The 144179-nt window shown below is 40.3% G+C and overlaps 1 protein-coding gene across 3 annotated transcripts; it reads right to left on the reverse strand.

Annotated features, from left to right (window-relative positions):
* Window positions 1-13678: 13678 nt before the first annotated feature.
* On the reverse strand, window positions 13679-114918 carry SLCO4C1 (solute carrier organic anion transporter family member 4C1). Of its 3 annotated transcripts, none has more exons than XM_073344598.1 (13): window positions 114586-114917; window positions 104196-104459; window positions 65082-65273; window positions 55655-55751; window positions 54293-54414; window positions 52067-52182; window positions 45034-45178; window positions 41603-41798; window positions 32378-32531; window positions 25975-26162; window positions 20767-20831; window positions 18168-18305; window positions 13679-14992 (listed from the first exon to the last, which is right to left on the reverse strand). In XM_073344598.1, the coding sequence occupies exons 1-13, from the start codon at window positions 114596-114598 to the stop codon at window positions 14868-14870; spliced, it is 1815 nt and encodes a 604-aa protein (XP_073200699.1). In that variant the 5' UTR covers window positions 114599-114917; the 3' UTR covers window positions 13679-14867. The 3 variants fall into 3 exon arrangements, with proteins under 3 accessions (XP_073200699.1, XP_073200697.1, XP_073200698.1); XM_073344596.2 differs by having other exon boundaries at window positions 114373-114917; XM_073344597.1 differs by lacking the exon at window positions 65082-65273 and having other exon boundaries at window positions 114373-114918.
* Between the last annotated feature and the right edge of the window lie 29261 nt (window positions 114919-144179).

A 144179-nucleotide genomic window follows, 5' to 3' on the forward strand; every position in this document is an offset into this window, starting at 1 on the left:
GACAATTATAGATTGTGACATTCTGTGTCTTCAGTCTATTAATTAGAGGTTGAATCTTTGCCTCTAAGATATCAGAGCTACATGTTAGTACCTGTTAGTATCATTTGTATGCCTGAATTTCTTGTTTTAGAGCTAATTAGTTGTGGATGTCCCATATGGACCTGAACAAAATGGCTGCATGAAGTAATCAATGCAATGCTGGTCTTTAAAAAATAAATAAAAAATCCCACCTCGTTTAAATTATCAGTCAATATATAAAGCTTAGTGAGGGCAGGTAAGTGATATGACAGGAGAAGTGGTGAAGAGAACACACCACTGTATGGTGGTGGGTATGACAAACCTAATTAGAATTGAATAGGTTTGGGATGATTATCGTAAGCAACCACTGAAAGACATTAGGAAGTCCCTTTTTCTTAAATAGAATTCAAGTTTTAGTGTCCTGACATATTGCAATCCAAGCTGCATCTTTAATGCACAGATATAAAAATCTCTCAAATATTCAGCAACATTGACCACAGGTGAAACTTTACTCCTGATGGCAAACTGGTGCAATTTTACCAGTGCCTCTTGGTGTGCAAAAGTTTTAGTCTTTTTTTCCTTCCATTTTTGAGCAGTGACAACTAATTTGGCTGTTGAAAACTGCTTCTCCTATCTGTGGCCCAACTTCCTGGCCTAGCGGAAAAAATTGTGAACCTAAAAAAAAAAGTAGATGATTAGATTACTGGTTGATACCCTTTTTAGAATGCTTCTCCTTTCCTCTTCTCTACCCTAGGGTGGAGTTCTGTCACACCTTTATTATGCTTCATCTATTTTATAGATCACCAGATCCCTTCAAATGGAGCTATACCAACTGAGGATGCAGTGAAGTATGTCTGAGGATGCTAAACAAATATGAGTAACAGTGATCACTTATACAGGGCTCACTATATTTTAATGGTCTATAGCAGGGAAGGCAAACTTTTTGGGCCACATCTGGGTATGGAAAATTGTATGGCAGGCCATGAATGCTCATGAAATTGGGGGTTGGGGTGCAAGGGCTCTGGGGTGGGGCTGGGCATGAGGGGTTGGGGTGCAGGAGGGTGCTCCAGGTTGGGACCAAGGGGTTCGGAGGGCAGGAGGGGGATCAGGGCTTGAGCAGGTGTTTGGGGCACAGGAGGGGGTCTGGGATGCAGGCTCTGGGGGGTGCTTACCTCAAGCAGCTCCCAGAAGCAGTGGCATGTCCCCACTTTGGCTCCTACATGGAGCCACAATCTCCTACGACCAGACCCTGACCCTGCTCCCCAGCAGGAGCTTGAGGGCTGGATTTAAAAAAACTGGAGGGCTGGATGTGGCCCCTGGGCTGTAGTTTGCCCACCCTTGGTCTATAGCATGTGCTGAACCAACTGATTCTTTGAAGCATTGCATTTGATTCCTGAATCATAATTATAAACTTTAAAAAAAAAAACCTTGCTTCTTTTAAAACAGGTGATAAAAATAGATTTTTACAACCTCCTGCAGCAATGAATTCCACTGGCTGAATAAAGCCATATGAAGTGGTAGCATAAATCCTCTTACTGGTTTTAAAAAAACACACCTACCGATTAGGTCCCAGTTCTATTCCTATTTAAATAAACAGCAAAAATTCCATGGGACTTCAGTGAGGGTCAGGCCAATAGAACATTAAATATTCTTGTTTCTTTGTTATAGGACTGTGTGTGTGTGTTTGTTTTTAATCCTAAATATCTCAGTTAAATTCTCTCTCATCTGGTTCCTTTCAAGACAAAACAATCCAAGGCCAAGATTTTCAGTAGTGAGTGTCTCAAGTTAGCATCCAAAATCCATATTTAGGTGCTTTACTAAGACTTTAAAATCTTAATTTTAAGGATCTAATATCTTGAACTTTTTGTTTTGTTTTTTTTACACTCCTTTTATACATAAGCCCTTCTCTAACTTTAACCAAGTGTTGTTCTGAGGGCGGTTCTGACCGAGCACATATTTTAGGGAAGGTCTTAAAGGTTAATGATGCGTGCATTCCTCAGTCACATTTTGCATGTGTTCCTTAGTCTCTGCTTTTGTGCACCTACTTACTAGAGGCATGTCTGCAAATTGGAGAAGCAGCCATGGGTGCGTGTTTTCAACTCCGTCACATATGCCTTACCTGCATGTGGACTTTTGGGTGAGTGCATGTGCTTGTCTGCTATTCTTCAGGTATGTGTGGATCTCCAAATTTTTTTAAGTAAATTGGCCCCTATTATTTACCTGTATGTTCTTAACTGTCCTTTTGATGAAATTCACAAAGGCAAGTTGTACATGCACATCAAGGCACAAGATATTTAAGTTTTTCTATTGTCTTTCACTGAACTTAACTCCCTCAAAGTTTTATTTTAGCCCATAGAAAGAGTCAATTTCTTTAATGCAAGCTCCTAAAAATGCAGTTTCCAGTTTGCCAGTATAAATTCTGGTTTGAGTATGCATGCTTGCCTGTATTTAGAATTCTGAATTTCTATGCCCTGGGATTTTTGTATCAAAAATGCTACTAAGTTTAAATAATATGAAGAGAGTTAAAATTTACTCTGATGTGCATGTGTGCTTTTTCTGAGAGACGAAATTCTGCAAAGGAGGCATAATAATAAAAAGCATGTAACCAAGTATATATGTATTTACTGCAACAAAAAAGCAGCTCCTACTGCAAGGATAGAGAGCAACCTGACAGAAGTCATACCTCTCATAATGGAGTTTTTTGTGACTGCTGCAGTCTATACTCAGAGTTCCAAAGACCTTAACTTTCCATCCAAAGCAGAATAAGATTGTGTGTTTAGCAGAAACAACAGAGCCATCTATTGGCAAACCGAAAGGAACAGCAAAGGTAGTTAACTGTTAATCAGGGATGTCTGCTGCTGTTGTGACAAAAGGTTCCAAATTCAGTAGATTACACACACTTCACACTTGCTCTCCAGTATCAGGGTACTACGCTTTGGTTCCTCTCTCCACAGAGTAAGGCTGTTTCATATATTACCACCTTTCTCAAGGCCTCAACAATAGAAACAAAACTCTGTTTACTTAGTTTTTGCAATTTGGACACTCCCATCATGTTTTTATACTTTATCAGACCAAACCAACATAGATCTTTGACTAAGAATTAATTTGAAACATGTTTCTTGAGTCCAGTTACGTCCTTCAACAGGACCTCTGGTGTGTAACACCAGCTGGCAAGTTCTAGCATTCCTGAAAGACAGTTCCTTTGAGATCACATTATTTCCATTCTTCTAGTCCGCACAACTTGTTATCCTTTATTTGGACATTCACTCAATATGCTATTCTCGTAGCTAGTAATATTTCTTTTCATAGGAAACATCCACATGGATACACACACAGGTGCTATTTGGCTACCTGCAGGAAAAGGGAAGGGATTGGAATGGGAGGAAAAAAAGAGGAGCTACAGAAAAAACAGTGAGTGGAACACAAGAAGAATAAGTAGCTGAAGAGACAAGAAAAGGCAAAGACAAACTGAAGACTCGAGATAGAGAGGCCCTGAAGCATTACATGATCTATGCAGTGGAATATTTAAACAGTTTTACTATTTACACAGCAAAAATGACCACCATGAAACCTGGAACAGCCTACTGATGTTTTTACCTACATAAATTTCACCTTTCCATTTCAAGCTAGGTAGCTATAAACTTTCAGGGTATCCAAAGCTACCAAGTGTTCCCCTGGGGGTGAATAATGACAAGCATCCATAAGGTTGTGCTTGGGCCTAGTAACCCACCATGTAAAAAACTTACTCCAGAAATGAACGTCAGGAGTCCTATCAGTATGCAGAAGCCTCAAACAAAAGAACAATTTCAAGTGAAGAATACTATGGACAACAGTCAAATCCACAAGGAAGTCCATGTTCTGAAAAGTCCCTTGCACAAGGTCAGTAATGAAAAATCAGATTTTGAACATGAGAACAATGTATTAAATGACTTAAGCAGCTCAAGAAAAGATGATAGATACCATCTTGATGTCTTTGGAATCAGTGAGTGTATATGGACAAATTTCAACAAGCTACCCTTTAGAGAAACAAAGCCACCATCTATTCTGGAAATACAGCTGGTAGACATGAAGCCAGCACAGCAATCCTAATATGGAATGATACAAAGCAGGCACTGAGTGGGAATCAGTCAGTCAATGAAAGAATTCAGAGCTCACTTTCAGACTAGATTCTTTGAGGTAATGCAGTGATATTCACCAACCAACAAAAAAGATGATGAGGAAGATATTTTATGATTTGTTACCTCTGTGAACACATCCTGTCCCAAAACATGATTTCATAGTTACTATGAGTGATTTTTAATGCAAAGGTTGGAAGTAACAATGATGGGTTGGATAAAATTATAGGAAAGTGTGGCATGGGTTTGAACATGTAACAATATGGTGAATGATTAGTAGAAATGTACAATGTGCACAAATTAGTGACGGGTGGAACAATATTTACTCATAAAGTCCACAAAGCAACATGGAATTCCCCAGATGGTATTTTTTAAAAACAAAAACAGATCACTTCTCCATTTTAAGCAGGTTTCGCAACTCATTGGCAGATGTACATGCATACAGAGGAGAAGGTGTGGTCAGCGACCATAACTTGTGCATCACTAAACTGATGATCAAGAGAATAAAGAGGTTAAAAGCCCATGCATCAACAGCACAAAACTGAAAGACCCAAACACAAAAAGTGAACCTGTCCTTGTGTTCAAGCTGAAAACTAGTGTTCTAATGGAGTCAATTGAAGAAAACCAAGAAACTGATACTCTGTGGAAAAATGGAGGTACTATCTAGAAAGTACAATGCAGTTCTAATAAAAAAAATCTAAAAGGGAACAATGAATTAGTGATGCTACTTGGGCAGTAGTGGAAAAGAAGTGTAAAGCAAACAACTCCTGAATGCTAAGACATGAAGAGGCAAGCAAGTGGCAAGAAGAATACAGAGCTCTAGATAGAGAGAAGCAGGAGTGTTTAAAAAAAAAGATAAAGGGCATATATTCATGGAAAAATCTCAAGAGGCTGAAGGTGATAGTCAAACAGGTAATCTTACGACCTTGAGTAAGACAACCAAACAGCTAACAGGAAGAGTTAGCAGTACTGGAGGCTGTATTAGAAAAGCAGCAAAACAAAAGAAGAGATGTGCAGAATATTGGCAGGCTGTCTTAAATAGACCAAGCCCAACCAAATGGCTAGAAATATGTGAGGATGAACAACAAGAGCTTGATATTGATTTAAAGATATTACAATGGAAGAAGTTAGAAAAACACAGCAGTAAACTCAAAAATGGGAAAGCAGCTGGACAGGATATTACTGGAGAGATGCTTAAAGCAAGTGATGAAACAGCCCTTAAGACTTATGTTTTTGGATAGAATATGTAATGAACAAAAGAACCCAGCCCAGTGAAAGAGATGTTTTATAGTAAAATTGCCAAAGAAGGGTGACCTTGCCAACTGTAATAAGATTTCACAGATTCTTTGACCAGAAGGGATTGTAGTGATCATCTAATCTGACTTCTGTCTAACATAGGCCAGGACCTTCCCCCAAAAATAATTCTTTTAAATCAAGATTGAATGTTTTTCTAAAATGGTTAGTGATGGAGAATCTGCCACAACATCTGAAAATTTTCTCAATGATTGATTACCCACTGTCCAAAATTTACCTCATTTCCAGTCTGGAAGTTGAAGCCAGACAAATTCAGTCATCGATTCATGTTATAGCTTTCTCAGCTAGACGAAAGAGCCCAGCATTAAATACCTATTCAACATGTAGGGACTTACAGCCTGTACTCAAGTCGCCATGTAACATTATCTTAGTTAAGCTCAATAGATTCAAGGAGCTCAATCACTATAAGGCACATTTTCTAATCCCTTAATCATTCTCATGGCACTTCTCTGGACCCTCTCCAATTTATCAATATCCTTCTTGAATTATAGACATCAGGACTGCACACAGTAGTCCAGCAGCAGTCACACCAGTCCCAAATATAAATAACTTCTCTATTCCTACGCAAAAGTCCCCTGTTTGTGCATCCCAGGACCACATTAGTCCTTTAGGCCACAACATTCCACTGGGAACTCATGTTCAACTGATTATCCACCAGGGCCCCCAAATCATTTTCAGGGTCATTGTTTCCCAGCATAGGCTCCCCCATCTTGTAAATATGGCCTATATTCTTTGTTCCTAGATGAATACATTTATATTTACCCATATTGAAATACATATTGTTTGCTCTCTCCCAGCTTACGAAGTCATCCAAATTGCTCTGTATCAATGACTTGACTTTTCATTATTTACCACTCTAATTTGTGTCATTTGCACACTTAATCAGTGATGAAGTTATGTTTTCTTCATAAATTAATGTCATTAATAAAAATATTTATTAGCATAGGGCCAAGAATAATCCCCAATATCCCCACTAGGAAAAAAAACCGACTCCATAATGATGCCCCATTTACAATTACATTTTGAGACCTATCAGTTAGCCAGGGTTTACTCCATTTAAATGTGCCATAGTAATTTTATATCTTTAGTGTTTTAATCAAAGTGTCATACAGTACCAAGTCAAATACCCTACAAATGTCTTATTGATGTACTAATCATATTTTGTATTTTTGTTTTACAGTTCCCATTAACTTTGGCCCAGAAAGTTAGGTCCAGTAGTTTCATTTGTAGTCCAAACGGGCATTTCACTAGAAGCTATACGGAGCACATATAGGTGGTGTAATTAATACAGCACACTCCATTCATAGTGCCTGGGCTAGTATTCCATCTAATTTTGTAAGTTATGATTTTGATGTTGACTCAAAAGCTTGGCAGTCATAGTCAACAGCTGGTCTGATTAAGGCTCTGTATAGCATTTGGCAATCTCTCTTCCCCCACCCAATTAGTCCAGAAAGACTTTTAAGCAGGTGAATCTTTCCTGTACATTTATTTTTAACATAATTCGTATGATCTTTCCAAAGTAATTTAGTATCAAATATTACCCCTGGGAAATTAGCCTTTTACCTGTACGTAGTTGTTTTCCATATGGATACAGTTTACCTTCCTTTGTAAGTTTCCTTTTTGTAAATATTAATCCTTTGTTTTTAGCAATGGAGAACTTGAAACCCCATGCATTTCCCCAGTCAGAGATTTCTTGTAATGCTTTGATTCTCTTTTCTGCCACCCCAATAGTCCTGCACCTAACCCACAGAGTACAATCACACGTGAATAGAATGACAACCAATGCTGGTGCTTATTTGTTTTGGGAGACTGTTTAATATTAAATAAGGCTGGGCTGATAAAAAAAAAGGGTATACCACAAGGAATTTTTAATATTGTATATAGTAGCATAACTTTCCCAACTCTGACCTGCATGGTCCTTTACTCAAAAATTCCCTAATCCAGTCAGACAGTCTTCCCCTTATCCCTAGTGCACCTGCTTTGTACAACAAGCCTTCCCTTGATAGCATGTCTTACACCTTTTCAATATCTAGAAAGCCAGCTGTCATGAAACCCTTGTGCCTCATACTTCTTTGTATTTGTTTCTAATTTAACAATGTGACCAATGGTGCAACTTCCTCTCCAAGAACCACTCTGCACCTTATCTATAATGTCATTATTTTCCAAGGAGGCAACCAATCTTTCATTTACCATTCTCTCCATAATTTTATCCAGACAGGACGTCTATTGGTTTATAGGCTTCCACTTTTGTGAATAATTTGCCTGGTTTTCATATTGGAATTACTATTTCAGTTTCTATTCTACTGGTATTGCTCCTCCTCCCCGTGTTACATAATTCCAAGATAATCCTCAAACTACTTTCAGAGAGATATTTAAATATTGTTACATATATCCTCTTTACCTTGGAAAGTATTTGTGTTGATATCAATAGCATCTTCATGTTTACCTCAACTACATAATAGATCATGACTCTCTTCAACAAATTGTCTTTTAATCTGGTGGAAAACTGCACTTTGATTTTCATCATTCACCCCTCAAAAGTTTCTGCTAAAACTTCTGCTTTCTTGTTATCAGAACTTCTAACCATGTTGCCAGTCCTAATAAGACCTAGAATGTGGCTACTCTTAGTCTGAATTTCATTTGTTTGTTTAATGTGCCTGCATATTTCTGATATTTGTATCTTTATTTACCCCGACAGTACTTCCTCCAACTTTGATTTTTAAAAAAATTTGTGCTATTGTCTTTCTTCTTTTATACTTCATTAGATCTTCACTATTCACTGTATTTTTTGCTCTTTTATAGGCTTGGTTCCTTTCTTTAACTGCCACTTTTCACTCCTCATTCCACCATGGAAGTGAGATTTTAGTTCTGAAGTACTTCAGTAACCTTAGGATACAACTACAGTAGCTGCTGCTATTAATAGCTTTATCACATTCTCTGTCATCACTCACACAATGAGTAATCACAAACACATTTTCTTGTAAATAACTCCCACTTAGGTTTCTTAAAATTCCAGGTGGGCATAGCAGGCTTTGCTCAGGGGCAGGCAGACCATAGCCAAACACTCTCCTCAAACCCTGAGGTGGCTCTTTGAGCAGCCCAGGGGCCTGGAAGGCAAGCCACAGTTCATTCCCCCGTTTGGCTCTCAGGAGGCTGGAGAAGAGGGAACAGATAGTGAGACCTCAGCTCTCGCTCTCCACTAGCTCCTGCCCCAGGGTTCAAGGGGAGAAAAGTGAGAGGTAGTTCATTCACTACTGGATACCACTTGAGATCAGACTCCCCTGGGCCACTTCCTATCTTCCCTGTTTCCCCTTCAGTTTGGGACATGGTCCCAGCCCTCTGTTTACATGATCTCAATAGTTCAGGGCTTCAGCTAAAGGTGTGGGGAGGTTTCCCAACTCACCTCAGAGTTTCCTTGTCCCTCTTTAGTCAGAGGGCTTCCAGCCAAGCCTTATTCATAGTCCTAGTCTTTTCCCTATAGATTGCTCTGCCTCCGCAGCTGAAGCCTGTCTGCTTTCTTGCAGCTAGTCTCTCCTACCAGAGCTTACTTTTAAGTAGGTGCTCCATGGGGAGCATGTCCAGTAGCTGCTAAGGGGTGGTGGTCTTCTTGTCCAAATAGTGTTTCTCTACTTCTTTTACCTTACTGAAGAGTCTGTAAACCCCATCACAGCAAGCAATTTTCCATTGCCTTAAAATAAGTTGCTAGCTACCAAAGGATTTGACTGAACTGATGGGCTTAATATATGGAGTGCTCTTAGAATTGACCCATGATGAGATAACCCAAAGCATAGGAGAAGCTAAAGTGTTAGCACATAGCAATTAATCAGCAGTGCTGTTGAAGGCTTGCTTTCTCTCCTCATTTACTAATTAAAGTTAAGGGAGGGACTCGACCTGAGAAAGTAACACTAGGGTTTCAGATATTCAAAACCAAGCCATATATCCTCTTCCCCTAAGGTGTAAAGTGCCAACGCTATGGGCACATAACAACTGGGTTTTTTTCTGTTTGATTTTTTTTTTTTTTTTTTGGCAAATAATTAAAATGTAAGAATTTCCCCCCATGCTGTAGATATTGCAACCATTTAAAATTCCTGATGGTGGTGCCCTATCCCACAAATTGAACAAGAGACTTTACAAATACTTCCAAATTTATTTCTCAGTTTTATTGTCCCTTCAAGTGTAACTTTGGATGCCAAACGAACACCATAAAAATGGAACATATTATTGTGGACACCAGCTGGATATTTTTTTAAATATTAAGTAATTTCAACAGGTACCAAGTTGCATTTTTGCAATACATTAAGTTCTATCTATTGTACAAAACAGTTTAGATTGGCTTTTGCAAGACTGAAAGGGTTTTTTTAAGTGATAAGGAGCCATAACAGGTAAAATCTCCACTGATTTTAATGAGGTTTTTCTTGAGCTAAGAGTGCAGAATTGTATGCTGTGAAGTACGAATTTATTTTCTGCTTTAGGGAAAGGAAGAACATTCTTTGTCCAAGACAGTGCTTACTTCACCAGAAAATACTATATGCCCCAAGAACTATTTCAAATGGTCTGTGCAGAATTTTAAGGTATCAGTTCGGAGAAATTATAGCCACAGATTTAAGCAAATTTTGGACAATTTTTGAGAGCCCCTAAAAACATATCTACAGATAGTATAGATTTTTATTTCATTAAGAAATCTTATGTCAAGAACCCATATATCAAAAATTACGGGACTTTGAAGTTCCAAATACCAAAAAAAAGTAGTTGTTTTTGGCAGATTTCACCTTTCTCAGGGAACAAAGCAGTTTAACAAAAAGCACGATACATCAAGCAGCTTTTACAAGCCACACAACTGTGTCAATTGTCATATGGTATGATTAGGGAGTTCTGGCTGTACCACTTCTAAATTGTGGATGATTTGATGAAATTGAATAATGAAATTACTGTCATGGAAAGCATATATGTATGTAGATCCACCATGCATTTGCAGGGTTGTCCTATTTCTGCCAGGCCATTGACAAGGGTGAGTGAACAGTACTTGTCAATCCTCTCTCCATTCAAAGTAAAACACCTGAGGACAATGGGTTCACTCTAGATGGGAGAAGACACTTCCTCCTCTTGTCTGAAGGAGATGGGAGGAGTAATGCGAAGTTACCTAGAGCAGAAGAAAAGAAGCAGGTGACCACAGCAGACTCTATAAAGAGACTCATAGGGAGGAACTGGGGAAGAGTGCCCTTTGCACCAGATTATGTAAGGGTAGTAGCAGGGTAGGAAAGGGGGTGGAGGACTTTACTTACCTGGCTGATGGAACACAGAGGGTTCCCCCAAGGACTCACAAGTGAAGGGTGAGTTAATGAGGAACTTTATGCTTAGGATGTTTTGTATAGCTTTGTGTGATCTGTAATTTCCTGTGCTTTACATGATTAAAACAACAGAGCATTAAGATGTTAGATGGGAAAAGTGCATGGGTGTTGATTGCTTCAGAACTACTGCATGCCTCAGAGAGCTAAACTGTAAACCAGAAGCCTCACACTTCTGGGATAGTGTTCTGGGAGAGGGATGTGTTTGTAGGGAATCTGAAGGGAGTGCTGAAGGGTCAGCACTGCGCCAAGTGGGGCTATGCAGTTTGACAACAAGCTCCAACACTCAGAGGGTGGGGATGCCAGAAAAAAGGTCTGTGCCATGAGTGTGTGCCGAGGGTCCCTGAGATTAGGAGCTTGAAATACCCTGGGGTCCAGAGCACAGCGGTTTGTGTTCCCTTCATAACAATCCTAGTGGGTTACCAGGAGGGGATGCTTACTAAGATCTGTGACATGTTAAAAAATGAAATTTCATGTTACATTTATCTAAAATGTTTGCTAGGTGACTTGTAGCACAGATAGCAAGAGTTAAGGTATTCCAAAGAGTTTACTATCTACATTTAGATACAACAAATGGGGAGACGGCAGATGGGAGTTACAGCAAGATATAAAAGAATGAATCAGCTCAAACAATGGATCATCCTTCCCCCCCCCCCCTCTCAAAAACACACAGAAAAGGAGGTCTTAGCAGGAAAGCTCCACTGCTTTTGGAGTGGTAACTTTACAGTCACCTCGAGAAGTGTGGAGCTGTAACTATGGAAGTGGGTCAGTGTAGAGAGGGCCTGGCCAAAGAAGCCAAGGTCAAAAGGAAAAGGACAGCTAAACCCGGGGGATCTCATGGAGTTTGGGTCTCCATGCTACTTCAGGCACTACTGCAGAACTGGAGGGCTGCTACTCATTCATCCTCTGTAGTGCATATGCACTGTCTCTGGCTGATCACATGACGTACTGGGAACTTACTGCAGTGCAACTGATGATTAAATATTCAACAAGCTATACACTTTTGAGAAGAAAGAGTCTTTGTGCATCTGCAGTACAACTCCTTCCTTCTCTGCCTGGGCAACTCATCCCATGGCAACTGAAGGTGCAGGTAGCTTCCTCAGAAGAGGAACATAAGGTGTGATCCACTTTCTCCTCTATGCTTCATAGAATCATAGACATGTAGACCTGGAAGGGACCTTGATAAGTTTATCTAGTGCAGCCACCTGCACTTTTATCCTTTAGTTATTGTTAATTCCTTGTATTGCCATGTCCCCAATGTGCTAAGCAGTATGCACATCCATAGTAAGCATCAGCTCATGCCCCAAAAGAGCTCACAGTTTAAATAAACAAGACAAACAGGAGGGAGAGAGGTAGCATTATCCCTATTTTACTGATGAGGAACTGAGGCACATTCAGTGACTTTCCCAAGTTCACACAGGCAGTCCATAGCCAAGCTGGGAATTGAACTTGAGTCGCAGCCCACAGCCTTAACCACAAGCACATCCCTGCCTCTCCCTTTTCTGCTCAGAATTGGTTTTGCTCCTTCACACACTATGTGCAAGGGAACATAGGGACCATATGGGATCACACTGATAATTATGCAAATCAAAAAGTTATGTAAACATTATCCTGTGGGCAAGTATTAGACCAAAAACACTCTCATCCCCCCAACAAAGACATTGGATGCTTGTGGCTAATAAATGGGGTGGAAGGTATCTTCTCCACATCCTGGTTGACAGGTTTCAGAGTGTAGCCGTGTTAGTCTGTACCAGCAAAAACTATGAGGAGTCCTTGTGGCACCTTAGAGACTAACAAATTTATTTGGGCATAAGCTTTCGTGGGCTAGAACCTACTTCATCAGATGTGTAGAGTGGAAAATACAGGAGCACATATAAGTACATGAAAAGGTGAGGTCAGTCTAACGAGACAATTCAATTGACAGCAGGATACCAAGGGAGGAAAAATAATATTTGAAGTGGTAATGAGAATGGCCCTTTTCAGACAGTTGACAAGAAGGTGTGAGTAACAGTAGGGGGAAATTAGTATTGGGGAAATTAGGTTTAGGTTTTGTAATGACCCAACCACTCCCAGTCTTCATACCTAATCTGATGGGGTCCAGTTTGCAAATTAATTCCAGTTCTGCAGTTTCACACTGGAGTCTGTTTTTGAAGGTTTTTTTTGTTGAAGAATTGCCACTTTTAGGTCTGTTATTGAGTGACCAGAGATCAAAGTGTTCTCCTACTGGTTTTTGAATGTTATGATTCCTGTCAGATTTGTGTCCATTTAGTCTTTCACATAGAGTCCCATTTGGCCAATGTACATGGCAGAGGGGCATTGCTGGCACATGATGGCATATATCACATTCCTGATTGCTGTGTTTATTTTATGTTAATAGAATAGTCCAACAGAAAACAGAGGGTCTCATGGTGGATCTTCTATCTTAGATTCCATTTCTGTGTCTTTAAGAGTTAGTCTAAAGCAAAGAATTACACTTTCCAGCTCTCTGAGCTACAGTCCTTAGTTGTGGATGCCTGGCTAGTCCCAGGTTACATGGTTACTCAGTGGCAGGTTAATAGGATCCATCTGCCAAACAAACCCTCTTATTTACCAACTAGTAGTGGTCTTTGATAAAGGCCCATAAGAAAGGGTAAGTGGGTTTCTTTCCCCAGGATCCAGCGCAGGGTGGCAGGGGCTGTTGACACAAAAGTGTTCCTCCTCTGAATCCCAAAGGGTCAGTGTACCCATCATAGTACCAAGACACAGAAAGTACACAAACGCACATAGTTTAGGTAGAAGGAGGAGATGTAATTCATTATTGGTACTTCAAAGTTAAGCAGCAGCTTTGAAGCCAGCAAATAACATCTCATATGCATTTACAAAAAAAAACAGCATTATATACCAGATTTAAAAATAGATTTATTTCACAGCAGTTAAACAATATTTAAATAGAATAATTTGCATGTAAAAATTTAACACTAAAAAATTGTTGTTTACTAAGACATGTACACCTTATTTTAAGTTTTCTACAGATACACATCCTATTATTTTAAAGGTTTATTCAAGGTTGCAAGGCCTCGGCTGGATGTACTTTCTTCTATCAATGTGTTTGTATAGTCTTTCGTTGTGCATTTGTATTCAACAAAAATAATTAAATCCCTTTTTTGGAAAATAATTAGTGCAGAAGCACTTAGGAGTAACCTCAAAATAATGAGCTAGCACACATCTAACAAGTAAAACATTTTAAGAAAACAGATTTCATTTTCAAAATTTCCAGAGTGTATATTATGAGAGATGAATCTTTCTAAAAAAATGTAACAAGAATATTTTGACATCATCCTTTTGGATATAGTCTGAATTCAAATACTAAGGCACCCAGTTGAACAAATGTTTATTAATTACAAGTTTGTTAGTTTTCCTATAATGAAAACTATTCTTAAATATATTTGTAGGAAAAAAGTAAAGATTACAAATTTAATCACAATCACAATTTAAACTTTTAACCTAACTTGTACAAAATAGATTTAGAAAACAGAAGTGCCTGTTTTTTTTATTTCTTCCTACTCAAGAAACTACAGTATAAATTTACATCAATCAAACCTTAAATGTTGTTTAGTAGCCCAAAACATTGGCGCATATTATTCCTACCATTTTAAAGTAAACATTGACAGCTCCCTTTAACACACCCATTTACTATTTTGTTGTCCTAAAGTCTGTCTTCTTAGGGTGTACCGTTGCCTTTATAGGCAGTAACAATTATTCACCTTTTTTTGGTATTCCAGTTCGGCTTTTTATGTCCTCTTTCTTGTGTTCTACTGATAATATTGCAATTTGCTTAACTCAATGAATTGTAAGACATTTCCTCTATTTACAGTAGTTTTGATTGGGATACATTGTTGAAATATAAAATTTCCTCAGTTTGAATTAATGTTACACAAAATATCCACCAATATTTAAAATCATTTAAAGCTGTTTAAGATCTAAATCAAGTTCAGATAATGCTGCACTTGCAAATGAAGCTCTCTGACAGCTTATCTTTCAGTAGCTGTGTATATTCTTGGTTTCTTTTAAAGTTCCTGGTTTTCTCATAACAGTTTTACATGTGCACAGCAGACGCCATTTCAGTATCCTTTTGCAAAGTCGCAGAGCTGTCTGGTGGCGGTTTATATAAGCAGAATGCAATGACAGTAAAAAGGATAGTGATGACTTTACAAGCTGCACCTTTATGTGAAGAAAAGTGAAATTGTTTATTGTTGAAGATCAATTTTCAATAAATGTAGTTAATGTTATTTGACAGCGCTTATGAAAGCTTTACATTCAACTTGATGGCATCTCTGTCTCTTATGCCATAACTTTTGAACATCTCATTTGATCAATTTCAAAATTAGCTAGATATCAATGACTACAAAACTATTGACTTGGGGGGGAAAATCAGACAACCAAAAGGTGGGGGACATCTGGAGATCCTGTCATCTGTTCAGCACAGCCCAAGCTTCAAGCACCTCTGCAACTGTCTACAGATCAAACACCTGGCCCACAGCACCCATTAATTCCTATAACAATACCTGTCTCATCACTGTTCATCCTCCCAATAGAATTTAATATGTTGAGACTTGAATGACTTATCTCCCAAACAAATAATAATGGGCGGTGAGGGAGCATACAGAGCCTCAGACACAGAGGAATGTAAGGGGAAATGCAGGGATGTAATGATCTCCTGATGAGTGCAATGAATTTGGCCTATGGAAGCTATAAATGTGTGACTCCATAGTTCATAAGAGTGCCACAAAGGTATAAAGCAAAGAACTAAACATATTTACTTCTAAGTTAAGTCTTATGTAAACTTGGCTCCATACTATGGTACCCTTGATGGCAGAAAGCATGCTAACCCACATAGCTAATCGAAAGACCCTTAAAAACAGCAGGAGTCTTTCCATTGACTTCCAGGAGCTTTGGATCAGGTCCCTCATCTGCCCTCTGGTCCTCGCTTGCTGTGAGAACTTTAATACTCATTGGAATTCTGTTCTCCTCCTCCACTCCAGATTGTTCAAGACAATAAAATCTTCCCTTCTTGCTTTAACTACAGTGCCCCAGATTATGTCCATTCATTGGTTTCCTGTCACCTGTTGCACTGTACTGAAACTCATTCTCATTTAAGATGTTCTGAATAATCTTCCTGAATACACATCCTCCTCTCAAGTACACTCTTCACAGGTCTTTTGACTTCCTGCTCACCATGTTTTCCAATTCTTAGCTTCATGTCCTCATTCATCAAGTGTCCTCTATTTCCTCCCTCAGTTCCCTCCTTAAAGGTGATGTGCAAAGGGAAAACTATTGCGTCAATGCTTTTTCTTTCCTCACTCCTCTTGATGTACAATGTAATCCAGATCGCAATCCAAATCATGAAGCAGAGAGCTTCAAATATTAGAACAATGGGGCACACAAAGTTGGCCAGCTATTCAGGAGAGAAAGTTGTCTAACTTATTTAGAGATCAAAACTAACTTTAACTGGCCCACTCTCCCATGATACCAGTACTGTCAAGTCAGGCTTTGTTTCTCAGCTTTATGTATAAAACAGGTTTTCTAAAAAGTGAACTTTAGAAGCAATGGCATCTGGTCAATTAGGAAAATAAGATTAATTTATATTAATCTTTGCAGACAATTTTTCTAAGAAAAAAAGTCCATATTTGACACACTGGGGGGGGGGGGGGGGGGAAGCACCTGAACAGGGAAATTATCCCAGAGGAATGAGGTTTGATCTGGAAAAGAGGACCAGCAACCTGAGTCTGTAGCAAAATAAAAGAAAATTTCTTGAAGATACTGTTTCAATGGTACCTCACACCACTCAGGTTAAAAAATATAGACAGACTGAATAGGGATAAATGTCGAAGAAATTGTGGTGAAAGAGGAGATTTTATGCATCTATGGAGGGCATGTCCATTCATTAGAGAGTCCTGGGATATAATCCGTAATCAAATATTAAATGTTGGATATTTATTACCAAATGATCTGTTAGTACTCCTCCTGCAGCTCTCTAGTGGGAATGGTCACACTAGAAGAAATGAAAAATTATTCTGTCATCTGTTGGTAGCTGGTTGGCTATTAGTACCATCTCATTGGAAAAGAAAAAAGGCCAAACCATAGAGGAATGGTTTTTAAAAATGGGAGGTGGAAGTCACTGAGACACACAGATTAACACACTAATCATATTCCCAGCAAAATAGACAGAGAACTGATAGATATTTAGATATTTGGTTACTTTTTATTCAATACTCAAAATTTATTCACCTGCCAAAAAAAACCACATACTTTTTTTTACTTAACATTTGATAGATATGCCTGATCTAAATGTCATAATGATGGTAATACCTTGTTAAATAGGAAGATCTGATGTTTAAAGAGACATTGTATAGACAAGACTTAGCTGATGTAATGATGGTTTTGTTTCTGTCATTTATAGGGCAAGGATTTGTAAACTTGATAAAACTTCCTAAATAAAATCAATAGCTTAAAAAGAAAATGCTTGAAAGGTATTAAGGTTGGTGGGGAGGGTTTGGTTTTTTGTTTTTGTTTCTTTAATTTTCAAATATTGGTAGTTAAACTTAAACACCTAAATAGGTAGCCTCATTGCCAAAGGGGATGGTCACCTGCAGCTATCATTGAAGTCAAAAGGTATCTGAGTACCTTTAAAAAAATCAGATGAAAAGCTTTTAATTGAGAGGTGAAATGACTTTTAGTCAGAATCTTCAAAGGTCTATTTTTGTTCTTCTTTGGAACTCTCATTCAACTGCAATGCCAAACTAATACTGGGGAGAAAATATATGTATTTGTTAAAAGTTTAATTATAACTACAGGGTGAGAAAATGCCAATATTTATCTGATGCCTCTAAAAATCTTCCAGCTAAACTAGGGAAGTCAGCAAGAGGAAACCCCCTCCTGCCCCAAAAAAATGGGGGAAGGTGGAGGGCAACCACACAAATCCTACTATATTTCAGGCTCTTGTTCATCCATAAGGAAGCTATAAAGGGCACAAACCACCTAAGAAAAAAACTCCATTTCAGGTTACCTTTAAAAACCTAACTCTTCAAACAATCCCTCCTCATTTATTTTAATTGTCAAGAATCCCCACGAACTTCCTACCAAATTGTTGTCCTGTGTCTTGCCTGGTTTTTGACTGTCATGTCTTATGTAAATAGTAGTTCCTTCAGAAAATGAAACTTGTCTTATCTATTTGCAAAGTGCTGAGTACTATGTAAACTTATTACATAGTCTTATTAGACTAATTTTCTTACTCAGTTGTCACCTGGCAGTGAAATTCAAAATAGCTATGCCTTTTGCTATTAAAGATTTTAACACTCATTTGTGTAATGTACATATCAAATATGCAGTCACTTACTTATACCAATCAGCATGTAGGCCATTTTTGAGTTGTCATAGACCCAGCAGGCTCCTTTAATGTCACATTTATTAACATCCCACAGAGTGCAACTACTGTCTATTGCCACACCAAACAAAATTGGTCCAGGAATAGTGCCTAGAAGAGATAAGTGTACAAAGAGTCTTAACTGAATCAGCAGAATTCATAGAGTAAGATGGTGGGTCAAGTTGATAATTGAAGCATCAAGTGTGGTGTAGCTAAATTATAGAACCAGACATTCAAATCTCATCAGCTTGTTTTAGCCCTTTGGTCTTCTGAGATAGAGGACCATGCAACTTGCTGTACATTCTTGCAAAGAACACCTTAAAAACTAAGGTGCCATCTGCTCCGTGTGACTGCTAAAGATACTACAGTACTTTTTATAAGAACTGGAGTTTGTCCTAGTGTCCTTGATCAATATTTACTCTTTCCCATTGCAATATTGTGTGCTCATTTGTTGTCCCCTCCCACCCAAGAGGCGGCTATACGTTAGGGATCCAATATGTACAGATTTTAAGCCCTTTGAGGTATTTCATTCATTATGTAAATTAGTATTTTAATTAAACAATCAATCCTGACAGTGCTCATGTAGAAACATAAGCTATCCCCTTTCACATGATAGACGTGGACAGGGTTTTTGGAAACAGATTTTCCTAAGTGACAACAAACAGTACAATATATAACGGAACACTGTATCACACATGTACTCTCAATCACTCCAGTTCCAAATGATCTGGTGTATTGATCTTAAGAAATGTAGCTCAGTAAACAGTTACCTGGTGGGGGGGGAGGGAACCCCAATTCCTTGATGCTATTTTTACTAGCCATCTCCATTCTATCACATCTTTTCACTCCCCTATTCTCTGAGAATCACAGGGTTTTTGTTTTTGTTTTTTTTTTGGGGGGGGGGGGGAATTCCTTGGCAACAGTCTATTAGAAGTTATTAAAGATAATAACTGTCTGTTGGGGGCGGGGAGAAAAGTTAGCTGAGCTTGGCTGGAGCAGTTGTTGTGTCGGTTAAATTCTTATTTCATCTTATTCTAGGTAGCATTTCACATTTAGCTAGAGCTGGTAGCAGGAGCAATGTTATTTGGGAGGTGTTTTGGGAGGGGCTGGTCTAGTCAGGACATCTTTTTGGGATCAGAATGATGAAGGACCTGGATCCTAGGAGACATTGGGGGTGGCAGCCAGATGATGAAGCTTGCTCGAGTAGCCAATTTTTCTCCCCAAAATCTTTTTTTTTTTTTTTAGGACTCAAAAAGGAGTTGTGGATGGAACAGCCTATTCCCTCATTATTTTATCCATCAATTAGAACTAGTTTCCAACACACCAGTTTTGGTTCATTAACTCCCACTCCCACACTGTCTTATTTACCAGACATGATTTTAACACAGTCCTTGAATTATATTAGGTCTTTTTGTTTGCATTAATTTAGTTTTTCCATCTCCCTTTTGCAACTTTTCCCATCAACATTAATTTGAAAGGCTGTGACACTTTATGAACTTTCACTTACTTTTTACAGCTGAGTTTATAATTAAAGTAAATTTGTAGACTCAGTTATTACAACAGTCCCTGAGTACAACATCACATGGAAAGAGGCTATGCCTCCATGTCTCATGCCGGGTAGAGCGCCCCTCATCTTATCTCTCCTACCTCCAGTGTTGATGAGGTAAATGGGTTGGGACATTGACTTCCTGCCAGGGTCCTCATGCAAGCCTGGAGTATAGGGGAGCAATGCGCTCATACCCACCCTCAGGTTTGTAGAACTTGCTAGTACTTGGAGAGGTTCTTTGCTGTGTAATAGTTTGTAAAAGTTGCGTCTTCCACATTTAACCATACTCTGGCATGTCTCACTGTTTCTGCATTGACATCAATTACCCCCAAAAAATAATTTAATAAAGAAAATAGAAAGTCAGCAAAGACTATTTAAAAGGGGTTTGTAAATGAATGACTAAATTATGCAAATTATCTATCTGCCAGACTTCTAAAACATACATACATGCCCTTTAGAAATAAGGACACAAAACACTGCAGCAGGTTTCATATATTCTTTACCGTTTTACTTGTAACTTCTAAGGTGCTGCCATTTTCATCAGTGTTAAATTATGTAACAAACATGGCTAAAGGAACTCAATATCATCAAGTTAAGTGTTACAGAGTCACCAAATTTTTGACTGGTGGAGTCTTAAAATCCCTGAAAATTTTCAAAGAATGGAGTTGCATTTTTTTGGGGAGGAGTGGGGTTGCTTTTGTTAACAGGATGCAAGTTTAAATACTCTTCTTCTGCAGCTGGGATTCATTTCCTTTGGCATACCCGTTTAGCCTCTTTGCACAACTATTTATAGAGAAGACAGCATTAATGCTAAAAATGAGTAAAGTACCACATTTGAATTCCTATGATGAATTCTAAGCTATTTTGAGATTGAGTTTGGCCTGATCTTTCAGACAGAGAGACTGCAACAAATTCATTCATACATATGTTCTTTAAAATTAGTCAATCTGAGTATTTGAAAAGGAAGTCTCCCAATTAGACATTTTATGCTGGGACAGGTATTTAAGCAACAGATAATAGTCATACCTACTAATCGTAGAAACACTGACTGCACTCCCAGAGCAAATGAACGCTGTTTGTCTGGCACACACCTGCAAACAAAATTGCAGTTTAAGGGCTTTATCAAACATAAATTTACCTTAAACTGATGTTTTTCATCTTGGGGTTTTTTTTTTTTTTTTTTTTTTTTGGTAAGTTACACTTGGACTTTTGAAAAAGTCAGTCATTGACATTATCTATTAATACTTTTGGTCTATATCTGGACTCTAAACAACCTAAAAACTTTAAATAGAATTTACTTGACAGAAGAGACAAAAATCAACTTGCATAATATATCATTATGCATTATATACTATACTAGTTTTCTGCAATAAAGTACAGAGAGCTTTGGCAGGAGAAATCATCATAGTCCTTTTCTCAATGTGTTTACACAAGATAATCAAAGCAAGGGGTTCAGCTCAAGATCACACACATTACTTTTGTCCTGGTTAACCATTATGAAGTGGAGATGCGGCAGGGGACTATGCTTAAGTACATAGTATAGGGCAGCGTTTCCCAAACTTGGGATGCCGCTTGTTCAGGGAAAGCCCCTGGCTCGCCGGGCCGGTTTGTTTACCTGCCATGGCCACAGGTTCAGCCAATTGCGGCTCCCACTGGCTGCGGTTCGCTGCTCCAGGCCAATGGGGGCGGTGGGAATCGGCAGCTGGTACATCCCTTGGCCCGTGCTGCTTCCCACAGCCCCCATTGACCTGGAGCGGCAAACCGCGGCCAGTGGGAGCCACGATCGGCTGAACCTGCAGACGCGGCAGGTAAACAAACTGGCCCACCCCACCAGGGGCTTTCCCTGAACGAGCGGTGTCCCAAGTTTGGGAAACACTGGTATAGGGTTTTTTTTTAATGCTTAAATGTATAATCAGTAGATATTGCACTTATTTGTAGATTTTTGTCTTGCATCAGCATATTGCATTACATAAGGTAACACAAAAAGCAGCAGCAAGCATAATAAATAAACCATTTTAATTGAACCTTACTGCTAACAGTCCAGCATCCCAGTAAAATCTATATCACTGACGACTGAAAGGGACAGGCTTTGAGCAATCTCAAGTAATTTTTGAGAAGTATGATGCTACAAACACCAAATATTGCTTTCCCCTTATTCTCCCCAATCCAAACACAGCTGCCCTTTCTCTGCCTCCAGACTAACACAATCAAATTGTCAATGCAACTTCCATGTGGACTCACACTGGAGCATCAAGAACAGATGGTCAATGCAATGAAGCATGATAATACAGTGCAGTGTGTTTAAACCACTATCTCAGCTTTACAATAGTACTTTTTCTGGTATAAAAAGTTATTCTATAAGTAGGTGTGCTTTTAAAGTAACTTGTGAGCTTTAAATAGTAAAAATGTGAATGCACTGTTTCTAAATTTGGGCATGAGGCTTTAAAAGTTGTATAACGGGGATGCAATTATCATGCTCTGAATGTTATGACTTTTAGTAACATCCATATTGTAGCTCTGCATGGGTGAACAGCTGCTTTAACGAGATATTAATGAAGTCTCATTTCAATGGGAAGGTAAGCCCCACACATTTATAGGACTACATATTAATTTGGAATCTAGTGGGTCTCTAGCACAGTGTGTTCAGGATCAAAGACCATCTGAGTTTCAGAGACTGGCAAGACAACCGAGTTGTGGTTAACATGCACGTACCTGTCTTAGAATTTTATACTGCCACTCATCATCACAGAATTAGAGCACCTTCCACATAAAAATCAATAGCAACACAAAGTCCTCAGAGGATTTCTAGGAGTCTTTAGCATATCTCCCTTTATGGGATCAGGAGTCTGTTTGGGGTAGGGTAGGAAGACTGTGTGTATGGCAGGGATTTGGGAACAAGAAGGATGTTCAAATTCTGAGTGTCACTTATGGTGGAAGACTTTCTCAAAAGAGGAAGTCTTTGAAATGTGGGCCCAGTTTAGTTCAGAATCATACACTCCATCACCTTGTAGCTGGTGCTCAAGAGGGAAATTGGCCTATAACTAGAAGGGTCATCCACAGATTTTCCAGGCTTTAGGAGTGTTTCTCTCCACAAGCAGCGAATTTTACCAGTCTCCAGGATGTTGGTGAAATTTTGCATCAGTCAATTCCATGCCACTGAACCCAGCTTACATAGGAACTTGTGGTAGATGTCCTCTTTTTCCCACTGCTTTTCCCAGTTTCATGGCTGCAATGGCTGGATCAATCTCCTTCTTGTGAATAATCCAGACCACTGGGACAATGAAGCACATGTGAACACCTGCTAGAGTTGATGCCGGACTTGTCTGTAATACTGTTTATCCACTGGCTGTTCTGATGTCCACAAAAGTTTAGCAGCAATGGCATTGACTTTCAACTGCGACCTAGTGGCATGTGTGGGATTTGCAGCCCCCAGATGTCTCAACAGATTCCAGGCATGTTTGTTTGAGCCACAGTTTCCGTCTTGCTACATCCAGTGATACCAGGAGAGATTTTACAATTTCTGGGTCCCTACACACGTCATATTTTCAGAAGAGATCTTGGATCTCTAAAGTCCAGAAAGGAGTGTACAAAAGTGATTCTCAACCTTTTTGATACCAGGGAACAGCTTGCTAAACTATATCAGGGTGATCTCAGGGACCAGCACCAGTCCATGGACCAGTTGCTGAGAAACACCGGTGTACAATGAGTTGTCCATGGGAGTTGTTCTTCTTTGCAGGGGTGATTAGGTGCACAGTAAAATGGTCAAAAGTCTTCAGCATTGTGGGAATGTATCCTCTTTAGAAATGAACATCAGGTCAGGGCAGTATCCTCTGCCCCATCTTGCAGAGTGGAAAGTGACATACCGTTTCGCATCAAAAAGGTGGAGCATATCATTTGCCAATGCCCAGTGTGTCAGTTCTTCGTCTGCAACATTTTCTGCATAGATCCTATGCAGTTGGCAGAGCTGATGTATATATGTTAAGAACAGTAAGCTTGTCAATGTACACAGAGATTCCAGTTGTTTCATTGTACTCTGTAGGAGGTAGGACCAAATATTAATTGATCTCTTGCTTTATGTAGATTGCCAGCCCATATTTTGGGTGGTAATTGCTGGCTATAAGTTTATAGCTCTTGATGTTATAGCAATGGTCTTTTTCTTCATTTGCAATATGGGTCTCCTGGAGGGAGAGGATGTTGGTGCTGTTCGTCTTCAGCACTTTCTCCAGGAAGCCGCACATAGACTGTGAAAGGCCTTCAACATTCAATGGGCAGATCTCTACCCTAGAGCAATCTGCCTAGTACATTGGCCCTGAACGGGTAGGTGTATTTTGTTGGTCTTTCGATGGGGAAGTTGACAATCAACATTTGGTCACCAGTTTGATGACATAATAGGGTGGACAGCATGAATATCATCATCTTCCACTCCATCTTATCAATGAAGTATGTTGGCAACTCTTCAAAGTGGTTGATGCTTGGGTCTGGTATTTGAGTTATGCAATCTGGGTTGATTAGCTGGCTCAATGAGAAATATGTGAGAACTATGAGAAATAGTTCTGCTGGCTACAATTCTGCCATGCTGATTGAAGAGAATGAGGCTCATTTTGCTTCCTTTGCTTCAGTGGTGAAGTTCGGTACAGTTTGTGTGCTAGCAGAGGGACTCAGTGTCTTTTGTACTACTGGTACTCTAACTTCACTGGCAGTAGTTCGCCTGTGAAGCATACTATTTTTCTTGGTCAGTTTGGGAAGGAGGAGGAGAGGCCAAAGCATTGATGATAAAAGTCAACAGGTGATTTGTACTATTGTACCAACTCATCAGCACCTTGGCCTTGTATTTGGGTTACTTGTTCTAAGGAGATTTGAAAACTTAGGGAGTTCAGAAGTCTTTGGGGGAAAATCAATTTTGATTGCTCTCTATCCTGATAGGAAAAAAGGAAAGCAGGAAGGCTTTGATCTCTGCCTGGAAGAGGTGGTGATCAGCTCAGGAGAGAGGTATGCTGGTGATATCTCCAATATGCAGTCCTAGCTGGAAGACAGGATTCAACATACATACCATATATGGTTACATATATAGGTCAGAGACTACCTGAAAGAATCTGATGGGTTCTGTATAGGTCATGAGATCAAAGTACTACTGTATCATTGAGATTGTCCATGTGAACATTGAGATAATTGAAGACAAGTAATCTGGGGATTCCAATACCATACTGGGCCGCATATCTGAGAGTTCATCCAGGAAGTTGATGAGGTTTTCACCTGGAGGTCTGTAAACCAATATAATTCCTAAATTCCTTTTGCATCCTCACAGACCACATGAATGCACTTTTTGTTTCTGGTATGAAATGTCTTCACTATCGGAGGCTGGAGGGGAACAGGATTTACTCCACTTTCTCTTATCTGGTGCATTCTGGATACTGTCTTGGCTTGTAACGTACAGATGGGAAGATTAGCTGTGTTCAGATAGGGTTGGACGCGGCACTGAACCATGTCTCAGTGAGGCAGGAAAAGCCAGGTGCTTCATCAAAAATGAGATTATGGATGGTGTAAGGATAAACAGACTTTAGCTTTCCTCTCATATTGATGGAGTGTGATCTGCCCTTTAAAAAGGAACCTTGTGCTACAAGTAGTGCCACCAAGTGGAAAGGAAGCTATTTCTATTTTTATAAGAGAAAAGGTGTTGTGAAAAAGTAGAGAATCTACAGATGACAGTAATCTCTTCATCTAATGTTCAAAGGGCTTAACCTGCTTAAAACTGGTTATACACTACACGGTGATTATTAGAGTCTAGGGAGCAGCAGACGGAGGTGCAAAGCACTCCTTTATATATTTTGATTATAGAGCTGATCCTGTATAAAAAGAATAAAAACGACTTAAAATCTTTATTTTGCAAGTTGTCAGAATAGTTACATTCCTTGCCACTGGGAGCAACAACGTAGGTGACAGGTTTCAGAGTAACAGCTGTGTTAGTCTGTATTTGCAGAAAGAAAAGGAGGACTTGTGGCACCTTAGAGACTAACCAATTTATTTGAGCATAAGCTTTCGTGATCTACAGCTCACTTCATCGGATGCATGTAGGTGAGATATCTTTTACTGGATCAACTTCTGTTGGTAGAAGGTACAATCTTTTGAGCTACACAGAGCTCTTCTTCAGGTCTGGAGAAGAAAGCATGCTATGCTATGTTTATACTCTGCTGTGGAGCCAGGAATATGTTGTTGAAAAGTATGAAAACCAAATACCTGAGGATGGCCACAGTAGTTGGAGTAACAGCCATAAAAGTGAAAACAACAGCAAAAAAGAAAAAGCCCAGGAATACAGGCAAGAACGTGCATCGTGTTTGGCATTTCCCAGCCAGAGCCTCAAAAGGGACCTCTTCTGCGTCAAGTAATTTTTTTGGCATCCCAATACAGGAACAGTTTTGGTAAATCTACAAATAATGCACACAGCAAACAGTGTTATTTCAAAATATGTAAAATTGTAAATTATAGTAATTGATAGAGATTAAGTTGTGATCAGACATCCCACATTAACACATATTACTTATTTCAAGGACAGTGCATGACCTAGTGAACCCTTAATTTATTTTGTGATATTTTCAGCCATACTATCCTGGTTATTCCACCTACTTTTGAAATAACTATGCTCACTTACATTCCTCCAACTGTAAAGACTAACTCTCTCTCCACTTATTACTTTGCTTTCCTCCTGGGCTGGCAAGCTACCAAAAGAGGTCTCCTATTACCCGAACAGGAGTTACAAAATATCCCAAACAGAGTTCAGGGGTATTTAGACATTAAACCTTTTTTGCCAGACTAATTATTAGATTAGATTAAATTTAAATTTCCCCTTTTATTATTAATTAGGCATTACTTCATTTTGCACTAAATATAAGCTCAAGGAGAGACTAAGTAAACTGAGAACACTTGATTTATACACAAACTCCAGTTTAAAAAAAAAACATGAAAAGTTGAATATTCTGCTGGTGTCCCTCAATTTATCAGTGGATAGTTTCAAGCACTTTACAGAAAAAAGTAAAGCTGAGAATAAACAACCCAAAATGGAAGAGTCCTGTACTCCCATAAATATACCTTCTTGTTACAAGTTATTCAAAATTCTGAAAGTATGAATGCTTTTTTGTCTGGACACTTTTCATGTGCTAGTCCTAATTTCTAAATAACCTTAACAGTTGCCTTAACAAACCCTTATTCCTAAATTACAATTGTCTGGTTATAACCTGGAAGGTTTCCCACATATACACACTTTATCCAGCAAGATTCTCAAAGAGCCACTTGTTCTGTCAGCATTGGCTGATTTAGTATTAATATTTTCAATAAAATTCCTGATCAAACCTCTCCTCTTCCACTAATTAATTATATCCGTATAATTCCCAAGGGTACATTAGAGAAGAAGGATGGCCTTTTATGGTTAAGGCACTGCACTGGGACTCAGAATATCTGGGTTCACTTCCCAGCTCTGCCAAAAACTTCCCCCAATTTGTATTTTCTATTTGGACTGTAAGTCAAAAACAGTCTCTTATCTGCTTATATAGTGCAATGGGGTACTAAGCTCAGTTGGCACCTCCAGGCCATATTTTAAAGATAATGATAGTATCACATATGGCACTTGAAGGATAGCATTATTGCAATAAAAAGAACGAGGAGTACTTGTGGCACCTTAGAGACTAACAAATTTATTTGAGCATAAGCTTTCGTGGGCTAAAACCCACTTCATCGGATACATGCAGTGGAAAATACAGTAGGAAGAGATATATATCACAGAGAACATGAAAAAATGGGTGTTGCCATACACACTATAACGAGAGTGATCAATTAAGGTGAGCTATTATCAGCAGGAGAAAAAAACCTTTCGTAGTGATAAGCAGTGGTTACCTTCTTCTCCAGTGTTGTGCCTGTTCAGCTTTTGTCCTGTTTCAACTTAATCTAAATATCTTGTCTTTGTTCAAGTACAATACTCACTAAATTACTTTCATATTTCTCAGTCTCTACTTCCATATTCTCCACTCATTAGCAACAGAAGGGACTAGAAACTGTAGAATGCTCTTTCTAATTCTTCAGAAGAATGTTGGTAAATTCCTATTCTCCCTATTCTTCAGAAGAATGTTGGTAAATTCCAGTGCGGTCAACTATGAATTATACTTTATATAGCACTATTATTGGGCATAGTGCATGACTTAAATGAAGGAAGGCAAAGCCTCTGAAAAACTTGCAATCTAAATACACAGAGTGTTTGTGTAGGGGAGGGGTGAATAGTGAGGGAAAGGTAGGATACAGAAGCAAAGGTAGTGGGCGTGTGTGTTTGGCACACACTATTTTTAAGACCTTTTCCCCCACTTCCTTTTCATACTTTGTGGAGAGAGGAGGGTGCGGTGAATGGTGTTTGTTTAAAATATGTTTGTTACAAATACAAGCTAAACTGAAGGATCTGAGGGAAGCAGGTGAATTAGTGATGCCCTTGGCATAGAAATGGGTGGAGCTATTAGGAGATACAGATATGGCTTCTTGGCTCACAAGCTGCATTTGCTCCAGCATAAGTTTCAGTAGCCTATAGATGGAAGAAGTAGTTGACAGAATGTGAAAATTATAATAAAATACACTGTGCTAACTGCATAACTCTAAAACACAGAAAACATGTAATGTAAAAAGAATTGTACACTCTTCTTTTGGAACAAAATGGAGAACAGATATAGAAAAGAAAAGAGAATTTGTACTTTATGAAGATGAGATGGGATCCAGCCTTGTCATCACCATGGTCTTCCAGCCTCAAGGCCTGTCACTTACTCTGGCCCAAAGAGCAGTTTGAATTAACCTTTCCAGGCAGACATGTCCAACAAGTGCTTCATCTGTCATATAAACTTTAATCAAAACATGACATTCTTTTCCCTCATGACAGTTCTTGTCTACTTGCTTTATACCAGAGTAAAAAATAACTTGAATGTATGCCCTCCAGTAAAAACACTCGCACAGCTTTCCAATATTAGCTAGAATGAGTATGACTAGTACAATATCAAATGAAAAGCTGGAAGGCTTCCTTACTACAAAAGTTATCACTGCATTAGCCAGCCTTTTCACTACCACTAGAGCAGCTTCATCATTGTTAGTCCTAGTGTACATATGGTACTGGTGAGTAGGGCTAGATGACTGGCAGTATCACAATAGCATCCTTTGCCTATGGTAGCACACACCATTTGCAGGAAGAGGTACAAGATTTCAACCTTCCTTCCCACCCCTTTGCAAAAAACAAAACAATAAAAACAGATGAAGGAAATGTGTCCCAGCACTGCCTACATAAGAAGAATTAGAGACATCCCACACTGCTACTTTGGTGATACTATGACCAACTGTTTTGTTCATGTCTGACGGCACTCCAACTCAGGCATAAACCCCTGAAAAGAGAGTCAAATAACCTTGAACTGGTGTCAAAGAGGTAATATGATTAACTTTCATGTGGACTCAATTAACTCACTCACTTTGAAGTCGGCTAACTATCCACATCAACCTTCCTGCTTTGGTAAGCACATTCTAATGTTTAATGAAGTAACGGGAGAATGAAATGTAATTAACAGTAAACTATCAGAGGCTTTTATAATCAAGTGAACAAATGGAGTGATTTTTAGTTCTATTTTATTTTAATAGAGCCTCCAGATTTTTCTTCAAAATCTTTCTTTAAAAAAAAGATTAACATTCCTTCAACCAGGAATAGCCATAACCTCACGTAGATCCCTGTGTATAATGAGGTTATATGGCTGTGCAAATTCCTCTCTAATTTACCTTTTTACCCAGATTCTACATGGTCTCTCTGGGGTAGGTAAATCCATGAAAGAGGCTGTCATAAATATAAAGGGAAGGGTAAACACCTTTAAAATCCCTCCTGGTCAGAGGAAACCCTTTCACCTTTAAAGGGTTAAGAAGCTAGGATAACCTCGCTGGCACCTGATCAAAATGACCAATAAGGAGACAAGATACTTTCAAAGTTGGAGGTGGGGAGAAACAAAGGCTCTGTCTGTGTGATGCTTTTACCAGGAACAGAACAGGAATGGAGTCTTAGAACTTAGTAAGTAATCTAGCTAGCTATGCGTTAGAGTCTGTTTTGTTTAAATGGCTGATAAAATAGTTGTGCTGAATGGAATGTACATTCCTGTTTGTGTCTTTTTGTAACTTAAGGTTTTGCCTAGAAGGATTCTCTGTTTTGAATCTGATTACCCTGTAAGGTATTTACCATCCTGATTTTACAGAGGTGATTCTTTTACTTTTTCTTCTATTAAAATTCTTCTTTTAAGAACCTGATTGCTTTTTCCTTGTTTTTAAGATCCAAGGGTTTGGGTCTGTGTTCACCTATGCAAACTGGTGAGGATTTTTATCAAGCCTTTCCCAGGAAAGGGGGTGTAAGGGTTTGGGGAGGATTTTGGGGGGAAAGATGTTTCCAAGCAGGCTCTTTCCCGGTTATATATCTGTTTGTTGCTGCCACCACCAAGCATCTAAGTCCAAGGGGAAAAGGAAAATAGTTTGTACCTTGGGGAAGTTTTAACCAAGCTGGTAAAAATAAGTTTAGGAGGTTTTCACGCAGGTCCCCACATCTGTACCCTAGAGTTCATAGTGGGAAAGGAACCTTGACAGAGGCCATCTTCTTGCCATCTTCTAGCTTACCTTGACTGGTTGCTATTCTGCCTGCCTTCTCCCACTGTGCACTTTTCAGCATTTTCCACAGCAAGGGAATCTAAGAGTTTACTGTGCTGAGGGGACACGGCAAGGTGATGATACTTCTCAATTCAGGACAGCATGGACAAGAATGACCCGGTTCAGATTTAGGGGCAGAAGGGCACTGTTTTGGGGAGATCAGGAGGAAGCAACTACCACCTAGAGTTGATAAACCAAACATGACCAGGTTTCCATATGTATTGGTCTTAAAAGTTCCACACAACAGCTTCCTTCCTTCTCTTGCGGTGCAGTTCTTATACTTCCACGTGGTTAAGTGTAGCTGCCATCTCCTGCAGGCATCCTTTTGGTACAGAAGGAACTGAAGCACTGTATTCTCCCCATTGCCCAAGCTGCATGAATTTAGTGAAAGAAATTCAGCAAAGCAGGACTTAACTCTCAAAACCAGAACTGCTTTGGAGCAAGAGCAGCATGCCCCAGCACAACTCTCTCTCCCCTAAAATTCACCTTCTCTGGCTGTAACCATAGCATTATAATTGACTCTGAATTCTTCTCTACTTGCATGTCTATAAACCTGCTCAGAACCACTTCTGCAACACTGCCTATTAAAGGAAACAACTTCAATGCCACGTCTGCTGAAATCCCAAGTCCCTTCCTCTCATCTCATTGGAGTTGGTATGGCAATCCCCATTTTTTCACGTTCTCTGTATGGTGTGTGTGTATATATATATATATTTTTTTTTTCTACTGCATGCATCTGATGAAATGGGTCTTAGTCCATGAAAGCTTATGCCCAAATAAATTTGTTAGTCTCTAAGGTGCCACAAGTACTCCTTAGTCTGTATCAGCAAAAAAGAACAACACAGCTACCCCTCTGAAACCTGTCATCTCACCTTGACATTTGATTCATTCTCTAGGGGGTACCAAAATAATCACTCTTAAGACTCCACCACAAGCAAAATGTTTTTGCCCCCACCTTCCCAGACTGCGCTGGCACCCTTGCACAGAAAGCCAGCAGCTTTTGGAATTATTTTGATCCTAACAAATCTGCATGAACTGATGATGCATTTGGGGCCTTATTGTATAAAAATGGATAAGGATCCATTCATTAATTTAACACTGACTGAAGTGCTGCTTTTTTAGCCCACCATTTGAGTCCTATCATCATCTGAGCCCCAAATAAAGGAGTTTAGATAATTTTAGAAAGATTAATCCATCCTGTTCAAAGTTCGAAAATTTACTTTATTGGAATATATTACAGGGATGAAGTTTATTAAAACAGCAATAATTTATATTAAGGTATATGAGTCAATATCATGTAATCCTGTGCCGGAATTCATCTCTCAGTGATAGGTTTCAGAGTAGCAGCCATGTTAGTCTGTATTCGCAAAAAGTAAAGGAGGACTTGTGGCACCTTAGAGACTAACCAATTTATTTCTCTCATTTAGAGCCTGATTCAGAGACAAAACAAAATTATCTGACAAAATGTCAGCAAAGAAAATTCAAAATAATTTCTAGATACATAAGTAAATCCCAAAATCCAGGTGTGCATTTAAAGCCACTGGCTGTTTTGGACAGTAAAAATTAACAGTAGTAGCCCTTTCTGTTTAGTCCACTTATCGTTTTACAGAATGAGTACAATGCTAGAATTGTCACAGAGAACTACATTTGCAACAAAACACTGCAGACATGTAACAACTACGAGACACTAGACCCCTCATTCCACTGACATTAATATTCACTTATAGGTTCAAAGGGGCGTTTTTGTTTGGGTTTGGTTTTCTTTTTTTTTTTTAGTTCACAGTTATGTATTATAAAGCTAATGCTGATTCACTGTTTTGTTGTAATGGAAACAATTCTCTTACATTTTAATAATAATTGAAAATGGCATACAAATTTTGCTAAGAAACCAAGATACAGGATAAACTGTGCATTTATTTCCTGTTAAAGACATCACATAAAAAAATACCTTTTTCCTTTTTTGAACAGTAAAAGATGTACATCCTGCAAAACAGGGAGAAAAATACTGGACTTCATCTCTGCCACAAACTGGGTAATAAAAGGAGCGTAAGCAGTTGCAGTTAGCATTACATGGTGCAGTCAAGTTCCTTAACTTGCCTGTTCTGTAAGGTAAAGATTAAACAGGCAATGAGTAAACAATAGATTTCATTAACTCAGTTTAAGAATAATTTACAATAGGGAATAGAGAAACATGAGTCAGTAATGGAATGCTCATATGTTCACTAATCTACAGTTCTACACAAACATACATTACTACCATTATAAAGTTCAAACTAATAACAAATGTAAAGATCACACTTCTCTTTGAAAATTTTATACTTATTGTAATACCTAAAATTGCTATACTGAAATATTATGGGGAAAATTCTAGTCTGTATACTCAGTGCATCTGACAGCACTTTGTCTAGTGATTTTTATTACATACTCTGTATATTCAGTTTTCCTAGGTGTTTTTGTGGATCATTAACACAGCTACAGATAAGAGAAAAAACACATTTTAAAGATAAGTGGAAATGATATTGTATAATGAGCCATGTTAACTACTTTTATTGATCAAGTATTGATTTTATTCCTTTAACTCAATCTGACTCATGAGCCATCTCTCAGATATCTGCTGTTTTATTAGTCCCTTAGCCAGATGACATCTGGCTTCTTCAAATATCAAGAAGGCTACATGTGCTAACTACATAGTGACAAGATAACACCTAAGTCATGTCCCAGAGTAGCTTTGTAGCTCTGGGAATTGGTAACATAGATAACTGAGTTCTTTAACTCCTGTGTACTACAGCTGCATATCCTAGGTTTAGTCCTCTCACTTCCAGAGTGGCAAAGGTACTATAGATCTATAGCTGAAGTAACCATGCACAGCCTTATAACATTAAAATGTTAAGTTATATGAGAAGTAAATTAAAGACTTTCCCACAATGCACGAGGATGGAACAGGATGACAATGATTTTGAATTTCCTGATGGAAACAGCGCATTACACAACTTTTGCATCATAAGTTGTTTCAAAGCTAGTTCTACTGAAACTAGGGAATGCTGCAATTTTAGCAGTTTAAAAATCAAGCTATATTGTAAAGTGAGTGGTAGTATGTTAGTGTCCAAACTATCACTTAAACATCCTCCAATTTCAATTGGGAGAAATTTGGGTCAGTTTATAAACTTCTATTTTTATTATGTGCTCCTTTAAAGATATAAATTAATATCTTTAAAAGGGCAATTCACTTCTGCCAGTGACAGTTCAGTTAGCTGTAAAATGAAATTATTATGCACAACATTCAAAGTGCATGTGGAATGCTACATCAAAGTTACAAATCTAGAAGCATTCAGTCATTTTTACTGAGTGGTAAAATGCCTTTATTCTTTATTCATAGATTCATAGACCCTAAGGTCAGAAGGGACCATTATGATCATCTAGTCTGACCTTCTGCACAACGCAGGCCACAGAATCTCACCCACCCACTCCTGTGAAAAACCTCACCTACGTCTGATCTGTTGAAGTCCACAAATCGTGGTTTAAAGACTTCAAGGAGCGGAGAATCCTCCAGCAAGAGACCTGTGCCCCATGCTACAGAGGGAGGCGAAAAACCTCCAGGGCCTCTTCCAATCTGCCCTGGAGGAAAATTCCTTCCTGACCCCAAATATGGCGATCAGCTAAACCCTGAGCATATGGGCAAGATTCGCCAGCCAGATACTACAGAAAATTCTTTCCTGGGTAACTCAGATCTCAGAATCTTCTGCAGACATCTTACATTTTTCAAAAATATATTGAAAACTGAGTTTGCAATGCTTCTATCAAAGAGCAAATCCAGACACACAGAGAAAAGGCTATTGTGTTTATTTGGTGCACATGGACTGTAATGCAACTGAAGCAAGTGGGGGAAGCTTTCACAGCTGCTCCACGACTTTTCCAGGGAAGCTTGACTGGTGGAACCAGCTGATACACCCTCACAATCCTCATAGGGAATATGACCGGTTTCAGAGAGTAACAGCCGTGTTAAGACTGTATTCGCAAAAAGCAAAGGAGTACTTGTGGCACCTTAGAGACTAACCAATTTATTTGAGCATAAGCTTTCATGAGCTGTAGCTCAAATGAGCTACAGCTCATGAAAGCTTATGCTCAAATAAATTGGTTAGTCTCTAAGGTGCCACAAGTACTCCTTTACTTTTTTCATAGGGAATATGTAGTTTTTTGCAAAACAGAGACTGGCATTCAGCGTGCCAGCAGAACGGCAGTGATTTCACTGCATTCCTGCTCTTCAACTGCTCAAGGAGGTGAAGGGAATGTTGGTGGGAGAGGTTTTGCGCCTTAGATATTATCATAATAGATTCAAGAATGTACAGTGTATTACTTCCATCCATGTTCTCAAGTGAACCATTCTGACACTTCAACTGTTCAAAATCACCACTATTGCTAATTAAGTTTTCTTGGTGAGAATCAGAGCACAAAATGATACCAGCACCATATCAAGGATTGTTTCTTTGTGTCTGAACTCAAAAGTTTTACAATAAATGATTTTCAACATTAATAGGTGTAGAAAGGTTGGTACTATGCTGATACAAAGGAAAAGAGCATAAAAGTATCTTATCTTCTACAAAGATGTAGTGTTCATCATGATGGCTGCCTTCAAAATTTCCAAACAAAACAATAAACACCCACCTACTTCCCAACTTCATGGGACTATATTCAGTTTCATCTCAAGCATCAGTCAAACCACTCTTGTAAAGAGAGATTCTCAAAGAAATGAGTCATCAGTTCAGTACCTAGGAATTTAGCCACACCACATTCAAAGTGGGAGTCAGTCATGTGATTAAATTCCCACAAGCTCATAGAATCTCTACCAGTTACCATGTCTACAGATTTAGCTGTGCATTGTTCTAAAGTTTCCTGAAGAACCTATGGAGAAGTGCTATTTTATTAAATCCCCTTTTCTTTCCCAGTCATTTTGTACGTCAAGCCCTCTGAGAGGTAACACGATGGACAAGATAAAAATGAACTGTTGCCAATGGATGCCAGAAATGAGTGTAGTTGAAATGGTGCTGATAAGTTTAGCTGTGAGGGTTGAGACAGACAAGAAGTCTTTGACATCATTGCAACAACTAGGCGGGATTCAACCATGGTTGCAGAAATTATGCTGAAGAGAGCATGGATTTTTATAGACCTACTGCTAATCATGATCACCAATGGTTCAGCTGCATCTGTTGGTTCCACCTGTTCACTATCTTAGTGAAAAGATACTGCAGAGTTATGGATACAAAAGATTTTGCAGTTCAGTTCTGTTTCACATGTTCAGTTTTCAACGAAATTCTCTTTTCCTTTCGGGATAGAGTTTTGCATGTATAATCTCTTCCCATAGTTAAGTGTGCACTTTCCAAATCCAGGTTTCCTATGTTAGATGTTCAAAATGTTAAAACTTCTGTACAAATTTTCCTTGAGGGTGGCTTCACTTTAGATCTTAGCAAAACCAGCAAAATGCCTTGTTTGAAGAAAAAGTTTAAAGTTAGCTCACTGGAGCAATTTTCTTTACTTTAAACCTATGTGAATATAAAAAGATTTAATAATGAATATTCAAAAGAACTATTAACTTCAAATCTACTGTAAATTGATGCAGCACTAAGATTATATAATTAGGAATCGAAAGCTCAGAAAATGAGTTAGAATTTTTAAAACAGCCTTGCAGTGGACAGGACACTAGTCTGGGGCTTGGGAGAGCTAGCTTCAATTCCCTGCTCCTTCACAGACTTCCTGTGTGATCTTGGACAAGTCTTTCTCTGCCTCAGTTTCCCATCTGTAAAATGGAGATAGTAGTACTTCCCTACCTAACAGGATGCTGAGGAGTAAAGATTGTGGGGCACTCAGACACTATGGTGATATGTGCAAGGAAGCAGGTTTTGTGAAATTTAAGGTTGTTTAACCTTAAACCCTAAAAGTCACTTCATGACTTTTAAGCCAGTGATTTTCAATGCAGTAAGATGGACTTAGGTGTCCAACTCTTTTGAATTTCAGTAGCAAGTGGGCAACAACTCCCTTCAGCTCCTTTGAAAATCCTAGCCCATGGCCTTACATGTGTGACTTTAAATTTGCATTATTGTGTTTTTGCATTTAACCATGTATGACATACCAATGTTTTGCTCTTATTCTCACATTTTTCTTTAGTAGTTTGTGGGCAGTCACCATTTCATGGTGTGTGTGTGTATGTGTGTCTTGTTTTATGTTTTAATTTATTTTAAAAAAGTAAGAATATTTCACTAGACTACGGTATCCTGAAAGTATCTAATTTATTCAGTTATGAATCTAGTATTGTTTCTACTTTGAAACAGCCTACCTCTCAAACTCCATGTTTTGTGTCATTTTCCTATTATATGTGTGAGAGAGTTTTGACTTTAATTCATGAATACTAATACAGATAGATTCATAGATGCCAAGGCCAGAAGGGACCATTGCAATCATCACGTCTGACCTCATGTATACCACAGGCCAAAGAACTGCCCCAAAATAATTCATATAAAATGAACTCCATCTGATAATTCACATAAAGTGAATGAGGCATATCTGTCCTAGGTTAATGTATCTCAATTTCTCGGTTTCCAGCTTATGCTACAATTTCTGATGTTCTTCACTGTCCACTTTTTGCAGTTGCATGACATTGTTACTGGGCAGTCCTCAGCACATAAGAGGTGGCTAAATCTGATATTTAAGATCCCTGCTCTCCCAGACCATTTAGGACACAAATACCTCTTTCATGCACGTTGTAGGAGCGCATGGGTTCACTTGTGTGTACTTGGTTTAGAGCCACTGGGGGCCAAAAAAGAGTTCAATTTATGGCAGCAAGAGCAAAAGACAGAAAAGTTAGAACTGCACTTTCTAATCAAAATAAAGGTCCTATTTTTGTCACCATATTGTTCTGACAACATATTAAGTCCTTTTCTAAAATTAAAGAATGAGGACTGGGAGTGGAATATTGAGAAGTCATTTACCCAGTTGCACTGCATATCACTCATGTTTATGCTTATCTTTAAATGGAAGCTAGAATCCCTAGGTACCAGAGCATGGAATTTATTTTCCACAACACCATCTGGCTCTTTGGCAGACCCTCAAACAATTGGAGTTGCCTCTAGCTCTGTCACTGCATGATAGAATAACTGGCTGCTGTTGAGTTGTCTGAGTTTCAGGATAGCTGATATTTTCTTTTTTCATTCTGCTCGATTCACAGCAATGTGTGTCCTTTTATCTGTTTATGAAATAGGAGTAATTTAAATCTCTTCGGAGACACTGTGTGACAGAAATGAGTGTTTTTACTACCACTTGAGCTTTCTGTGAAAGCCTGCAAATTTAAAAGGTCCCTTTGCTGGTACTGTCTTTAATCAAATAGGATTTTTTTGGCTAATCAGCAGTACCATATGCAGATTGCCACAAACATTTGTATAAGCTGTTTCTTCCTACAGCAGGTCCTCAACTTCTCTCTTAAAACATGTATCAATTCCAAATATTTTAAAAACTAGCAAAAAAACTGTAAAGAGTACTTATGTTCAAAGAAGCATTTCAAACCAAAAAATCTTTTATCATAATTAAACTGTAGCATCAAACATTGAATATCTGAATGTTGACAAGTGCAAAATAATGCACACTGGAAAACATAATCCCAACAGTACATACAAAATGATGAGTTATAAATTAGCTGTTACTCAAGAAAGAGATCTTGGAGTCATCATGGATGGTTTCTCTGAAATCATCTGCCCAATGTGCAGTGGCAGTCAAAAAAACTAATGGAATGTTAGGAATCATTAGGAAAGGGATAGATAATAAGATAGTAAATATCATACTGCTACTATACAAATCCACGATACATCCACAGCTGCAATACTGTATGAAGTTCTAGTCATCCCATCCCAAAAAAGATAATTTAGAATTGGGAGAAGGACAGAGATGGCCAACAAAAATGATGAGGGGTATGGAACAGCTTCCATCTGAGGCGAGATTTAAAATACTGGCACTGTTCAACTTAGAAAAGAGATGACTAAGGTGGGGGAGATATGATAGAGGTCTATAAATTCATGAATGGTGTGGTGAAAGTGAATAAGGAAGTGTTATTTACTCCTTCACATAAGAATGAGGGGTCACCCAATGAAATTAATAGGCAACAATTTTAAAACAAAGTATTTATTTGCACAATATACATGCAACATGGGGAACTCATTGCTAGGGGATGTTGTGAAGGCCAAAATTATAACTGGGTTCACAAAATAAAATGGATAAGTTCATGGAGGACAGATCCATCAACGGCTATTAGCCAATATGGTCAAGGATATAACCAGTGCTCTGAATGTCCCTAAATCTCAATGCCAGAAGTTGGGACAGGACAACAGGAGATGGATCACTCAATAATTGCCCTGTTCTGTTCGTTCCGTCTGAAGCATTTGGCACCAGCCACTATCAGAAGACAGGATACTGGGCCTGGACCATTGGTCTGACGCAGTATGGCCATTCTTATGTTCTCATCTCCTATTTGTGCCTTTGAAAATCTCTCATTAAATGGATAGCATTTTAAAAAATCTGCATTTTTAAAAGGGCTTTCTGAATAGAAAATTAAAATAATAATACTAAAACTATTCTTTTAAAGTATCATACATTATATGTTTGTAAAGACCAACAGAGTTAGAATATAAAGTTAGAAGGCTATTGAAACACCGAGTAATTTTCAAGTATAACAATGTAAGCTGTAACTTTTGTCTCCCTTATCCTAGGTTAGAATTTATTAAACTTGTTCACATTCAAATGTATCAATGACAAGATGGATAAAGTAGATATCACCAACGATGGTCATTTTGAGGTGTTTTGCTTTGCACCAAAGTAGTTCGGCATACTAGGACACACCACTTGCTTTCTCTTCACTGCATGCAGCCACCTGCACATACTAGTGTGTGTGTGTGTGTGTGTGTGTGTGTATACACACACACACACTGGTGTTCTGGAATGAAACAAAATTTCTTATACATTAAGGGCAAGCTGATTATCCTTATAGAAGGGCCGCATGGAGACTGGATGTCAAATGGAAATGCTGAAGTTGCTCAAGAAGTCAAAATCCATTAACAGAAAGAGACCAGAATCCTTATAGATTCAAGCATAGAATCAGACTAATTGGAAGTTTCAAAAACAGCTAATATAGTCCAGTAGATAGGACACTTGAGTTGGACTCCATTTAGACAAGTCACTCCACCTCTGTTCCACCCTTCCCCCACATTCAGAGTCAGTCTGATCTACTCAGTATGAAAGTTTTTTGGGTCAGGAGCTGTCACTTCCTATTGTGTTTGTAGCATAATGGGGCCCCATCCAAGCTGCAGTATCTAAGCACTACTGTGATAATAAGGAACAAAAATTCTTTACCTATTTGTGAACACACTCCCCAACCACAATTAAAAAGTGTTCTAAAATACTGCTATCACTATCTACCTGTGTAGATTTACTTACCCACTGGAATTTAAAACAACTCCTATAAGTACACTCTCTGGAACCCGTTGTTCTGAAAGTAAGGTTAAAATATAACTTTATGTATTTTTTAGTATTTAACACTGTTCTGACTGATCCTTTTTCCTCCATATTTTTTTTCAGAAGAAGCCACATTAAGACTAGAATTCTATCCCATGTAGGTCAGATTTTTGTCTAATTTGGATAGAAAAAAGGTAGCTCTCATTTGATTTGAATACAATTTAGCATTGTAGTACCTGGATTTTTTATTGACCATATTACAGGACAGTATCCAGTAGAGGATATGCAAGAATAAAAGAGGGGAAGAATAATTCAAGAGGAGCATCTGACCCAAGAGACCATGTTTCACTGATGCACCCATCCCAAAGTAACGAAAAACAGTTGATAAAATTAGAAGCAAAATGTTAAGCTGCACAGGAGGTATGGACACTTCAGAAAAATGAAAGAATTCCTAAATCAGGGCCAGGAAGGCTGAATCAAGCTCTGTCTCCAGAAAGCAGTTCAGACAACTAAGGGAGCTACACAGAAGGAGTGACACCATCTACATAGCCCCTATGAGCAAGACTCCCTGCCAGGGTTAACAGAGTTGGGCTAGTAGGGCTTGTGCTAGTACTCTAAAAATAGCTGTGAAGACAGCACTTTTAAGTTGGTTCAGGCTGATGCTCAGGCTCTGAAACTAAGGAAGGGGGGATGGACTTTGGAGCCCAAGCTCCAGCCCAAACCACAAGTTCAAAGTGCTGTCTACACACATATTTTTAGAGCACTAACATGAGCCATGTTACCCCAAGTCTGTCAACCCAGGTTGGAAGGCTTGCTCCTGTGGCTGTGTAGATATACCCCAAGTAAGCAAAAACACCCTTGTCTAGATTTCAGCAACTAGGGTTATCCTGCTGCCTGGCCAAAAAGGCAAGACCGATGCAGCTCATGTTCTCTATCCAGGAAGGCCATGGCCCTTTGCATGACTGGCATATATGATTGACATGATGGTACCTGGTCTCAAATGAGGCCTACCTCACACCACCTAAAGCAAGATCAATTTACCAGTTAAGTTGCTGGGCTCAAAATGCCTTTCAGCTAAGAAGCAGGTATGCATGCAAAGGTAAAACTACAGGGCTAAGTTTCTCTCTACTCTGAGAGCTGAAGCCTCCCAGTCTTTTAAGAAAGAATGGTACACAACAGAACTGGAGGCCCACTGGTTGCAGACCATTTGCTGCCAAAGCAGCAAAGCTAAGACTTCAACCTCCGTGCCATCCTTCAATGTGCTTCAATAAAAGAGCAGGGGATAGGACTCTCTTATCAAGAAAGAAACCTGCATAAATTAATCAACCTCTAACAGAAATTGAAGAGGGTTGAGGGAAAACATTCTCCAAAGAAACACAGACATCTAACCTAAGGAACCACACCAGCTGCCCACATCTGCAAGAGACAGAGAAATAATAGCTGAGCATAGTCAGCCTGCCAGACCCTTTTATAGGACATATAACATCACAAGAACTTTCCTGTTTTCATCTACTGCTAGCAGGACTTAACTATGGAGAGGATTCTCAACTTTCTCGAAGTATGTTTTTCATACATTAAAGAAAATTAAACAAGACAATTTGAAAAGTGTATTTATGCACTGTAAAACAGTTTACTCATTTTGAACATTGTTACCAAGCCCAAGAGTACATTAAACTATATTTACCTGTTATATGTTTCAGAGACACCTGCGAATGGTTCATTCCCACATTTAGAAAACACAAACACCGTGTTTAATATTAGAGCCACTGAGCAAGTACCTAATATGAACTTGATTATGTTTTTGCAATCCAGTTTGTACTTGGAAACCAAGATGCCACTTATGATTTGACCTAGTGCTGCTCCTGGAATTAATACAAGCCCTAGAGTAAAATGAGACACCATCAATTACACAAAAATGCAAGACATAATCAAAATTTAGGGTGTATCCTGATTTTTTGTCATTTCCAAACTATATTACTGGAATTTCAAAAGGCATGAATGAACTTTTATAACAGTTCTCACAAAAAATAACGTAAATGATTCTCTTTAGATTTAGATGCATGCATCTGTGACCTCACATTATTTAGCTGTTGTTTCAAACTTCTTATTGCCAAAGGCACAGCCCAATCTTAGATTGTGTGGTAGACACATTAGATTAATATAGCACTCCTTTTAGGGCACCCTTCAGTCAGCTGGGAACCTTCCTCCACACAGTCTACTGCTACTTTAAGCACAAGATTTTCCATAATGAATTCCAATGATGTGCAGATATTGGGCTTTTTTGGTCCTCCAAACCCCTTGTCAGACAATCTCCCTATCTCATTTTCTGAGCAATTTCTGGGGTTAAAAATAAACCCAGAAGAAATAAAGGGATGAGACCTTCCAGGAAGGCAAAGAAGCAGTAGAAGTAAGTACCTGCAGCAGTCATAGCTAAACTGGGATAAGTGGAATCACAGCAACAACTGAAATAGCAACTCCTGCAGGGAATTCCTTCACTGTCATCAAAGAACCAATAGATTGAAAGGTTCCAAGGGCAGTAATTGTGGTGTGGGGTAGCTCACTGATAACCAAGAGGGTCCAATTCCCCTTTGCTCAGCCCATGATGCCAGCCACCATCACACGCTTGTTAAATTTTCAAACAAGCACCTTTGTTCTTTCTCCCATTCTGCCCCCTCTTGTTTTATAAGAGCTTCCCATCAACATCTGCAAAACTCTCTTATTAACCGCCTTAAAACTCTGCTTTCCCAGAATACCCACAAAATCTTAACAATTAGGCAGTGGACTCAGCACACCAGAAGCCTAATGGTCTTTTTCAACCACACTGCTTTTCAGATTGCTCCATGCAATTGAATATCTGATTTCAATTAATTTATTGCATGGTATTTTAACTTTTATTCTTCTCAACATGTTCATTCATTGTTATTTTCCATCCCTTTCTAATCTGTATACCCAAGTTCTTCTATATTGTTTCAGTCCTCCCACTTTGATATCATCATTTCATTAAGATGCTGTTTACTCCCTTTTCTAGGCCATTAATAAACATACTGGTATTAAAGACCAAATTTAACACAGATCATTGTGGTGGCATAAAATAAGCCCAACACCAATTCCACTTCTCTTTTCTATCACAAAAAAATTCTACATCCCACAACTGCTGGCAGCACAGAAGATGAGAGTCCCATGGAAGGAGAGAGCCAATAACAGGAGTCAGGGAGCAGCCAGGCCAGGGGTCAAGGGCAATTGGATCAGGAACAAAGTGGTAGTCATTGCAAACAAAATTCCCAATTGCCTTTTCTTCCCCTCTACCCTAAAATAACTTTGAAGTTAAGCAGACTTCAAGTGACATTCAGACTATATCTAAATTTCCTATGGATTAACACTTTAGCTGAGTCTATCCTAAGAAAACCATAAACGGTATTCACCAGAGGTAGCAAAGGTGGAAACTGTCATGTCAACAGGACTCGAGACATTTTTATTAATATATTGTCTGTTGAATTAAGTGAGATAGAATATATGGGGCCAAAGAATCAAAGGTGTTAATATAACCCAGTCACTGTTCAACATAAGTTTTAAACAAGGTTCAGAGTTTTGTATATGGAGACTTCAGCCTACTTAGTATGGAGGGGCATGGATCAGCGTTCACATCGCACTCCCTGTCAGTACCCGGCACAGGCCAGGGAAGCTAATGATCTAACCAGTTGACCAAATTTGGTGATAAATCCTGGTCACATGCCAACTGAGGCCTTTAGAAAGAAAAAAAAACCTTTTCTGATAGTGACTTAGATGGTATTAAAGATTTTTAGAGAAAAGAGATACAGTTAATTGAGATGGGCTGGAACTGTTGTTCTTGCTCATGTTGTTAAAGTCTGGTCCCAGTTCCTAGATGACAAAATAAGACAAACACACACAAAAAAGGAGAGAACAGAATAATAAAGATAGAAAATCTAATTGCCTTTCACTTGCAACCTCACAGCTGGAAAAACACAGGCAAGGCACACAGTCTTATCAGCTACTCTAAGACCTGTCAAACTTGTACCAGCATCAAGCTGTTAGGTTATTGCTTTTAGCTGCCTCTTTCTGGTCACAGGCTTGCAGCAGTGTGGCCAAATATGCAGTCTTGGCCAGGTAAGCCAGATTCTAATTAGACAGAAGTAAAAAGGAGAGAGATTGGAAAGAGAAGAAATATGGTAGAGAAGGAAAAAGTATACATTTGTGGAGAGGTGGGACAGAAAGTCTCACATCCCAGGTGGTATTTAGAATTCAGCCACAGCTGGTGGAGGTAGCAGTGTCATCTGACTCCCTCCCTCCAGCCTGATCTGCTCAGGACATCATTCAGCATTAGGATGAAGATGGTCTAGGGTCGCTGGAGATGGTGGGGGTGGCAACTATGCTGGTGAAGCTCAGGCCAGTGGCCAATTTTTCTTCCCAAAATCTTCCTTGAAGGAGCCAGAAATGGAGTGGTGGTTAACAATTCCCCCATTATTTTGGACACCAGTTAATTTCCAACATACCAATTTTGATTCACTGATTCCTGGTTCCATACTTTCCTTGTTCATCAAGCATGATCTTAATACAGTACTTGAGGATCAGCCTCACTTTTTGTTTTGACTAATTCAGTCTGTCTCTGTTTTGCACCATTTCCCATCAACATTTGTTGTTACAGGTTATTGTGACATTTATGAATTTACACTTTTTTTTTTACAATTGAGCTCTCAATTAGGGTAAATTTGTAGGCCAAATTATTACAACACTGTCTATCCCTACAATGAGTGATAAAAATGCCTGGAGTTCTGTTGATGCTACAGCTTCTTCTAGCAGAGGTGCACCACTAGTGAATCACAGGTGATAGTTTTCCTAGTGTAGGCAAGGCCACTGAGTGGAATGGTGTGGGAAAGAGTCCACTGCTGCTCTGAAGTTCACATTTTGTAATAAAAAGACCAATTTTTGCTAAAAATATTTATGTATTAAAGGTTACAGAAACTCTACAATTGCAAGTACATACCAATCCCAAATTAATTTCTCTCCTCTACCAGCTAATTAACATAGGCAGTACAATATATATATAGCACAAGATATTTTTATTTAAAGAGTTTAAAAAATTGAAACACCCTTTACCTCCTAGTGTAGCTGAGTAACTGGATGACTGTCCAAACTGATTTTCTATAAATTTTGGCAGAAATGTGGCAAAGCCAGTGGCAACTAAAGCTTCTGTAGAAGCAGCTACTATTAAACACATCAACACAGGATTCTTCAGCAGTATCTAGGAGGGAAAAGCTTATTTAGTATTCTGTACATTACTTCATTATAATATTACTTTTACTGAATTTATTTAATACAAATAGAAACTACAGTGTGTTTAAAAATAACGTTTTAAATGTGTGCTGATACCCAAGATTTTTAAACCAAAGGATTGCAAGCCCTGAAATTCTGAATATGATTTTCTACTCTTCCACAACTGAAATAGATTTATCAGAAATTAGCCTCAAAGGATTATTTTTCTCCAGTGCACATGTATTGTCCATTCTAGTTTTAGATGTTTGAGAGATACGTTTTCCATCTATTAGACTGTGCTAAAGCCTCCCAAAGAAAGAGATCATATTGTCAGGAGAGCTAAATAACAAGAGAAAGCAAAGACAAACACACACAAAAAGGGAGAGAACAGAATATTTTGCATCCTCTTATTTCTAACTATATTCTCTTGTGGGGGGAGGGAGGAAGTTTGGGGCCAAAAGTTAATGAGTGATTAGGGAGAAGCAAGGAGACAGGCTATGTCTACACTGCACTTTTGTTATTAAAACTTTTGTTGGTCAGGGTGTGAAAAAACAAACACACCTAACCGACAAAAGTTTTAACAAAAAGTATCAGTGTGAACAGCGCTTTGTTGGTGGGAGACATTCTCCCACCAACAAAGCTACCACCGCAATTGCAGGTGGTTTTATTTTGTTGGCAAGAGAACTCTGGCATATAGAGGATGCCATCCAGGAAGAAATTCTCTGGCTGGAAACTGATTGTCCTCCTATTTTGTCTGCCACTGCTATGAACAGCTGGGAGTATTTACAGAAGTGCCTGGGTCTGTTGAGGTAGAACAGTATAGTTCTTCTGACATCCAAGGTATGCAAGTGTTCTTCCTCCCTGCTTATATGAAGCTTCAGATGGAATATGGGCAAATAAATTGGGTGGTTTATATGCTAATATTAAACCACCTTTAGGACGAACTTTGGATGAAGACACAGGTAAATCTTTTCCTTAAAAAAGATTGTATATGGAGGCTCCAGCATTAAGGCATGCAGGTCCCCTACTCTTTGGCCAAGGTAATGACCACCAAAAATGCCACCTTCATTGACAGGTGCAGTAGAGAGCAGGTAGCCAACAGTTCAAATGGGGAATTCATAGTCTCGACAATAGAGTGAGGAGTGGAAAATCAGTGTTGACAGGACTATGCTGGGGCTATAAGTATGATTCTGGCCTAGTCCTTTCTCATCTTTAGTAATAACCTGTGAATGAGCAGGATTGATGACAAACTGTACATGAGTCTGCCTGACCACAGCCATTAAAAAGGCAATTGTCACAGAATTGTGACCCCATAGATAGCATAATTGCTGACAGTTTCTGTTAGACTTTTTCATAAATATGTCTACTTGGGGAAACCGCCACAACTGGAAGATGTATCTGGCCACATCTGGTTGAACAGACCACACATGGTGACTCATAAACAAACAATCAGCTCAGGGGGTCTGCTAGGTTGTTTTGTACATCCAGCCGATAAAATGCTTCTAGATCTATTGAGCTGGCAATACAGAGCTCCCAACATTGCCTCTTGACAGAGTGAAGAAGAGTGGGCTACCCCTGCTTGCTGAGTTATAACACTGCTGCCATGTTGTGTGTAAGGACTAATAGACTGCTTCCCCTGATCTGCAATAGAAATACTTGGCACACCAGTCTGGCAACTTTCAGTTCTCTGACACTAATGTGTAAAGCTAAGTCTTCTGAGGTCAGTACAGAAATCATATTTGTTTTTATTTTTTGAAATCTCTCTGATGGAGGAATGCTCTTGCTGCTACTGAGTCCAGGAGAACTCTGACGAACTCTGTAGACTGAGATGGAATCAGAGTTGACTTTTTAAAATTGATCCTCAAACCCAGGGATGAAACTAAATGAATCATTTTCTTTGCTGTGACTACGCTTGTGTTCATGAATTCCCGTGCGCATCTATGTAACGGTAAATGTAGAATCCTTGGCTGAGTAGATGGGCTGGTACTACTGATAGACACTTTGTGAATATGCTCAGTGTCAATAAAATTCCAGCACTCTCAATTGGTAATGACTCTCCAGAGCCAGAAAATGTATGTGCTTTCTGTGGTGGGGGGTATATTGACACATCAAACTAAGCATCCTGTAAGTTGAGGGTAATGAATCAATCCATGGGATCTACAGCAGGAATGACAAGAAACAAAAGTTACCATATGGAATTTGGCACATTGAATGTATTAACTGAGATTCCTGAGATCTAGTCAGGCCTAATATTTGGGGCAGAGGTCGAAGCCAGAGGTAAGGTCCGGACTGGGCCAAGGGTAGCACTGGAGTCAAGATCTGGGGACAGGCCAAGGTCAGAACAAACATCAGAGTCTGTAGACAAGCCAGAATCAGTACTATAGCTGGAGTCAAGGTGTAAGCCAGGGATCAAAAATGGATAGTCAGAATCCAGGGACAAACCAAGTCAGTTCTGTAGACACGGTCCAGATACAAGGAGGTTCGAAACCAAGGTCCAGGTCAAAGCCAGGCTCCAGGGAAGGTCAGAAAGCAGAGGCAAGGCTAAAGAGAGTCAGTAACAGCTCTTCAGCAAGGTCAGAGTAGAGCATGGACTAGACTGGAACAGGGCTCAGGCAAGGCTAGGGCAGGAACAGGATCAAGAGCAGGCTGGGAATCTCGAGAGTCTGATACAGTGCAAGGTAGCAGGAGGATTCCTGGCCAGGTAGTGCTGTTGCATAGATTGATCTGCAGCTCTAGTAGGGTTGGGGATATACCTGAGCCTGGGGGTCATCTGACCCCGTCTCGGCTTAGGGATAGGTTGCTGCCTCATGCCTGAGGGCTAAGTCACTGCAGGCTCTGTTGGAAGGGTAAGTCAGTGAAACTGAATTGTTCCTGCATGCCTGAGCGGTTACTCACCTCAGGTCTGTTGGAGGGGCAGCTGAGCGAGCAGCCCTGGTTTGGCTGCAGGTTTGCCTCACAGCAGGGGTAGCCCAAAGATCTTTTGATGGCTGCAACATCCCTTCATTAATAGGTAGTTCAACCCTGCTTTGGGATGTTGGTTTTAGGATATCAAACAATTTATACACTTTCTCCTGAATAGTCTCCAAAGGAACTTTTGGTGTTTTTGCAATATGCTTCAATAATTCTTGTCAGGGTTTAAATCATCAGCTGAAAATTGTGGATCATGAAATAGTTTAATCAAGCAAGGGAGAAAGACCAAGTGATAAATTGGGAAGACTCTCTTGATGAGCAGATATTTCACGATTGCTTACAATTTGTTGTTCCTTCATTTCTTAAACATGAAAAGGAGAATGATAAAACCATGAGAATTTGCCACAGGTGACTTATGTATAGATCCCGAATAGTGTGGGACAACATTTCATGAAAACTGTGATCCATGAAGGCCAATAAGACCACAGTTGCAGACCATTTGGGAAAGGGACATTTGGCCAATATGGAGGAAACCAAAGAGCATTGTGAGAATTAGCATCCTCAGATCTATTAAGAGGTCCTTCCCCGTATGCCTCCTTAGATTATTTTCTTTCCATCAATAGGATTTGGGGGTTTTTTTGCAGAGAACTCCTATCAGTCTGAAAAGGAGTCAAAGTTTTTGGATGAAAAAGTTTCTAACAACGAAGGCACAACAGAAGATTGAAGGACCTGCATGGGACTCATATCCTTAATTGTATTTGTATGTTGGTTCAAAGAAATTTGCATTACAAGTATCCTTGCATCTTTTCATGGAGGGAATCTGTCTGGCACCAAAATTGGGGAAACCTTCAGGAAAGATGACTCAGGTTCTGGAGTGATGCTGATGTCTGGTGAAGGCACAAAAGAATCTTTTGGAGCTCAAATTTAATTGTAAAAGTTCCCATCGCTGAGGATGCTGTAGTTATGCTTTGAAGCTTGTCCTGTGGTTGAAACTGTCAGTGCAGGCTTTGATAAAAGCCATTGGTACCAACAAAGGAGTCACTGATGAAGACCATCCTGAGCGCTCCAGTACTGAGAGGAACAGCTTTTCTAAAGCTGGTTCTAAAAATAAATAAAGTAGATGATCTTCCCTAAAGATCTCCTTGCCGAAGACATAGAGACGGTGTCTGAACTGGCCTTCTGTTATAGTGTGGCACCACCTGCCCAAGTCCTGCTTTTTTCTCTCACTGGCTGCAAGGGCTCCTCAGAAGAGCTCCTCTGCACTCCTGAGTCCTGGTCCCAGAGACAGGGCTCAGTACCAGGAAAAGGACAGAGTCAGAGCCACAAGCTTTCAGGTGTCACTCACCAACAGAAGGTAATTCAGAAGGTAATTCAACAGAAGGTAACTCACCAGTAAAACGTATTACCTCACCCACCCTGTCTCTCTAATATCCTGGGACCAACAAAGCTACAACAACTCTGCATGAAGTCAGAGCCACTCAGTCCTCAGGCAGCAAGGATTCCTGACTGCTTTGGTGGATTCTTCTGAGTTCCTTTTGTCTTCTTAACTGCTCCTGAATCAGATGTCACATCTCTGGTCATAGGAGTGCTGGCAGAATGAGTTATGAAAAAAGAAGCCTCTGTTATCAGGTCTGTGACCTGAGTCCAACATAGCCCTCATGGACCTTTCTATAAGAAAAAGAGTCAGTTCAGGCTGCTTCTTGAAGGACTTTCAAATTGCTCACTTAGCAATGATATATTCCTTACCCAGGCAGTAATGTTATGGCTGTGAGTCAGAAGAAAAATCCCCCTAGAGGAGGGACATGGCTTGAAACCCAGAAATATATGTTCTGATATAAACTGTGCTCTTCTCTCTTTCTATTTTTAATCTACTGCCTACAAGCTAAATAAAATAATAATCAAAACACTAACTCCTATTTATAAAAAAAAGAATCACCAACGATCAGTTTAATTACTAAGTAGCAAGGTTCCTACAGACTAACACTATGTTGTTCCAACTCACTGCCTATGGCAGTTCAAAGGAACTGAGTGGCGATTGGGGTCACTGTGCCCTTTATGACCTCAAATGGGGGGAAGCGGGGGGACATGTGGCAGAAGCAGGAGCATGCGCAATCCCTACTAGATACTGCTAGAGTCAAAATTCCAAACCGCTGTGCTGGGCACAATGGACACAATTAGTGGGAGCCACATGTGCAGTAACGCAAAGAACTCAAGTTCTTTCACTAAATGAATTTATTAAATGAACTTTTTAAGTGAAATGATAGCCCTTCTAAGGCATACCTTTTTTGTTAAAGAAAACACATCACTAAAGGCAACTAGACAACAGCATCTTCTATGGTATTTTTTTAAAAACCCAGCATTTCATCAAATAATGCAATATTGAGAGATGCTCTATGAAATTGTCTTTAAAAATTCATTTTTTAATTATAGAAGAAAAGGTGTCTAACTAGTTCCATTTCTTATTTAACTTCTTGGAACTCATTAACATGTTTCCTCTCCCAGGCTGCATTTCAATCAAGAATGAGATTGTAAAACATAGGTATTAGTCTCAGGAAGGAGAAATTACATATCTGATGTTGTTGTCTAATGATTTATTACATGTCCAATATTGTTGTCTAATCTGCAAGAGAATTACAGATTTGGGATTATGCTTGGCTCAAGGGCAGTGAGAACTCAGATAACATTATATTTTACAAGATTATTTAAATCTCACTCTTACCACACACTATCATTGCTCTAGTCCATCAGTTCCTATCCTGAGCAAAAGGGGGAAAGCATTAAAAAAATTGTAAAGCTGTATCCACACCTCTGCACTGAAAGTGGATGGGAGAGTGTAAATCCATTACACCATTCATCCTCAGAGAACAAGTTATTAATAGTTGTATGTTTCCAAAAACAGACTAGTTGCAGACTTCACTCTTGAGGACAAAAGATTCAGGTATGAGTCTCTAATGTGGTCAAGAATTAGCCAAAGGTCAGTTAAATGCAAAGATTCCTCATGGTGCAGTAGTAACAGGAGTGAACAGTAAAATGCTCTTTTGGCAACTCCAAAGCATAGTACATCCAAAATACGTATGTTGTATCTAGAGAGAGATCCCATAATTTAAGGTATATAGGTTGCTGTACATCTGTAACAGAAAGGTCAAACCTGGATTCATGCCTAATGTATGATGGAAGAGTAATGCTTTGAAAAAGTATAGTCAGTCTAACCTTAGAAGTCACATCACGTTAAAATTAGTCTCCTGAAGTAACCAGAGATATACAGGGATGGTTCATATAAGCCTGACTACTGACAGAAAAAAAAAAACTATTTCAGCTCTTTTAACGCACTTTAGATAAAAAAGCCTACAAAGGCAGTTTGCTATCTGTATGGGTTGTGAAAGTCTTTCCATGATTTATCACCAGACATCCAAATCTCCCATGAGAAGGAGGAATGTCATAGTTCATTCAAGCTCTGTTGTAGCGAATATCTGAAGTTTGATTTTCTTTTCAACTGTTGACTGCCTCTCCTTCCCGACAAATTATTTTGACTGGAAGAAAGTTTTCAGAGTGAGGTTTTCTAAACATGACTCGAAGATTCCAGTCTCCTCCAAGAGTAAACCAGATACTTTGATTACATGGCTCAGTGACAGACTCGGAAGCTCATTCAAGACTCCATGTTTTGAAGGAGTGGAAGTGCCCTGAACACCACTTGACTGTGGTTAAAATTATACTCTATGTACAAATAGAAGATCACTATGTAACATGTATACTTTTGCCACCATCTAGTATCTATTCCTATAGTCTTGTCCCAAAACAGTACTGGAATTATTTCCCATGCAAGCCTCTGTGTAAAAGGAAGTGAGTTTTCTACATTTCTATGAAGCTGTTAGCTCATTTGTGAGTAGGTCAAAGTATCTCAAAATTATGTAAACTAACATGCAAAGAACAGCTAAAAGTCTTGCATTGACTTTATTGTTTACCTTACCAAAAGAGCCACTGGAAAATCTTTAAAATTTTTCCCAATATTCCTGTCTTCAACAAATGCCTCACTTCCATCATGATGAGTTTCAGAAATTTTTTCAGATTGTACTTTTGCTGTACCTACAGAAGAATAAGTTTATTTTACACAATGAAAATAATGAGTAACTTAGCGCTTGTAACAAATTTATCTTTAATTAAAGTGCAGTATTACAACAAATGCTCCATTTCCCAAAAGAGGAGACATCATGCAGACTTTGCTAGACACTGCAACAATGCACAGTGAAAAAGCAGATCAATAATGCATTCCTATGGAAAGTAGAGCTCTGCTGAGAGCAAAAACACAGCAAAAACGTCAACAGCAAGCATGAGAGTTGTTGGTGTTCTCAGGCCCAGCAAAAGAAATTTCAGACTCATTGAACCCCGTCCTGCCCATTTTACCCCATCTATATCTCCTTTCTGCCCCCATACTTATAACTCACCTCTTCCTTCTCTCCTTTTTTCTGTCATTCCCCACACAGACAGAATGTTTTTTTAAAAATATTTTGGGAAGAGCCTATCCTCTTTGTAATACTAGCTGTACTAACAGAAAAGGTTTTATAAGGTCTATAAGCCTGTCCTAGGATACTTGGATCCATGCCTCACTGCTCCACCCATAGAGCAAGGCAGGAGGTTGAATCTGAATCAAAGGCTACAATGCAAGACTGAGTCAGTAGGAACTGTTGGGTGTTCAGCACTCAAAGTCAGGTCATTTATTTAAACACCTAACTATGGACTAACTACGGACTTGGGAGCCTAATGTGAGGCATATTTTCTTTTTAAAACTTTAGCCATCACATCTCTTACTTCCCCTGCCCTCAGCCTATTTCAACGAGACCCTCAATCCTCCCCCCAGTCCTATTTCCCATTAAACCTTTCAAAAACCCTCCCATGGTCAATTGTCTTCCTCCTACCCAACAAGCCTTCTAGGATTTCACTGCTTACCTGTTACACAAGGCTTAATTAATACCCTAACTACAAGGCATTATGCCTGTTTTACAAATGGTACACTGAAAGTACAGAACAATTAAATTATTTGCTCAATGTCACTATGACAGGGCAGAGCAGCCCTGCACTGGTACCGCAGGAGTTAACCCTTCCTTCCTAGCAGAGACAGCCACGCCCCTGAGGCTCTGCTGGGCATGCTCCACCTGGAGAACAGGTATAAAAGCCTGCAGAGCTACTCAGTTGGGGCTGACCACCAGAGGGGAAGGAGGCATTCTGCCAGCTCCTGAGGAGGGCTAGCCTGTGCTCTAGGATCCAGAGGCCAGCCAAGCTGGGATGCACCTTGGTGCCCAGATGGAGTACGTTACAGGAGGTGAACTGACCAGAGGACCCACCCTGAATTGGAGAACCTGGAGGTTATGGTAGGAAGTGACCCAGGGGAACTTTAGAGGAAAATGGTGTTTGAGTTGCACAGAGGCTTGCTGTGTTTTGGGCAGATCCCCACCAAGATGGTGGCAAGGAGAACTTGCCACTACCAGGGACCTGGGTTGGAACCTGGTGAAGAGAGTGGGACTGGGTCCCCCTACTACCTCCCCTAAAAACACACCATTGGAATCATAAGGATTCTGGCCATGCTACACTGTCAGAAAGGGGTGATTATATGGATGTTGGCCATTGGGCCACACTTCCCTGACACTTGGGGCAAGTGTCTCCAGCTGCACTACCCCACTTGTGAGGGGGGAGCTGTATGGACCCTGACCATTGGGCTGCACTGCTCCAATGCTGGGAGAGATTTATATGGACCCTGGCCATTGGGCCTCACTGCCCTGACACTTGGGGCAAGTTACATGGACTCTGGTGGCTAGGCCACACTACCCTGCCTGCGGAGAGGCTGGGGGAGTTGTATGTACTCTGGCCATTGGGCCACACTGCTCCAATGCTGGGAGTGAGTTATATGGACTTGAGCTGTTAGGGCACACTACCCTGACCAAGGGGTGATTGTGTGGAGGGGGGCCATGAGACCGCATCGGGCCACCCACAGAGAGGCGAGCATGTGCATTTGGGCATGGCAAGGTTCTGACACTCCACCCCACCCCTGCCACAAAGGGGCGGTGCAGTGCCAGGTCTGCCACTGTCACACAGTAAGCCAAGTGAGTAGCACAGAATCTCAGAGTGCCCATTCCCACTCCACTGATCTAGCCACAAGCCCAATCTCCCTCCTAAGAGTTGATTGATAATTAATACTTACCTGGTAAGTGCTTTGGAAAACATGAAAAAGGTACTATCAGAAGCCATGTTGCAAAACAGCACAAGAGAAATGCTATCCACCAAGCCCCAAGCCACCGTGGGTCATCTGAATCAATCTCTGTGCTAGAAAAGATATTTGGAAAACGCAGATTTAATAATGACACAAACATCTTACTAGTCACACAGAATATTGCCCCAAATTATTGTGGCTTTAAAAGCTATACACTCAGTTTATCCCATGGCATTAGGAGAGAGCCTCCAAGTACTAGGTGTTTCCTCATTCTTTTCTAGACCTATTAAATTCACTTTTACTTTTTGTATAACAAAGTACTCAGCATATTATAAATATAATCAAGTCAAAATGGAGACCCTTGAACCAGAATGTACTGGACTGACTAATAAGGGAGTAATGAAAAAATCAGGTCTTTGTAAGGTGCAATGTCATCACCACATCACTGATCACTAAATATATGTTAATTATGTCAAAACAATTATGAATGTCTTTACCATCAGTGGATTTTTACACAAGGCAAATGTGAATTAGATACTAGTCCCATCATGTTGAAGTTGCAGAACTGAAGTCAAAGTCAGGAAAATGCAAAAGCAAACTGCAACCATAACTCAGATAAATCAGGATTGTAGGAATTGCTATATTGGATCAGTTCAATGATCATCTAGTCCTGTATCCTACTGCATTTCAGTAACAGATTCTTCAAAGAAATCCCCCCTGAAATGAAAAATTATGCAATGACATGCCCGTGGGAGAGGTTTCTTCCTAATCCCAAGAAGTTAGTTGTTTATGTCCTAAATCATTGAGGAATGATAACCCATATAGATTTTTTATTGTATCTAATATTACTGTGGAAATCCTGCAACATAACCCCTGAAATGAAAAGATCCCATTCCTCATATTACCACTAAAGTCAGTCTCTGGACAGAAACTGTTCATTTGCTGAGAAGGCAGGTTTGGGCTTATTTTAAGGTTGATAAACAAAAGAAGTAGTAACCACCATCTCCAAAAGATGGAACTAAACTCATGCTCCTGATAATGGAGTAACTTTTCCTTGCAGAAAAGGTTAGCGTTTAGGTCTCTTTTCTTGGAAGTTCTCAGGGAAGACTAGATTATTGCCTAACAGGTCAGAGGGTTTCTCAAAAAAGTCCACAAAAACAACCTTTATGTTCTCTGGAAGAGCTATTGTACGGAGTGAAGCTGAGCTATTTCCCTCCTCATGGCAAAATTCATAACCCTCAATAAAGCCATAAGAAGTACCCAAATATTTTAGTAGATTACCATTGGGAACAAGGGATCAATAAAAATAGCACTCTGTTGGTTGAACAGAAGAAAACAAGAACACCCTCTTGCCTTGTTTGAAGAGGGACATCAATATAGATATTAAGCAGCTGCCCTCCCAATACATAGCCAAGGGCAGGACCCAGCAGTGACATGGCATAGCCAATTCCTAAAGGGAAATAAAAAGATGAAATGTTTTTCATTTCATGTCTCAGCAGAACATACAGTTCTAAAATGTAAGGTTAAAGAATAAATTAAGCCTGTTTCAGGTAACAGTAACGGTTCATATACACAATAAAATACAAAAGACTCCGTGGCATTTGCAGGGGAAGGAAAATTACATTTATACTTTCAGTGTAATGATTTATGCAAGATTTTTAGAAACCAAAATATACATTTGTTAATTATATTAATTAATTTAACATGATCTCTTACAGCTATTAGTCACAAGACAAGGTGGGTGAAGTAATAGGTTTTTATTGGATCAACTTCTGGGTATTTGAGTGGCCCATTCCATGATGCAATCTACTTCTCTATAGTGTCCTTGTCTGGTAAAGGTGGTTTTAAGTGTGTTAAGGTGTATATCCCAGACTTTCTCCTCAGAGCATATTCTATGCTTGAGTGTAGATAAAAAATGTTTGGGGTGGTTATTAGATCAATGAAGGCAGGTGTGGTGACCTGTGGGATAATTGTATATGATGGTCAGTAGGGTTCACTGTTGAAGCTGATTTTGGTGTCCAGGAAGTTGATGCTAGTGTGGGAGTATTCTAGAGAAAGTTTGTTGAATGGATGGTGGTGGTTGAAGTTGGTGGAAATCTATGGGAGATTTTAAACAGTCTGTCCAGAGGATAAAAAAATCATTGATATATCTCAGGTACAGGACTGGTTTCATGGTGCACTTATCCAGAAACTCTTCTTGAAGCTCATCATTGAAGAGGTTGGCATATTGGGGAGCCATCCTGCACCTATGGCTATTCCCATGGTTTGGGTAAAGTGTGTTAGTGAATGTAAAACTGTTAAGGGTGAGGATGAAATGTATGAGTTTGGTAATGTGTTTGAGGTAGATATCTGAGGGTTGTCCATTGTCTTGTAAATATTTGAGCCAGGCAGCTATGCCATCATTGTGAGACATGCTGGTGTAAAGGGAAGTGGCATCCATGCTGGCGAGGATGGTGTTCTGAGGGAGGCTGTCAATATTGCAGTTTGTGGAGGAAGACAGTTGTGTCCTGGAGGAAACTGGCCCTTGTGTGATGAGTAGTTTGAGGATAGTTTCTATGAGTCCCAATATTCTTTCAGTAAGAGTGTCGTGGCCAGATAGGATGGGTCTGCCTGGGTTCCCTTGTTTGTGCATGCTGGGAAACATATAGAAGGTCCCTGGGTTGGGTCGTGGGAGATGAGTTGGTATAGTTTCTCTTCGAGTAGTTTGGGGAAGAAGTGGATATCCTTAAATTCCTGGGTAAATTGTGATGTTGGAGTCATCTTTCTGTTCACAGTTGGTGGTATGGAAGAGTAGTCTTTTGGCCTCATTAATGTAGTCATCATGGTTGAGGACTACAATGAGACCCCCACTGTAACTTAGGGCTTGGCTACACTTGCACGTTATACCGCACTAAAGCCGCCCAGAGCGCTCTACCTCACTCCCAGTCCACACTGGCAAGGCACATAGAGCGCTCTCTCCCTGGCTAGAGCGCTGCTGGTACTCCACCTCTCCGAGAGGGATAACATTTGCTGCATATTGGGTGAGACGCTGCAGCGTCACTGTGAATGAGGAGTTACATTACAGCGCTCTGACCTCTGGAAACTTCCCTTAATCCCCTTAAATCAAGTGGCCTCTCTTCTCATTGCTGTGAAATCCTCAGAAATGAGGAAGTGCCTTTCCAAAGGTCTGTTTCATAGAATATCAGGGTTGGAAGGGACCTCAGGAGGTCATCTAGTCAACCCCCTGCTCAAAGCAAGACCGATCCACATTTAAATCACTGGGCTGTTTATCTGGTCCCAGAAAAAAGTTACTGTTTGCTTTGAGTGAGAGAGTCAGGGGGAGGAAGGGGTCTGAACTTACAAGACAGCATGCTGATGCACACTCAGCACCCCAAAAATCCACTCTCCCCCCCCACATACACACAACACGCTCCATCCCACCCACTCCCCATTTGAAAAGCATGTTGCAGCCACTTGAACACTGGGATAGCTGCCCATAATGCACTGCTCCCAATGCAGCTGCAAGTGCTGCAAATGTGGCCACGCCACTGCACAGTCAGCTGTCAGTGTGGACAGATTGCAGCACTTTCCCTACTGCGCTGTACAAAGGCTGGTTTAACCCAAAGCGCTCCACATCTGTAAGCCTAGTCATACCCTTACTAACTTTCTCTTTTTGTTCTATGACTGCAGAGGTGTTAATGGGCCATCCTACCTTGAATTGTCCCTTACAATATGTGCTAGCTATCTATGCTAAACAATCTGTTATACCTTGCATTTTGCTGTGATGCTCCAAGTACCTTTTCTAGACCTGAAGAAGAGCTCTGTGTGCCTCAAAAGTTTCTCACCAACAGAAGCTGATCCAGTAAAAGATATTTCTTCTTCCACCTTGTCTCTAAAATCCTGGGACCGATACAGCTACAAATACACTGCATGCACCTATTAAAGGCTTTCTTCTTCCTCAAAAGAGTTTCAAATCTGTAAAAGTAGGTTTGCCTTTACACAATACCAGATTTATATTACCGCATGCATTTTTGCCTACAAAGATTTGTGTTATATGGAATAGAAAGCTTGCATCCCAACTGTGAAAGAATTACACAGCAAATAGCTAAGTGTTTGAATTATATGGCCACTTCTCTCTGTGTTTCAAAGCACTTGAACCTTGCCATGCTAGGTAGCATGTCTATTTTTAGCCTTAAACATAAATGTGTTAAAGTAAATTCCAATCTGTTGGAGTGCTTAAATTAAGAGAACATGTAGCCTGGAAATTCTAAATAAAAGCATTATAGAACTAAATCAAAAGTACTCTTTAAAACTACCATGACCAGAAGTCAGGTGTCTGTGTTAGCAGCTCTGTCAGTAGTAATATCCCAAACATTTGAAGCAAAGTAAAGACTACAGCTCCCTGTTTCCTTTAGATCTGATTGATTCAAGAGCAATGGCACTGTATGTTTTCAACACATCTTGCAAAGTCATTGGAGGGGGAGGGGGCAGGGGCAGGGGTAACTAGTCTCAGTGAAGATGGCTCTTTTGTCCACCCAGAGAAGCAATACAGATGGTTCTCTTTCCCTGCAAAGCTAGAGAGGAGAAGAACAAGCAACAGGCTTCCTTGATTTTGCCTTAGGGCATGTCTATACCGTAAAGAGATGCTTTCTTAACTCAGGTTGGCTAACCCATGTTGGTCAACTTGATTAAAATAGCAGTGAAGACACAACAACTCTTGTTTTAACTTGTGTCAGCAGCTTGAGTTCATCCCTATATACTTCAACTTGGGCTGTTATGTCTCCAAGTTACTATGTCTTCACTGGTTTCAGAGTAAAAGCCGTGTTGGTCTGTATTCGCAAAAAGAAAAGGAGTACTTGTGGCACAAGTACTCCTTTTCTTTGTCTTCACTGCTATTTTACCCAAGTTAGCTAACCTGAGTTAACACACTTTTTCCTCTACTTGGTATAAGCATACCCTTAGTATTTTTAGGCCTAATAGCAACAATATCAGTATCATAGGCACAGGAGTACAGAGACAGACACTAACTTTCAACCAGATATTCATGACTGATTACACAGAAAGGACTTTTGCTAAAATCTGTATAATTTTTTCCATTTTGCTGCATTGGTGATCTGGCCCAGCTGTGCAACTTCCCTGTATGCTGAAATTTCTGGATTGAATTTGTTAGGGATAGGATTGGGTTTCTTAACTATTCAACACTGAGTATCCCCTTAGATTCCAAGGGTGAAATATTGGCCCTACTGAAGTCAGCTGCAAAACTTCCATTGACTTCAGTTGGGCCAGGATTTCTCCCCAATTTGGTAGGACCCTTAGGTCCAGGAGATTTAGGATAAAATTTTAAGGACCAATGATCATGAATGGGAACTCTCTCAACTCTGAGCATGTGGGGTGGGGAGTTTTACTCGCCTAATAACTGCTGGACTACATCCTAAAATGTCAGCGGAAATCAAGTTACTTTCCTTTTCATACTAGATTGAACTTTGGTTTTGCTGGTTTGGTATGCATTTAAAATGTGCAAATGGAAAGGAAAGAATGTAACTTAACTCTTAAAATAAATTTGGTAAATACCTAAAAAATCATGCTTGAGTGCCCTGCATTTTTTTGTGCTGAACAAAAGTTTAACTAAAAACAGGTGCCTTAATTCAAAAACAAACACAATGTAAAACATACTCTAAATCTGTCAGGAATAGCAAAAATATCCTGCAGGCATCCTGTAATAAATTAATGCATCCCTGTGTAGAGTAATAATTTATCAGCTCAAACATGGAACGATTAACCTAGTTACTAAGCCATTTGTTACATTTACCTTCTAGTTTTGTTGTGCTAAAATAGGCTGCTTTTTAAGATGACACTACTTTTTTTTCTTAAAGTCCAGATGTTAATCTGAAGTCTTCTAGACCCATGTCACCAACTCTTCACACACACTGTTGGCACTTTAGATTTGGTTTTAGAGCTAGCAATGAGATTTAACGAGCAGGTACATTTTGTTTTGATTTCAAAATAAACTACTCTAGAATATTTTTGCAACACTTTCCTGCCCTACAGAGATTTGTTAAATATTCTAGTGTGGGTCACATTTTTCCCCCCTTAATCACATGAGCAGCCCAATAGACTAACAGGTTTGACAAAAAATCTACAGGATTAGAGTACTCAATCATTCTATTGAATAATTATGTAATCATCATCAATTCTGAACAACTTTCACTTTAAAGTTCAAGGTACAGTACAAGTTTAATTGACTGATTAGTTTTGAGGAAATCAAGTAATTTTCAAAGGCTTGCCTAGAGCCAGTGGAATAAGGGTTATAGATTTAAGTATTCTGAATGGAAGTTTGGAGACAGAACTGAAACCTTAATTAAATCTAATTACAGAGTTACACGAACTGTCCTGTAGCAGATTATTAAGGGAACCTTGGGCAATTTTTCAACACAATTAATATACTGCTTTTTTAACCTGAGGGGAAAAATGATTGCTGAATGCACAGATAAAATATGGTGAATGAAAGAATTCTTTGGGCAAATGTGGAGGAAGGCTTGAGCCAGTGTGAAGTACAGAGAAAATGTGAGTTGCCTTGTCATAAAGTACAGTCTGGAGCAGAGGTAGTCTCTTGGTGTCTCCTCAGCAGCTTACTGTAATCAACACCCACAGAAGCACCCCTCACCATGGCACCACAACCCTAATCCCAGCATGATGCAGAGGAAAAATGTGTCTGGAGAGTGAGCCTACCCTGCATTCACCCTGAAGCAGCAGCTCCTGTTCCACAGGGCTGGCCCCAGATCCCTGCTCTGGGCATTGCAACCCTGTATATGGGGTAATAGCACCACTCAGGTTTGGTCCAACCCACCCCTCCAGCATGATGGAATGGTGGCTGGGCCAAATTGAGCAAGTGGCATTACGGCCTTGTGTACAGGTCGTAGCACCACGCAGGTTTCGCCTGGCCATTCCTTATTCATAACGGGGGGGGAGTCAAGCTAATCCTGAGTGGTGCTACAATTCAGTGCACCAGGTTGTAACACCCAGAGCAGGGAGCTGGGCCCAGCCCCGGGGGACAGGAGCCACTGCAGCGTGAGTGCAGGGCAGTCTCGCTCTCCGGTCTCCTTCCCTACCCAGGGCTTCGCTTCCACACTGGGCTGAGAAAAGTGCATGCTTGCTCCCTTGGTTTCCCATAGGTGCAGCTGAAACCACAAACCCATGCTAAAGCTGCCCTTTATCTGGAGAGAGACTAAAACCAGTAGGTGCATAAGAAATGCTATACAGAACACTAGACATGAGAGTTAAAAGGGAGGATGGTGAATACTGAAAGTGTGCATAAACAATCTTTGTTCTATGCCTGAAGTAAAGGCCTGCTCTGCCATAATCCCCATATAGAATGCTTCACCTGAACATAACATTCTACAATTGTTTATTCAGGTGAAGGATCCTTCCCACACTGACCAAATACTCACAGGGGAACATAATACAGCCATTAAACAGTACAGTAAGAAGTGGCTGCTGAATTAACAGTTTTAGCTCCTGACTTTTATTTGAGAGCAGATGCCAACTTTAGCTAAAGAGGGTTTAAACTTAAGCAGTTTAATACAATGTTAAAACCTCAGTTTCTCATCTCAAGTTGGTTACATATGAAAATAAAAGGAGTACTTGTGGCACCTTAGACTAACCAATTTATTTGAGCATAAGCTTTCATGAGCTACAGCTCACTTCATCGGATGCATACTGTGGAAAATACAAAAGATGTTTTTATATACACAAACCATGGGAAAAAAAGGGTGTTTATCACTACAAAAGGTTCTCTCTTCCCCCCACCCTACTCTCCTGCTGTTAATAGCCCAGCAGAAGCAGCTGTCCTATCTCAGGGCCTCTCCTCCTGCCCCTCCACCCCACAAACATGATATAGTTCTGTGGTGACCTAGAATCCTCTTTTCAACATCTCCGACTCAAGGAATATTTCCAACACACCTCTGACCAACATACTAATCCACAGACCTCCCTACCAACACTACAAAAAGGATTCTGGGTGGACTCCTCCTGAAGGTTGAAACAGACTGGACTTCTACATAGAGTGCTTCTGCCAACGTGCACAGGCTGAAATTGTGAAAAAGCAGCATCACTTGCCCCACAACCTCAGCTGTGCAGAACACAATGCCATCCACAGCCTCAGAAACAACACTGACATCCTAATCAAAAAGGCTGACAAAGGAGGTGCTTTTGTCATCATGAATAGGTTGGAATATGAACAAGAGGCTGCTAGGCAGCCCTCCAACACCACTTTCTACAAGCCATTACCCTCTGATCCCACTGAGAGTTACCAAAAAACTACAGCATTTGCTCAAACTCCCTGAAAAAGCACAAGAACAAATCCACACAGACACCCCTGGAACCCCAACCTGGGTTATTCTATCTGCTACCCAAGATCCATAAACCTGGGAAGCCTGGGCGCCCCATCATCTCTGGCATTGGCACCCTGACAGCAGGATTGTCTGGCTATGTAGACTCCCTCCTCAGGCCCTATGCTACCAGCACTCCCAGCTACCTTCAAGACACCACTGACTTCCTGAGGAAACTACAATCAATCGGTGATCTTCCTGATGACTATGGATGTAGAAGCCCTCTACACCAACATTCCACACAAAGATGGACTACAAGCCATCAAGAACACTATCCCCAATAATGTCATGGCTAACCTGGCGGCTGAACTTTGTGACTCTGTCTTTACCAATAACTATTTTACATTTGGGGACAATGTATACCTTCAAATCAGCAGCACTGCTATGGGTACCCGCATGGCCCCACAGTATGCCAACATTTTTATGGCTGACTTAGAACAACACTTCCTCAGGTCGTCCCCTAATGCCCCTACTCTACTTGCGCTATATTGATGACATCTTCATCATCTGGACCCATGGAAAAGAAGCCCTTGAGGAATTCCACCATGATTTCAACAATTTCCATCCCACCATCAACCTCAGCCTGGACCAGTCCACACAAGAGATCCACTTCCTGGACACTACAGTGCTAATAAACAATGGTCACATGAACACCACCCTATACCGGAAACCTACTGACTGCTATTCCTACCTACATGCCTCCAGCTTTCACCCTGACCACACCACACGATCCATCGTCTACAGCCAAGCTCTGCGATACAACCGCATTTGCTCCAACCCCTCAGACAGAGACAAACACCTACAAGATCTCTATCCAGCTTTCTTACGACTACAATACCCACCTGCTGAAGTGAAGAAACAGATTGACAGAGCCAGAAGAGTTCCCAGAAGTTACCTACTACAGGACAATAAAACAAATAAAGAAAATAAAATGCCACTAGCCTTCAGCCCCCAACTAAAACCCCTCCAACGCATTATGAGGGATCTACAACCTATCCTGAAGGATGACCCAACACTCTCTCAAATCTTGAGACAGGCCAGTCCTTGCCTACAGACAGCTCCCCAACCTGAAGCAAATACTCACCAGCAACCACATAACAGAACCACTAACCCAGGAACCTATCCTTGCAACAAAGCCCGTTGCCAACTGTGCCCACATATCTATTCAGGGGACACCATCACAGGGCCTAATAACATCAGCCACACTATCAGAGGCTCGTTCACCTGCACATCTACCAATGTGATATATGCCACCATGTGCCAACAATGCCCCTCTGCCATGAACATTGGGCAAACTGAACAGTCTCTACGTAAAAGAATAAATGGACACAAATCAGATGTCAAGAATTATAACATTCATAAACCAGTCAGAGAACACTTCCATCTCTCTGGTCACTCTATTTCTGATCTCAAAGTGACTATCCTTCAACAAAAACACACTTCGAAAACAGACTCCAACGAGAGACTGCTGAATTGGAATTAATTTGCAAATTGGATACAATTAACTTAGGCTTGAATAGAGACTGGGAGTGGTTGATTCATTATAAAACGTAACATTTTCCCTTGTTTATTCCCACCCCCCCCCCCCCCACACACACACTGTTCCTCAGACGTTCTTGTTAAACCCTGGATTTGTGCTGGAAATGGCCCACCTTGATTATCATACGCATTGTAAGAGTGATCACTTTAGATAAGCTATTACCAGCAGGAGAGTAGGGTGGGGGAGAGAACCTTTTGTAGTGATAAACACCCATTTTCATGGTTTGTGTGTGGAAAATACAGAAGATGTTTTTATACAGTATGCATCCGATGAAGTGAGCTACAGCTCACAAAAGCTCATGCTCAAATAAATCTGTTAGTCTCTAAGGTGCCACAAGTACTCCTTTTCTTTTTGCGAAGACAGACTAACACGGCTGTTACTCTGAAATATGAGAATAAGAGGTTGGGTGAAGTGTTCAAGATACTGTGGGGTTCGTCCTGACCCACCCTATTAAACACATAAAATAGCTATTCAGCAAATTTCCATCCTGCTGAAACAATAAGCATAGCCTTGTCTGTTTCCAAAACATCTACATGCCAACCATTACAGCAACCACTGCAGAAACGACTGCTATATAAAGTCATCAGCAAGCAAATCTGTTACTTCAACTCCTTAATGAGAAGTGTTGTGTTTACAACATTTATGATCACTTTCTACTAGCAGATTTTTTAAATTACAATATTTATAAAAACAGGTTTCAGAGTAACAGCCGTGTTATTTTCTTTTTGTGAATACAGACTGAGTACTTGTGGCACCTCAGACTGACTAATTTTTGTATTAGTCTCTAAGGTGCCACAAATACTCATTTTCTTTATAAATATCAAAGTATTCATTCAATCTCTTGCTACCAATTTAAATTTTAAAACAATATTACCTATGTAGAGAGAAGATTTGTATTTTGGGACACTATCATCAATGAAGGCGGTGCCCAAGGTGTACAGGGGAGTTCCTCCAACTCCCAGTAGCAGCTGTGCCAGGATGAAGACATAGAGGTAGTTGGAGAGTGAAGACTCTTTGGTATTGCAACTGAAGTTAGCAATGTTAGTTCCTGATAATTGACAGGTATCTAAAAAACACATTTATAGAGACATTAATAAAGTACAGTTGACTGACTCATCATATAGCTTGTTTATAAAGGTAAGGAAGCACCATGTATATAATGCATTCTGTAGTTAATAGCACAGGATTACTCTATTCCTAGCCTTCTCATTCCAGCTCTTTTACAATTTCCTGTGAGACCTCAGACATGTCACTGAGCGTCTCTGTGCCACAATATTCCCATATGAAAAATGAGGATATTTCCCTACCAGACAAGGGAAAGTGGGAAAATTGCTCATAAAAGTGGGCACCTTTTTAATTTTTGATTGCCCAAATACCCTGAATTAATCCTCTTGTTTAGAGGATGAGTTCTGCATGCAACAAGATATCAAACAGAATTCTCTGATACCATTGTAACTTGCAATGCTCCAAGTTAAAGAATATAGAGAAATGTATAATTTAAAATCGAGGTTATTGTTTAATCAGTGCTCCAACTGATATGGAGCAATACTGATAGGCACTAAAACGCCCTCCACTGCTTAACTAAGTCTTAGAAGATTGAGGAAAGGGGATAGAAGAAAAATATCTTTTTAAAAGATTCAACCACCTTCCTCTCCTGAAAAGAGGGAAAAAAAAATTAGGTTTGTAAGAAAGTGTTCCTATTTAATAGGTTACACCCTAGCAATCTCCCCCTGACAACAAATGTCATTGATTTAATTCCTAGAATGAGGAAACTACATTACTGGAATTTCTTTTTTACTCACACACACACAGCAGAAGGAATTGTGTTAATGCACAACTTTTTTCAGATACTTAAGTTAGTTATATGTAATAGATCACTTTTCCTTGCTTACATGCATTCTCCCCTTTTCATCCCCTCTGGGGTATTACTGATTTTCCACAGACATCAAACAGCCTTAATCTTATTTGACAGAACAGAACAAGAGTATGTGCAGTGTTCTTTGCAAATGTCTGTATATACACGTGCAATCCTGAAGAGGAAAAATCCCACTCATTTGACAGAATGGCTGTACTGGGTAATTCTCAGCTATTGTAAAAAATGTTTTAGAATGCTTACAGTAAAGTGATAAGTAGGTTATGTTTATCCACAGAATGCAAAACAAACATTCAGAATCATCCCTCCAGGAGCATGACTAAATAACAGTTTCTACAGTGGTGTTTTATAAATTAAGCCAAAGGGTACTTTTTGACCCTACCAATGCTAGCAAAGGAGCAATATAGCTGGCACAGTATTTCATTAACAAGCAAGCCATAAATTCAGCATCAGAAGAGAACAGAAATTATCTAGTGATCATTCAGAACCAAACATGAATTCTTGAAGAGTTGGCAGAAAAAGCTACTATGATGAAGGCTGTCATCCTTTTCCATTATAAACGCCTTTCTTTAAAAGAAAAAAAAAGTTTAAGATGCCATATAAATTCACTTCAGATTGAAACTTCATACACTAGTCTGGTCAATGAGCAGTATTTTCCTACTACTTTCCATTAAGTCAGGTGAGGCAATTTTTCAGTTTTTAGAGAATTTGTTACTAACAAACCTACACACACTTTGTACCCAATGCTACTTTTAATTTACACTGTAGAAGAGGGGCTGGAGCTCTTGGGGCATGGCAAGTTTCTGAGCAGAAACCCATGCAGAAGTTAACATTAATAAAAATGGTATGGGTATTACCATCCCTCTCTCCTTAGGGTAGAAGGTAGAGCGTGCAGCCATGGTGGAAGGATGTAGAGTACTCAATGGCAGTAAGGCTCTTAAGGAAGCTGCTGTAGGGGGAAGCTGCTGTAGAAAGTAAGGCAACCTCAGGGGCAGCTGGGAATAACTGGTCCTTCCCTCTTTGAAAGGACAAATCCTTGCACTTGGAGGGAAGAACTCAGCACCAATTCCTCTAAGGGCTTGTCTACTCTTACTGACCGACACATGGCAATCAATGCATTGGCAATCAATTTAGCGGGTCTAGTGAAGACCCGCTAAATCAACCGCAGGTCACTCTCCCATCAACTCCTGTACTCCACCTGAATGAGGAGCACCAGGGGAGTCAATAAGAGAGCATCTCCCGTCGACGTAGCATAGTGTGGACCCTGCGGTAAATAGATCTAAATACATCAACTTCAGCTACGTTATTCACGAAGCTGAAGTTGTGTAATTTAGATTGATCTCCCCCCATAGTGTAGACCAGGCCTCAGTGAGCCTCCATATTTTAAGTTATTGTAGTAGTTTTGAACAGGAGCAGAGCTTTAGAAACCTTTTTAGCCCTTTTAATTAACCCAAAATAACCCAGGTTTTTAGCAATAGATCTTGTGTTCTTTACCATGAAAAAAGATCTCTTGGCATTCTAAAAGATATTAGAAACAGCACATAAATACATTTCAATACTTTTCAAAGCCTTTTTTATGAAAGTGTATATAGTTTTTTCTATCTAAAGTCCAACTGACTTCTGGCTAACTTTAGACAAAATGAATACACACAATGTGTCAAACTTTATTCTATAGTACATGAAGTGTTTTTATGGCAGGATACATTGTAAAGATTTGACTTCTACAGTATGCATTAACAGCTCATAAGTACTGCAATATTCCTCATATGTGATGACCCAGAAAACATTTGTAGTTGTACATTAATGCTAGATAAACACAGCAAATAGGTAAAGTTTATCCGAGTTCTAGCGAATTGAAAGATAATCTGTCACTGTTCCTTCTAAGATGTGTGCGTGGGCACACAGATCCTAAACCCTGTACACACGTTGAAATACCATGTGCACAAAAAATTGCACAGAAGAAATTTTGGGGGCACACAGCCTGTCAAAAATTAGAGGGAACACTGATCTCAGTAGTATGCAAATTGAATTATTTTTTTATATATGAACAGCAGATCATGTTTGGCATTATTCAAGAGCAATAATCAAGAGTCCTTGACTAAGAGCAAGCTAATAATCTAGGAGACAGACTTAAGAGACACAAGATGTCCTCAAAGATAAAAAAAAAAAAAAAAAACCTACCTAAGATACTTACTTTAAAAAAAATCCTCCTTTCCCCACCTCCACCATCCATGTGTGAATGTCATGGAGAAGTAGGTTTTTATGGAAGACTAATGAAAAAAATGGGGCCTGAGACAAACTAGATCATTTCTCACACACACAGGCAAGATAGGAGAAAACCAAATAGACAGGAGTGGACAAAGGACACAAAGGGATGTTGGAAACTGGCATCGTTGTATATAGTTAACATCAAAGTAAATTAAACACGAAAGATGATACTAAAATCATTAAATTTAGATTTTTTTTGAAGGCACATTAAAGTGCACAATACATATAGCTGTGTACAAGAGATAAATGAAAGACACCAGATCATATGCAGTTCCCATTACATGTACATAAATTTTGGCCAAAAAAAATTAGAGCTTTTATTACACCATGAACTAGCATTAGGAAACAAGTTCTCCCCTTTCAAAGATTCACATGCCTAAAGTTCCTAGCACCAGAATAGTTCTATGTGAACAGGGCAAAGGAATGTACACCAGTCTGTTCTTTGCTTTCTTTACTTTTGGGAGAACTGTCTATCTAAATGTAATTTTCTGTCTTAAGTACATTGTTCTGTTTATCCATTACAGATGCTGTTTTGTGGTCAATTCTTTAAAGAACATCATAAGCTGTAAGAACAATTTCCATTTGAATACCCAGGATTCCAATAGCTTAAGCAATATATACATTTCACTACTTGGTAATGCACAATCATTGCCTTTAAATATATCCAATTAACTATTACAATCAAAATATTTAATCAATAAAATCTACATTGATATTTATTAAAACATTTACAAAAGGGGAGCCAAGATCCTGGGGTTCTTTAGGAAAATATTTTGGTTACTCTGCTTATATCAAAAACTGCATTTTTATTTGCAACCATCTGCCATACAATGACCCACTTTTTATTTATGGGATACTGCTAAAAAAATTTTAGTTTTGTGCCTAGCAGGTCCTGAAAATTCACCCAAATGAACATCAAGATGTTCACTGTAGTTATTTGGATTTAAATAAATTTACCCTCAAGTCACTTTTTTAATGGAACTATTTTACAGAATTTGCAGCTTTTTTAATATCTTAAGGCACATTAATCATTTGCATGGGTGACTAACTCCTACATTTATTTCACACAATCAGGCTTTCATAATATTTAGCAATGAGACACTAAATCTAATTACATTTTTACTAACATTTGGTTTTGTTTTCTTCCTTTTTGTAAAAAACAAGATTGTCAACATTGAAAGACCTAGAGAATGAAGCCCTCCCTTTCACACACAGCTTTGAGTAGGCAAAGCTAGTGCAAGCTCCTCCACAATGCTCAACAAATAGGCAATCATGAAACTAAGAGGGAGTTGATTCTCCTGCTTCTATGAATTTGTGGCTTTTCTAATGACACTACTGAGAAGTGGAGAGGAGGCAGAAAGCAAGGGAAGGGGTTTAAATCCATTTGGTGGTGGTTTTGTTTATGATTTTAAAACCTTACTAAACTGATTTCACATAGGCCTCTGAACAATCCAAAAATGAATTTTCACCCAGATCAGATTGGGAGGGACCATCAGGGGAGTTTACCTTCCTCTGAAGCACGGGACATGACATAAATGGGCCACTTGCTGGTTTAGACTAGAGTAAATGGTGGATGCTCTATAAATTTTGTCCCAAGTAATTCTGTTCCCTTATAATATGAAAGCTATACAATATTTAAGGCTATGGATAGATGTTCAACCAAGTACTATTCTAGGATTAGCATCCCTTTCACTATATACTTTTTTCTAGTGCTTAAGAGTAAAGCTCACATCTTTAAACCCATGACCTTCAGCTTCAAATGATTCCTTAGTAGGAAGCTGATGAAGCACAGTAGGACACAAGTCCATCAGCTGAGAGGATGAGTAGAGATCAGGAGATATTCAAACAGTGTGGGTGGCTTGAAGGTACTTAATGTAAACAAAATCAATAAGTATTTTGCCATTATATGACAAGGATTTAAGTTTTTTTCCATCTCCACCCTTGATAAGTAAAAATGCTGCAATCTAATGACACATGGTCTGTCATTGATTGTGAACTCAGTAGGAACATATCTCCTTCAGTTGGTTGGCTCTTCTGAACTTGCATGCTCCCAAGATGCTTTATCTTGACTAAAAACAGGAGTACTTTTGGCACCTTAGAGGCTAACCAATTTATTTGAGCATAAGCTTTCATGGGCTACAGCCCACTTCATCGGATGCATAGAATGGAACATATAGTAAGAAGATAGATATACATATAGAGAACATGAAAAGGTGGAAGTAGCCATACCAACTGTAGGAGGCTAATTAAGTTGAGCTATTATCAGCAGGAGAAAACTTTTGTAGTGATCGAGATGGCCCATTTAGACAGTTGACAAGAAGGTGTGAGGATACTTAACATGGGGAAATAGATTCAATATGTGTAATAGCCCAACCACTCCCAGTCTCTATTCAAACCAAGTTAATGGTATCTAGTTAGCATATTCAAGCTCAGCAGTTTCTCATTGGTCTAGGCTGAGGTTGATGGTGGGATGTCTCAGCCTAGACCAATCCACGCAAGCAGTCCATTTCCTGGACACTACTGTACTAATAAGCAACGGTCACATAAACACCACCCTACACCAGAAACCTACTGACTGCTATACCTACCTAGATTCATAGATATTTAGGTCTGACCTCCTGCACAACACAGGCCACAGAATTTCACCCACCACTCCTGCAAAAAACCTCACACCTATATCTGTGCTATTGAAGTCCTCAAATCTTAGTTTAAAGACTTCAAGGAGCAGAGAATCCTCCAGCAAGTGACCTGTGCCCCATCCTACAGAGGAAGGCAAAAAACCTCCAGGGCCTTTTCCAATCTGCCCTGGAAGAAAATTCCTTCCCAACCCCAAATATGGCGATCAGCTAAACCCTGAGTATATGGGCAAGATTCATCAGCCAGACAGTACAGAAAATTCTTTCCAGGGTAACTCGGATCCCACCCCATCTAATATTCCATCACAGGCCATCGGGCCTATTTACCATAAATATTTAATTACCAAAACCATGTTATCCCATCATATCATCTCCTCCATAAACTTATCGAGTTTAATCTTAAAGCCAGATAGATCTTTTGCCCCCACTGCTTCCCTTGGAAGGCTATTCCAAAACTTCACTCTTCTGATGGTTAGAAACCTTCGTCTAATTTCTAGTCTAAATTTCCTGGTGGCCGGTTTATATCCATTTGTTCTTGTGTCCACATTGGTACTGAGCTTAAATAATTCCTCTCCCTCTCCAGTATGTATCCCTCTGATATATTTATAGAGAGCAATCCTATCTCCCCTCAACCTTCTTTTAGTTAGGCTAAGCAAGCTGAGCTCCTTGAGTCTCCTTTCATAAGACAAGTTTTCCATTCCTCAGATCATCCTAGTAGCCCTTCTCTGTACCTGTTCCAGTTTGAATTCATACTACTTAAACATGGAGACCAGAACTGCACACAGTATTCCAGGTGAGGTCTCACCAGTGCCTTGTATAACAGTACTAAAACCTCCTTATCCCTACTAGAAATACCTCTCCTGATGCATTCCAAGACCGCATTAGCTTTTTTCACGACCATATCACATTAGCAGCTCAGAGTCCTCCTATGATCAACCAATACTCCAAGGTCCTTCTCCTCCTCCATTACTTCTAATTGATATGTCCCTAGCTTATAACTAAAATTCTTGTTGTTAATCCCTGAATGCATGACCTTACACTTTTCAATTAAATTTCATCCTATTACTATTACTCCAGTTTACAAGGTCATCCAGATCCTCCTGTAGGATATCCCTGTCCTTCTCTAAATTGGCAATACCTCCCAGCTTTGTATCATCTGCAAACTTTATTAGCACACTCCCACTTTTTGTGCCAAGGTTAGTAATAAAAAGATTGGTCCCAAAACCGATCCTTGAGGAACTCCACTGGTAACCTCCCTCCAGCCTGACAGTTCACCTTTCAGTAGGACCTGTTGTAGTCTCCCCTTTAACCAATTCCTTATCCACCTTTCAATTTTCCTATTGATTCCCATCTTATCCAATTTAACTAATTCCCCATGTGGCACGGTATCAAACACCTTACTGAAATCTAGGTAAATTAGATACACTGCATTTCCTTTGTCTAAAAAAATCTACTTTCTCAAAGGAGGAGATCAGGTTAGTTTGGCAAGATCTACCTTTTGTAAAACCATGTTGTATTTTGTCCCATTTACCATTGACCTCAATGTCCTTAACTACTTTCTCCTTCAAAATTTTTTCCAAGACCTTGCATACTACAGATGTCAAACTAACAGGCCTATAATTACCCAGATCACTTTTCCCCATTCTTAAAAATAGGAACTATGTTAGCAATTCTCCAATCATACAGTACAACCCCTGAGTTTACAGATTCATTAAAAATTCTTGCTAATGGGTTTGCAATTTCATGTGCCAGTTCCTTTAATATTCTTTGAAGATTATCTGGGCCCCCCGATTTAGTCCCAGTAAGCTGTCTGAGTTTTGCTTCTACCTCAAATACGGTAATGTCTACCTCCATATCCTCATTCCCATTTGTCATGCTACCATTATCCCCAAGATCCTCTTTAGTGTTATTAAAGACTGAGGCAAAGTATTTGTTTAGATATTGGGCCATGCCTAGATTATCCTTGACCTCCACTCCATCCTCAGTGTTTAGCAGTCCCACTTCTTCTTTCTATATGCCTCCAGCTTCCATCCAGGACACACCACATTATCCATTGTCTACAGCCAAGCTCTAAGACTGGTTCTCAAACCTTGTTCAGGGAAAGCCCCTAGCACACAGGACTGGTTTGTTTACCTGTCGCGTCCACAGGTTCGGTTGATTGCGGCTCCCACTGACCACGGTTGCCGCTCCAGGCCACCGGGGGCTGCAGAAATGGGGGCCAGCATGTCACTTGGCCCATGCCGCTTCCCACAGCCCCATTGGCCTGGAGCAGTGAGCTGCGGCCAGTGGGAGCTGCAATCGGCCGAATCTGGGGATGCGGCAGGTAAACAAACCGGGCGCACCAGGGGCTTTCCCTGAACAAGCGGTAGACCGGCTTTGAGAACCACTGATCTAAGATACAACTGACAATCCCTCAGACAGAGACAAACACCTACAAGATCTCCATCAAGCATTCTTACAACTACAGTACCCACCTGCTGAAGCGAAGAAACAGATTGACAGAAGAGTACCCAGAAGTCACAAACTACAAGACAGGCCCAACAAAGAAAATAACAGAATGCCACTAGCTGTCACCTTCAGCCCCCAACTAAAACCTCTCCAGCGCATCATCAAAAATCTACAACCTATCCTGAAAAATGATCCCTCGCTCTCACAGATCTTGGGAGACAGACCAGTCCTTGCTTATAGACAGCCCCCAACCTGAAGCAAATACTCTCCAGCAACCACACAACAAAAACACTAACCCAGGAACCTATCCTTGTAACAAAGCCCAATGCCAACTCTGTCCACATATTTATTCAAGTGACACCATCATAGGACCTAATCACATTAGTCATGCCATCAGGGGCTTGTTCACCTGCACATCTACCAATGTGATGTGTGTCAGCAATGCCCCTCTGCCACATATATTGGCCAAACCAGACAGTCTCTATACAAAAGAATAAATGGACACAAATCTGACATCAGGAATCATAACATTCAAAAACCAGTCAGAGAACACTTCAACCTCTCTGACCACTCAGTAACAGACTTTAAAGGTGGCAATTTTGCAACAGAAAAGCTTCAAAAACCGAATCCAACGAGAAACTGCTGAGCTTGAATTAATATACAAACTAGATACCATTAACTTGGGTCTGACTAGAGACTGGGAGTGGCTGGGTCATTACACATATTGAATCTATTTCCCCACGTTAAGTATCCTCACACCTTCTTGACAACTGTCTATAGGGGCCATCTTGATTATCACTACAAGTTTTTTTTCTCCTGCTGATAATAGCTCAACTTAATTAATTAGCCTCTTACAGTTGGTATGGCTACTTCCATCTTTTCATGTTGTGTGTGTTATATATAGTCTTACTATATATTCCATTCTATGCATCCGATGAAGTGGGCTGTAGCCCACTTAAGCTTATGCTCAAATAAATTTGCTAGTCTAAGGTGCCACAAGTACTCCTGTTCTTTTTGCAGATACAGACTAACACGACTGCTACTCTGAAATTTATCTTGACTGTTAGTCTCAGCGCTCCAGTTTTGTATCTTCAGAACCACAGGAGTAGACTATGTTGTAATTATATTATTTAGATATATTTAAGGTTATCAGCATTTCTAATAGGAGTCATTTTTCAGGAATTTGTGACTCAACCATCAAAGTTTCACTCAAATCACTGGCAAGGTCTGTACTAAAAATCTGCAAGAGGGTATGTGTGCTGGAAGTGCTTGTATATTTATGCAGTCAGGAATGTCACATGGCACTCCTTATCAGTAAATCATTGAGTTAACACACACACACACACACACACACACACACACACACCTTGAACAGTTAATGAGTACATCTTATAGATTGTATTCTGAAGAGAGATTTTAAAAATTGAGACTAAACCAAGATAATTAATTTTAAGTAATTTTTTATATAAAACACTGAATCAGAAAGTTGAAATTATTCCTCCTCCTCAGTCCCATCTTATTTTATTTGATAGATTGGTTAGGTTTTTGTTACATATCTGTGAATTTATTTTGAAAGGCATTTATAATGTAGAGCACAGAAATGTGAAGACTCACAGCCATAGAAAAGATACACCACTCCAAAGTATCCCAGCTGTAAACTGGGATAGCCAACATAGTATCTGAGGTAAGAAAAGGTGAGGGGCAAGAGGAGTTCATTCTCTTCCCCTTCAGTTCTTGGTGTCCTTGTTGAGTCTTCTAAAAAGGTAATCAACTGACAGTTTTGGAAGTAGTTTTTTGGATTAAGATATTTGTCCACTAGAAAGAGATCTGAGAAATTTGACTTAAGCCACATACTATATTAATAGTAATTAAATACTATTTTAAATTGACAATCCTGAAGATGGGTAACTTAGTTCATTTGAAGTTATACTCTTTGATTCAACATGCACATATTTAATAACAAAGAAAAGAGAAGCTATCCTAGAATTTCCTAGTTTCAATTACAGGAATTCTAAAGTACTTATATTGCCCCCATCAGTGTCTGAATGTCTCAATTTTTTTAAGTTTAGCTATTGTCACAACACTCCTGTGAAGTACGGAAGCATCATTGTCCATTTTACAGATGGAGAATTAATGCACAGAGAGGTTAAGTGACTTGTCCATGGTTACAGAGGAAATCTGTGGCAGAGCTGGAACCTGACCCCTCATCTCCCATGGTCCTAGCTAGTACCCTCACCACTGAACTCCTCTAGCACACTAAGTGCACACATAATAAATTGGGAAGATTGCATCAGTGATTATTTTTAAACTGACCAGAACAGACCATTAAATTCATTATCTAAAATGCCAATATTTTAAATTTCTCAGATGACAAGGGAGACATCTGACAAAGTTTTAGAAGGATATTTAATCCTCTGTTTAAATTTGTGTATATTAACATTGCAATGTTGTCATTAATCAGGGAATGACATGATGCAAACCATGGGAATCTATTTAACTGTAAAATGAAACTGCTTACAATAAGATGACAGGCCACTAGAGGGAGCTTAAAGTAGCAGCCATGTTAGTCTGTATCCACAAAAAGAAAAGGAGTACTTAATTTGTTAGTCTCTAAGGTGCCACAAGTACTCCTTTTTGGTTTTTTTAGAGGGAGCTCCTAACTTAATCTATCAATACTTGTAACATTGTTTCAGGTACTTCAGCTCTACCACCCCATCCCACTGCCCCTCCTCTTTTTTTATGCTTCAGACCCAGGTAACTTAAACCAGCAATTCCAATGAATAAGTGATTATCCTAGATCATTTTAAAGCTTGTGTTTGAAAACTTCTAGACAAGGTCACAGATTCTGGATTTTATCTAGAAATTCCTTTCTTGTGCCTTTTGTACAAGCTGAAATTTATAATTTTAGTTTCGCTTTAAATTAAGAACTTGTTTTAATCCATTTCCATATACAATATGTAGGTATGAAGGATAGAATATCCAATGGATCACAAGGCAAGGAGCACTCAAACTTCAGATTACCTCAGATTTGATATTAGACAGTCTGCAAATTTAGCAACAGGAATTTTAGAGCGGGTATTGGATGCTGGTTTTAGCTACTTTTCTAAATAGATTGTTTCCTGATTTGATTAAGAAAATCACCACTCTATCCCATAGCCATAAAAATATACTATGTATATTACTATGACATGCTGCCACTTGCAATATTACAAAAGTTTCACATACTTTACTGTATACATGTATTTTTAGATATGTACTCATTCACAAGTTAGCAGATGATGCCATAACATAAGTGCCTGACTGAAAATTGTTGGAATGAGATTTTAGGAGTTGGTCCTTGTTAGCAAGTCTCTATGGGAATTTGAGATTAAGAAATGCATCCAAACAAAATTCTCATTCCAAATACTTCAGAGGTGGGCAACAAACGTTCAAGTTTATCTGGGCAATTACATGGGACTATTATTAAATTCAAGTTATGTTCCCACACATGAGAATTTACAATGTTTCTGAATTGACACCTGATTCAACTTACGACAATTAGTTTTGACTTTACAATGCTCGGTCCCACAATGGAGTGGATTGCAGTTCCGAGTTATGACGTTTTGATTCACAATACAAATTTCAGGAACCAATTGTGTCATAAGTCCAAAGACTGCCTTTAAAGCAAATTATGTTTGTGGCCATGGCCATTATTATTCGCTACTTAAAATTAACGCCCTGCACTATCATCAAGATCAGAATTTGAACTGATCATCAATTTTTTGATTCCGCTGGCCTCAAGGAGTTGGGAGAATCCCAGAAGTGATATCAGCCCACCTGAGAGCATGTTTTGTTGCTACTATGGTATCCCTAATTTAGAGTAGGTAAAGACAATTTCCAATTCATGAAAGGGAGTTTGTTCCTAATTTTGGCTGGAAGATAGCAATAAAACATAAGCTTATAGCAAGAGAAAGGAATGCTTGTAATGGAAGTCTGGTAATGTGATCCTGTATCAGATTGGGGACTAAAGAGTTTAAATGAATCCTATTTACCTGCCCTCTAAAATTCCAGAAGAACTTCAGGTGATGTAATTTTCTTAGGGTAAGTCTACACTACGGAATAAGGTCGAATTTATAGAAGTCGGGTTTTTTAGAAATCGGTTTTATATATTCGAGTGTGTGTCCCCACAGAAAATGCTCTAAGTGCATTAACTCAGCGGAGTGCTTCCACAGTACCGAGGCTCGAGTAGACTTCCGGAGCGTTGAACTGTCCGTTGCACTGTGGGTAGCTATCCCACAGTTCCCGCAGTCTCCACTGCCCATTGGAATTCTGGGTTGAGATCCCAATGCCTGATGGGGCTAAAACATTGTTGCGGGTGGTTCTGGGTACATATCATCAGGCCCCCGTTCCCTCCCTCCCTCTGTGAAAGCAAGGGCAGACAATCATTTCGCGCCTTTTTTCCTGAGTTACCTGTGCAGACGCCATACCACTGCAAGCATGGAGCCCGCTCAGGTAACCGTCACCCTATGTCTCCTGGGTGCTGGCAGAAGCGGTACGGCTTTGCTGCACAGTAGCAGCAACCCATTGCCTTCTGGCAGCAGACGGTGCAATACGATTGGTAGTCGTCCTCGTCGTGTCCGAGGTGCTCCTGGCCACGTCGGCTGGGAGCGCCTGGGCAGACATGGGCGCAGGGACTAAATTTGGAGTGACTTGACCAGGTCATTCTCTTTAGTCCTGCAGTCAGTCCTATTGAACCGTCTTATGGTGAGCGGGCAGGCGATACGGACTGCTAGCAGTCGTACTGTACCATCTTCTGCCAGGCAGGCAAGAGATGAGGATTGCTAGTAGTCGTATTGTACCATCTTCTGCCAAGCAGCCATGAGATGTGGATGGCATGCAGTCCTTCTGCACCGTCTGCTGCCAGCCAAAGATGTAAAAGATACAGGGAGTGGGTCAAAACAAGAAAGAGACCAGATTTGTTTTGTACTCATTTGCCTCCTCCCCTGTCTAGGGGACTCATTCCTCTAGGTCACACTGCAGTCACTCACAGAGAAGGTGCAGCGAGGTAAATCTAGCCATGTATCAATCAGAGGCCAGGCTAACCTCCTTGTTCCAATAACAACGATAACTTAGGTGCACCATTTCTTATTGGAACCCTCCGTGAAGTCCTGCCTGAAATACTCCTTGATGTAAAGACACCCCCTTTGTTGATTTTAGCTCCCTGAAGCCAACCCTGAAAGCAGTGTCGTCAGTTGCCCCTCCCTCTGTCAGAGCAATGGCAGACAATCGTTCTGTGCCTTTTTTCTGTGCGGACGCCATACCAAGGCAAGCATGGAGGCTGCTCAGCTCACTTTGGCAATTAGGAGCACATTAAACACCACACACATTATCCAGCAGTATATGCAGCACCAGAACCTGGCAAAGTGATACTGGGCGAGGAGGTGACGTCAGTGCGGTCACGTGAGTGATCAGGACAGGGACACAGATTTCTCTGAAAGCATGGGCCCTGCCAATGCATGCATCATGGTGCTAATGGGGCAGGTTCATGCTGTGGAACGCCGATTCTGGGCTCGGGAAACAAGCACAGACTGGTGGGACCACATAGTGTTGCAGGTCTGGGACGATTCCCAGTGGCTGTGAAACTTTTGCATGCGTAAGGGCACTTTCATGGAACTTTGACTTGCTTTCCCCTGCCCTGAGGCACATGAATACCAAGGTGAGAGCAGCCCTCACAGTTGAGAAGTGAGTGGCGATAGCCCTGTGGAAGCTTGCACATCTACTGTGGGGGCTGCTGTGATGCAAGTAGCCCATGCAATCAAAGATGTGGGTAGTGACCCTGGGAAATGTGCAGGTCATAGTGGATGGCTTTGCTGCAATGGGATTCCCTAACTGTGGTGGGGCTATAGACGGAACCCATATCCCTATCTTGGCACTGGAGCACCAAGCCGCTGAGTACATAAACCGCAAGGGGTACTTTTCGATAGTGCTGCAAGCTCTGGTGGATCACAAGGGACGTTTCACCAACATCAACGTGGGATAGCCGGGAAAGGTGCATGATGCTTGCATCTTCAGGAACTCTGGTCTGTTTCAAAAGCTGCAGGAAGGGACTTTATTCCCAGACCAGAAAATAACTGATGGGGATGTTGAAATGCCTATATGTATCCTTGGGGACCCAGCCTACCCCTTAATGCCATGGCTCATGAAGCCATACACAGGCAGCCTGGACAGTAGTCAGGAGCTGTTCAACTACAGGCTGAGCAAGTGCAGAATGGTGGTAGAATGTGCATTTGGACATTTAAAGGCACACTGGCACAGTTTACTGACTCGCTTAGACCTCAGCGAAACCAGTATTCCCACTGTTATTACTGCTTGCTGTGTGCTCCACAATATCTGTGAGAGTAAGGGGGAGATGTTCATGGCAGGGTGGGAGGTTGAGGCAAATCGCCTGGCTGCTGGTTACGCGCAGCCAGACACCAGGGTGGTTAGAAGAGCACAGGAGGGCGCAGTACACATCAGAAGCTTTGAAAACCAGTTTCATGACTGGCCAGGCTATGGTGTGAAAGTTCTGTTTGTTTCTCCTTGATGAAACCACCCGCCCCTCCTCCCTTCAATCATCGCTTGCAGAGGCAATAAAGTCATTGTTGCTTCACATTCATGCATTCTTTATTCATTCATCTCACAAATAGGGGGATGACTACCAAGGTAGCCCAGGAGGGGTGGTGGAGGAGGGAAGGAAAATGCCACACAGCACTTTAAAAGTTTACAACTTTAAAATTTATTGAATGACAGCCTTCTTTTTTTGGGGCAATCCTCTGTGGTGGAGTGGCTGGTTGGCCGGAGGCCCCCTCACTGCGTTCTTGGGCGTCTGGAGGCTATGGAACTTGGGGAGGAGGGTGGTTGGTTACAGAGGGGCAGCAGTGGCAGTCTGTGCTCCAGCTGCCTTTGCTGCAGCTCAACCATACACTGGAGCATACTGGTTTGGTCCTGCAGCAGCCTCAGCATTGAATCCTGCCTCCTCTCATCACGCTGCCACCACATTTGAGATTCAGCCCGCCACTTACTCTCTTCAGCCTGCCACCTCTCCTCCCGGTCATTTTGTGCTTTCCTGCACTCTGACATTATTTGCCTCCACGCATTCATCTGTGCTCTGTCTGTGGGAGGACAGCATGAGCTCGGAGAACATTTCATTGCGAGTGTTTTTTTTTCTTTCTAAGCTTCACTAGCCTCTGGGAAGGAGAAGATCCTGTGATCCTTGAAACACATGCAGCTGGTGGAGGAAAAAAGGGACAGCGGTATTTAAAAAGACACATTTTATAAAACAGTGGCTACACTCTTTCAGGGTAAACCTTGCTGTTAACATTACATACATAGCACATGTGCTTTCGTTACAAGGTCGCATTTTGCCTCCTCCCACCGCGTGACTACCCCCTCAACCTTCCCCCCTCCCTGTGGCTAACAGCAGGGAACATTTCTGTTTAGCCACAGGCAAACAGCCCAGCAGGAATGGGCTCCTCTGCGTGTCCCCTGAAGAAAAGCACTCTTTCAACCAGGTGACCATGAATTATCTCTCACTCTCCTGAGGATAACACAGAGAGATAAAGAATGGATGTTGTCTGAATGCCAGCAAACATACACTGCAATGCTTTGTTCTACAATGATTCCCGAGTACGTGTTACTGGCCTGGAGTGGTAAAGTGTCCTACCATGAAGGACGCAATAAGGCTGCCCTCCCCAGAAACCTTTTGCAAAGGCTTTAGGACTACATCTAGGAGAACTGCAAATGCCAGGGCAAAGTAATCCTTTCACATACATGGTTTAAAAGCAAGCATAGTATTTTAAAAGGTACACTCACCAGAGGTCCCTTCTCCGCCTGCTGGGTCCAGGAGGCAGCCTTGGGTGGGTTCGGGGGGTACTGGCTCCAGGTCTAGGGTGAGAAACAGTTCCTGGCTGTCGGGAAAACCGGTTTCTCCGCTTGCTTGCTGTGAGCTATCATCTTCTTCGTCCCCAAAACCTGCTTCCATATTGCCTCCATCTCCATTGAAGGAGTCAAACAACACGGCTGGAGTAGTGGTGGCTGAACCTCCTAAAATGGCATGCAGCTCATCATAGAAGCAGCATGTTTGGGGCTCTGACCCAGAGCAGCTGTTCGCCTCTCTGGTTTTCTGGTACGCTTGCCTCAGCTCCTTCAGTTTCACGCGGCACTGCTTCGGGTCCCTGTTATGGCCTCTGTCCTTCATGCCCTGGGAGATTTTCACAAAGGTTTTGGCATTTCGAAAACTGGAACAGAGTTCTGATAGCATGGATTCCTCTCCCCAAACAGCGATCAGATCCCGTACCTCCCGTTCGGTCCATGCTGGAGCTCTTTTGCGATTCTGGGACTCCATCATGGTCACCTGTGCTGATGAGCTCTGCATGGTCACCTGCAGCTTGCCACGCTGGCCAAACAGGAAATGAGATTCAAAAGTTCACGGTTCTTTTCCTGTCTACCTGGCCAGTGCATCTGAGTTGAGAGTGCTGTCCAGAGTGGTCACAATGGAGCACTCTGGGATAGCTCCCGGAGGCCAATACCATCGAATTGTGTCCACAGTACCCCAAATTCGAGACGGCAACGTCGATTTAAGCGCTAATCCACTTGTCAGGGGTGGAGTAAGGAAATCGATTTTAAGAGCCCTTTAAGTCGAAATAAAGGGCTTCATTGTGTGGACGGGTGCAGGTTTACATCAATTTAACGCTGCTAAATTCGACCTAACGTCCTAGTGTAGACCAGGGCTTAGTGTTAGAGGTAGGGAGGAAAGAGGCCTAGTTGACCATAGGGATACTTTATATTAGGAGTTTGTCAGCATTTGATTATTTACATAAAATGGTGAATTATGTCAAATTCAGAAGTTGGGAGGCACCAAGAGACTGGTATGATATGTTCATGGTGGCAAATTTCAGATTGGGGCAAAATAGCCTTGGAGGGGGAAAAACATGCATCCAAAATATGAAATCCCCACAGTTATTTAGCATGACTTGGAAAGAACAGAAAATTTATTTGATTTTTTTTTGTTTCAGATATCCGCCTCCTCCTGTGCTGCAGCAGGTAGACTAGGCTAGGTAGACTAGGCTATTTGTCTAGACAAATGGTCAGAAGAATTTGTGGTTTAGGTTTCATAATCTAATTTAAGTTGACACCTTTTGCAGAACATGGGAGACAGTGTGTGTGTGTGTGTGTGTTGGGGGGGATGTCACATTTTTGGAATCTTCAGGCATCAGCCATGGGGATTTGCTCAGAGGATGAATAATACACTGGTGGGAGGGAAGGGGGAGAGATTTCCCAGAATATTCCTTGTTGGCCTAACTTTGCTCCCACTAAAGCCAATAGTATTAAAATCAATGGAAAAATGCCTAACAAATTAAGTCAATGCTAAATGCTTCTGGCAATCTCACCCTGTATGTACTACACAATAATTTGCATTTCTACTGCATCTTCCACTTTACCAACATGAATTAACCTTTATAGTACACCTATGAGATACTGTGGTTAATAGCTCTCTTTTGCAAGGCAAAAGAACCATGGCTGGAGAAATTAAGGGCTTTCTCTTCCAAGGTATTCTGACGACCAGCTGCTCCATTCTCTTCATTTGGAGTTGCCAGTACTCGTTTTGTGGGGGTAAGGGAAAATAGAGACCCAAATGATGTGCACAAGATCAGTGAAAGACTGGGACCAAACTGGAAATAGAGTCCAAATCTTCCAACTCTTGTGCTTTAAACATTAGATGACCACGTTTCCTGTTACTAAGCCCAAAATAACCTCTTCCAAGGTGTTACAGCAGGGATCGGCAACTTTTGGCACACACAGCCTATAAGGGAAATCTGCTGGCAGGCCAGGATGGTTTGTTTACCTACAGCGTCCACAACTTCGGCCAACTGCAGCTCCCACTGGCTGCGGTTCGCCATTCCAGGCCAATGGGGGCTGCAGGAAGCAGTGAGGGCTGAGGGATGTGCTGGCGGCCACTTCCCACGGCCCCCATTGGGCTCCAGGCCAGTGGGAGCTATGATCGGCTGAACCTGCAGACACTGCAGGTAAACAAACCATCCCGGCCCACCAGTGGATTTCCCTGAGGGGCCACGTCCCAAAGGTTGCTAATCCCTGTGTTATAGGATTCCAGTCATTAAAAATACCATTTGTAAGGTTCATATTTGAACAGCCTGTGAGACCACTGTGAACATGTACTCTTCCTTCTTCCCTCCCCATGTCCTTTGCTTTTTCCAGAATTCTTAAGAATAAGAAGCTTCACTTTTAATAAGAACTGACAGTTGGAGAAAGGAATGAGAGTTAAGACTCTATTTGGATCTCTCACACTCAATTCTATTTTCAAATGCAGTGAAATTTTATATGTAGTCTCGTTTACACAAGTAGCTTTTTAGCTACTAGATACGCACCATATTATACTACATTTTAGTAACCTCAGCTTTACAAGGTTTTACATAAGAATACTATTTTCTCATGAGAATACTGGGTCAGACCAATGGTCCATCTAGCCCAGTATCCTCTCTTCTAATGGTGGCCACTGCCAGATGCTTCTGAGGGAGTGAACAAAACAGGGCAATTACTTAGTGATCCACCCCCTGTTTAGTCTTAGTTTCCAGCAGTCAGAGGCTTAGGTCCATCAGTGGCTATTAGCCAAGATGCAACCCCAAGCGCGATGTTCCTATCTTCCATGAACTTATCTAATTCTTTTTTTTTAACCCAATTATAGTTTTGGCCTTCACAACATCCCCTGGCAACAAGTTGCACAGGTTGACTGTTGTGTGAAGAAATACTACTTGTTTTAAACCTGCTGCCTATTAATTTCATTGGGTGACCCTTAGTTCTTGTGTTATGTGAAGCAGTAAATAACACTTCCCTATTCCATTTCTCCACACCATTCATAATTTTATAGACCTCTATCATAACCCTATTTAGTCATCTCTTTTCCAAGCTGAACAGTCCCAGTCTTTTTAATCTCTCCTCAGATGGAAGCTGTTCCATACCCTTATCATTTTTGTTGCCCTCCTCTGCTTTTACCAGTTCCAATATATATTTTTGAGATGAGGCGACCAGAACGGCAAGCAGTATTCAAGGAGTGGGCACAAAATGGATTTATACAGTGGCATTATGATATTTACTGTCGTATTATCAATCCTTTTCCTAATGGTTCCCAAATTGTTAGCTTTTTTGACTGACATTGAACATTAACCAGATGCTTTAAGAGAACTATACACGACTCCAAGATCTGTTTCTTGAGTAACTGGAGCTATTTTTGACCCCATCATTTTGTATATACAGTTGGAATGTTTTCCAATATGCATTACTTTGCATTTATCAACACTGAATTTTGCCATTTTGTTACCCAGTTTTGTGAAAAGAAAAGGAGTACTTGTGGCACCTTAGAGACTAACCAATTTATTTGAGCATGAGCTTTCGTGAGCTACAGCTCACTTCATCAGATGCATACCGTGGAAACTGCAGCAGACTTTATATATACACAGAGAATATGAAACAATACCTCCTCCCACCCCACTGTCCTGCTGGTAATAGCTTATCTAAAGTGATCATCAAGTGGGCCATTTCCAGCACAAATCCAGGTTTTCTCACCCTCCATCCCCCCACACAAATTCACTCTCCTGCTGGTGATAGCCCATCCAAAGTGACAACTCTTTACACAATGTGCATGATAATCAAGTCTGGCTATTTCCTGCACAAATCCAGGTTCTCACATCCCCCCACCCCCATACACACAAACTCACTCTCCTGCTGGTAATAGCTCATCCAAACTGACCACTCTCCAAGTTTAAATCCAAGTTAAACCAGAACATCTGGGGGGGCAGGGTAGGAAAAAACAAGAGGAAACAGGCTACCTTGCATAATGACTTAGCCACTCCCAGTCTCTATTTAAGCCTAAATTAATAGTATCCAATTTGCAAATGAATTCCAATTCAGCAGTTTCTCGCTGGAGTCTGGATTTGAAGGTTTTTTGTTTTAAGATAGCGACCTTCATGTCTGATTGCATAACCAGAGAGATTGAAGTGTTCTCCGACTGGTTTATGAATGTTATTCTTGACATCTGATTTGTGTCCATTTATTCTTTTACGTAGAGACTGTCCAGTTTGACCAATGTACATGGCAGAGGGGCATTGCTGGCACATGATGGCATATCACATTGGTGGATGTGCAGGTGAACGAGCCTCTGATAGTGTGGCTGATGTTATTAGGCCCTGTGATGGTGTCCCCTGAATAGATATGTGGGCACAGTTGGCAACATCCTTGCAACAAAGCCCAAGTTCCTGGGTTAGTGGTTCTGTTGTGTGGTATGTGGTTGTTGGCGAGTATTTGCTTCAGGTTGCGAGGCTGTCTGTAGGCAAGGACTGGCCTGTCTCCCAAGATTTGTGAGTGTGTTGGGTCATCCTTTAGGATATCCTATCCTTTAGGATAGGATACTATGGATGTAGAAGCCCTCTACACCAACATTCCACACAAAGATGGACTACAAGCCGTCAAGAACACTATCCCCGATAATGTCACAGCTAACCTGGTGGCTGAACTTTGTGACTTTGTCCTTACCCATAACTATTTCACATTTGGGGACAATGTATACCTTCAGATCAGTGGCACTGCTATGGGTACCCGCATGGCCCCACAGTATGCCAACATTTTTATGGCTGATTTAGAACAACGCTTCCTTAGCTCTCGTCCCCTAACGCCCCTACTCTACTTGCGCTATATTGATGACATCTTCATCATCTGGACCCATGGAAAAGAAGCCCTTGAGGAATTCCACCATGATTTCAACAATTTCCATCCCACCACCAACCTCAGCCTGGTCCAGTCCACACAAGAGATCCACTTCCTGGACACTACAGTGCTAATAAACAATGGTCACATAAACACCACCCTATACCGGAAACCTACTGACCGCTATTCCTACCTGCATGCCTCCAGCTTTCACCCTGACCACACCACACGATCCATCGTCTACAGCCAAGCTCTGCGATACAACCGCATTTGCTCCAACCCCTCAGACAGAGACAAACACCTACAAGATCTGTCAAGCTTTCTTACAACTACAATACCCACCTGCAGAAGTAAAGAAACAGATTGATAGAGCCAGAAGAGTTCCTAGAAGTTACCTACTACAGGACAGGCCTAACAAAGAAAATAACAGAATGCCACTAGCCGTCACCTTCAGCCCCCAACTAAAACCCCTCCAACGCATTATTAAGGATCTACAACCTATCCTAAAGGATGACCCAACACTCTCACAAATCTTGGGAGACAGGCCAGTCCTTGCCTTCAGACAGCCCCGCAACCTGAAGCAAATACTCACCAACAACCACATACCACACAACAGAACCACTAACCCAGGAACTTATCCTTGCAACAAAGCCCGTTGCCAACTGTGCCCACATATCTATTCAGGGGGACACCATCACAGGGCCTAATAACATCAGCCACACTATCAGAGGCTCGTTCACCTGCACATCCACCAATGTGATATGCCATCATGTGCCAGCAATGCCCCTCTGCCATGTACATTGGTCAAACTGGACAGTCTCTACGTAAAAGAATAAATGGACACAAATCAGATGTCAAGAATTATAACATTCATAAACCAGTCGGAGAACACTTCAATCTCTCTGGTTATGCAATCACAGACATGAAGGTCGCTATCTTAAAACAAAAAACCTTCAAATCCAGACTCCAGCGAGAAACTGCTGAATTGGAATTCATTTGCAAATTGGATACTATTAATTTAGGCTTAAATAGAGACTGGGAGTGGCTAAGTCATTATGCAAGGTAGCCTGTTTCCTCTTGTTTTTTCCTACCCCCCCCCCCAGATGTAGGGTAGGAAATTCTAGTTTCTAGTTGTTAGTGTATGTTGTGGTCTGGATTGGACTAAGAATATGAGTAAGAATGGATATTGCCTGTTTAAGGATGAGATGTGTCAGATATAACATCTTATGTGGGTGTTTAGATACAGAGATTCTTTCTGCTTGGTTGCAAAGCTAACAAATGTTAAAGTATATCGTATCAGATAGTAGGTTATATGCTTAGTTTTTGTCTGATCATCTTTAATGCTCCCTTAGTTTTTGCACTGCCATCTCCATTGTTTAGTCTTCACTTTTCCTATGCCTGTTTCTCAGGAAAGGTTTCAGAGGAACAGCCGTGTTAGTCTGTATTCGCAAAAAGAAAAGGAGTACTTGTGGCACCTTAGAGACTAACCAATTTATTTGAGCATGAGCTTTCGTGAGCTACAGCTCACTTCATCAGATGTTTACCGTGGAAACTGCAGCAGACTTTATATACACACAGAAATCATGAAACAATACCTCCTCCCACCCCACTGTCCTGCTGGTAATAGCTTATCTAAAGTGATCAACAGGTGGGCCATTTCCAGCACAAATCCAGGTTTTCTCACCCTCCACCCCCCCACACAAATTCACTCTCCTGCTGGTGCTAGCCCATCCAAAGTGACAACTCTTTACACTTTTGATTATGTAAAGAGTTGTCACTTTGGATGGGCTAGCACCAGCAGGAGAGTGAATTTGTGTGGGGGGGTGGAGGGTGAGAAAACCTGGATTTGTGCTGGAAATGGCCCACCTGTTGATCACTTTAGATAAGCTATTACCAGCAGGACAGTGGGGTGGGAGGAGGTATTGTTTCATGATTTCTGTGTGTATATAAAGTCTGCTGCAGTTTCCACGGTAAACATCTGATGAAGTGAGCTGTAGCTCACGAAAGCTCATGCTCAAATAAATTGGTTAGTCTCTAAGGTGCCACAAGTACTCCTTTTCTTTTCTCAGGAAAGTTAGTCACAGAAATCAGTAGCTCTGGAAGAAACAGATTTCACTCAGGTCACTTAAGGGTTTTTAAAAGGTCTCCTTTTTTAAAAAAATGACTTTTTTAAAGGGATCCCTCTTCAGTTAGTATATTCTATAAGAAAATGGGAGACTAGAGTCAGCAGATCTACTTTTGAAATAATTTTGAAGCTAATCACTGAGTATGTACACGCACATTTTTATCTGCAGAACGTGTGTGACTTCTAAACAAAACTCTTAATAATTTGGACTTTGTATTTACTTCTCAGAACTAGAAAACCCACAAAAGGATTACTATTTTTAGCTAACATCTAATTAAAATTTTGCATAAGGCTGCATACAGCTGCATACTCTAACTTTAATGCTTGCCTGACTACATATCCTCATTAATCTTAGTGTGAAATGAAACACTGAGCAGGTGAAAAGTTTTCTTGGAGATGGAGTAACCTCCAAACACACACACACACCACTTCAAAACTAATTATATTTCTTCACTCTCTGAAAGCCCAACAGAACTGGGAAAGTACCAGGGAAAGTTGTTCATTAACAGTTTGATTTGGCATGTTCACACCCCTCTCTTGTATGAGGCTTCACATGACTGCATCCTTCACAGCTAGGGCCACACAATTCCTGCCTCTGTCAGATCTGGTCAATTCAATAAATCAAAAATAGATTTACAAAACACCTGCATGCACTGCAGGAGCTGGAATGGTTCAAGGTTCCAGAGAATGAGCGCTTCTTTTCTTATCTCCCCACAACAAGTAAAGAATTTGGGCAGGACGTTCTGGGATGGGGAAAAGAGTTATTTGACAACTATTGCAGTATAACAAGGAAATTGACCTTAAGAAGGAAGAGAGTGGGGATAGAGGTTAAAAGGGTCAATTGTTCTCTCAGAATCTGGTGTAGCAGCTTCCTCTCCTGAACCCCATAATAGGCTCACTTTTAAAAATATCCCTTTTACTGGCTTATTAGAATATTTCTCTCATTATGTAGTTTTACAATAAACTGGAGTTAAAGTTCAAAAGCAGCATTCATTGACTTCAAATAATTGACCAAATTACCTCACCCCTACCATCACTAAGAATACTGAAAGCTGGCATGTAGTGAAAACCATTCAAATACATTCCCACAGCGACCAATGTTCACAAAAGCTGTCAAACAGAGCTCATGGAACACAAAGTTTAGCTGCCATGGGGAAGCTTATGATTAGTAAAGGCCATCCCCTAGAGAGAACAGGTACCTTTAACTGCAAGTACTAACTCATGTAGTACAGAGAACATACTTTACTGTAATGGAATAAGAGCCCCTTGGGTTAAAATAACTCACCACAATGGGTGTGGGAACTGATTCAGTAAAAAACTAAGGTCCTAACCTCATCCTCCAAATCCAGGGATAGTGCAAATACAATTCACTACCCAAAAACTTCATTAAGATAGAGTTAAAGTTGACAATCGGTGCTTTGTATCCTTTCAGAATCTCAAATGTACCTCTATTTAGTTTGCTGAAAACCAAAAAATTGAGCTAAGGTAATGTCACTCTACATCCCCAGAAAACCTTAACTCCGCCTTCTCTGAGTGAAGCCCAGAGCCCATAAGAGACATCTGTACCCTCAAGAAATTAGAGGGAAGTGTGAAAATTGTACAAGAGTCCCTACACACATCCACTAGTCTTAGGCCTTGTCTTTACTAGGATAAAAGGTAGAACTGACATCACCCATAGCAAACAGGATTTAGCTATGCACAACCTACACACAACCACTTTATCTACACCAGACTGGCCAAAGAGTTGCTAGATCCTAACACCTATTCACAACCATGTCCTAAGAATTTCCCCTAGAGTGTCACCTTCCGTTAGCCCCAACTTAGCCTTGGGTGGCATTGCGATGCAATAGAACTCACCAGGGCAGTGTTTCTGCCCAGCAGATAGAGGGTGCATAGCACTGTGTGGATGCTGGTGGAGAGAAGTTCTGAAGGGCACTGAGATTTTGCAAGTGTTTGAAGAGGATGAAACTTGTGTTGTCCCATCTTCCTGACATACCTAGTGGAATGTCTGGTTGCTATTTCCAGAGGCTTTCTAGCAGGCCTAAAACTCCACAGGCATTTTGAAAAGCCTTTCATACTTCTGGAGCCAAGAAGGCTCCTGTGATCATCTACTTGGAGCTCCTGCATGCCAAAGGCCAGCAAGATCTCTAATTCTTTTATTGAACGCTTCATCCCTCATCAGATGACATTGCAAGCACTAGCATCTTGCTGCAGCTAACCCCATGATCATTGTAGCTTCTCCTGATACAGTGAGGGTCAAAAGGCATGTATGAAGCAGAAGCATGGTGTTGAATTTTGCTAGTCACACCCCAGAAGATGGTAGAGTTTGTTATTGATAAACCAAGTTTGATTTTTGCACTAGTGCTTACTGTTAATTGCAGCGGGGGAGGTGCACCATTTAAGGGTAAATGCATTTGACATTTTGGAAGGGTACAAAGCACAGTCAGCAAATTTTAACTCTATTAATGGAGTTTGGTATAGTGAATGGCCCTTTTTTTTGTTTTTATTTTTTAGGATATGGGGGTAGTGATAGTGGAGCATGATTGAGGGAATATTCCTGTGAAGACCCTACTGCCACTCCATTATGACCTTTGCCCTCCTCCTGACCCCTTGATAACTCCAGTAGGGCTGCAGCAGCCGTGGGGAAGAGGTAAAGTGATAACAGAAGTACTCCTCACAGTCAGCTTAAGGCACCAAGGAGTAGGACAGGGAAACCCTAGACTCCCTACTCCATTTTAGGAAAGGGCTCTACAGAGGAGGATCACAGAGGTGTTCATTGCCTCATTCATCAGTGGGTGTTCTCACCCAAATCTACTGTAATCCTGTTGTGGCACCCCAATTTTCAGGACAAAGTCCCAATATAGATGGATTTTAGATCACTTTTAAAAGTTAAAAGCAGTTCCTTGGTGGTACACATCTGAGATCCTGTGACTCTACCAATGGCCCTGATATGGCATAGAAATTTGAGACAATTCAAGTATTCAGATGCATTGTTGAGCCCCTTGAAATACTGTTCCTTAAACAAAAAGCTCTGCCCTTGGGGAAAAAACTTCCAGATGGAGCTCCTTTGCATTTGCTTCAGGGCAGAGGCTAAAGGCAGAGAGTAATGTGCACAACAGACCCTCAAAAGTCTACCAAGGGTGTGATATGAACTCACAATCAGTATGGATACAGCACATTTCCCTGAGCTACTCAGACACTCTTACTTCCCACAAAGCATTAGCAGATCACTGTCTGTAGCACATCAGTCAGGCTCTATACTAACATTTTGGTTATTGCTCCAGTGCTAGTTAGAGTTCAAACCCAATCAAGTGTTATCAGTTTGGGCAAAGCAGTGCAATAAATTTGATCCTCCTGTTATGGGAGGATGTTAAATCAGAAAATTTTACTCAGGTCTTTCTACTGGTGTGTTATATCTCAGGAGCCCCTTTGCTAAATGACTAAAATTGCACCACTGAACTTACCCCAGCCTCCCATGTGAAAAAGCAATTTTCAAGATCATACATGTATTTGAACTGATTTTAGAGCACCAAGAAAAACTGGATGCTAAAACAAACTTATTTCAACCCTAACTATGGTGATACTACCAACCCCCTGTGTAAGGGGCACTTTGTCTCCTAATTTCTGAACCATCTCTGAAGGATATTTTAACTGCAGTCCCGGAAGGAGTAATATGGTTTGTAATATGAAGCTGTTGGTTTTGTTCAGACACTATTCTCACAAGCATAAATACTTCTTGATTTAGTTTTCTGGGTAAATCACTAAGAAACATGTCGTCTAAATTGAGTAAGTATACAAGCATGATAAAGCCATTTGCAATGTAGGCCCTCCTGCAGAACCATTGGACTAGATTTCCCAACAATAAACCCCACATTTCATTGTGCAACTTACTTTCATCCCTGGACTCCCAATTTCCCCAAACTCATATGCTATGTCACCTCAGGAGGGAATTCAATAGTGTGTTCAAAACTAGTAGGGTTGTGAAAGGAAAGTAATTGGTTAAGGAACACTTTTCATGTGCCCCACTCAGGGCTATAATAATGAAAGCAAGATCTTAACCTCAATAGGCCCCTCACAGCCAACGCAATGTATTTTGATGCTGCACTACTCAGAGTGAGACAAATTTTCACAGGTGAGATATCATGACTCTCTGTAGGGTTTGTAGATGATTGAGGCCTGAAGGTTGCTTTGCCAGACAGAGGGGAAGAATAGTGGCATTAGAATGGGCATAGATTATCTGTGCTCCGGCACAGACTTCTTGTATAGCCTGGGACAAGTTTTCTTTTCTGGCCCAGATCTACACAGGGACTTAGGCTTTGCAATGTTGAGCACCTATAAAATCACAGGAATACCACTGTGATCCACAAAGCCTGAGTTAAGCACCTAGGCTCCCTATAGAATGAATGGGGAGAAACAGGTGCCTAGGAAAGTGATTCACAAAAGTCAACACGGTAGGTGGGGGCTAACGAATGAAAATACTAATGACAGGGGTGTGTCTTCAGCCTACCCCTCTCACAGAGATAGGAGCCTATGTCCGCCTGCAAGAACGCACCTACCTCTGCTTAGCAATGAGAACTCATCTTCTGGAGTTAGGTGGCTTAGGTAGAAAGGTGTTTCTTACAGGAATGAGGGCTTGTCTACACTTAAAACACTAAAGCGGCACAGCTGCACCTCTGTAGCACTTCAGTGTAGAAACTAAATATGCTGATAGGAGGGATTTTCCCCATCAGTGTTGATAATCCACCTCCCCAAGAGGCAACAGTGAGGTTGACAGAAGAATTCTTTCATGGACCTAGTAGCGTCTGCACTGGAGATTAGGTCAGCATGGCTACATCTCACAGGGGTATTGATTTTTCACACTCTTGAAAGATGTAACTATGCTGAAGTAAATTCCCAATGCAGACCAGGCCTGAAATTAGGCTCCTGCCTTGCTCCACACAAAACAGCTAGAGGAAAACTAACTGGTATAGCTGCCACCTTACAATACTTAGCCTGGTGGTTAGCATGCATACTTGGGATGTGGAAGACATTAGGTTCAATTCCCCTAGCTGCAAAGGGAAGAATTTGAACAATGACCTCCCATTTCTCAGGAGCATGCTCTAACCACCGAGTTATGATATAGTCTGATACAGAGTTCCTGAAATCATCCAATGAGTATTAAATATTCATAGTTAGAGAGAGACTGACTCTATAGCCCAGTGGTTTAGAGACTTAGGGTCCAGTCCCCCCTGCTCCAATCCACTCTTCTGCTAGTTATCCACAGAGGAACAGCTTCAATAGGAGAGACTGAGGGAGCATCATATTGGACTATCCCATAGCGCAGTGAACACTACCTCCTCCTCCAGACTGATTTTGAATAGGATCTGCTCCAGTAGGCAACCTCTGAGCATGCCTATCTAATTGGTCTTACCTGAGACTTAGGCAGACTAACGCCTATCTTCCCCTGGTTCATGAAAACATCCAGGGGCTTAGGCTGGAAATGATATCTAGAGGCAGTAGTGCACTTGCCCAGAGGCAAAAACTTAAGCACAGCAGCTACCTTTATCCTGAAAATGTAAGTGTTCAGTGAATCTAGGTGCTTATGTAACCCTCACACCCCCTGGGTGTGGTGTTCTGTCCCATCGATTGTGGGTGGGAGGAGAAAGAGATGCTTATACATTGAGCTCCAGAGATTCCAGGTTGGATGATGACCAGGGTCTGTTGGTGTTACACTTAAAGGATTCAGCAAGAGTTTGGTAGATAGCAGTGGAGCCAAAACTGTAACTTAGGCACTTAATTCTGGGTTTGAAGTACCTAAATACCTTTGCTGATCTGGGTGTCTCTCTTCCCTTCCTCCACTAGCAAATTGAGAAAGTGATGCAAAATCACTGGGAGATAAAGTCTGCTTAATTTTATCACCATGGTATGTATTGGCAACAAAGGATAATATCCTGGGGTACATTAACAGGAGAGTTGTATTTGCAGAATAGAAGGTAACTGTTCTACTCTATTCGGCCCTGGGAGCCCCACATTTCTATGACAGCATCTAAGTGTTTGTGCTTGTAGTCCGCACAAGTCCATTAAAACCCAAAGTGCAGTTATAACCACTCTGCAACTGTAAGGGTAAATGTAAATAGGCCTAGAGCACAATAAGCAATATTCTTTGTATAGATATGCATACATGAAGAATACTTAAAGTTAATGCAAATTAATTAATCCATTTTCTTTTTATATCACACTGATGTGCTCTGGGTAGTATGTGAATTACACATGCAAAAAAAAAAAAAAAAGCTACAGTAAGAAATCATTACAGTTGCAAAGTCAAACATTCAAACGTTAGGAAATGCGAGACCAGTTTTAGTTTAGCATAATACATATGCAAAAGGGAGCCAGTCTTTAATTACACGATCACCACGGGAGCCCCGCTTCATTCAGTGCACAGGCTCACCCTGCTCTAGGGATAAATCAGACTCGTGTAATAACAGTGACTATTGGCTCAATGACCACTACCACATTTGTTGCAGAAGTTGGAAGGTCTTCAGTGACTAGGCAGGGGAGTATAGGAAAAAAAAATAAATAAATAGTCTCATGAGTAGGGCAGATAAATGCACCTCTGGAGAACAGATCATCCATTCCCCATTTTCAAGTTAAGCGACTATTATGATACTCTACAGTTTCATTTGAAGACATGCTGAGCTGCACCCGAAGTCAATGGAAGCTGTGATTTGAACATATAAAGTGCTATATAATGCTAGCCATTTCAAATTGGGCACTGTGAGAATTAGTTAATATTTCTGCTTTTAAGCTCAAGCCTCACTTCCCTATCTGTATAATAGAGGTAATACCCCCTCATGTCACAAGGATGTTACAAAACTTAGTTTGTACTACAGGGAGGAGCCCAAAAAAACCCATGAAGAAGTTAATATTGTAGTCAGAGCAGGGTTTGAATAGTGTGCTGTAAATTAGGCATAGAACCAAATAGTGAACCAGGAGAAAACAAGGAGTGAACACCATTCACTCCATATACTGAAAAGTTGTGGGGGGGGGGTTGGTTTTTTTGGGGGCGGGGGGCACGCACAGGGGAAGGAGAAGAACCACCCCAGTGTCATCATTGTGTATACCTTATGAAAAAGCCTTTAAAAGCACAAGGTGACTGAATTAGGTTGCCCAAGCAAGCATATATTAGCATTTTCCAACTTTGTGTTTTACTTTTCAGCCTTAATATTCTTTAGATGTATTTTGTGTGTGTGGGTGATTTGGTATGTGTTTTTAAAAAAGGAGCAAACAAATTCCATCATGGTGGTATACTGACACTCACATGGTTCACTGGCAGCATAGGAACCTTTTGTATCTACTACACAAACCTTTGCCACTTAAGGTAATAAAGCAAGTTAGCACAATAGTAGCTTTGCTGTAGGCCAGAAGGGGGATGAAACACTTTGCCACATGATTTCACAGCTATTTTCTGACCAAGGAATGGTGACACTCAGGAATCTTGGGGTCCATTCTAGGCTATGGCTGACAGCACGTTCTAGTGGGCAACACTAACCATTCCACATTTCACAGGGGCCCTTTCTACCACATCTCATCCCAGCTGTCACTGGGCTCTCTCTCCTTCCCCACCCACCCCCAGCTCCTCCTTATAGTACAATTCCCCTCACCTTCCCAAACCAGTTTCCTGGAAGTGAATGCCTGGCTGCGAGGATAACATTGCCAGGAAGAGTTTCAGCTTCCTTGACTATGGGATGCTGTTCCAGGAAGAAGGACTGCTAAACAGAGATTGGGTCCACCTAGCGAGGAAGGGGAAGAGCATATTTGGCTTAGGACTAGTTAACCTAGTGAGGAGGGCTTTAAGCTAGGTTCGACGTGGGCAGGTGACCAAAATCCACAGGTAAGTCAAAAACATTGAGAGCTGGGAAAAGGGTCAGAGGGAAAGCACAGGCTGTTATAGCAGAAATAAGGAAGAGACAAGACAGAAAGGGGGGGGGGAGAAAAGAGTGTGAAGAAAATCAAATTAGTATCTTAGATGTCTGTATACTAATGCAAGAAGAATGGGGAATAAGCAGGAAGAACTCAAAAATCTAGTAAATAAACACAACTATGACATAGTTGACATCACAGAGACTTGGTTGGATAATACGCATGACTGGAATATTTGGACAGAAGGATAGAGCTTGCTCAGGACGGACAGGCAGGGGAAAAAAGGGACTGAGGTTGAGAGGATAAAAGGGGTAAAAGAGAGTGATGTCATCATCATAGGGGTCTACTACAGATCACTTAACCAGGAAGAAGAGGTGGATGAGGCTTTTTTTAAACAACTAACAAAACCATCCAAAGCACAGGTCTTGGTGGTGATGCAGAAACTTCAACTACCCAGACATCTGTTGGGAAAACAACAGCAGGGCACAGATTATCCAACAAGTTCTTGGAATGTATTTGAGACAATTTATTTCAGAGGGTGGAAAAAGCTACTGCGGGGGGGAAGCTGTTCTCAATTGGATTTTGACAAATAGGGAGGAACCAACTGAGAATTTGAAAGTGATAATGAAATGGTAGAGTTCATGATTCTAAGGAATGGTAGGAAGTCCAACTGTCATCAGGACAGCAAAAAGTACATCCTTGGAGCAATGTCAAAGCCTTTGAACAGCAAGAGGATCTTAGTGTGTTAGGTGTGCCTCCACTATGCACACATAATACCCAGAAAGCTCCCCTTATGCAAGTTATCCCTGTATTATACAAAGTTTTCTTCCTTGGAGTGATGTCCTTTCTTTCAAGTAGTATTTCTTCTTGTCACAAACCAATAGCCTGGAGCATTCTCAAAGTCTTGTATGCATTCCCATTATCCCCTTTTCTGCATTGAACACTGAGGCAAGGCTTAACAGGTTTATTCTTCTGTGCATCCCATCTGACTCCCAACTTCAAGAGCAAGTTTTTTCAGGCAAATATGGACTAACAAAAACTTGAAAATTTGTCACAGTAACTACAACAACAGTATCACATTTGAATGAGTCATTTTTGTTAGTCTTCTGCATTGGACCATCTGTGTTAAGCTGGTTTGGCAGTGTACAAAGTAGAAGATTTAACTTGCCTGTAAAACTTGGATCCAGGTGTTGCTGTATGAAGTTTTACACTGACAGGTGATGGAAGCAAGTATCTGCCCCCATTTTAGTCCATTTTACAATGCAACCTTAACTACTGTGTGTTATCAGGTGCCCCCATTGTAAGGTCATTATAGATGTATACATGGTTATGACAGTGACATTCAAGTATTATGGAAGAGGTGGAAACTACTTCAGTGTGTCCTCTGTTCCTCCCAGCCCCCGTACCCTATTTGTTCTATTCCAAGTTGGACACTTGAGTAAATCTGACAAATTGCTGGAAAAAAATTGCTGCTGTGTATCTATAGCAGCAAAACAAATTGTACTCCTACTTTTCAGCAAGTCAGATCTGACTGAGTGATTTCTGAAGCACTTCTAAAAATTCAGTTTTTCAGATGCTTTATCTTCCCACCCTGCCCTCCTTGTTCACACCCCTATATTTCTAAAAGCAGCATGATCTAGTGAGCTCAAGGGGCAATTAATATTCTAGTCCAAACTTTGCCACTGCCTTGCTCTTTGGCCTTGGCAATCTACACAATTTATCTCAGATTCTTAGCAAAGATATTTAAGGATTAGTCAGTGTCTCTACCATGCTCTGAAAAATGTGAAGTGATCAATATTGTAACACAAGCCATTCCATTGGGAGATGCTCCTACTGAAACATTACTAATCCTCCTGGAATCAAACTGCTTTTAGCTAATAATTTTGGTTTTAGAGAACTCATTTAATATGCACACTTTAAGGCAACAGACTATTTATCCATACTTGATGTGATGTTGCACTCCATATTTTTTATAAAAGTATGTTTATGAGTGTGGCTATGATGTAACTGGATTATACTTTATGCAAAAGGTCTCCTGTAAGGGTATCATTACAAAGATTATAATCTACTGAGGTCATCCTATTTGTATGAATGTATCATTCTTGTATCTGAAACTAGGAATATGAAATATAAGAGGTCCTACTGTATTTATGCAAAGTGTGGGTCGTTAATGGTGGTTTGGAATCTGGATGGCTCCCATTAACTAGGACACTTGGTTGTAAATGGCTCTGTTTACTTGTAAGACTTCCTGTATAGGTGCGTGCACCAGAGAGTGGGTAATGAAGTCTCACAGGATATGTGATCATGTCACCTGAACTGGAATCCATCTTTCACCTGGTGCTTTTCCATTTAAAATGAGGGATGGGAACCCAGAGAGAGATAAAGAGATTTCTGCCTTAGACCAAAGCTAATAAAGGGGGTGGAACTGAATAAAGGGGGCTATAGTCATGAGAAATCCCCTAGTTAGCACCTGAGCTGGAACTAACAAGAACTGTACCAGGGAAAAGGATTAGGCCCAGACTAAAAGGGAGTCTAGTCTGTGAAAAAGAAGTTTATTGGAAGATCTGAGGGTGAGATTTACCTGTATTCAGTTTCTTAATATAGTAGGCTTAGATGTTAATGTTTTTGCTTTAGTTCACGTGTTGACTTACTTTGTTCTGTCTAGTACTTGGAACCACTAAAATCCTACTTTTTATTCTTAATAAGATCACTTTTGTTTATTAATGAACCCAGAGTAAGTGATTAGTACCTGGAGGAAGTAAACAGCTGTGTATCTCTCTCTATCAGTGTTATAGAGGGCAAACAATTTATGAGTTTACCCTGTATAAACTTTATAGAGGGTATAACATTTATTTGGGGTTTAGATCCTATTGGGAGCTGGGTGCTGGAGACAGGAGCACTTGTTAAGTGGTTTTCAGTTAAGTCTGCAGCTTTGCTGAGGGGTGGTGGTTCAGACCCTGGGTTGGTGTTGCAGCAGGCTTGTGTGTCTGGCTCAACAAGGCAGGGTTCTAGAAGCCCAAACTGGCAGAGAAAATGAGCTCGGAGGTAGTCTCAACACACCAGCTGACAGTCCCAAGGGGGTCTCTATGACTGAATTTATCACACTTGACCTATGTATGGTTTATGAAATACTGTAATAAAAGCTAAGATAGCCCTGAAAGATCCAACAGTTTGACAGACAGTTGTATTCATGCCCATAAACTGATGTGTAGTTTGTAAGTATTCAAAAGTATAGTGGTTAGAAGGGGTATATGCAGGAATTTAAATATGGCCCCTCCCCAAGGAAGGAGGTCACTGCCCCCCTACCCTCCCCAGCAGGAGGCTACCCTTCCCTGCCTCTGTGACCCCAGCACCAGAGAAGTTCTATACCCCCCATGATTATTAGGGAGCATGCCCCTACTTACCCCCCACACACACACAGGTTAGCCTTGTGCTTCATACTGAAGAGCACCAAGTTAAATGCTGCCACAGAGCTGAATATGCACTTTGAGAGTTCTCAGCCCTGTGTACTCCAAGAAAGAAGAAGTTCTGTTTCCTCTTTGTACAAACCACATTTCTAATCAACATTTTAGAGGAACTTAAGTAATTAACACCCTTTAAAAGTTTCATTAAGAATGTTCACTCAACCCAGTAATCATTTAAATACAAATATAAACAAACTACTACTATACAGTGACTTCATAAAAGTATGGTTCTACTTAGTTTCTTTTCAAAGTCTAGCCCCTTTTCTCAAATATGGATGTTCTTATTGAATCAGTGACCACATTTCCAGATATGGTGTATTTATGAACACGAAAGTAACTCACTTTCTTTACACTATTCTGTAGGAAGTTTCTTTTTTCAAAAGAAGTGATTTTGGCAGTATTCTTAAGCAAAACCCAGATGTAAAGATGGTCACTTTTGAGCAAAATGTCAACTATGAACATAAAGACCTTCACATCTTTCAGAGGAAAGTTCCACAGCTCTGGGCCAGAAAGCACTTTTAATAGCCATTCCATTTTTTCCAGTGGAACATAGCTATTACAAGAGATCATATGAACTCAAATCTGACCAGCTTGGACAAAATAGAGATTTACTGCTTTTACGCCTGTGATCTCTGTAGTGCTAACAAAACAATGAGGGAAGGTGCTAGATTCTATTCCTTGCGTTTTAAAGATCTGTTTACCAAGTGGAGAGGCAGTATCTAAGAGAGGTTTAGCAAGAGAACTGGATTCCATTCCCTGCTCTGATGTTTAGCAAGTCATTTCTCCCATATCTTCTGTCTTTTCTAATTAGATGGTAAACACTTTGGAGCAGGAACTCTTAGTATGCATTTGTATTGTATTATAATATCTTGTATGGTTGTGCCCCCTCAGCCCCATCTCAGTTGGAGTCCTCCAGAATCTACTGTAATAAATTTTAGTTGTAGTTTTGCAACCCCAATTAAGGCAATGGAATTACACACCCATCTCTAGGGGTATAATTTGGCTCATAGACCAATGAAGGAGAGAAAGCCTAGCCCAACTTTGACACCATATAGTTTCCAAAACCAGAAATTAGAATGAACATTAGTATACCTATTTCTTAGTACAGATATCAAAGGCTAGTAAGGAACTGGAGTCATATGTTCATCCCCTTTGATTAGGGCAGGATTGCTCTTCCATTAGCCCAGTGTTTCTCCTTACCAGTTTTTGGTGATATCTTGCTGAGACATGATCACAGCATTTTCTGGCAAGTTCATGTCTAACTGATTTCACTCAATGCTTTAACATCTCTCCTACTTCCCTTTTCTATTTTAGTTTCAGATGGTATCCAAACACTTTTATATATTACCTAAATTATTTACACATCACTATCACATTTAGTTTCTTGGCTTTAAGTGTTGGATTTCTTGAGTAAACGTGTATACAATACTTTGTTTTTAAAATCACACTTCTTTAGAATCCCTCCAATTTATCAATTTGGGTTTGTTTGAATCAATGTTTACTAAAAACATGAATGGAACAAAGAAGAGGCTTAAGTAGAATCCTAAACAAGATGTAAGCACTGTGGCAGTCAGTCAACTCAAAGCAGGTCTTGTATATGTTGTTTCAACCCAGATTCTATTCTAACCTCAGATGCTGAAGGTGCATTGAGAAAAGATAGTTTCCTGAGCAAACAAGCTATGAGCACTGGCTTGCATGTGAAATTAGAATCACTCTTAATATCAGCCCAAATCCTCAATCAAGGGGTGGATGATTGTATTGGCTTAAAGAAATCTTTCCCCCCTCCCTTTATAAGAAAAGTATTTTATATATGTGCACTTCAAAACCTGGTGATCTTATAACATATCTGCTGTCTATATTACAATGAATATTTAGCAGTAGTATGGATATACAAGTTGATTTCAGTACTCTATAGTAAAAATTCCAAATGTTAAATATTTGTTTTATTAATAACTGAGTTATTAGAAACCGAAACATTGAATTTTTGTCCTTGAAACAAAGAGGCCATCAAGACATCAACAGCTCTGGTGCACACAAGTCAAAGCATGCATAGGAGAAAAAAGGTTTAGAAAGATGGAAAACAATTTTTCAAGAAAAAAAAAATAAATACCACATTCCTACTACCTTTCTCCCTTCCAAAACATCAATAGGAGACTGTACAAGTCAGCATTAAGTATGCACAGACTAATGATTAACAACTATTTCTGGGGGCTGATCTACCCACAGAGGTAGTTGATGTGTGGCTTCAGGGTCCTCACATACTAGGTTCTCTACCTTTGAGTATGGCACACCAAACACAGAGGCAGGTTACTAGAAATGTAGCATGGAAAAAAAAGTCAAAGGAGAGGTACTGTGCTTACATTTTTGGCAACAAGATCTTCTAAATACAAGTTTAAAAATAGGTCTACAATTTCATGCTAATGTGCAATAGCCTCCAGTCTGACCCATGAATCATGATGAATGTCACCATCAGTGAAAGTTTTTCAACAACTTTGCATAGCCACACTTTAATGTTAATCTCACTGTTATGTTTACCTTAGTACTTTGCTTTCCTGAGTCAAATCATTTAGAGTGAAGACATGCCAGCACATGTCCCTACAAAAATCTCACTCAAAGCCAATAGGTGATGGGGGCACTGTGGAGGAAGCATGGTCAGCCCCGAAGGCAAGAAGCACCATTTGTTCCTACACATAACATTTTTGCCTGATGTGTTTAAACTGTCTTTCCAGAGTACTGGGCAAATGATGGGGGACTTCAGCCCTTTGCTACTAACTGGGAGGGGTGGAGGGTAGAGAGTTAAGGACACATGCACCAGGAAATAGAAATACAGAATTTGCAAAACGTTTGCTTAGCCTGAATTAAGGAATTCATAGCCTGTGTACAGCATCTGCAGCCATTTCACCTTGCAATATAGGACATGCTAGACAACAGCACAGAATTGTAAATGGTAACTATTTAGTATAGACTTTAAGTGAAAAAACTAGGCCTACAGCATATTTTAAAGGAATCAACAGTATAGTCCAGCAAGCCCGCTAGACTCCACTACAAAGTAATAAGAATTGAAGGAAGCGGGAATTCAGCCATGAAGGTTTTCTTGCCACTTCACAGTGCTAGGTATTCCGACACTGAAAGTGTCATGTGCATCTCCAGCAAGCACTGAGAAAGCATCAAGTGTAGAATCTTGATTTAATGAGGTGACAGAAGTGTATCACATATACACAGAATAGGAACTTCAACACTGATGGACACTTTGAAAGAAGTTTCCCAGCATTACCTGCTAGAAGCAAAGAGCAGGGTTGAAGGGATAAAGTCACACAGAGAAGGTCAATACCACCTCCAGAGCAGTAGTGTCAAAGCCAGAGCCAATTACAAATCCACACATGCATGCATGCACACAAAATAGTTTGTCTTCTCCCTCCTCAATGTTGTAAGGACAACCCATCCCAGGTCAATGTCCAATACTTCGTTAGAAGCCCTATTAACATAGCACCTGGCCATGGTCCAGGACCCTGTTGTGCTATGTGCTGTAAAGACACAGAACAGAGACAGTCCTGCCCCAGAGAGACTGCAATTTAAGTACTCCCAAACAGGCTGAATAAGCGTTGCATATCTGGCACATAAATATCTTGCAATGCCAGCTACAAAAGTGCCATGTGAACGCCTCTTCTCCTTTCTGGAGACATTGTAAATAAGTGGGCAGCATTATCTCCCATAAATGTAAACAAACTTGTTTCTCTTTGCAATTGGCTGAAGAAGAAGTAGGACTGAGCTGACTTATAGGCTCAAGTTTTGCATTGTTTTGCTTCTGAGTGCAGTTATGTAACAAAAAACCCACATACACCACCTACATATTGTGAAAATACAACTTACAAAAAGAGATTGTACTATAGTACGTGTCAGAGGTGACCTGAAAAATATTTGCAGTGTAAGAGTGATAGTATCTGTAATCAAAAATATCAAGTGAGCGGTGTACACTTTGTATTGTGTTGAAACTGAAATCCCTACATTTGAAAATGTAGAACATCCAAAAATATTTAATACATTTCAATTTGTATTCTATTGTTTAACAGTGCAATTAATTGTTATTAACTCAAAAAACCCCAATCACTTGAGTTATCTGTGATCAACAGCCCTTCTAAAAACAGAAAATTGAGACAAGGTAGCAGTTAGTGAAATTTAACATCAAGATGGGACCTTAATGAAGAAGGCACCACCAGCAATTTAACAGTGCCTAGTACTTTGCAGCACATAAAGGCAGCATTGATCTACACCAGTTGGGAGCCCAAGAGTCTGCCCAAAGCCCTTAATAAGCCACACACACACAGAGATGGGTACAACTGGAAGCACACCCAAAACCCCAGTAAGCAATACTATGTGGATACAAAACAAAAAAAGGGAACATATCCCACATCTTCCTCTGCCCTTGATACACTTTCATATACAAATACATAGGGATCTATTTAGACACAACTCTGTGCATATTCAGTTACCCTATTCATTTTGTTAGAAAAATACCAAAATTACTGAAGTATGAGCTTACCTTCAAGTTTAGATCCATATTGGTATATTCCACCAGCAAAGTGTGGAAAGGCAAACACAAGTGATCCCAATCCTATCATAAATGATGAAAAGGCAAGCCATCTTGGTTTGTGCCCTCTTTCTCCAAAGAAAGATACAAACAGTGACAATACACAAAAAGCAATGTCATAGCTTGCAGAGATGACACCAGTGAGGGAACTGCTCAGCTCAAAACGCTTTTCAATTGTGGAAATACTAACATTTACTAGGCCATTCACCACAATACCTATAAAAAAAAAAAACACAACAATTAGACAAACCAAGTAAGTATTATTTTCTGGAAAAACTACAATGCAATCTTACCACTGGATCATGTGCAAGTTCAAACTCAGTCTTGCCATTCAATCACCACAACTAGCATAAAAGGACTGGAGAAGGGCTCACCCTGTGAACTGTAATATCAAACCTACAACATATGAATTAAGTGTAGGAGTACTGGGGGGGGGGGGCGAAAGCAGGGAGAAGAGGCATTCCAGTATTCAATGCCACTATGACAGACTTGCATGACAAGTTGTTTTTTTTCACTTAGGGGAACACACACACACACACACACACACACACACAAGTAGAGGCCTTAATGACCTAAAGGAATGAGCAAATATCAAGCTGGTTTTCTGCTTGTCATTTTTTTGGTGTATGTATAGCACTTCAAACATCTACTTACGTCCCTGAGCACCCATATGAAGTAGGTAAGCCTTTTTATATTTTAAAAATGGGAAACTGGCTCACAAGAGTTAAATAAATATCTCTATACCACAAAAGCAAAGTAGGTCAGTAATGGATTACGGGAAAAAAAAAAGTTAAATATTCTTATTGTAATTGGTCATTGATTTAGTTATCAGTGTTCAATTCACAGACTAAAATGACAAGCAAATTCATTACAATTCAATTTGTAGATTAACTTCCTTTATAAGATAATAATTTAATACTAAATGCAATTTCTGGCTAGATAATTGTCAGCGGTTTATTACAAAAGGAGAAACAGTTGCTTTAGCAGAGATGGAACTGCTGATCCAGACACTATACTGTGGGCAACTCCCAGGTCTTACTCAAAGAATTCTTAGCAGCCAAGTAAATATTAGCTAAAGAACAGTGTTTCAGCTACTTGCATTTCTACAGTATGTGAAGGCTAGTCCATAGTGTGGTCCACAGTAGGTACTGCACCAAAGAACTAGGATGTTAGTTAGCAAGTCATTAATCTTTGACTTACTTTCCTAAAGCTAGGTCACTACTATTTTACCTTTTTACTAGGACTGTCAATCAGGTAACTCAAAAAAAATCAATCTCAATTAATTGCTCTGTTAAATAGCATACCAATTGAAAATTTGTTACTGTCAAGGTTCCTCCCCCACTCTGAACTCTAGGGTACAGATGTGGGGACCTGCATAAAAAACCTCCTAAGCCTATCTTTACCAGCTTAGGTCAAAACTTCCCCAAGGTACAAAATATTCCACCCTTTGTCCTTGGATTGGCCGCTACCAAACTAATACTGGTTACTGGGGAAGAGCTGTTTGGACGCGTCTTTCCCCCAAAAACTTCCCAAAACCTTGCACCCCACTTCCTGGACAAGGTTTGGTAAAAAGCCTCACCAATTTGCCTAGGTGACTACAGACCCAGACCCTTGGATCTTAAGAACAATGAACAATCCTCCCAACACTTGCACCCCCCCTTTCCTGGGAAATGTTGGATAAAAAGCCTCACCAATTTGCCTAGGTGACTACAGACCCAGACCCTTGGATCTTAAGAACAATGAACAATCCTCCCAACACTTGCACCCCCCCTTTCCTGGGAAATGTTGGATAAAAAGCCTCACCAATTTGCATAGGTGACCACAGACCCAAACCCTTGGATCTGAGAACAATGAAAAAGCATTCAGTTTTCTTACAAGAAGACTTTTAATAGAAATAGGAGTAAATAGAAGTAAAGAAATCCCCTCTGTAAAATCAGGATGGTAGATACCTTACAGGGTAATTAGATTCAAAACATAGAGAACCCCTCTAGGCAAAACCTTAAGTTACAAAAAAGACACACAGACAGAAATAGTTATTCTATTCAGCACAGTTCTTTTCTCAGCCATTTAAAGAAATCATAATCTAACATGTACCTAGCTAGCTTACTTACTAAAAGTTCTAAGACTCCATTCCTGGTCTATCCCCAGCAAAGACAGAATATAGACAGACACACAGACCCTTTGTTTCTCTCCCTCCTCCCAGCTTTTGAAAGTATCTTGTCTCCTCATTGGTCATTTTGGTCAGGTGCCAGCAAGGTTACCTTTAGCTTCTTAACCCTTTACAGGTGAGAGGAGCTTTCCCCTGACCAGGAGGGATTTCAAAGGGGTTTACCCTTCCCTTTATATTTATGACAGTTACATTTTTGTATGTTTTCTACATTTTCAAATATATCGATTTCAATTACAACACAGAATACAGTGTATAGTGCTCACTTTATTTCTTATTAAAAATATTTGCACTGTGAAAATGATAATAGTATTTTTCAATTCACCTCATACAAGTTGTCATAAATATAAAGGGAAGGGTAAACCCCTTTAAAATCCCTCCTGGCCAGAGGAAAAATCCTCACCTGTAAAGGGTTAAGAAGCTAAAGGCAACCTCGCTGGCACCTGACCAAAATGACCAATGAGGAGACAAGATACTTTCAAAAGCTGGGAGGAGGGAGAGAAACAAAGGGTCTGTGTCTGTATGCTGCTTTTGCCGGGGATAGAACAGGCATGGAGTCTTAGAACTTTTAGTAAGTAACCTAGCTAGGTATGTGTTAGATTAGGATTTCTTTAAATGGCTGAGAAGAACTGTGCTGAATAGAATGACTATTCCTGTCTGTGTACCTTTTTTGTAACTTAAGGTTTTGCCTAGAGGGATTCTCTATGTTTTGAATAATTACCCTGTAAGGTATCTACCATCCTGATTTTACAGAGGTGATTCCTTTACTTTATTAAAAAAAAAAGTCTTCTTGTAAGAAAACTGAATGCTTTTTCATTGTTCTCAGATCCAAGGGTTTGGGTCTGTGGTCACCTATGCAAATTGGTGAGGATTTTTACCAAACCTTTCCCAGGAAGTGGGGTGCAAGGGTTGGGAGGATTTTGGGGGGAAAGAAGTGTCCAAATTACGTTTCCCAGTAAACCCAGATAAAGTTCGGTGGTGGCAGTGGAAATCCAGGGTCAAAGGATAAAATTAATTTGTACTTGGAGAAGTTTTAACCTAAGCTGGTAAAAGTAAGCTTAGGAGGTTTTCATGCAGGTCCCCACATCTGTATCCTAGTACTGTACTGTAGTACAGTCAGTCATGAGTGTGCAACTTACAAATGTAGTTTTGTTACATAACTGCACTCAAAAACAATGCAAAAAACTTGAGCCTACAAGTCCACTCAGTCCAACTTCTTGTTCAGCCAATCGCTCAAAAACAAGTTTGTCTACATTTGCAGAAGATAATGCTGCCTGCTTCTTGTTTACAATGTCACATGAAAGTGAGAACAGGAATTTGCATGGCACTGTTGTAGCTGGTGTTGCAAGGTATTTGCATGCAAGATGCACTAAAGATTCATATATCCCTTGATGCTTCAACCACCATTCCAGAGGACATGTGTCCATGCTGATGATGGGTTCCGTTCAATAACTATCCAAAGTACTGTAGACTGACATGTTCATTTTCATCTGAGTCAGATGCCACGAGCTAAAAGTTGGTGTGTGGGGGGGGGTTCTGTAATTTCAGCATCAGGGGGCTGCTCTTTTAAGACTTCTGAAAGCATGCTGCATACCTCATCCCTGTCAGATTTTGGAAGGCACTTCAGATTCTTAAATCTTGGTTTGAGTGCTGTAGCATCTTTAGAAATTTCAAGTTAGTGTACATTTTCATTGTCAAATCTGCAGTGAAAGTGTTCTTAAAAAGAGGACGTGCTGGGTCATCATCTGAGACTACTAGAACACAGAATATATGGCAGAATGTGGGTAAAACAGAGCAGGAAACAGAATTCTCCCCCAAGGAGTTCAGTCACAAATTTAATTAACACATTTTTTAATGAACATCATCAGCATGGAAGCATGTCTTCTGGAATGGTGGCTGAAGCAGGAAGGGGCATATGAATGTTTAGCATATCTGGCACATAAATGCCTTGCAATGCCAGCTACAAGAGTGCCTGTTCTCACTTTCTGGTGACATAAATAAGAAGCAGGCAGCATTATCTCCCATAAATGTAAACAAACTTGTTTCTCTTAGCGATTGACTGAACGGACTTGTAGACTCTAAAGTTTTAGACTGTTTTATTTTTGAATGCAGGGTTTTTTGTACCTAATTCTACATTTGTAAGGTCAACTTTCATGATAAAGAGATTGCTCTACAGTATTGTATTTGGTGAATTGAAAAATAGCTCTTGTTTTTTAGTGCAAATATTTGTAATCAAAAATATAAAGTGAGCATTGTACACTTTGTATTCTGTGTTGTAACTGAAATCAATATTTGAATTGTAGAAAACATCCAAAAATGTTTAAACTGAGCAATTTTTTTTTAAATCATGCAACAGCCATTTTACCCATTCATATAGCATAGTGGCCAAAGATTCCACCCCCCCACTGCTAAGGGTTTTAGATGTGCATTGGTATCATGTCACTGTCTGCTTGAACCTTTACAATTGGTATGTGGCTTTGACAATTTTTATGACCAACTATAGTTTAATAAAAATATTATCTTGAAATTTAATCACTCATCCAAGTACCTCAAAACAATTTACAAACAAACAATGCAGTATAATATTTTTATTAAGTTATGTCTGGTCACAAAGCTTGTCAAAGCCACACACGGATTGGCTGTATCTATTTTATCCTTCTCAGCTTACTCCTGGTGTCAATAATAGTCCTACCCAAAGTGTGAAAATAGCCATTCCTCCATTTATCCAGGGAAAGAAGTGACTCAGAAGTGGCAGCCATTTATTTGGCAACAATAATGAAGACATTGTTGTCACATTCTGTCACTCAACTTGAAAAGCTATTACTAGTTCCTCCCACAGTTGTGAACTGCAGCATCTCTTGTTATAATTTATGGTGACTCAGACATGCATCCTAGGATGCAATTATGCACTTTTATATTGATCAAAGGGCACATAAATTAACTATATACAATACATAAATGACTATACTATAGAAATATAGGCCTCATCTGAACTTGGAAGATAGCGGGTAAAAAAAAAAAGTCAGTTTTTCCAGACAGCTCCACTTGAAATGTAGGAGAATCTATCAATTGCAATATCATCTTTTTAAGGCCAGCTATTTGACTACAAAATTTTCATAAGTTGGAGTCCTAAGTGTGCCCAACGTTGCCTTCAGTTAAAACAGTGATACATATGCACACCAGTTGTTTACAATTTGCTATTTATTTTTGGTTTCATTCTGCATGTAAAAATGTTATATGCTTAGATGAGATGAAAGTTGAGAATTACTGTATCTAGAAGAAGGTTTAGAGCAGCAATGCTCATCACTAATTAGTCACAAGTTCCATAAAAGATATAAAACTATGTTGGATAATTAGGCAGATACTTTAGTATTGGGGGGAAGGGGGACATTTCTACAATGTATTACCTTCTCTGATGTTTCTGAAATTTGAAAACTAAAATACTTAACTGTAACTACATTAAAGTAATTGTTCCCATAGGAGAATGGGGCAAGGTAGTTACAGTAGTTTGGACTGCATTAACTCAGCATCTACATATTCCTAATGTATGAGGGAGTATTTGTAAAATGCAAGATTATATTTCCTGGCTCTGATACTTTTTAGTATTCTTGGAAGTGTGGGCCATTCCTGCCTGAACACACACACACAACCTAAATTTCAAGATATACCCTTTATCTAGATTAGTCTTCTCTTCCTTCCCTTTCTACCCTCATCCAATTTCAAAAAGGACATCACGAGCTTCCTGCTTTTGATATGTCATTAACAGCTGAAGGTAGAAGGAGACCTATTCTAATTAAGACATTTAGCATCCCACTACTGTAAAAAAAGGGAATCATTCAAAATGCTGGCTGTAAGTCTCATTGAGATACTGTATTTGATTATGCATATTTATTTATTTGATTTACTATGACAGTCACTGTAGTACCTAAGCATTTCACAGGTATTAATGGCTGTATCCTCACAATACCCATGTAAAGATAGGAGAAATGTTATCCTTATTTTACATATGGGGGCCCAAGCCACTTAATTTTGTCTGCACAAAGGAAGTTTTCTAAAGAGAGTTTCCATTTGTATTAGCTACATTGGGATTCCTCGTGTAAACAAGGTTTCATATTGCAGAAATTCAGTCATTTACTTGTGCAGTCAAATCAAATGGACACAAGATTAATGAACTACTGAAAACACAGAAACCTTATCTACATCAGTATTCCCAACCTGCAATATTGGCAAATTTAGGAGGTTCTCTTAATGGAACCATAGCTTGCAAGATAAAGGCCCAATCATGCAGTCAGATCGGTGTAGGCAAAAACAGAGGTCCAGGTGGGTGGAAGTGTGCAGAGCTGATACCAGGATCCAGACCTTAATGAATTACCAAAGGTGGTCTGTTGCAAAGCCAGAAAACTTCTGAGTCCTAATCCTGTAACGAAGGCACTGGACTACCTCAGGCCCCAATGAGCAACACACTTAAATATGTGCTTAATTTTAAGTATGTACTAAATTATTTGATGGTGACCTCAGTTCACAGATACAAGTTTAATATGTAATTAGAAATTGTTGAAGTGTTCCTCCCTGATATTCTGTATTTACATTTTTATTTTCTGATGTTCAGCAAAATGTATCCATTGCCAATTTTTATTTGAAAGACCCATTATCAACTTAAGTTTGGCCTGATTTAGGAAGTTTTGAGCCTTTGAACAGATAATTTTTCTACTCATTACAATTCAAATGGAAGACATTTTATGCATACCTTTGCAGTGTTTCAAAATAAATAAAAACAAACCATAATAGCATTATGAAACTGACTAGAAACACATGCCACTGAATTCATACTCCAAGATGAGAAATGTGAGTAAACAAATACCATAGTGATATATTTAGAAAGACTTTAAAATCTAGTGTAAAGCGTATGTACTAAAACCACCTTACCCATTACTGTATTTGTGAACATTGACTAGTCTTCTTTCAAATCCAAAGTTTATTTTGAGCAGTGGGGGCTAGATTCATAGCGGGCATTAAGGCAACTTTCAGGTGCCATGCTGCCAAGTGACATTCACAATCACCAAGTTCAGCACCTAAGCTCCCTATACAGTGCATAGAGTTGGACACCTAAAAAGGGAATTCACTGAAGCCAGCACACTGAGGGGGGTGCTCCTGAAGCTAGCAAGTAGGAAATGTTGAGAAGACGAAGTTAAGTGCCCAAGTCCAGGAGAAGAGACACCTCCCTCTGCTCAGGATTCATCCAGAAACCCTCTCTTAGAGTTAGGACCACTGTGCTTAAATGCCTTTTTACCCAGTAGCTAAAGCACTCACTGAAGATGTGGGAGTCTTTTGGAATACGTTTCTTTTGACTGCTTTTGTTGAAGCTGTTCCACTTTGTATAAAATAATTGTTAATTCATTGGACCACAAAGAGTCTATATAGCCCAGTATTTAGGGCACTCACCTGGGATATGAAAGACCTGAGTTCAAGTCCCTATTCCACATTATGAAGAGCATAGATTTTAACCCAGGCCTTTCATATACCCCATGACAGTGGTTTTCAACCTTCCCCCCCCACCCCCATTTGCAGACCCCTAAAAAATTCTGAGTGGAAGTGCAGACCCCTTTGGAAATCTTAGGAATTGTCTGTGGTCCCCAAGGCGTCTGCAGACCACAGGTGGAAAACTACTGCCCTATGAATGCTCTAATCCAGTGGCGCTCAACCTTTCCAGACAACTGTATCCCTTTCAGGAAGTTGATTTGTCTTGCATAACCAAGTTTCACCGCACTTAAAAACTACTTGCTTACAAAATCAGACGTAAAAATATATCAAGTGTTACCGCACACTATTACTGAAAAATTGCTTACTTTCTCACGGGGCATGAGTCCCACGGTTGAGAAACACTGCTTTGGTATATAGAGCAGTATAAACTTATTGTCTGTATGAAATTTTAGTTGGTACTGACTTGGCTAGTGCTTTTCACGTAGCCTGTTATAAAACTAGGCAAATATCTAGATGAGTTACTGGTTTCAGAGTAACAGCCGTGTTAGTCTGTATTCGCAAAAAGAAAAGGAGTACTTGTGGCACCTTAGAGACTAACCAATTTATTTGAGCATAAGCTTTCGTGAGCTACAGCTCACTTCATCGGATGCATACTGTGGAAAGTGTAGAAGATCTTTTTATACACACAAAGCATGAAAAAATACCTCCCCCCCACCCCACTCTCCTGCTGGTAATAGCTTATCTAAAGTGATCACTCTCCTTACAATGTATATGATAATCAAGTTGGGCCATTTCCATCATATACATTGTAAGGAGAGTGATCACTTTAGATAAGCTATTACCAGCAGGAGAGTGGGGTGGGGGGGAGGTATTTTTTCATGCTTTGTGTGTATAAAAAGATCTTCTACACTTTCCACAGTATGCATCCGATGAAGTGAGCTGTAGCTCACGAAAGCTTATGCTCAAATAAATTGGTTAGTCTCTAAGGTGCCACAAGTACTCCTTTTCTTTTTTAGATGAGTTACTGTATCTCCTGGAAGACCTCTGTGTACCAGTTGAAAACCACTGCTCAAACCACTGAAATATTGGGCAAGAGGCTGGGGCCCCCTCCTGCTTTCTTTTTGGTGGATGGGGGAGGGTGCAATCTGGTAAGCATGCAAATGAAGTCAAGGGGGCTTTCTTCAGGCAGCCCTCTGGCAAGGCTCTTTGCAGGATCAAGGCTAAATTATCATTAATGCCACAGATGTGTTTTAAGAAAAATGTAATACTAACTGAAAGTACATGTCCCAGCCCAAAGATCAAATGTTATGCAGAAGTAAGGGTGGCATGGTATGGTATTGCCAACCTTACTTATGCACTGCTGCTGGCGGCAAAGAATTGCAGAAGCGTGGCCAGTGCCCACAAGATGTATAGCATGCAGAGCCCAATTTCCTGACCATCCCGCCTCAGCCCTCCTTCCCCAATTGGGAAGAGGCTGATACCACCCCCGAAGGTGATCCTTGATCTCCAGAACTGTACTGTGAATATTACAAGTAAAGCTTGTATGTTGCAAGTTTTTCAGCTATTGTTTTGTTTTATGATTTAGGCCTAGAACTCAGTGATTAATGTTACACTTGACTCAAGCACCAGGAAAAAGTGTTTCACTAGAATCCATGACTCCTAGAAAAAAACCTGTTAAGTTATCCTGACTATGGTCCCAACCCTGCAGAAGTTTACACATATGCTTAACTTCAATACATAAAGGTAAGTACGTGCTTAACAGTTTCCAGGATCAGGGCCTGTATGTAGTCATAACTGCACACCCACTGATGCACCAGTCTCTCAGGTTTGACTGCTGGAGGTTTTCAGTACCAAGCCATTGTTAAAACAACAAATACAAGTGGCTAAAAATATATTTTAAGTTTGTAGATAGGTTAATTTAGCTGATGAAAAACAGTGGACTTGCTTGGAACACCAACTCATGTTTATTATTTTGTTAACATTTGATTTGTTTGTAAAGTCATATAAAGTAAGAGTTGTAGCTCTTATTTGCCATATTTAAAAAAAAAAAGGGAAGCATTTCCCCTATATTATAAGTAGTAGTGAAGTGGTACAGGAAAGGGTATGAAACCTATTGATCAGAGAGGCACTCAGGGATTCAGACAAGTTTAAGAGCAAGTAAAAAAAAAAAAAAAGTGGGGGGGAGGGGTAGTGGGAAAGCACCTGAGAGTCTGGCATTATCTAGGTCACTTTGGGTAGGAGCCTGAATATGCATAACATGGAGCCTGACGAAGTCACAAGATTGCCACATTTTACACTAACACCAACCCTGCTGGAGCTCACACCCCCGGTTCCTCTCTCATCCCAAGAGAGAAAGTCCCTTCCACAGCCTCCCCGGCCCATGATCCCATCCCACCCTTCTCCTCCACCTTCCCCGCAAGGGGCACGGTACGGCTGCCCTTTCCCCAGGGATCGCCCCCGACCCCCGCAGGCGAGGGTTACCTTGGAAGACGGCCAGCAGGCTGTAGGCGCTCAGGTAGCCCTCGGGGTTGTTGCACAGCTGCAGAGCCCTAGGAGTGAAGCTGCCCCACCCGCAGGGCCCCTCCTCACACACCGACGGGGGGCGGCCGGGGACCGGGCGGGAGCGGCTGGCGCTCGCCCTGGGGTGGAGACGGAGGTCGGGGCTGGAGGGCTCGAAAGCCGGGTTCACGATACCTTCCCGCGCCATGGCGCTGCCAGCCGCGCTCGGCCCCTAGCCCCGCTCCAGCCAGACGCAGCCTCACCCGGGACCGGCCCTTCTAAATGCTCGGGACAGGGGGCTGCTGCCTCCCGTTGGGCCGCCCCCGCGCAGCCCCGCCCTGCTTGCGACTGGGGAGCTGGCTCCGGCGGTTTCGAAGAGCGGAGGCGGCGACTGCTGCTGCCCGGCACCTGCCGCCTTTCCCAACACAGCCCTGGCTAAGGGGAGGCTGCGGCGTCTCTGCCTCCAAGAGCTGCCCCTGCCCCAGGGCGGGCCGTTCGCCGGCAGCCCTCTCGCCTTCCAAAGAAAACGTGTTAAAGCTGCCTTTTCTCGGTCTGCCCCCCCCCCCCCCCCCCCCCGCTGCACGGCGGCTTTTCGCCCTATCAAGGCATCATCACCCAAGGAACCTGCAAAATGACACCGCACCACCACTGGAAGCTTTTTGCAATTTCCATGGTTATGCCTCAATACCCAGTTCTCCTTTACGTTACTGGAGTCATGATTGTTTACGGTAATTAAGCATGTTAGGGTGCATGAAGTCAGGAAAAAACAGCCGGTGGAGATGGGACTAGCCTGAGCTCCCAGCTAGGATGACTGATTTAGGCTCCACAACCACTGAATCTCCAGGGGGTGTGGATGTGAGTGACTGGTTTTGTTGCAAAGAGCAATGAAATCGGACTTTAGGTAGATAGATAGAAACCTCATTGTATTTTAAAAAATCAAGTACCTGAAAGAATCCCCTGCTGCAAGTCTCTGGCTAGACCCAAAACTTTCAAAACACCAAATGCTACTGATGGAAAAAGCTAGAGGGTAGTTATTCCAGGTGCTGTCCTTCCTCACACCCAGAAAGTTAGATGGGATGAAACCCATCCTGAATCACTAATCTAATTTTTGACAAAAAACATTTTCCAAATGTTGTCTCTGAGAACAGTTTTTTCTGTGTTGACTCACAGACACTAGTTGTGTTGGGGATCTGATAGATGCTGGCATCTCATAAGCCTATAAATATATTCCTGACACAGAACAAGGAAGAGGTATTAAAACTTTTGTGGAGGCATGTTCAAGTGTGGGTGTTCATCAAGTGTTTAGTGGTAGTACCAGTTTGTTTACAAAGAACAGGAGTTAATCATCTTACCCCTCTGAACAAGAACATTTTGGAAGGAGTCCAGGGACTATTTAATATCACCAGCAGGTGCTCATCACAGGGCAGTACAAATTTGTCTTATGGGATCCTCCATCCCCTTTCATGAGTCCAAAACAGTTTAGACTCACAGGAAAGAAAAAAAATTGAGCCAGCAGGTGTTAGAAAAGGCCTTGGTTAAGTCTCAGGACATATGTCTGACTCCCCAACCAGGATTTCTTTCCCTTAAGCAAGCAGCCTGGCATTTCAAGTAGTCCTAGCAACTCAAGGGAGCACATAGCAAGAGGACAGACAATTTAAAATAGAGAAGGTTTGTGAAAATTCAAAGCAGTGAAAGAACAGAATTCTTTTTGCTTTAAAAGACAACCTAACTATTCTAGAGCAGTGGATTGTGAAACAGAAAGAAAATACTTTTTTAGAGCAAGGACTGTTTTTAGAAGTCAGATGGAACGTTGGAGTCAAACTGTTCCATAGCAGTTGAGAGTGACAGTTGGTGGATGATGTCACCATACCATTACCAGACCAAGGCAGAGTATGGTACTATGAAAGTAAATCCCTTTACCTTCCTCACACAGACTCAGCAAAACATCCCTCTGCATTTGTGCCTGTTTGTTAAATATCACTTAGGGCCTGATTCTGCTGCCCTTAGTCACTGAATAGTCCCTCTGATTTCAATTGGACTGACTGAAAGAAACCTAAGTTACTACTTGAGAGCTGGTTGACTATCGGATAGTATGGGGTGGAGTTAAGGAAGACAAGACAATTGCAGAGAAGCTACACCACTACTTTGTATTGGCCTTTAGCAAATAGGATTTTGGGGAAGACACCTACCCTTTTTAGATAAGATCCTGTCAGACTGTCAGACTGAACAAATACACTTCTCAATACCACTCCCTCGTCCCTCTAGAGCCAAATGGAATACTGATCTCAATCTCACCCTAACCTGAAGCTGACTAAGCATTTTGCCCAATTTATTGTTAACACCATCTTCATCCTCTCTCCATTCCTGAAAAAATATTACTGGATTCCTGCAAGACACTTTTCAGGCAGGCTTTCAATTTCTGCTGGGTTTCAGATGTCAACATTCCTCTACGTATTTATCTCCTATACTTTGGCACTATGATAAAATCACTCCTCTGTGGATAGAGATGTTCTATGTAATATTTATCTCTACTGCAGTACATTTCTCTACATCATTTTCAGTTTCTGGATTGAGATATGCATACGCCCATTCCAAATTATCTTTCAAAGCCAGTTTTAACAGTGCTACCTCTTTTAAAAAGAATCCTCCTTTGTTACTGCTCTTCTCACAGTGAATGGAAATATTGGATCACTATAATGTTTACAATAGAAAAAGCTACACCAGCTAGAAACGATACCCTGAATTTATTCTATTTTACCTGGAATCTCATACCAAATATTACACAGCTACTGCTGCCTCTTCCAGATTTAGCTCCTTACCTTGCAAAGGGAACTGGATGTCTACACTCACATGCGTGTAGAGTCCCATTGGTTTCAATGGAACTCCTCATGGGAGAAGAGATTGGCCTGCCTGGATTGCTTTGCAGTACTGGCAACTTAGTGATATTACCTCACCCACCTTGTCTCTCTTATCCGGGGACCAGCAGGGCGACAACAGCATCACATACAACTTAGTAACATGTCAGTCATGCCTTCTCTTGATTCCCATATTCTTCCACTTATCCTGTCACAATTATTCTCTTCCTTTTCTATTTCCCTTCTTTTCCTCCACTTAGTTCTTCATGTCAGTTTTGTTTGTTTTGTTTTTGTTTGTTTTGTTTTATTACTTATATTTTGGATTGTTTAACATTTTTGGTAAATCTTTTAATTATTTATGTATTTTCAAATTTTTCATGGAGGAAACACAACAAAGCTTGTAAAACTGACTTACTGTTGTGTTTTGAGTAATAAGTTTCTTGTGGATAGTTTTCCAGGAATTGTACGCAGGAATGAATTGTTGCTTGTTTTCTCAAACGTTTTTCCTGGGTTTTAGAATATAAAAAATGTTAATTTACGTTTTTAAAAACCCATGAAGCTCATTTAGCTGAAAATTTAGGTGAGTTTATTGTGTTCACATTTATTTTATATTTTATACTTAATGGGTAGAATGTTGTCAGAATGGTTTGTGTACTTTTCATATAAATGGATGCTGTCTGTAGTTAATATAGAATGCTACACCTGTGTATCTAAGACTAGAAAAAAATCTATTATTTGAGAAATAGTATGTGATTGTGTAATTAAAAACTGTCAGTCAAACTGCACTAAGGCAAAGACTGGAGGACAGGTATCTTCTGCCTCACCTTTTTAGGCCCTGCTGGGGCCCAGATGGATCTTGTGGCAGCAGAGGATCAACAGGTATGACAGCCCCAGACATGCCTCCTCCCTTCTCCATCCTTCCCACCTCAGAATAATCCCTGCACCAGGTACACAGAGCTGGCTGCATGTCTAGTGTAGAGGCCTCGTGTACCCGTGCTATTCACCAGTGAGGTGAGGGCCTTACACTTCCCTACAACCTAATTGTGCTAGCTATGCTGATCCGAAGCAGCAGTGCTGAATCTGGTTCTGTATGCACAGTGGGATAGAAGTTACGTTTTTTCAACAGTTAACCATAGTGATGTAATTATTTTTAGTTTATCCTTCTATTTCAAGATAGTAGTGTTGAATACTCTCTTCTTTCTCTTTATGTGCTCTTCCCGTCTGTGTAGGAAATATAGGTTTCTCTTTAAAATAGCATACTTCCTGCTACCACAACATTTACTTGTTTGTTTTTTATGTGTGAAATTTAGTACTTACAAAATGAAAAATGAAGTCTTGCATTTATTCACAGAACAGGTACAGCATGAGTAGCAGGTGTACAAGCTTCTTCACAAGTGTGCCTCAACTCTGACCTTGAGCACAGTCCCGCTTTTGTGGGTGAGTATCTATCTCCATGCCATTCAGCTTTTAGCTTCTCAGCCAAGTCTGCCAGTATTTCCATTTATGTAAAGTTTGGTGGTCTTTTCTGTGATCTATATACCAGTTCATTGCTAACTAGACAGAACCAAATTCATTTAACATAGTCCTTGATTTTTCATTTATAGAAAAAGTTCAACAGCATATTTGTCTTTGAGATTGTGAATCTATTAAACAAGTCTGTAGAGAAGAGCTAATTACCTTCACTTCTTGCTGAAGGTGATAGTTACTATATTGTAGATCGGGGTAGGCAATCTATGGCACGCGTGCCAAAGGCAGCACACAAGCTGATTTTCAGTGGCACTTTTACTGCCTGGGTCCTGGCCACCGGTCCGGGGGGCTCTGCATTTTAATTTAATTTTAAATGAAGCTTCTTAAACATTTTTAAAACCTTATTTACTTTACATACAACAATAGTTTAGTTATATACTATAGACTTATAGAAAGAGACCTTCTAAAAACATTAAAATGTATTACTGGCACATGAAACCTTAAATTAGAGTGAATAAGTGAAGACTTGGCACACCACTTCTGAAAGGTTGCCGACCCCTGTTGTAGATATACACTCACTGTCTTCACTCGAGGTAGGCAGTATTTATTATTTTGTTTATTTCTTTCTGTTCATAGTCTGACCAAACAGTAACTGATGGGTGAGGGCAATAGTAATTTGTTTCACCTGCAGATACATGACATCTAGTGGTTGACTGTGAAACAGCTGTAGAATTCTTACACTATGGAGCACTCTAATCCTCATTAGACAGAAGCACAGACCTAAGAATGTGGCTATTTTATAACTGCTACCTTCAGAATTACAGGACCTATGAATAGGTTTCTCTTAATTTACAGACCTGGGCCTTGCAAAGCAGAGCATTGGCTTGGTGAGTTTGGAAAAAAAATAATTTCAAAATAGAAACAATCCATTCAACTGAAGCCACGTCTATACTATAAATGCTATAGCAGCACAGCTACAGCTCTGTACTTTCTACAGCAACAGAAGGGATTTTTCCATTGCTGTAGATAATCCACCTCTCCAAGCGGTGGTAGTGAGATCCATGGAAGCATGCTTCCATCAACCTAGCTGTGTCTACACCAGCGGTTAGGTCCGCTTAACTATGTCATTCAGGATCGTGAATTTTTCACACTCCTGAATGACACAGCTAGGTTGATGTAAATGTTAAGTGTAGACCAAATCTAAGAATGGAAAGATTATATGGTGATTTCTGTACCAATCCTGCAAGTTACCTGACTTCTTATTTCCTTGCAACCCCTTAGCATGCTCAAGGATATTCTGGATAGTTACATATACTCACATTTATAGCCGTCATATGTTGAATGTTTAGTTGTACATGGAAATTTATTCAGATAAAATTGAAAAAACTGAATATATTGCTGGGTTTGTGCTGGGTTTCTTTGAGAAGATATATCATTTGACCAGTTCTAACTGCAACTTCATTCCCATATTAGATGTTGTTCACTCAATATGTTCAGGCTTTTAGAGTTAATTTGTTGCCCTATAACTAACTAATAAGATGAAATTCACAGTGGTTCTTATTTTTCATCATTAGGAGGGATAGCTCAGTGGTTTGAACATTGGCCTGCTAAACCCAGGGTAGTGAGTTCAATCCTTGAGGGGGCCATTTAGGGATCTGGGGTAAAAATTGGGGATTGATCCTGCTTTGAGCAGAGGGTTGGACTAGATGACCTCCTGAGGTCCCTTCCAACCCTGATATTTTATGATTCTATGAATCACTGTGGGAGTAACTGGGGGTTTTGAGGGATTTTCCAGCTTTCCTAATATATGCAAATCTAGTATTTGTGTAAGTGATGTAGGTCTGACGTTCACTAACTGTTACTCTCCCTGTCCAAAAAAATCATTTCTTCCCACTAAATAACTTTTGCTTTTGCTGAGTCATGATGCTGCATTATATGAAACAAAATGAGTTAGAAACTGTTTGTATGGGAGAATTTTGGCTTCCAGAAGCCAGCCAAAGACAGAGAAAACCATATGCACTACAGCTATCAACATTGCTTAAACTGGTGTAGCTGAACCTGTGTTAGCAACAATGGGAATTTTTTGGAAGAATCCTTAGTGTTTAAGCAATTGTTTATAAGGTAGGTAAAGAAACAGATTGTTTTTAACCTGAGAGTCTACCTTTAATAAGAAACTATGAAGAAAATTATCCTAGCAGGAGACCTAGAATGTATGACTTTATATCACTCTTACTTAATACATAGTATCACAAAATAAAGGGCTTGAGATACGAGAAAGTTGCATGGGCATTTCATATTTTTTGAATGATTGACTTTGCAACATTAATAATGTTTTTTAACAGGGGGGTGATTATGTAGTTTCATTTATGCTTTGTATTTGTGTTGTTTAGATTCTTGTTTTGCACTAGAAGGGAAGGACTTCTGCTTTGGTTAGGAGGCCAAAGCACTGGGATTATCCTGTTAACCTAAGGAAGATGCCTCCAATGTGGAAACAAAGGCCCTGATGCACAAGAAATGAGTCAAAGCTGATGGCCTTCTATAGAGGAGACTGCATCCATATTTTTCACACAGTGAAGTTAAGATATTACAGATCTGAATAATATCAATATTACAAAAAAATTTCTATGTGGCAAAACTTCATGTCATTATAAGAGATGCTAGATACATGTGTCCAAACTCTGCTAATGACTTCTACAGGCTTACTATTTGGCTCTGTCAGATGGGGACAGATTTTGGCTCTGTCACCTGGCCCTTAAAGAACGTTGGGGCTCAACTTGAACGTTGGGGCTCAACTGCTACACTTAGCTCACCACGGCCATGTGGAGAAAATAAGCAAAGTCAAATGATAGGTCATGTGACTTAATCAGGCCTTCTGCAGGGAATAAGAGCAGCATGTGTGTAAGATGTTGTCACAGGGTAGCTCAGAAAAGCAGTGGTGTGTAGTGAACGTGAGGTCCAGAAGATAACAATAAGACTATGTAGGAACTGTAACTGTTGTGCTTGACTCCTGAGTATGTGACCCTGGCCTGCACTGCATGAAATGCAAGGTGACTGGGACTGAGAGTTTGCACTTGAGGGGACCCTGGCTATTGTCTCTAGGACTCAGAGAATTGGGTGGGACTTGTGGAAAATGATGTTATTATGTTTTGCACTGAGAGGGTAAGAGTAGCCCTGGGAGGCACCTCATAGGAGGAATAAAATATATTTTTTTTTCTCCTGGAAATGTGAGGGGAGACTATGTGACAGGATAATTGGTCCTTGTGGATACACTGAACCCAGGTCTCCTGGATCAGAGCAGGTGAATCCAATCCAGCCAATTAAAGATCTGCTAATGGGCAGTTGAGGGAGGGGCTGACATAGACTGTGTCATGGGGAGTGAAAAATACAGAGGAGTGGTGTTAACTCCTGTGGTGGGTCTCTGGAGTAAGGGACCAGGGGCTCAGGGAAGCAGCCCTGGGGCTATTGCTTCAAGAAGGGAGCAGAGCTGACTGAGACTAGGAGCTGTGGTGCCAGAGACTCTGAGAGGGGTGGCCCAGAAACCTGAGGCTAAAGAATGAGTTAAGACTGTTTTGCTGTTTGTATGCTTACCTCAGTCAAGGAAACAAACCTCCTTGTAAAGACTGGGCATGGCATCACATGCTTTGTAGCTGGGGAGAAGTCTCACATGGTGCTAGGTGTTGCACAGACTCAACTATTTCTGTGTGAAGGCACGCAGCTACGCACCAAACAAGGAGGAGCCAAAGACTGATCAGAGTCTAGGGGAAGACTTTTGTCCTAGCCCTCTGAACAAGGGTGTATTTAAGCCTAAATGAATAGGTTTTCCATAGTATTAGGTCCCTAGACTGGAGAAATATCAAATCAATTCCAGCCAGAGTATATTTTCCTATGGAAAATTAGTAGCCCTTCTGAGGGAAAGTTTGAAAAGGAACTAAACAGAATGGAAAGCATTCTAAATAAGTGGAAGAATCTTTGAAAGGGATCCAAGATATACAACAGCTCATAAAATGGGCAAACTGACTTGTCACTAATGGGATGCAAGAAATGTGAAGGTCAGTTTAAATCCCACAGGTAAATCTTCTGCTTTGCAAAGACAACATGACTGCTGAGGAAATTACTAGCAAATGTTCCAGGGTTATTTTATGCTTCCTTGCTGAGAGCTCATGAATTTGGCAGCTGACATTAAGTGACAATTTCAAAAATGTTTATACAGTTCAACTTCAACTGCCCTTTGGAATAATGTGGCAACACAAGTTTTCCATAGAACATTCATCCAACTTTTTGAAGGCATCAGAAAAATTTAAATCAAATTCTGCAGCATATAGATGTGTCTGGGAAGTAAATCCACTTCTGGTAAGAGTCATGAATCTGAAAGTGTACAGTTATATTTACCTAAGATTTAAGCATACTGTGCTCCCAGAGCGGGGTTGAAATGAGACAATCCAAATATGCAAAAACAAGAGGGTGACGGGGGCTACCTAGGTTCTTGGGTACAAATACAAATCGTAATCCTCACTTTAAATAAGGCAGAACTAAGTACCATTGAAGGAACTTATTTAAAAAGACAGGGAATTAAAACAAAGCTTAGAACATAGGGTGAAATCCTGGCCCTACTGATATTAATGGCAGTTCTGCAACTGACATTACTGAGCCAGGATTTCCACTCTTAATCCAATCATCTTTGAGCACAATGACTCTGAGCTCAGATAGTTCCATGCTTTTCAATAGAACTATCTAGGTTAGGCCTCAGTGGTCTGGCTCAAAAGGAATATCACCAATAGTATACATCTGAAAAGCAATAACAGACAGAGATATATAGATGACTATAGAGAGTAGATTAGGGAAACAGATTACAATAGAGCCAGTTGGAAATATTTTGAAGCTTTTTCATCCAAAAAATCCAGCATGTCAAAACCAAAACTTTTTGGAAATCTATTTGTTTTAATGGTTCAGGATGGAATTTCTTGTCAAACCCAAGGAGAGAGGGGCCCATACCAAAGTAGTTAAGGCCTAGGATGTGGGAGATGCAGCTTCAAGTCCCTCTTCCTGATTTAGAACAGAGATTGGAACCTGGGTCTCCCACCTTCAAGGTGAGAGGCTATTCTGAAATATGTTGCTTTCTCTTATTTTCATGAAAAATTTTGAAAGGTTCTAGTTTTGTTCTGATGTGGATTGATAACAAATATCAAAACTGCAATTTTTTTGCAATCTGGAATTCTTGCTTTCCTCCCAGACCTAATTACAACATTAGTCAAGACACTTCTAGTCCACATCAAGAATGTACAAATTCTTGCATTTAAAAAGTATTCCATATATGTGGAGTATAAACCTGTTAAATATATATATATAGTTTTGAAACATTGTCACCACTTTCCCATAAGATGTAAATAAAGAAATAAATGCTGACAAACTTACCAAATGCAAATAAGAACTGAAGCATCTATAATGAACTGCAAGTATAGATAGATTCTTTTTAAAGGAGTTGAAATCATAATGTTGAGTTCTGAGATTAGAAAACCCTACTTATTTTGGATTGGAGACAAGGGAGTCTCGAGCAAGCTTTGTATTATAAACTAGTCAAGAGGACTGGAAAATAAGGACAGCTCTGAAAGATGAGAAGGAAGTGATGTATTAATGAACAGATTATAGGAGTAGGTGGGTGAGGTTCTGTGGCCTGCAGTGTGCAGGTGCTCAAACTAGATGATCATGATGACCCCTCTGGCCTTAAAGCCTATGAGACTTAAAAATCACCATTTAAAATGTCTAAACAAAGAATAAGGTAAATGCCAAAGTTCTGGAATGTATTAATTTTTCAGAAATTAAAGTGTTTTGTGGTTCAAAAATAATAGCTAATGGCCTTGAATTTGGCTCAGTTTCACATAAAAAAAATCACAGTTTTGATATTTTGTTCTGTTCCAATGTGGAACAAAACCCAAACCTTCAAAAAAAATTTCATGATAAAGCAGAGACGCACAACCTTTCAGCCCAGAATAGCCAATAGCTCAGTGATTAGGTCACTCACATGGGATATGGGGAATTTAGACTACTATATTAAATCCATGGAATTGTTATACAATTACTTAGTAAGACATTGGTCATCAAATTCTGAGAGGTGCTGAGCACCCACACTTCACATTGATGCCAATGTAAATTGCAGATGCTCAGAATCTCCTGGGATCAGGCCTTTAATTTGAAAGCAAAGCAGATAGTGATGAAGCAGAATTGTCAGGTGACTTTGTCTAATCTGTCTAAAGCTTCAACTACAAGTGACATTTTTAAAAGGTAATAAAATGTTGGCATTATTCCTTGATGCACATCAAGGACAGAATTTAAATCCTATATCCAACCAATACAAATATCTGCAGCAAAAAGTGCATTTTCATTTGCAAAGTTCTGTAAGCCAACTGTCATAATCTAACATAGCGCCAGCAGTATTATGAATGACAAGAGTTTAAAAAAATCATGTGATTGGGTCAAATCAGAAAGTTTTTGATCTCTTCTCTGCTTTTTGAATTTCCCGTGTGTGGGGAGTTCCAAAATTAGAACACAGATCAAAACCCATACCTTCCAACCTCTTGTGACACAAAATATACATAAAGTGCTCCCTAATGGCGCAGAGGTCTCTCACCTTCTCCCAAAATGCCAATATCTTCCTGTCTCACTGACCACATCAGTTATCTATGAACCATGCTAGTAGCCCCATGTTAACTCTGCACCCCAGCCCCACATCAATTAATCTTGTGCACTTCAGCTCCATATCAACACTGAACATTAAGCCAAGCATCAGTTCCGCACACCTCTGCTCCTCTTGCAGCTGTGGAGGTCCTTCATCCTTCTCCTAGGATTGTGGGGTGCAAGTTCAGGGCCTCCTCACCCCAGTCTACCAGGCCTGGTGAGGTAGGACTCCAGGAATTCTTCACCATGCACTCTTTCATACTTAGCAGGAGGGGGCAATTCTAGTGGGGGTTCTCTTCTCCTCCTTCCTTGACCTGGTGTTACATAGATAGAGGGGAGGAGCTGACCCATTTTTCAATGGAGGAATGCTCTAAGCTGATGGGCTCTTTTTGCTTCCACCGCTCTGTGAAAATGACATGGGATACTCCCTCTCCCTTACCCAAAAACCTCCTTCCTTTCTTGAGGGGAGAAAGAGAACTCTGCCCACTACCTGCTACAAATGTGAGTGGCTGTTCTTCCCCAAGTGACAGGAAAATGGGGAAGGCAGCCAATCACAGTAGATTTCTCTGGAGCAGGTCTGAACTTTGTGAAGGCCTGGGATTCTCCATGATGGTAGGAGGGGCCAAAATCCTATTACTGGAGAGTGTTCACAACAACTGCACCAGCAGCAGCAAATGAATTTTTGGGAACCATTTTGGAGTGAAACTGACCAAATACACAGGTTTCAGAGTAGCAGCAGTGTTAGTCTGTATCCGCAAAAAGAAAAGGAGTGCTTGTGGCACCTTAGAGACTAACCAATTTATTTGAGCATAAGCTTTCATGAGCTCACGAAAGCTTATGCTCAAATAAATTTGTTAGTCTCTAAGATGCCACAAGTACTCCTTTTTCTTTTTGACCAAATAGAGCTATCTTTGATTCTCAAGCTGTTGTAGCCTCAGCACTGGGGTTAGAGTAATTCTTAGTCCAGCTAGCTGTGGTCCCTAAAGAAGCACATCAGCTGATAATTACCAAGGGGAGCTCCATTCCACTTCCATATTCCCTTTAACTTCCCTGATGCATCTTCTATGCTGATGGAAGGGAGAAAGTATGTGTGTGGATGGGTGGGGTGGGAGTGGTTTGTGTAGGAGCTAGCTCTACCACCTTTAAGCCACTTGAGAAATCCCCTCTGCTGGGGATTTCATCTGCTATTGCACTGCAGCGTAAAGGGAATGGAAATAGGGATGAGACTATGACCAAGAAAATATATTCCTGAGAATCTGTTCAAGTTCTAAAATGCTTAATCTCCCACTGCTCAAGCAAGTAGTCCCACTCAATGAGTAAATGTCAGTCAGTATAAGGGTTGCAGAAAAGAAAATAATTCTCAAAATAGTTTAATTTTGAACAAATTAATAGTTTAAAATCTTTTGCATGTTGAATTTGAAGCCATTTAAAACTTAAATATTTACCTATTCATATTTAACTCCTTCCCACGAGAGAGAGGAAAAACAAAGGAATAGGCCTATTTCAGATCCCATCTAAATCTATGGCACAACTCCCATTCACTTCAATGGGAGTTGGACTGGCCCAGTATTTTTGTGTTACTGTTTAGCTTCAATCTGTTTAAACATTAGGTGTCTTGCAATTTTTTCAAGAACATCACAAAGCCATTTCATTAACAAAATGCAAGCATATATCACAAGACAATCTATTTCCGTGCAATACATCACATTTCTGATATATCAAAAATTATATGAGAATCTGAAAAGAGGGCTGTTCTGCTGTTTTGTCCATGAAAATATTTCAAAAAATAACAAAATTAAAATTTAGATAAATGTTGGCACTAAGAGCACAAATGTCAGGATATATAAAATAACAGGAAATCTCTAATGAGCAATTTTGTCTTATTAGAAACGTGCTTTTTAAAAACTGGGCCTCTATGGTCTTTTTCTAGCTGTCTTTCTTAGTAACACAGCACCTGTTGTGAACATTGCTGTGCACTGGAGATGGGAGAGCCACAACAGAAATATAGTTGGCAAGAATAAAGGAAGAAAGTGAAACTGACTGATTTACTACTGTATTTTGACAGAGTGCAGGGGCACTATGTTGCCCCCATTACACAAGGGCTAACTGCAGCTTCCTTTGTTCTTCCTAATATACAAGGGATCAGGGGAAGGGCTGTAAGAAAGGTTTGGTGGGAAAAGGAAAATGCTGTGGGAAGGCAGGGCTTCCTACTCAAACTCCGAGTGTTAGGGTGAGCCTCTAATTTAAAAAGTCTGTTTTATTCCTTTTGATTCTATATAACCTTGGTTTATGTTTATAAAGATTCTATCAACACAGACTGGACAGTGTGTTGCTGTGTTTTGTTTCTGCACCTGCTTACAAGACTCCATTTGATTATCTACTTGAAGGCAGATGGACTAAATCAAATGAGGTTACAAAAAATCATTAATAAACTGTTTTTCAAAACAATATACTTGTCTCAACTGATGTATTCTTTCTTACTTATTGAAATAAGTGACAAGAAGTTTTTCTTTAAAAAAGTTAGCAATTAAATTCAGGCAAAATAGATAACCAGAAGATCTATTTGGATTAAACTATGTTCCTCTTATTTTTAGGTGGCCCAGTAAAAGCAGGTGAGAAAGAATGCAGTGCTTTCACATCTTACTCTGCATTCTTTTTTTCTTTTTTTTTATACAGGCAAACTCAAATTGAAATCAAGGACTGCAGAATTAGGCCATATAAGGTGCAATCATAGAATCATAGAATATCAGGGTTGGAAGGGACCTCAGGAGGTCATCTAGTCCAACCCCCTGCTCAAAGCAGGACCTAATCCCCAACTAAATCATCCCAGCCAGGGCTTTGTCAAGCCAAGCCTGACCTTAAAAGCCTCTAAGGAAGGAGATTCCACCATCTCTCTAGGTAACCCATTCCAGTGCTTCACCACCCTCCTAGTGAAATAGTTTTTTCCTAATATCCAACCTAAACCTCCCCCATTGCAACTTGAGACCATTACTCATTGTTCTATCATATGGTTCCACTGAGAACAGTCTAGATCCATCCTCTCTCGAACCCTCTTTCAGGTAGTTGAAAGCAGCTATCAAATCCCCCCTCATTCTTTTCTTCTGCAGACTAAATAATCCCAGTTCCCTCAGCCTCTCCTCATAAGTCATGTGCTCCAGCCCCCTAATCATTTTTGTTGCCCGCCTCTGGACTCTTTCCAATTTTTCCACATCCTTCTTGTAGTGTGGGGCCCAAAACTGGACACAGTACTCCAGATAAGGCCTCACCAATGCTGAATAGAGGGGACTGATCATGTCCCTCGATCTGCTGGCAATGCTCCTACTTATACAGTCCAAAATGCCGTTAGCCTTCTTGGCAACAAGGGCACACTCTTGACTTATATCCAGTTTGTCATCCACTTTAACCCCTAGGTCCTCTTCTGCAGAACTGCTGCCTAGCCATTCAGTCCCTAGTTTGTAGCAGCGCATGGGATTCTTCTTTCCTAAATGCTGGACTCTGCATTTGTCCTTGTTAAACAGTGGCCAGCACCAGGTGCCCCAGAGGGAATGAACAGAACAGGTAATCATCAAGTGATCCAGCTTCTGGCAAACAGAGGCTAGGGAAACCATCCCTGTCCATCATAGATAATAGCCATTGATGGACCTATCCTCCATGAACTTATCTAGTTCTTTTTTGAACCCTGGTATTGTCTTGGCCTTCTCAACATCCTCTGGCAAGGCGTTCCACAGGTTGACTGTGCGTTGTGTGAAAAAATACTTCCTTTTGTTTGTTTTAAACCTACTGCCTATTAATTTTATTTGGTGACCTGTAGTTCTTGTGTTATGAAAATGAGTAAATAACACTTCCTTATTTACCTTCTCCACACCAGTAATGATTTTATAGACCTCTATCATATCCGCCCTTAGTCATCTTTTTTTCTAAGCTGAAAAGTCCCAGTCTTATTAATCTCTCCTCATATGACAGCTGTTCATATCCTTAATCATTTTGTTGCCCTATTCTGAACCTTTTCCAATATATCATTTTTGAGGTGGGGCAACCACATCTGCGCACAGTATTCAAAATGTGGACGTACCATGGATTTATATAGAGGCAATATGATATTTTCTGTCTTCTTATCTATCCCTTAATGATTTCCAACATTCTGTTTGCTTTTTTGACTGCCACTGCACAATGAGTGGATGTTTTCAGAGAACTATCCACAATGACTCCAAGATCTTTCCTGAGTGGTAACAGCTAATTTAGACCCCATTATTTTATATGTATAGTTGGGATTATGTTTTCCATTGTGCATTACTATGCATTTATCAACATTAAATTTCATCTTCTATTTTGTTGCCCAGTCACCCAGTTTTGAGAGATCCTTTTGTAGCTCTTTGCAGTCTGCCTGGGACTTAACTATATTGAGTAGTTTTGTATCATCTGCAGATTTTGCCTCCTCACTGTTTACCCCTTTTTCCAGATCATTTTGGAGCAGCCACACCCCAGATCATCAGCAGTGCTATGAAAGCTGGTCTTGTCTCCAGAGCCCAGATTGGCAGGGAGATAAGCAAACAAGAGAAACTGCTTTGTACACCACCACAGATCTCTGTTTGGCTGAGAGATGTCAGAAAATCCAGCGCCCAACTTCCTATTACAAGCTCTCCTGGGAAGAAGGGATGGTATGGGCAGCAAGAGAGGATGTGTTGCAGTGGTGACATAGCAGGCCAAGAGTGCGCACTTGGGTTTGGGACACAGGCCCAGAAAAAAGCATAGGCATGTGGACCCATTCAGCCCACACCACACTGTACATGAAGATCAGTCAGAGCCCAAAGGAAGTTGTCATGGTCCTGTACCAGATATGGACTGGCTTCGGAGTTTGCTTATATACATCAGATGTGTTCATTGTAAGATCATTTAATGCTCTGCCAGGTATAGCTGAGGTAAGCCCCCTGGCGGGCCACAGGACAAAGGTTCCCGATCCCTGGTTTAGCATGTTATTAATGAAGGAGGCCCATGTTTGATGAGTAATGCTGAGGAGGCACTCCTTGTTGGCTGGTCAAAATAACTGTTGCTGATAAAGCTGCGTGTTTGTTACTGATAATGGCGTAGGGATGATTTCTGGGTGAATTCCTTCCTCCCCAAAGGCAGTAGGAGTGATCTCCACCTCAAGGTAAGGGTTGGAGTTTGGAAACCTCTATGAACAATTTCTGCTTAACCACTTTGTCAATGCAGCACACGTAGTTCAGTAGTATAAATAGTGAATTTATGAATATTGTTCTATTTGTAAATTGTAGCTCTGCTTCTCAGTCATCAGAAGTAAAATATTAAGTCCTTAGTAACAGAAGATGGATTTTTTTAACTTATTTCCCACTGCTGGCAATATTATATAAGAGGCTATGCTGCATATCTCCAGAAAAATCAATTCATATAGGAAGCTCTTTTGGAAAGGGAAGTGTCAGATTAAACTCCTTCAAGGAGATGATTATCAGGAAAGAAACACTTCTGCTCCTTTCCTGACACTGTCTTTTTCTGGTAGATTTCCTGCTTAGGGGCACCATGTCCCAATTACAGTTTCAGAAGACATTGTGCCTTGGGAAATAACAATGTTTCCCAGATTTCTCTGGAGTATAGGCAGTGTAATGTCCTCGGTTTGGTATTGGACACAGGCAGAATACACAGAGACATAACCAAGGAGGTTTCAATAGCCCTCTACTGGAGCTATTTTAGAATACATTGCATGGACCACACCCAGATGCAGCCAACTGTACTTCCTGGTATAGGCCTCTATCATGTCTCTTGAAAGCATAGTCCATAGGCTCCCTGGAATGACTGCTGCATTCCCACTTTCTAGGTAGGCACTATCTTGCTCCCTTGTGTGCTTAGCAAGCTGCACTGGTAGATAAGGAAAAGGAGGGGCAATGGTCTCACTCTTTATCCATCATTCCATGCCCTTGTAGCAGAAGCTGTGGACTAGGGGACACAAGGATGGCCATTTTGTCAGGGTTCAGGTGCAGGTGTGCTGTGCGGGGAGGCTCATTGCATCCTTTTCTTCACTATTATACCACTCACTTCTCAATCCCCTGGTAGGTCCAGACAGAATCTTGGTCTTAGTCAGTTTTCAGATATGATGGTGGCAACTTCTCTCTTAAGAGCTGCATTGGGAAATGACTACAATTTTCTGTAAAGCAGAGCAACAGCAGCCACCTAAAGACAAATTTCTTCAAAGTTTTACACAATGCCATAACTTTTACTTTCTAAACATCGAAGTTCATGTGTCTGGTTGTTTATCTATGCTCTTTTAGTAACTCTTCAGAAACTCTGAAATGTGCTATTTTTATTTTCATAGTAATGTAATTCTAATAGTGTTTATAAGTTTCAGTGTTAAAAAATTTTGTTATAGAAAATATCATGGGTTTTTTAAATAAAAATGGCATTTTTACTGGTACTGTAAAATATAAATTCAGTTTCCCTAACATGAAATTTTCAACAACTATCTCTCATATTATATTTTTTGAAGATAGAATATTTATTCTAGATTTTTTTGAATTTTTTTAAACCAAGCAGCAAACTGTGAAGCATTTACTACTGTTTCTCCCATTATTCTGGATTTGGCTCACATTAAATCCTCTAGAGCCCAAGCAAGTCACTTGCTCCTCCTCCTCAATTCCACAGCTGCTCTTAGAGATATCTTCTGGTTTATGTTGGCTTTAAACTACAGGTAATGCTGTATATCTCTGCTCCAATTTACCCAATGCTACTTCACAGGAACCTACTTGGATAGCAGCCAGAAACAGAGCTAGTAAATATCAAAAATTCAATACCACTGTTTGGACTACTGTTTTATAACTAAGTTACTAATGATTGGTAACCACTTAAAATAATTATTTTAAGATTTAAAGGTAATGAACCAGATACTCTGCTGACATAAACCAGCATAGTTCAATCAAGGCATAATATTTACATCAGTTGCTTATCTGTCCCATGGTGTTCTAAAAACATAGATAAATAAGTCAAACTCCTCAATTCACAAGGCTGGAATTTTTTTTTTTTAAAGTGCGTTTATTGTGACATCTGTTTTCTTAATGATACACAAACTACGTAATACATCAACTGAGTTCTTAAAGGGGTGCTTAAAACCTACAAGAAACTGCTTATTATATGACGTTACTGTGAATATATTAAATTGGCCTATAAACTTTATTTGACCCTTAATTTAATTTAACAAGTAAAATAAAGTGCAGCAGTTTAATGTAATCATTTCCATGTGGTCTACCACATACTTTCTTTTCTTTTCTTTATTTATTTTAAGTAAACATATTGCTGACAAAAGATTCCAGTGACAACTCCAAAGAACGGGATTCTGTATCCATAGAAAAAATACAATAGAGGTAGAATCAGTAAAAGCTAGCCGCCAATATGCCTCAACCCTGACTTCAAAAGAACACTTCTGTAGGTGAGAAGGCAAATTAGTTGCCATGACTGCTCAGTCCTTAGCCTCTCCTTTGAGATGATTAACTAGTGCCAGCTGTGACCATTGATGTACATGGTTGTACTGAGACATCAACTCCTTCACATAGGCTGTTAACCTGAGGTAGAGCTGAACCATTGGCACAGAGGTGGAACTCTGTTTCCCGTTACCTGTCTATCATCTGTAATATCATACAAGTTCAGAAGAAAAAATAACTCGATTCTTCATGCAAATAACTAGAGAAACCTTACTTTCTATCCTGACATTTGGTAAAGTTGTTGGTTTCCACTCATAAACTCTTACAGTGGAAACTGGGTGGGGAAAGATGAAAATAGAATGTAACATCAACAGCAGTGTAGGCACTGAAAAAACATTCACACATTTCACAATCTGAACTCTTCCATCTAGCTGCTACTTCCTTTTAAAGAGTCTTTTATTAAAATAAAAAGTGAAAAATATTAATGTTCTGCTAATTAATGATTCATCAAGGAAGTTTTCTTGACATCACAAACTGCTCGGTTTTGGTTGCGAGGAGGATTATCTCTGAAGCAATTCAATCCACTGTAAAATAAAGTTATTCCCAAGTAAAAACAAGCATTAAAGGCCGAAACAGGTTGCATCTTAAACCACATTTTATCTTCAGAATTTAAAAACAATATTCTGTTCCTGCATTTCAACCAAAATCACACTTCTTGTCTTCCTTCCTAAACCATCTCTTCTCTCTCCATTTCTGGTTACTGATAACTCCACCATCCACCCAGTCATTCAGGTCTGTGACCAGAGGGTCATCTTTGTTTCTTCCTTCCTCTTTGACAAACATAGCTGGGGTATTTCCAAATCCATTCAGTTCTTCTTCTTCTTCCAAGATGAGTCTGAATTCCTCTAACCCTACAACTCAAACTTTCAGTCAGGCCTTTATTCCCATTACAATTATTGTAACCGCCTCCTGGCCCCACTGACCTCTAGTACTTACCAAATGCTCTCACCGGGATCACCTTACTTACCTATCAGTCTCACCACATCACCCTTCTTTTAATCTCTCCACTGGTTCCCTCTTCTCTATCCCATCACGTTCCAGCTCTTTATTTTGCTTTCATCTTTGCCCCCCCACACATGTATTTGTCCTTGTCTCTTATCAAGTCACTCCGCAGCCATCTGTCAATGACCCCAGTCTCACTGAGCCATATTTTAATCAACATACACATTTTATTAAGTATACATGGTGCTTTTCTTCGATAAAAATATAAAGTTCCATGTATCCTCAATATATTTTGTACATTTCAACATAAAAGGAGTAACATACACTTCTAGCTAATTTGTTTGTATTTTTTAAACTTTGTTCACTTTTAAAAGATTGCTGATATTTTCTTTGTATGGCCCAGCAGGTCTCAAACCTTAGCCTTCAGAGCTGCTACCCAGCATCAGTTGTAACCAGCTTGTGCACTCCTACCCATGACCTGCTGTGGACACAGACCATTGGGAAATCCCTCCTCAAGAGGTCTGACAGAAAGCAGCCTCCTGGCTCATGATTGGCTCCCTACCCTATAAAAACCCAAGGGGCATTCCAGAAATTCTCAAGGCAACGGTGTGAATCTCCTATAACTACCATAACCATTCCTGCTCTTGACTTCCTGGCTTTGACCTTGGCTTAATCTGGACTTCACCTTCTGATCCAGACTCTGACCCTTGGTATCAGCCTTGACCTGGAACCTGACTAGAAACTCCTCTGCTACTCCCAGCCTCAGGTTTGACCCTGCTCTGACCTTTGGTTCTGATGGCCCTTATCAAGATCCTGCTAGCGTTCCTACAAAACATCATTTAAATCAAGCTAAATTTGGAAATGTTAACTATGTGATTAGTAAATAAATGAATATTTTGGCCAATAGAATAGTTTTACACAATGTTAGAATTAAAAATCAGTAATACGTAATCTGTTACATCCATGCTCTGTTAGTACATTTCTGCTCTCCTACTCGTAGTATTGGTTTGTGTTTATCTTATGCAACTAGAGAACAGTTTGTGATGGGAAAAGAAGAGTGCCCCACAGATATCATTGCAGTATAATTTCCCCTTTGCCATTCCATGTCTTGAAGCATAAACAGAGTCACTTCTTACAAAGCCCACCAATATTGGCATTTCAGGATATGAACTTTGCAAAGATATTTTTGCTGTTGATGAAACCAGCAAAGAAAGTTGTCATATTTGATGATTCATGGAAAAAATGAAACTTTTTTTTTCAGTTTTACTGTCCAGTTTTTGATAAATGAGCCAGCGTTAGAGGTACAAATGAATCATTAGGTACAAAAATATCGTTTTGCTTTGAAAAAATATAGAGAATGCCCTGTTCTAGAAGATTTGTTAGACATCAACCAGAGAAGAGAACACTTAAATAAGAAATAGCAATGCTGGAATAGTGGTGATCACTGCTGTAGAGCTGGACTTCCAAAGTAAAGGTTTTATTTGTGCTTAAGAAGATTATGTGCTAAAAGATAATAGCCAATGGCTCTGCAACCACATCAGCCAACTCCCTCAGCACCCTTGGATGCATTAGATCTGGACCCATGGACTTGTGCACCCAATCCCTAAGTCCCTTTGAATCATTCCCCTATAATATCCAGTCCCTGACACTGGCTGCTCACAGAAAACCCAGAACATCTGTCCCTAAAGGAGGAATACACACCAGTTTACTAGTTTTACCTTAAATCATTTGTCCTGTAAAATCACACAGCACTGGTGAGCATTTAGAATAAAAGAAAAACAGGTTTATTTAAGAAAGAATAGAGAGTTCTCTAGAAATAAGAGAGAATGATGAAAACAAGTGGTTACAATACAAAACCATAAAATGCAAACCTGGGTCTTATCTTTCCAATCTAATAAAGTGAGTTTTCTTCAGAAAGTTGAGCCTGTTGCAGACCTGGCTGGCTTCATATGAACCAAGATCCAATTTTTCTTGAGAACCTCCCTGCTCCCCAAGATGTCTCAGTGAAAGGGTTCAGAGTGCCTTTTCCAAGTCTCTGTTATACTGAAACAATCTTTTGTCTTTATTCATAGGTAGGGCAAACCTCTGTTTGTTGTAATATTCCTTTTTTACCTCCAAGTGGCTTCCGTTGTTTGCAGTTGTCTCTGACGTTTTTCCACTGAAAGCCTTGACATGGAGTAAGGCTAGATGATTGAGCCTGGTGTTGGTTAACCATCCTGTATGACTGGGCCATCAGCAAGACATATTAGCCCCTCGTGAATGACTTTACTCCAAGTCCATAAAGCATATGTTCAATATAAATACAATATTCCTTAAATATTACCCATACATAATCTCACAATGATTATGAGTCTTAATAAGTTATGAGCTTTCTGTAGACACCTTACATGTTACCATGTATGGATAAATATTCTTCAAGATGTGTTTGGTATAGTGAGTTTGTCAGGTCTGAGGTGAGAGGTTTTTTTACAGAGAACAGGGGAGCCTTTGCCAGGGATCTTCAGTGTCACAGTCACTCCTCTTGTTTAATGTACACAGGAATCTGTTAGCGTTAATGAGACCTGGTGGTATTGTCTTTATTAGGCTGATGACATTCTGCTCTATATCTCTGGCTCATCTGATCTGTGTCTCTCTGGGATTAGGGCTTGGATGATGGTTAGCTGGTGGAGGTCCAATCCAAACAAGATGGAGATAAATATGATAGGCTGAGGCAACCACCAGTAGAGAAGTCAGAGAATTCATCACCCTCTTTGATTGTGGTTCATGTCAAGTACTAAGCTACATCTGTATATGCAGATAGCAGCCATGGACGGGGTTGCTTTTTCCCATGTGCACTTGGTGAAAAGGGTGCGTTTTCTTTTCAAATCAATCTTGTTGCAGTTATCAGTGCCACCATTGCCTGGAGAATTAGCTATATGTGTGCACATTACATGGAACTTTCAGAAACTTGAATTACATGCAGAATGTGGCTGCCATTTCACTAATTGAGATTTCTCACTGACAACATATTTCATCAGGTTTCCATGGTCTGCATTAGTTGGGTTTCGAGTTTCAGGTGAAATTTAAGGTATGGCTACTGATCTATGAAGTCCTACTGTAAAACTTTAAATAAACTGTCTCTTTCACTATATAGAACTACTTAAGTTGCAGTCACTGGAAGTGCCCATCGTGATTGTCCCTGGATTGAGAGAGGATTAGCAGCAGGCCTTCTTCTGTGAAGGGCCTCATCGGGGCTTGAAAAAGGTTGGTACATGCTCATAGTCTATACCGTACTCTGAGGCTGCTCTGAAGCTGTAAAGAAAACCAAAAAATGTAAATCAAGGGTGTAACTAATGCAGGGAATGTGAATTTGAAAAGAGCTCAATGGTGATAATTTAAATGTCAGTATTAACTATTTTTCTCCTCAAGTGAGAAAGGAGAGGGTCACAGATCAGCACAATTTACTGTGAGTGATGTCCCACGCAGTTGCCTCAAGTGGATGGTATTTGGGAGATGTCACCACTCTTTTTCCCCTCCTATCAAGAAAGAGTGAGCCCAGAAAAGCCCACAAGTATGCTCAAGAAAGACCCACTGAAAAGGAATCAAGCTCAGGGAGCCCAAGAGATCTCAGAGCTGTACAATCATATTTTGAACATCTACACAATCTACTGTGAAAGGTATCTTGTTTTGGTAACTGACATGAGCAAAGTTAATTTTATGGGCAGAGCTTGAAAGAGTATCACCACCTGATCCTTTTCTGAATTAAACCAGGGCCTCAGTACTGAAACTGACTATTCCACCTCCCCCTGGTCCATCAGACCTCCAATTTGTTCACCTTCTCAGAATGCAGTGAGGCTATTTATTTGCATGGTCATTAGGAGAGGGATTCTCAAAGAGAGATGATGGTTGGATGAGAAATGTTGCTGTTTTGTAAGGGGGTTTGGAGGGAAAGATTTCATTAAATGGGGTGTGACTTTCTACTTTAATCCTTTTGATTTTAAATTTTGAGGTATGGATTGGCAGTGTCTAATTTAAGTGTTTTTTTTTAAAAGATGATTTTAGAAAAAAGAAAATATTTTTATGTGAATAGCAACTTTTTGCCTGAGATAATTCATGAAATTACACAGCTTTTCCAAGCAGTGGAATTACGCAAGCTGGGGAGGTCATACGTCTACTTCTATGAAAAATAGAGACATAAAAAAAGTTGGAAAGAATGAAAGTCCCTCAGTGTCTGCCCCTGCAACGAAATGAAATTGTTTGTGTTGGACTCCTCTGTGTGATTCTAGCAGATGATCTCTGCTTTGTGAGCTAGAAGAAGGTGGATCCCACTCCAAACTGCTTGCACAAGAATCCTTTCAGACTCTGGAGTTCTGTGAACCCAGTGCATGAGAAAAAAATCTTTATAATTAAACATTAATTCAATTTTAATCTTAAAATACTGTTAGAACTTAAGTGCTTGATCTTATTCCCATTTAATTCAATGGGATCTTGTTCCCATTTAATTCAATTTTGCTACAGCTGTTCAAAAATAATTATTTTCCCCACAACAATTTTCAAGTTTTTGGTCAAAATATATCAATGAAAAAATGAAAATTTCCAGCAAAAGCAGGCACTTTTCTTGAAAAAAATGTGTTTAGTCAAAAACTCCTTTTTCTATCAAAAAACAGCTTCAACGGAAATTTTTTGACCAGTCCTGATTTTTGCCATTGTCTTTAATGGGAGAAGGATCAGATCCCATTAAATTCCCCCTCTTTTTTTCTTGAATGCTAGTAATGTGGAGTCTGTGTGGCTTTTGTTTAAATAATCTTTAAATATTGCAAATGAACTGTGTATTGATTTGGTCATGTGTTTCATTAATCTTTCACGATATGGCTGCAGTACTAGTGAATTAATAATGTTGACAAAAGCTCTGTCACATATACTTCATAGCAACCATATTCCTTATTAGCTAGCAAGAATGTTTGTCACAGCGGCTGGTGGCTTCAAACTGCTTGATCTTTGAAACAAGAATCCTATGTGGGGAATAGTGAGACATGAGAGGGATAAGAGATGCATCTTATGTGCTGGGTACACATTTGAATATAGACAATGACTGTAAGAAAGCAAAGTTAGAATGATGGAAAAGAATGTAGTTGTAAAATTTCTGGAAATCTTTTTTGCTGAAATGCCATTATAGATCATCATTCCCATGAGAGTGAAGTGATTGACTTTATATAGTCTTATTGTCAGTGGTAATGGAATAAATGTCAGCCTCTCTGCTGAAAGGTATCTTTTGTCTCACAGGATTCACAAGAATGCTGTTGCTGTGGCATCCTTCCTGAATTGTCAGTGAATTGCTGAATTACTTTGCTGCTGAGTTTTTGAAACTATAACACACTTAGGGGTGAGAAACGGAGGATGTCCCAGGTCAGGGCCACTGCACCTATAAGCTCCCTTTCTGGCCCAACAAGGGAATGCACTTTTAGGGTTCTCACACCTCAGCCATCAACTCTTTTGGGTGGTGGCCCACATCTCTCTCCCTTCTGACCAGGGTTTTTCAAGGCTGCACAGTTCCCTGCCTACACGGAGTTCCCCAGCAAGGCTATCTGCAAAAGGAGACCTGCTTTGCTTTCTCCCCAGAGGCTAGAAACAGCTTAATTGCCGACAGTTAGCAGTTACCACACAACCCATTCTAAGCAAGCACATTTATTCTTAAGGTGAAAGCATTACAGAGAAAATAATTTAAAAACAATAAAAGAATTTGAACGCATACTAATAAGCTTACCAAAAATCACCCCCAACACCAACAAAGGCTCCGGCATGTGATCAGTCCCTCAAATCCCACCAAGGGGACCAGAGTAACCTTTTGTGGGTCCAGCGCCAAACATAATTGTGGGCTCTGATGGGGAACGAACATGGTCCTTGGATCCCACCTCCAACCCTGCCCGCTGTGGTGGGGTGATCACATGTCCTCCAGTCGCAGGGCCATGGCAGGAGTTGACAGGTGCTCCAACCCAGGGCTGTAGCTGGGGCACAGTGCTTCTCTGGCTCCGGGGCCATGGTGGGGAGACGAAGCTCCTACAGCTCCAGGGCCATGGTGGGCTTTCTGCTGCATGCCACAGAGCCAAAGAAGATATCTGCCCCCCATCCTGGCCATGGAGCCAGAGACATTAGGGTCCCCTTCCCAGTGCAGGCCTGGCACGATAGCACCATTGGTGCCCTAATAAATCCAGTACTGCCCACCAAGGGGCTTTTCTGTGGTTACAAGTTCATTATAGCTGTTAGCTCAGAACAAGCACACCCATGAATCATTCAGTCTTTCCTTTATACAGTTTGGGCCTTTGAACTTCTCCACATGTAATAGGTGATCAGCAGACAGAGGTCCCCTCCTCAGGGTGAAGTTTCAAAAGGCTGAGTTCTTGCATAACCAGAGGTAGTATGTTTGAGATTTCTTGGGAACCCCCTTTGAATTTTGTCCCAGAAGTTCATTCTTGTCTCGCACTGTGTATAAAATAGTCCTTGGAAGCTTGTTACACTCCTCAGGGCTTACATTGGCCATGTCTCCTCCTAGACAAGCTAAATAAAATCCTGCAATAATATATAACTTTTTCATTGTTAATACAGTGGACTCCACAGCTCTTTAAACTTAATGCAATAAGATCTCCTTGCCATATCTCTCACAGAAGGGACATTCACTAAATATCAAAAAAGAAATAAAAGACTTTTATCCCCCATGGATACTCCACTATGTTCTAATGGAACAGTGATAACTGCTACTATTATCAAAACAACGCTGCTGGCATTCGGATGCACAAAATGTTACCTCTCTTCTATGGGGCTCAAACGCTGACTCTGCTAACAAGGGGCTCACACAAGCCCTTTCCATCTGTGGTTTCTAGAGAAATTTATAGCTGCCTACCCATCTGAAATGCAGAAGAGGTGTTGAAGTAATACCACTTTCTGCCTTCCCTCAGTGTAAATCCCCCCCTTCATCCCCCTTCTCCTTGGTGGAGAGAGATCAAGTGAATGCAGAGAAGTGTAAGTTCACCTCCATATGCCAGAATGAATTAATCCAACCCCAAGGATCAATAGTGTAGTGTTTGTAATCATCATGTGTTAACCATGACATGTTTATATGTTCAGTATGTAATTGTTTCTGGTTTATGTTACTCTGCTGATTGTCTTTTTCCTAAAATAAAGGTGGGAAGATGGGTAGAGGAAATATCTTTATGACAGAGTGAGCTTTCAAACCATTGATCATTTTTAGCGTCATTAAATGTTTAGAAATCATTTCAGTGGGGTGTTATGCTCTTGTAACAGTTTCTTCAATATTTGCCCAGACAATACTTGGATTTTTCTCTTTTGAAAGACATGAATGGGAGCACTGTTTTAAAAAAAAACAAAAACCAGCACTTTCATATAGGCAAATCTACTTAGAAAAATTTATATATCTTCTTGGACTTTTTCATTTTATTCTGTGATAGGTGAGACCAACAGGGATGCAATTTTTACTTTTTGTTCTACACAATGAATCATATATATATATATACACACACACTGAAATTTCACAACGTATCTATATATATATCTATTTAGATAGATAAAGATATGTTGTGAAAATTCAGTGAGCACTTCAGCAATGGTTTTATCTGCTCTTTGAAAGTTCTCATTGTCTCATATGCATCTACATTTTGATAGCTGCAAGAGAGACGTAGATTCCCAGCAAATTCCAGTGTAATAAATCATACAGCTAGGAGAGGTGGTGGGTGTATTCTGGGAGTCTGTTTCTCTGAAGTGAATAGTAAAGGTTACAATGTTTATATGCAGAAATGGAACACCATTCTTTCAGATCCTGATTAAATATTTCAGAGCCAGATAAAGGTTAGCTACAAAGCATTTTAGACTTTTCCCAGATAGCACTTAAATTATTTTTCTAATCCAGACCACAAAGAAATCTATATGCAAATAATCTTCCATTTAGATCAATGTCTACATTAAAACTGCCTGTTCTACTTGGGTATCTAGCTAAACTATTCAAATAAATAAACTCTATAAGATCTAGCAGAAGAGTTTTTATGCACATAGGTCCCAATCCAACTCCTACTGACTTCAGTAAGACCTAATAAGACTGCAACTTTTGGGGTGTGTCATGTTTGTTTACAGGCTTCTGGTATAACTCTGTTTATTTCTCTCTCAAAAAAAATATTTTAACACACTGAGCAATCTTTGACATCACAGTCACAAGACTACTGAGTATAATGAATATCTGGAAAAGGAAACAGAGTGCACTAAAATAACCTCCAGCAGTGAAGTGTAGCTGTTCCTGAACCACAGAACAATTATATAAAGACAGACAATAAGGATAGTCATATAAATAACAGGCACAAAAAAGGAACAAAGCAATGCAATTTCCAAACACATTACTTTAACTAAAACAATATCATACAAATTTAGCTCAAGTTAGGGTTTCCAATGAGGAAGTAGAAAAAGAAGAAGCAGAGCTTAAGAATGGTTTCAGTAACTAAGAAGACTCTATGTGTCACAGGTAGAACTGTTGTGGAAGATTTCAACAAAACATTTTTGGTCAGAAAAATACCAGTTTGTCAAAATGGACATTTTTTCAGATTCAATGAAAACATTTTTTCAGGCTCATGATGGAACTTCTGGAGGGAGGGCAGGGCCAGCTCCAGCGTTTCTGTTGCCCCAAGCGGAAAAAAAAAACAAAAAAAACCACCCTTGCCGAAACACAGAGGTGGAGTGATGGGGCGGCCGCCGAATTCCCGCCCCTGCCGAGGGTGGATTGCCACCCTAGAGCCCGACCTCCTGCCGCCCCTTTGCATTTTCCGCCCCAGGCACCTGCTTGGTTCGCTGGTGGCTGGAGCTGGCCCTGAGGTAGGGAGCAGGGAAAGAGAGAGACACACACACCTGCCCCCCTCCCCAAAATAGGTAATAGCCCGCTGGTTAAGACAGTTTGCTTAACTCTGAGCAGGAACTTGAAGCTGGGCCCCAGCATCCCAGATGAAACCCAAGAGCCTGGTGGTTAGGGAAGTTTGGGGGTGGAGGTGCTCTCAATGTCTCCTGTTGGAGCTGTTCCATTTCACATAAATAATTAAATGTTCAGTGGGCCAAAAAGAGACTGATTCTACAGCCCAGGGGTTAGGGCTTTGCCTGGGATGTATGAGATGCAGGCACAAAAAGGCCAGAACAGTGGTGAATCTCTCACTGAGACTAAAATACTCCATCTCTAACATGTCCAAAGCTCTCCTTAAAAGGCCCAGCATTATATTATTTATATCAGTGGCTCTCAACCTTTCCAGGCTACTGTACCCTTTCAGGAGTCTGATTTCTCTTGCTTATCCCCCTAGTTTCACCTCACTTAAAAACTACTTGCTTATACAATCAGACATAAAAATACAAAAGTGTCACTGCACACTGTTGCTGGAAAATTGCTTACTTTTTTATTTGTTACCATATAATTACAAATCAATTGGAATATAAGTATTGTACTTACATTTCAGTGTATGGTATATACAACAGTATAAACAAGTCGTCTGTATGAAATTTTAGTTTGTACTGACTTCGCTAGTACTTTTATGTAGCCTGTTGTAAAACAAGCAAATATATAGATGAGTTGATGTACCCACTGGAAGACCTTTGCATACCCCCAGGGATACACGTACATCTGTTTGAGAACTACTGATTTATATAGTGTTGCAGGTGTATTTTATGGGCAAAAATGAAACATCAATGTCCCTTCCTTGAGGCACTTACAGTTTAAAACTAGATCAAAACCTGACAACAGATATGGAGAGTGTAAGTCTGCAGTAAACTAGGGGAGACATAATTCTTGGAGGTGTAGTTATCTACAATGGGCAGGATGCAGAAGCTGAGTGCATTGTGGATTTCAAGTTAGTTACTTTGTTTTGTGTATTTAGAACGTAGTAAGGAATAGGCTATATTACGACAGAATAGGGAGGCCTGCCAGCAGTGGATAATTTTGAATCTACCTCTCACGTAAGTATGTGGCTGCCATTATCATAGTGTTGGAGCAGCTCACAATTTTTAATGCCTCTGTCCTCCCAATACCCCTATGAGGTAAGGAAATGCTATTATTCCCATTTTACAGTGTGTGTGTGTATATATGTACAGCACCTAGCACAATGAGTCCCTGATATCAATTGGGGGATGTTAGGCACTACTGTAATAAAAATAATGAATAAAAAAGACAGTAAACAACTCAGAGGTGGACCCCCTCAGAATCAGCCTTTAAGACTCTTGTCATCTGAAACTTTTTGCGAATACAGACTAACATGGCTGCTACTCTGAAACCTGTCATTTGGCATAAGCAAAGTTGACGGGCCAGAGCCAGATATGTTCATTAATGAATCATCCTGATCAGAGTCATATTGAA

The sequence above is a fragment of the Lepidochelys kempii genome, chromosome 5 (assembly GCF_965140285.1).
Source record: "Lepidochelys kempii isolate rLepKem1 chromosome 5, rLepKem1.hap1, whole genome shotgun sequence".
NCBI classification, from domain to species: Eukaryota; Metazoa; Chordata; order Testudines; family Cheloniidae; genus Lepidochelys; species Lepidochelys kempii.

Bases quoted from the DNA above. Each gene is read 5' to 3' on its own strand.
- SLCO4C1 (XM_073344596.2), bottom strand. From the start codon at position 114,598: ATGGCGCGGGAAGGTATCGTGAACCCGGCTTTCGAGCCCTCCAGCCCC. The intron at 52,183-54,292 runs GTAAGTATTAAT...ATTCTTCTGTAG, and splicing joins TTTTCCAAAGCACTTACCAG to GTACAGCAAAAGTACAATCT. The intron at 26,163-32,377 runs GTATTTTTTTAT...CATTATTTGTAG, and splicing joins CTGTTCAAAAAAGGAAAAAG to ATTTACCAAAACTGTTCCTG.